This window comes from Eumetopias jubatus, unplaced genomic scaffold (assembly GCF_037043125.1).
Source record: "Eumetopias jubatus isolate StellerSeaLion01/CBP00866 unplaced genomic scaffold, mEumJub1_p1.0 scaffold_5, whole genome shotgun sequence".
Classification (NCBI taxonomy): domain Eukaryota; kingdom Metazoa; phylum Chordata; class Mammalia; order Carnivora; family Otariidae; genus Eumetopias; species Eumetopias jubatus.
In genome coordinates, this window is record NW_028274811.1 from 111627336 (window position 1) to 111769553 (window position 142218).

Below are 142218 nucleotides of genomic sequence, written 5' to 3' on the forward strand. Positions count from 1 at the left end.
GGGCTGCCCAGGCCCCGGAGGTCACCGCCCGAGGGGCTGGCCCGAGAGAGGAGATAACCGCGTCCGCTCAGCCGCTCTCGGCCCCGGACCTCCCCGGGCGGCTGCTGTTTACCTCGCTCCGTCCCACCCCCGCGGCCGCGGGCCCGCCCCGAGGGCGTAGCGCGATTGGGCAAGAGGCCTGTCAATCGCCGGGGACTTTCCCAGGGGTAGGGCGGCCCTGCCCCTGACACTTCCTCGTCCCCGGCGCGGTCCCCCGCCCCGTACCGGGAGCCCGCGGAGCGCTGGAGGGCCAGACCCTGGCCGCGGCCGATAACCCGTCCTTGGACCCGGGGCTGGACGCAGAGAGGGGGACGGTGTGCTCCAGGGCCCCTAACCTCAGGTAAGCCGGCCGGGCGGAGCGGGGCTGGGGCGGAAGGGAGTCCGCGACCCGGCCGTTCACAGCCTCGGCAGTGACCGGGCTGCGGAGGAAGGCGCTGGTCGGGCCCGGCCGGGTGGCCTGGGCTCCTCGGCTCCTGGGCCCCGGCGCGCGAGGTCCAGGCGGCGGGGGTCCGGCCGCGGCGACTCCCTGCCCCGCACTGAGGGCGGTGGGCGCGCCTGCGCACTGCGTGGGCGAGCGCGTCTGGGAACGGCGTGCAGGCAGTGTGCAGGGCGTGCGGACCAGCGGGGTGGGGGGAGTGGGGCGGCGCAGGTCTGGGTTAGTGTGCGAGACCAGCCTGGAAGCAGTGTGCGCGTGTAATGAAGAAGAAAATAATAATTTATTGGGTGCTTTCCAAGTGCTGATCTAAACCCTTTTCGTGCATTAGACTCTTGTAATTGTCACATCTTTCTTTAAAATGAATATTGTTGTTATCATCCCCATTTTACAGTTTAGGAAACCGAGGCACCTGGAGATTGGGGTCGCACAGCTAGGGAGTGGCAAAGTGAGGATTCGAAGCCTGGCATTTGGCTCCAGAGTTCCTGCTGTCCAGTTTCTTTTGAACATACTTGGCACACTGTTGGAGGCAACATTTGTGTGCATGTGCAGTGCAGGATATCTGTAGTGAGTTTCTGGGAGTGATTTTAGGTGTGGAGTTTTTAGGTATGGGTGAGTTTTCCACTGTAGAACATTTGTGTATGTTTGTGTGTGTGTGTGTGTGTGTGTGATGGTGCATATGGAGGTGATTACATTGTATGTTCATTAATTGTATGTATGGAGGTGGGCGTGAATTTTGTGGGACCGCGTGAGAGATTGTGTTTTGGTTGGGGGTGGTTTGTAGATGATGCAGAAGAATCAGCAACGTCCATCCCCACCTTCTTGCAGAATGACAGTACAGAGAAATCTGTGGATTCCTAATGCATCATTTTAATTGCGCAATATCATGAAAATAGAATTTAATCAGCACGTATTTTCCAAACAGCAGGGTATGGTAGAGGGGAATTCAGCATCGGATGAGAGGTCAGGAAACATGAATCTCAATTTTTTTTCTTTATTCCTGATCATAGATATTGCATTAGGAGGCGGAATATTTATTAGTACAAAGGCATAGGAATCTTGTGATGTTGTATTAATATCCTTACAGCAGACAGAACCGAGGTAGTGAAAAACCAAAAGCGGTAATGATGACAGCGTACATTTATGAACACTTACCTCTGCCAGGCACAGTGTTTTATATTCAGTATCTCATTTAATCTTTTCAACAACCCTGGGAGATAGTCACTAATAGTAGCCTCAATTTTCAAATGGGGAAATTGAGGCCCACAAAGGTTAAGACTTGGCCAAGACCAGTAAGCCTTGAATAGTATCACTCTGTTCATTTTCCACTGACCAAGCTTTCTGTCCTCTCTGTGTCCTGGGAAAATAGTGTAATAAGGAACTGGCCCTTCATGGAAGCACTTGATCATGGCCCCCTGGGGGCTGCAGTTGTGAGTGTCATATTCTACATACTTCTGTGATCCTGTTTTCCCCCACCAATGGGTGTCCTGGGGGTACAGTGAGGTTCTCATGCTGAGGGCTGGTACCCGCCCCTATGCCCACACCAGGTCTTTGGGGGCCCCAGGAAGCTGTGGGGTCTGACTCATACCCTTACCCCTAATGCTGCCTGTGAGTTCGGGCCCGGATGTCCTGGGGTGGGTCAGGCCGACCTGGTTTGAACACCTCACAATTGTAGGAGGTCGTCTGTCTGTCTGTCTCTCTGAGTACTCCTGGGTACGGAGTATTTATTTAGCCAGGACAGCCTGCTTTTTTTTTTTTCCCTCCAGTGTGCCAAGCTTGTTCGTGACTTGAGGGCTTTGTATGTGCTGTTCCTTCTGCCTGGAACGCCTTTCCCCATTTCTTTACATGGCTGGTTCTTATCTGTCAAGTCTCAGCGCAAATGTCACCTCCTTAGAGGGGCCTTCCCTGACCTTTCTATGCAAAGTGGCCCCTTTTTTCACTTTCTGTCATATTACTATTGTGTTTTTGTACGCTCATCATGCTCTGAAATAATCTTGTTTATTTGCCAATGAGAAAGCATATGTATGGAACTTAGTGTCTAGAATATAATAATGTTTAGAGTTTCCTTGTTTGTTGCCTTTCTCTTTTCCTGGAGCAGAAGGGGGAGAGCAGGAACATGTGCATCTGTGATCCCGGATCAGAGTGTCTGGGGGTAAGGCTCTGCTGGGTTTGTTCAGTGGATGAGTAGAATAGAAGAAACAAGAATAATGGTGCATTTCACAGATGAGGGAACTGAGGCCAGGAGATGGGAGGGCACTTATCCCAGAAAGGTAGTGGCAGCATCAGGATGAGAACCAGAACTTGCTCCCCAGGGGGATTTTTTTTCTTTCTTTCTTATAGTCAGCAAATTTTCCCCGACTGGCCTCGTGCCCAGTGCTTCTAGAGGAGCATGATGCTCAGGTGCATAAGGAACGAGCCTGGCCCTCCAGGAACTTGTAGTGGAATGGGGAGAAATGTGCTCTGAGTGTGGTCTGGAAGGCATTGAGTGCCAGCAGGTGCCCAGCATAAGTCTCACTGGAGTGCAGGGCAATTCGGGGGCACCAGGGGGCCAGGGGGCTTCTCGGGGAAGGTAGCTTCGAGGCCAGGCTCTAGTAAGATGATGAGTGCCGAGTGGGGCCTGAGTGCCTTCTGGAACGTAGTAGACTGGGTAGAGGGTTTGGGGTAAGGCGCTGTTGGGTTGGGGGAGCTGGCCAGCCAGACCAGGAAAAACCCTAAGGTCTTGACTACCGGGCAGAGAAGTTGTGGTTTCTCCCTGTGGCAGCATCGGGAAGTGATTAGAGTGGTTGGTTGGCAAACGTAAGCGTGCATGTGAAGCACCTGGGCGGCTTGTTAAACACATATCGGACCGTGTCCCCAGAGGGGCTGATCCAGAGGGCGGTGGCCGTGCTGCTGCGTGGCTGTGGTGCACTTTGGGAACCCCTGGTGGAGAGCATGTGCTTCGGAGTTTGGCACACCTGAGTGGGTGTGGCCCCTGATCCCTGGTCTGTAAGGTCCTCTCATGTCAGTGCTGTCTTCTCTGGTGCTGCGAATGAATGGGACAGCACAGGGCTGATCAGTGCTAGCTGCTGATCTTGTGAGTGAGGATAATCGTGAGCATGCTGATGGGATTTCAGTAGGAGATGGTGGGGATGGTCCGATTTTTCATGCTTTGGGATAACTCGCCTTTAACCCCTCTGCCACCTGTGGACCATGCTGTGTCCTCTCTGGATGGGTTGTCCTTTGCTCTGGGTCCGATGTCTTTCCACCTCTGTTTGGAAACGTGGACACTTATATGCAGGAGGGGCACAGAGGACATCTGGCCCCAATTCCCTCAACAGCATCCAGCCCCCCCGCAGGTGATCATCCAGCCTCGGATTGACCCCCACCCCCAGAATCAGGGAGTGCTGTACCTTATAGGCAGCGTCTTCCCATGTCATGGCTGGCTAGCTTTCGGTGAGCCCCTCTGGCTGCAGCTTCTTCCAGTCTCACCTCCCTTTTCCCTCCTTGCCCACCTGACCACTTGGAGGGAGGAAGGGCACGGTGCTGTGCGGCAGGAGAGTGCACGGCTGGCACCCGAAGGCCTAGGTTTGCCTCCCCTCTGTGTCACTGCCATCCTGTGCAGCCTCGGGCAGGTCTTCTTCCTTCACTGGCTTTGGTGTCCCAGCTGCAGCATGAAGAGATTGCACTGGCTGACGTCTTAGAATGTTCTCTTTCAGCTCTAAAAACTCTGTGGCCCAGTGACCGGGCTGCCCTCTCTCTGGCTCCATCCATTCCTGAGCTCTTCCCGCGGGGCCAGGCCTCTCTGGGCCCACCCTCTCTCCCCACTTCTCCTTGCTGCTGCACCCCTGCCGGCCCACAGTGCCTGCTCCTCTTTTCCCTGTCCCTGTTTGAAGGGAAGGTGTCCGGGGCCCTCTGGAGAGTTGCCAAAAGGGAGGCTCAGGGAAGCAGGGGGGTAGCTACTTTTGTTCTACGGAGCAGAGCTCCCCAACCTCCAGAAACAGACTTTGGCAGTCACCTCGGCCAGCCTGTTCATTGCAGGAAGTTTTTGATGTTTTTCCCCCCATGACTGGCCCAGCAGGACAGTCACTCTTCCAAAAGGAACAGATGACTGGCCTGAGGAGCAGCTAGCTGGCTCTTTGTCCCCAGGCAGGGCTGAGCTCTTCTCTCCCCAGGGACCTCACCCTGAAGCTGTTCCCTGTGCCCTTGAACACCTACGGGGTGGACAAACCGGGTGGCCCAGCAGATGTATGTGTGTGGGGGGAGGGTGGGGGCGTGGTGGGAGTTGTGTCACCAAGGAGTCATACTCAGAGCCCAGAGCTGGTATTTTTAGGGCGGGTGTGGGGGGTGTCCCATGAGTCAGGGGCCTTTGGTTTGGTCTCCACCCACACTGGAGAGTGCTCGCTCCACTTTCCACTGTCTGGCAGGCCATCGTCCTGGCCTTCTCGTGGCCAGCTTCATCAGTGCTCTGGGGAACCCTGGTGCCTCCACATCCCCACTTCTGCCCCTGCCAGTGCTCTCCCCTCCCCCGGCCCAACCCTGGGGAAGAACAGGAGCCGAAGGAGAGCAACACTAACTTTTGGAAAATACAAAAGAATCTTTCAGACATAGAGGGTAACATGCACACACCGGGCACCCACCCATCTGGCTTCAGAAATAACACATTTTTGTACACCCGAAATTTCTCCTTGATCATCCCCTTTCCCTCCCATCTGGAAGTAGCAAGTGTTCTGAATTTAAAGTTTATTCTCTTATATTTCTCTATAGTTTTATTATAAGTATAGGCCTCCTTACACAATATGTAGTACAGTTTTGTATGTTTAAGAACGCTGTTTAAGTGCCATCATACTGTCCGTATTCTGCAGCTTCCTTGTTTTGCATAATATTATATTTGTGAGATTCAGGATGTTCATATCTCTAGCTGTAGTTCATTCACTTTCACGGCTGCATCATATTCTCTGGTATGAACTTGCCCCAATGTATCTATTTGTTTTCGTCTTCGTCAGGGAGTTTCTAGCCTTTGCTGCTAGAACAAGATATCTTTGGCTTTTATCTGAGTGGTCTTACCCCGTCCAGCTGTCCCCTTGCTGGCCATTATGGCTTCTGTTGGGGTGGCGCTTCTAGGTCTATAGAGAGCTCTGTGGTTCCTAATTGGTCCTCCCAGCATTTCCATAGGGAGGAACAAGGGAAGTGAGGCCAGCTCAGGGTCACGTGGCAAGGAGCAGAGCCAGGATTTGAACCCAATGAGCCCTCCTTCCACCATATGTAGAGAAGGGGAATTCTGAAAAGTTGTCCTTTTCCCCCACAGAGGGGGGAGTTACAGGGTTGGAGAAACCCTTCATTGGGTAAACCACCTTTGGGCATACTGGGGACGGGGAGACAGAAGGACAGCCAAGTCCTTCATCCCTTTTGTCTAAGGGTGGACCTAGTGCCCTTTGTCCCCCCAGCTGATAGTCGAGGCCGTCCTTCTGGGCTAAATGAGGTCGCAGCTGCTGGGAGGAAAACCGGCTTCTAGGCGTGCACTTTGTGTACCTGTGGATCCCAGAAGCTGAGAGGAGGCATGCATGGGATAGAAGGAAGGTGGGCTGGGGTTGCCGGGGCTGTCTTCCCAGGGAGCTTTTGGCGACAGGGAGTACAGGGTGGGACCAGTGAGTGATGTGATGATCACGTGTGGGTTCTGCTTCGTCCCTTGGGAATTGTGTGGCCTTGCGCCAAGCCCTGCACCTGTCTGGGCTCAGCTTCCTCTCCAGCAAAGCAGGTGTACCTGGTGTGAGGGCCCACAGGCAGTGGGCGGGGAGCTTTGTACTTGTTCCCAGTTGAGGGTGGTTATCCAAAGTCTGCTGCTTCTCTTCCCGTCTTTGTCACCTCAAGGCCAGCCCTCGCCTTCCTGAAGCCAGATCCAGGTACCAGGTTGAAACTCTCCTCTGTAGTTGCCAACTCTCCACCCACTGACTTTTCTGACTAGAAAACTTGTTTCTAGACTTTTCCTCCTTATTGATGATCAAATCCCTCCAGCCTTGTGTGTCCATATGAGGCAGGGACATAATGAGCGCTCACCCCATCCCCGTGGCCCTCCAGCCTCATTTGGTGCCAGAACAAGGGGCCTTCCCTATTATTCTGACCTTGTCAAGACACTTACATTTTTAAAACCTAATTTAAGATATCCCTTTTTAAAAAAGCTACAAAATAACATTCTCATTGGAGGAAACCCCCCCCAAACTCAAGCAATAAAAAAGTTATAAAGTAAAAAGTGAACGCTGTCTTCTCTCCTTCTTCTCCCCTGCCCCTGTTCCCGCTACATTTTTAAATTAATTTCTTTCAACAGAACAGGACTAGATTTCCCTTGTAAAGAGTTTAAATTTTGTAGGTAAAATAAATGTTTCTTTTGTTTCCAGTCCTTATCCCAGGTCCTCCTCTAGAGCTATCTACCCCTAGCAGTCTGGTGTGTATCTTTCCAAACCTTTTTCTATATACATTTAAGATTTTATACACGTATATGTATATATACACATATATGCACATACATACATATAGACATGTATGTAGTTGTATGTTTAAAGAAAAAAGTATCCTGGGGTGTGTGGCTGTCTCAGTTGGAAGAGCATACAATTCTTGGTCTCCAGGTCATAAGTTGGAGCTCCACACTGGATGTAGAGATTACTAAAAAAATTAATAAACTTAAAAAAATAGTATTCTATTATACTTTGCTTTTTATTCTTTTTTTTTTTTAAAGATTTTATTTATTTATTTGACCGAGAGAGATATAGCAAGAGAGGGAACACAAGCAGGAGGAGTGGGAGAGGGAGAAGCAGGCTTCCCGCGGAGCAGGGAGCCCAATGTGGGGCTCGATCCCAGGACCCTGGGACCATGACCTGAGCCGAAGGCAGACGCTTAACGACTGAGCCACCCAGGCGCCCCAACTTTGCTTTTTATTCTTAATGATGCTTTATGGACATCTCCTTGCAAAGCAGTGTGCCCCGTTCTTTTTGATGGCTGCATAGTATTCCAGTGAGTGTCCGCGCCGTGGTTATTAAACCAGTGCCTCCCTGGTGACATGTAGGACATTTTTGCTGTTACAAAGCTGTGGCAATGCAGATCTTTGTTCAGCCCGTGTGGGCAGTGACGAAGAGATTTCTAGAATCTTAGGTAGAGGATTACTGATTCAGGCAGTATCCCCTGGCCCTGTAGATAACTAAAACCTCAAAGCATACCTTTCTGTAAGAGAACTTTGTTCTCAGCTAATCAGGTGTGCAGGCAGGTGTTGACATCATTGAGAAAGGACATTCTTTGCTGTGGGTGGCCCAGCTATAACAAAAACAAGTGTACACGAGGCTACATCAAAAGAAACATAATACCTAAAAAGGTGGAGGTGAAAGTTCCTCTCTTTGGTCAGGTAAACCACACCTGGAGTGTTGTGTCCAGTTTCAGGACCCACTACAGATAGGGTAGAGGTAGAGGGTTGAGCGGGGTGGATAGGGAGGGGTCTGCAAGCCAGTCCTTCAAGGAACAGCACAGGGAACAGGGTCTGATTAGCTTTAAGAGAATGCTGCAGGTGCCACGTGTCTTCAGGGCTGAACTGATTCCAGACTCCTGATTGCAGAACCCCAGAGGGCAGAGTGAGGGCTGGCGGAAGGAGAGCTGGGAGTCGTCTGACTACAGCCAGTGTTGGCTTCCCCGGGGAGGGCCCTTAGGGAGGAAGTTGGGTCACCAAAGATGGTCCCTTGGCTCCCCTGGGGACTGGATAAGCACAGGACTGCATTTCCCCTGAGCTTCCTTGCAGCCTGAGCTTCTAAGCCCCGGTGACTGCAGGTGATCAGGGGCAGACTGGGACCTGACTGGACACAAAATTAGAGATACGTAGAGGCAGGGGCTGCGAACTTGGGAGTCTGTTCCGGATAGCCAGGTGGCAGGACAGGTTTCCTCCCACTGAGCTTCAGCCTGTTGTCTCTCAGGCTGTGCAGGGAGCGGGGGGCGGGGGGGGGGGCGCAGCAGGGCTGGGGCCTTGCACTTTGAGCCCAAATTATTTGTTCTGCCGCTCACCAGCTGTGTGTTCTTAGGCAAGTGACTTCACCTCTCTGAGTCCGCTTCCTTATCTGAAAAATAGAGATACCACTGTCTAGCTGGGAGGAGGTTTCCTTGCTGGAAAACCGGAATAATTTTCCTCTCTATGCAGTGAGAAAAAAATGAGGTCAAGTGCCTCATGATGCAGCCCAGCGCTGGGCCTCTGGTGGCCCTTAACTGCTGGCCGCTCTCCCCGCGGAGCAGAGGCTCCTTGTGCTTCTTTCCCAGTGGTCCCAGCTGGCTCCTGGCTCTGGTCCACACCCTTGTCCCCAGGCTGTGGTATGGAGCCTGGGTGTTGGAGGTCGAGTGGAGGCAGTGGGCCTCCCTCGGAGGGTGAGTCAGTGCAGGGGAGGGAAGGAAGGAGGACACAGAGAAGATGCATGCTGTGCAGGAGGGACACAGTCCTCGAGCAGGGCTGGAGCCAGGGTGCATGCTAGGGAGCGGGGGGGGTGGAGCACCCAGCGAAGAGCTGCAGACATCATCTGTGGGTTTCTGACTGCCCTTGGGGGAGGTGAAGGCACCCCGATAGTACTTGTAGGAGGACTCTTGGTTCAGGGAAATCCGCTTGGGCGTTAGGAGGGATTGGAGCTGAGCAGAGCAGCCTTCTCAAGGTCAGAAGGTTATAGAAGGGGGTGATAATAAATTGCAGGTTCCAGAATGTCAGAACTAGAAGGGGCCTTAAAGGTTGTCTAGTCAGTCCCTTATGTTATTGCTAGTGTTGCAAATACAAACCCCTTCTTTAGGGAAACTGAGGCCCAGTGAGGGGCAGATGTTTACTCTGGTGGTCCTTGCCTAGATCCCACAGCTTCTGGGCCCAGTTCCTTGCATTACATGCTATACCTGCAGCCTCTTTATTACTGAATTGTTGTAAAGACTGAGTAAGCCCTGGGCTCGTGGCGAGGATGCCAAGGTGGGCTCTTTGATGGATGACCCTGGGTCCATAGTTCCCCTGATGGGGAAATGGGGCTGGGGGAGACCAGAGATCATCATGAAGTAAGAATATGGAGAGATTTTTGCTTTAGTTTGCAAGGTGCTTTCATGACTTCCTGTCATCCCTGGGAGGTATTGCAGGACATTCCCACCTACAGTTGAGGAAAAGGAGGCTCAGATGCTTCCCTGTCTTTCATGAGTGTGATTTCTCAGTCCATCGGCTTTTGGGAGCCGCATCTTCACTGGCTGTGGTTGGACCAGTGTCCCTGCTTAACGGCTTTTTGCAGTTACTAGAAATTAAGTGGGTGTCACAACCTAGCTTACTGAGCCGGCAGAGGAACCTAAAAACTCCATTAAAAGGGAGAGTAGATGGGAGTGGGGGACACGGCCCTAAATCAGTGGGGCAGAGTTATGGGGCTGCCCCAACCTTTTACTGAGAACCCATTGCGTGCTAGGCATTTAACTAGGTGCTATACACACATCATTATTACTTTGGAAATTTTATTATTATAAAATGAATGTGTTTCTTGTTGAGTAAATCAAGTAATCAGGAAGTACAAAGTAGAAAGTGAGAACTCCCTTCCCACCGTATACATATTGTTGCATTTAATTTCATTAATCTAGGTAGGTTCTCTCCTTACCCCCCCTTTTTTTAATATAAGATTATTTATCTGACAGAGAGAAAGACAGTGAGAGAGGGAACACAAGCAGGAGGAGTGGGAGAGGGAGAAGCAGACTCCCCACTGAGCAGGGAGCCCGATGTGGGGCTCAATCCCAGGACCCTGGGATCATGACCTGAGCCGAAGGCAGACGCTTAATGACTGAGCCCCCCAGGCGCCCTCCTTATCCCTGTTTTGCAGCAGACGCAGTGGAGGCTCAGAAAAGGCATGCAGCCTCCAGCGGTGGACAGGGGCAGACAGGGCTGGGATGAGGGAGGGGCAGACACCTGTGAGGCCCCCAGGAGCAGGGCTCCTGCCCCCCAGGACCCCTTTCAGTGTTGTGCTGCGTGCCTCACCTGCTTCACCCCACACCCCGCGTCATGTCGGGACCCTTTCCTCCGGACTCCATGGCTGTACCATCCTGAGTATGTCAGATCCCCTCTCTTTCCTTGCCTTGCTGCTCGCTCCCGAGGCTTGGGTCTCTGTGGATCCTTAGGCCAGCTTGACATCATCACCTGGTTTCTCTAGTCCAGGTTCCTCCCTTTGCACGTGAGGGAACTGACGTGCAGAGTGGACAGGCTTGCCCGTGGCCATGAAAGGCAGAGAGTAGATCTAGCACCTTCTGACTCTCTGTCCTAGAGACCGCTTCCCTTCAGCCCTCTGTTAGCCCCTCCCACTGGCATCCCGGGCAGCCCCTGCCTCTGCCTGGGAAGGTGGCCGTTGGTGACCTCCTGGGACCTCCTGGGACCTCCTGGCTCCGGTACCAGATATCTGCTTGGACTTTTCCCTCTGGGGCAGGGGGAACTTCATTTCCCCCCAGCGTGCAGCCAGTGCCTGACGGCCTTAGTTTGAGCTTATTAACATTCCCACGTGGGCCTCAGGTTCCTCATCTGTCAAACAGACACCAGCCTTGCCTTCTTCCCAAGACTGTTATGACAATCAGGTGGGAAAACAAAGCTTGGGAAAATACTAGGTATTTTGCAGATGTTACAGGCTATGCAAACTCATCTCCTCTGGAGGGCCTGGGAGCCCCCCTCCCGGCACCAGCATGTGGCTGATCACAAGACAGTCTGTGCTGGGCCAAAGCTCTTCAGTGCGGGATCTGAAACGGAGTGCGAGGGCAGTGGGCGGACCAGAGAGAGCGAGGACCTTCTAGTCCAGCTCCATCCTGACTTGTTGGGTGACCTTGGTCTTCATGTTCTGGGCCGACTCGTTGCCCTCACACCGTGAGGGAGAGTCAGGTGAGCTGATGCCCAGGATGCCTGGACACTGACCTCCGGTACTGCCCCGTGCAGGGGCTGGGGTCCGCACCTCCTCCCCCACCCCGCACACACACTGTGCCGTCTGTGACGAGCAGAGGCCAGCCGTCCGCCCAGGAGGCAGGAGAGCGACGCAGCCCCTCCCTCAGAGGGCCTCTGGATGCCTGCTAATGGTCATCCTGTTGCTCTTGGAGGTTCCCTTCCAGCTCTGTCATCCTGGGAATGATTCCCCTTTTCAGGAAACGTTCTAGAAACTACACTGACAGGAGGAGAGTGCCTGTCTGCCCGGAAGTCATCCTGGAACTGCCGCTGACCATCTGGGCATGAGGTCAGCAGGAGGTGGAAATTCCCCGTTCCTCTATTTGTGTTTCTTCCCTCCGGAAGCCCAGGCCCTTCCCCCGGGGTGGCTCCCCCTGAGCTCCAGAGAGGGTTTTCTCACATCGGGCTGCTTTGTGTGAGTTCTGTTGGCCTACTGGCTGCCATCCTGTTCCCGTGCCCTGCCCCCCAGCTCCGCCTGCAAGGCCTGAATCTGGGGGAGTGGCCCTGCTTGCTCCTTCCTTGGCTTCCCTGAGCCCCCTTCCATTTCAGCTCCCCAATGCTGAAGGAGAACCTGAGCATCACACAGTTTGGAGGACACAGAGATGGGGTTTCGATTCCTGTAGCCCACATCCTGCTCTGTCGCTTGGCCAAATGTCTGGGCATCTCTGAGGGAGCACGGTTGTGCTAGCCCTGGTTCCAGAAGTATATGGTTGTCCAGGGTACCACTGGTTGGTGGGTCACAGCCGGGCTCTCAGGATGCTTTCACATGGCCTTTTGTGACAGAGCCAGGTCACAGGCTCCTTTGGTCCTTCAGTCTCTCTGATTAGAGGCTTACTGAAGCTCTATTCTGGGCCACTTGGAACATACACTGGCGGACAAGGTGGACCCGGCCCTGCTCTTGGGGAGCTCCTGGTCTACTCGGCAAGCCAGATGTGGAGTGAAAACCATACCCACCTCATCACGTAATGTCAGCTGTGAGTTCTGTTCAGGGCGAGTGTAGAGAGGTGAGCAGGATCAGGACACGGGGGACCACTTATCACCGAAAGTGGCTACAAGCCTCTTCCAGCCCTCTGTCTCCCCGTTTGGGAACTCCGTTCGGTTCTCAGTCACGGCTCACCTTCCAAGCGCCAGACCTGTGCTGGTGACAGATGAGCAGAGCACGCTCCCCCCTCCAGGACCTTCTCCGTCAGATGCGCAGGTGCTTACACCAGTCACTTGCACTGCATCCTGGGCAGTAAGGGTTTTGCTGGAGAGGCACCTGAGGAGGAGTGGGGAGCACAGAGGAAGGACTCCCCGCCCCCCATGTCTACCAACATTCTGAGCACCTTGCTCTATGCCGGTCAATGTGCTAAGTGCCTTACCCCCACTGTCTCATACTTCAGTGAACACTTGGGTGCTTCACCTGCTCTGCTGTGTAACTTTGACCTTCTCAAGTTGAAAACAAGCCCCCCCTACACTAAGTGATGACTTTTGTGTTGGGCGTGTGGGCAGCTGTCCTTTGCTTCTGTGGGGCCCAGCCGGGCGTGGGTGCCTCTCGAAGTGTATATTCATCTTCTGCTTCTCAGTCTTTGGGGGAGGGGTCCCACTCATTAGAACTCTGTTTTTCTTTCTGGCCCACATCATTCCGTGCTAATATGGACCCTCGGGGCAAAATCCTTGTTACTTCTTGCGCAGCAAGTTAAGGGAAACAGCCCAGAGGGTACCTGATGGCTGGGCAGCTATTACCCCCCAGGCTGGAACTCGCTGGGGCCTGAGTCTTGTTGGGGATGTGGAGCCAGTGTAGCTGTGGGGGGGAGGGGGTGGTGGTGGTGGTTAATTTAACTCGCTTTCTGAGGCAGAACCGGATTTGCATCTTGACTCTCGAGTGCTGGCCACGTAATCCAGGCTGCATTACGTCACCTCACAGAGCCTCCCTCACACATTGAGGATAAGGCCTGTATCTTAGGGTTGTTAAATGGCTTAACAGAGATAATGCCCCTGAAACAGTGAGTGCGGCGCCTGGCAAGGGGGCCTGTCATGATTAGTCCCAGTTAATGAATGGGGCTGACATTATTAGTCCTTACTCTTTTCTTTCAGTGAGCCCTTCCTTTCACAAAGGAGCTCAGAGGGTCTTTGAGGATTCCTAACTGAAACAGTTTTTGCCCTGGGGGTGGTGACCTTGGGAGGGAGGTTTTGGGGCCCCAAGTCCTGAGGCCCCCAGTGGAGCCCTTTGGAGCTCTTTCCTCATTGGCCAGCTCTTTGCAGGGCTGGAAGCTGGATCAGTTTTTCAGCCTCGGGACCTTTGCACTTAACTCTTCTCTGCCTAGAATATTCTTCCTTCAGATGACTAGTTCCCTCAACCCCTCCTGGTCTTTGCTAAAATGCCCCCTTCTCTGCGAGGCCTTTCCTGACAGCTCCACTTAAAATTAAAGTTCCTGCGTCATACTTCCCTACGTAACTTTTATCCATAGATATTTTAATCATCCCTAATACTCTGTTTATCTTCCTCTCTAATCTGTCTGTCTTGGCCACTAGAACGTGAACTCCATGAGGGCTTTTTGTCTGTATTATTAGCTGATCATTTCCCAGCACCCGGACTGGTACCTAGTGCAGAGTAGATGCTCAATAAATAACTGCTGAATGAATGAATGGAAGAAGGACGTGTCTCTACTAAGTTACAGAACTGGGATTCTGAAATCACTTTGCACGGTGGTGTCAAATGAAAGAAAGCAGACGAAATCGAACGGATTGGTGCAAAACCCTGGCTGCATGAGTAGATAGTGGCTGGATGGAAAATTCATCTGTTCATTAGAACTGGAAGGGACAGACCGTACGCGAAACGGGACTGAAGGACGAGGGTGACAGTGTCAATTAGTATATTAAATATTAGTCAGGGTTTTTTCTTCTTCTTTCTTTTAGAGAAGAGAACATACCTATAAATGAAACTTGGGATTGGATTGACTTGCTTATCCCTTAGGGCCCAGGCGTGTTACTCTAAAGATCACTGATTCAGTGTAAGACTTTCATTTCCCCTCAGAGCGGGGAAGGGACTGCCCGTGATCCCGCAGTGAATTAATGGCGAGACCGTTGATTAATTCACTGTGTTCACTGGGCACTCACTTCCTAGCTTTACCGAGCTGGGCACTGAGGCTGCGGCGATGCAGGGTCCCTGTCCTTCTGGACCCCCACCGATAGGACGTGAACTCAGGTTGTTTGACTCCCAAGTCCGTTGCTCTTTCTTGCACCCCACTGGCACCTCAAGCAGGTTGCTGTTCCAGATGCACCAGCAGTGCAGTGAGGCTGCTGAAAGGAAATGCTGCCTCTCTGGGGTTGTCTCTTAATAGAGACACAGTGTCCAGCTCAAAGGAGGTGACCATGCCGCTCCGCCGTCCTGTGGCCAGACCAGCCTCAAGGGCTGTGCTCTCTCCTGGGTGATGGGGACCGCCTTCCGGGGGTACGGATGGACTAGGTTGCATCAATGGCCTGGCCAGCCCCCTCATCTACTGCTGTTGTCCTTACAGCCAGGTGGGCGCCACGGCAGGGGTTGAGCCACCCTCATGGAAGGGAGAGGACCATACCGGATCTACGACCCTGGGGGCAGCGTACCTCTGGGAGAGGCTTCTGCAGCTTTTGAGCGCCTAGTGGAGGAGAATTCCCGACTGAAGGAAAAAATGCAAGGGATAAAGATGTTAGGTAAAACAGAGCCTGCGCTCTCCCTGCAAGCCTCCTCCCTGCAGCCTGCCATGCTAGCTGGCATATGCCTCCACCCGAGTCATCCCTCTGCCCCTCCTGGCCCGGCGTTGGCTCCTGCCTCGCAGCTCTGTCTTTGTGCACTTCTGTAGCATGTTGGCAGCATCCCCAGCCCCGATTCTCAGCACCCGAGCACCAGGATGGCAGGACTCAGGATACCTGAGGGACCTAGAAGGAGGCGTGGGGTGGGGGAGGGAGGAGGGGCTGGAACGGCCATTTTGTGCATGTGGAAACAGAATGGTCTTGTCTTCTGGAAGCACCAGCAATGGGAGAGCTGGCCTGACAAAGGCAACAAGGGCACAGTCCCCAAGTGTTGGAGCAGGGAGCTGAGCTTGGCTTGAAGCAAAGCGGAGATAGGTCCCTTGGTTTCTCTTTTCCCGGCTTTTGCTCGAGCTGTCCCCATTGCCTGGAGCAGGTCCACTTACCTCCCCATGACTGAACCAACCCGGATGCCATCTCGTCCTCCGTGTGAAGGATTCACTGATACCCTGTCCAGAGGGGTCTCTTTGCTCTCCACACCCCTAAAACTCTTCCTTTGCTTTGCTGCTACCTTCTCTGGCCTTAGGCTTTGGGGGTGAGCATAGGTCCCTGATTTTCCAACTGCTTACTCCTTGCTTGGCAGATCTCTGCTTGGAATGGCAGATTAGGGAAGGAGGAATGGAGTTTCCCATTCTCCACTTGTAGAAGGAAAACAGGCCCAGAGGGGTGGTGGTATTGCCAAAAGTCTCCACCTCAGGCAGCCCCTGACTGGGGGGGGTGTAGGCTGTGGGTAGCCCCCAGGGGCCGTGATGGCTGGTCTTGGAGAGCCCCTGGCTTTCTGTAGAGTCCCTGGCCAGGTATGGCAGGAGCGGGGCAGGAGGACAGTGCCTGGAGGCCAGGAGTTTGTCCTCGGTTCCCCTCCACTCCGTTTTCCCTGATTGCAGGGCCCCTTCTTTCCCTGGCCCATCTCTGCTTGGGGGCTGGAATGATGTGTGTCGCACTCAGCCCACAGGGCAATGGTGGGGGCACAGCCAGGGCCCGCAGCATCAGGGAGCCACACAGGAGCAGGCTTAGGGGTGTGGGGCCGGGAGAACGGGTGCACTGAGCTGAGTAACTCCTTTGCTCCACGTCGTTTCCCCAGGGGAGCTTTTGGAAGAGTCCCAGATGGAGGCATCCAGATTGCGGCAGAAGGCAGAGGAGCTGGTCAAGGACAGCGAGCTGCTCCCGCCACCATCTCCCTCTTTGGCCTCCTTCGACCACCTGGCTGAGCTCATAGGTACGAGGGGGGCCCAGGTGGACCCCTGCCTTTCCCCAGACTCCTAACTCTCTAGACCCTGAACAGTGGTCTCCCTCCTCATTTGGAAACCCACATCTCCTCCATTGATCCTGAGGCCACAGAGCCTCCTCCTAGTCATGTTTTGTCTACAGCATCCCTCAGAAGGTCAGACGTGGAAGGGACCTCAGAATAATTCTGTCCAAAAATGGCTGGTGACTCAGCACTCCTGAGGCCGTGGCAGACATTAGTGATGGATCACAATCCCCTGCACCTAGGATGTGGCCTCAGGATCTGTAGCAGCATATTTATTCAGCAGATCTTTAATGAGCAGCTACTATGTGCCAGGCATAGAGTTCCAGGCAGCTGCTTTGGGTCACTCAGAGTTGGCGCATGGGTTGAAAGCTCTCTGGGCTGGCCCCCCTTTTTGCATTTTACCACAGGGGAAGCTGAGGCCCGTGGAAGAATCTGGATTTCCTCTTAGCCTGCTGCAGTGTATTTCGGGTGTAAGGTATACATACTACCTATTAAAGGAAAGCATTGACTATGAGGAAGGCTTGCAGTCCTGAGTGGGGTCACCGTGCATTCCTCAGTGTGTCTCCGAGTACAGGGCAAGGTCGGGGTCAAGGAAAGAAAAGATCCCCACACATGAGGCTCAGGTGCCTTCTGCTGCCGCCCTCCTCCAGTCTTTGCCCAGGCCGGTGTGGCGGCCTTCCACTGGCTGGTGGTTACATTTGCTGAATGGACAAGTGGAGGAAAGTGATGAGCCTAGAGTCCACTGTGCTGCAGTCAGTGCGTGCTTCCAACCTCCACTGGTCTGCTCAGTGGTGATTGCAGAGTCCCAGCTTGGCGCCGGGCCCACCCCCCCGAGGGAGAGCTGCAGCGCCCCTCCAGCGGCTCCAGGAGGTCAGAGGGAGGGCTGAGTCTGAGTCCTGGTTTTGCCGTGGCTGGCTGTGTGACTGTGGGCCGGTTGGTGACCTTTCCCTGCCTCCCATTTTCTTACTTGAAAATGGAGATACAGAGCTGACCCAGGAATTGGCTGAGATGATAAATATAAAAATACTTTGTTAATCGTAAAGTGTCCCCTTTGTCATCACCGAGGCAGGTCCAGGGTAGCAAGGAGCAGTGGCCACCTTGGGATTTTCCCAGCAACTCCAAAAAAGATGGTCTCTCTGCCCAGGCTCTGTCTCATCATTCCAGTCATTTTCCTAGGCTACCTGGCCCTGGTGGGACCACCTCCCATTTTCCAAGACTCATGTAGGGAACGCTGAGAACCCTTCTGGCCCAGGCTGTCCTCAAGGGCATGGTATGTGGGCTCTCCCCCCTTTTCCTGCCGCTTATCCATGTGTTCTCAATTTTCCAGGAAAGGATGCAGGTGGCCCAGCACCGCCTGCTGACCCTGCACACCCCAGCAACAAACCAGAGCCGGTCCAAAAACCTCCATCCAGCGTAAGTTACGTTTGGCGTCATGGCTAAAAGTTGCCTGGACCTCAAGGGCCCATTCGCAGATACGAGAACTTGGAGAGAGAGGGTTGAGGTCAAAAAACTTGTGTTTTGACTTGCTAGGTGATACTGGACAAGTTGATCTCTGTCTCCCTGGGGCCTCAGTTTCCCTGTTTTCAAATGAAGGTCATAGTTAACACTTACCAGGAAGACCCCGGGATGCACAAGGCATTCTTCCCATCTGCTGAGTTGCATAATGCCAAGCCTGTGTTGACCATGCACAGTGCTGGGAAAAAGGATAGATGTGACCTGGAACTCTCATTCTCCAAGGGGGCTCAGAAAGTGTCTTCTCCACATATGCCTTGAGAATTTCTTCTTGGTATCCTAGGACTGGAAGGGACCCTAGTGGCCATATTGTGTAGGGTCTTCATCCTACAGACGAGGTCCAGAGAGGGAAGAGCATTTTGTCGTGAGGTCGCACAGACCACTGGGAAGTGGAGGTGAAAGGAAGACTTTCTCGGGCAGGGCTGAGATCCAGAGCTGGGCTCTTGGCCGGGAGGCTCAGCCGAAGCTGAGTGCAGTGATCCTTCTATGCATCTGCCCATTCCTGGGACAAGGGAAGGCTGGGATAGTCCTTGGAGATCAGGTTTAATAGCAATCCCAGAGCCAGTTCCTGGTTGAGGGGAATCATTGGCCTATCCGCTGGTTGCACAACCAGTGCATTCCACTTGGTATGGCTGAGAGGTGTGAGTCGTCTGAAGCCCTTGAGCACCCTGCTTTTGGGTGAATCCTGAAGGTCTTTCCAAATTTGTTGGTGTACCCTTAGGACTCATTGCAGATCGGTCCACTCCTCTGGAATCTCTGGCACTGGGTTGGCAAGGCTGGCACGGGACTATCTTGTGGTGGCCATATTAACTGCTCTCAGTGTTGCCTGCTTTTGCATGAACTAATGACATGCCCTCGGTTTCCGCATCTGTCCGAAGGGGACATAACCCTCTGACCTCTCTGTAGGTTGCTTTGAGAAATAATGGAATTTGTGAAAACATTTAAAAAGTGCAAGGTCTTTAAAAGAGAATACAACTGTAAAGTGCTAGCGGTTCAAGGTCACTAGTCCAATATCCCTGTTCTACAGATGAGGAAACTGGCCGCGGAGGGGAAGGTGACCTCAGATCACACAGTGGGGTGCGGGAATCCTGCTCTGTGGTCTCACAGGAAGTGATATAGAATTGCCCCGTGAGCTCAGCCTCCACGTGGAGGGGCTGCCCGGATGAGTTGCTGCTCTGTCACGAGGCCCCAGATGAGGGGCGAGGTGTTTTCCTCTCAGGCAGTCCCTAACTCCCTTTCTGTACAGGGCACCTCCTCTGAATTTGAAGTGGTCCCCACTGAGGAGCAGACTTCTTCGCCAGCAAGCGGCGGCCAACCCAGAAACACCGTGGTGAGTAGATGGCGGGTCCCTGGCTCATCCCACGTCTCCTCTCTCTGTTTCAGTCACCTGGCCCTGGAGGAGAGGCACAGGATCCACTCGAATCCCTTGGGCACTCTGGAGTCACTTGGGGATACACAAGGGGCCGGGGCAGGGGGTGCTTCTCGCTCACATATGCAAATTCCTGGCCGGTGACTTCCCCTACTGGGGCCATACAGGCACCGGACTATTGAGAAAGCCTGGGCACATTGCCAGCTCTGCTGGTCTCGGCCTTGTGCTGGGCACCTCCACACACTATGACTCAGCTTTTGGGCTTGCCGCCTTCTAGCCTGGGTGGAGTAGAAAGGGCCAGAGAAGCCCAGAACAATTTAAGGCAGGTGATTTACCCTTTTGTGCAAGCTCTCTGTTCCTCCCAGGCCCCCCTTCAGGGCATTTATGCACACTCACACACTCTCTCTCTCTCTCACACACACACTCACACTCACACACTCACACACACTCCTTCAGCTCTGGAGGTGTCTATCCAGCATCCTCTTTCCATATCTTAACCTACTTGTTGCCTTTATTCCAACTGTGTCCCCCTCTGCTCTCTCTTAAAATGGCAGACTTAGTGGAGAACCATTGCAAAAGGTCTAGAACATCCTTTTTCTTTTTATAAAGATTTTTATTTATCTATTTGAGAGAGAGAGCATGGGGGCGGGGTCAGAGGATGAAGCAGACTCCCTGCTGAGCAGGGAGCCCGATGTGGGACTCGATCCCAGGACTCCAGGATCATGACCTGAGCCAAAGGCAGTCGCTCAACGAGCTGAGCCACCCAGGCGCCCCCTGGTCTAGAACATTCTTGAAAAGTCTTAAAGTACCATCCTCTCCTCCTTCTTCCTCCGTGTCTACTTTGAGATTTTTTGGTGGTGGTTATAAGGCAGTAAGTGGCCTGACTCTTCCCCGTGGTCTCTGTTTCCTCCTCCCACCAAGAACTGGGGGGCAGATGTTGCTCCTTAGTTCACTGGTGGCATGTTGTATCTGTTAGTTCCCCCTCCCCCCCAGTGCAAGGTCCCCATCAAGTGGTCATCCGGCTTACACTAGCGTGCCCTCAGTGACAAGCGGCTCCTCACCGTATCGGGTAGGTTCTCCTGCTCTATCCCTGAAGGTTCTGAGATGCTGGTTGAGGAGGAAAGACACCGCCCCCCTGCCCCTGCTCAGAGAGTATTTCACTCTATCACTTGGACCAGTAGTTAACCATTTTGTTAATAAGTTCCTTCTTAGCCCCACCATGTGCCTAGTCTGTGCCAAGCAAAGGCAAGACAGCCTCCTTGCCCCTTGGGAGCTTGCAGGCTGGTGGGAGAAATCGTAGGGATGAAGCAGTTCATGAGCCTTAAATAGAGCAGCATTCACCACCTCAGATCCTTTGTGGGAAGAGGCAGTGGGGGAATGAATGCCCACCTGAAGCAGCAGCTTTACCTCCTGTTAGGATAAGGTGCTAACAATACTACGGAGGCATTCACTGAACACCACGCTGTGGCCGTAGGGCATTTCCAGGCTGCAGAGTACAGAGACAAGGGAGCTCAGTGTGGCAGGGCACTGAACTGGATCAAGAGTCAGAAGCCTACATTCCAGTCCTGGCTCTGCCACTGAATCACTGGGCAACTTCGGGCAAGTTCCTTCTGCCCGTACTGTGGTTTCTCAGCCTGAGCCCTGAGGCTCTCCATGGCACTGACGTCTGTGACTTCCATAAATGTTTCGGGGAGGCTGCTAGAGTAGCTGAAACGTGGGCAGGGCTGGGAAGGATGGGCAGAGGGGACACTGCGGGAATGAAGACTGAGGCGGCACGGGACCTGGTGTGTAGAGACTCAGGCAGGGGAAGGTGGGGACTCATACCCGGCAGGGGAGCGGGGCTCCATGCGGTGAGCTGTAAGGTGCCAGTGAGGATCCTTGGGCATGGTGTTGGCATAACTAAGGCACCATTGTCTTTGGTAAGAATGTTCTAGACAGAGGAGAGGTGGCTAAAGAGAGAGAGGGAGAGAGAGGCCGATTGATTACTGAGATTGGACTCCCACAGTTTGCTTCATTTCATTTTTTTTTTTTAAAGATTTTATTTATTTATTTGACACACAGAGAGAGAGAACAAGTAGGCAGAGAGGCAGGCAGAGGGAGAGGGAGAAGCAGTCTCCCCGCTGAGCAGGGAGCCCGATGCGGGACTCGATCCCAGGACCCTGGGACCATGACCTGAGCCGAAGGCAGACGCTTAACCAGCTGAGCCCACCCAGGTGCCCCTGCTTCATTTCTTGTATACTCTACTAGATTGGGACTCTTTGAACCCTCTAAAGCAATGGTTCCTGACCCGTTTTGACTCTGGGGTTCTCCGATGAGTTGGTAAATGCTTGGACCGTTCCCCAGAAGACACACGTGTAGACATAAAAGTCAGACAGTTTTGGTCTCTGCATGGCTCCCTGCTCAAGGGTCCCTGAACCGAAGAAGCAGTGCTGTTTATAGAGTGACACCCCTCTCCTGGGCTTGCAGCTTTCACATGTCATTCACCCTCATAAGAACCCTATGAGGTAGAAGGGAAGGGAGGAGTGTGTGTACATTTAGTAGAGGAGGATTTAGAGGCCTGGTGGACGAGTGGTTTACCCACAGGCACTCGGTGAGGCCCAGAGTGTGGGAGGAAGGTGGCCCTGCTGCTGGTAAGCCAGCCTGTGGCCTGGGAGTCCCAGGTCCTGCCCCATGAGTCAGCCCTAGACAGGGAACCTGTGTAACTAGAGAATTTCCCTGGGCTGAGCGAAGCTCAGAGGGGAAACTGAGTCATGAGGCATGGGGAAGCCAAAGGAGAATGGCCAGTGATGAGTGGTCGGTGTGCCTTCCCTCCCGCCAGGCGTTGGGCCCCCTGCCCCACGAGGACAGCAACCTGATGCTGCATCTGCAGCGCCTGGAGACCACGCTGAGCGTGTGCGCCGAGGAGCCGGACCGCACCCAGCTCTTCACGCACCTGGGCCGTATGGCCCTCGAGTTCAACCGGCTGGCCTCCAAAGTGCACAAGAATGAGCAGCGCACCTCCATCCTGCAGGTGAGGCCGGCTGGGAGGGGGACCACGGACGGCAGGTGTGCCCCCCCCCACCTGCTCCCATTCTTCCTGGGAAGCCAGGGGTACCACTGGCACCTCTGAGGGTGACGTTGGGGGCTGACTCCAGGCTTACCTTTCAGGGTGGTGAGCAAGGTCAGGAAGGCGTGGGAAGGCACGAGGAAGAGGAAGGAAATTGGAAAATGTGGGTGGGCAATGCAAATTTCATGGCTGGGGATACCACCGGGGCGTGGATGCGGGCAGGTCGGCAGCAGTCCTACCTCTAGTAGGTGGAAGAGTTGGGATTCAGACCTCAGCCTGTCATGCTCTGGATCCCATGCTCGAAGCGTCATCCTCACCTGCCTCCCAACCCTCCCTGCACTGTGGGAGTGAAGTCAGATGCCTTCCTAGGCCAGGCCAGACCTTGGAATAGAATGGTCCTTGGTTCTAGTAGTGACTTTTGGGGGGTTTTTTTGCTGTATGACGGTAGACAGGTCACTTATCCTCTCTGTCCCGCACTGTCCCTTTCAGTAACATGGAGTTGGGAATGCCTACCTCCTGGGATTCCTGTATTAATGAAGCACCCAGGGCAGCCTCAAACACAGCAAGTGGTCACTGGTAGGGTTTCGTGGGGATCAGTCATCTGTACTGGGCAGGGGATCTTAGCCTCAAGGGCCTTGGGTAGGAAAGGATTCCCAGATAGCGATACTGAGGCTCTAAGAGGACCTGAGTGCCTGTCACCTTAGTGACAAGGCATAATTTGAAGTCTCCTTCCTCCCTCTGTGCCAGTCACTGTTCGGTCACGGATCTGTGGTCTCACTCATGTCAGCAGACATTCAAGATGGTCCAGTTGATGGGGGGCAGCGATGAGGGGGCTAGTCTGCTGTGTGTGACCTCGGGAAGGGCTGGGCTGACAAGAGCAAGCGGGGCGTCCAGGCTGGAGACAGGTGTGAGGAGAGAGGTGAGGGGCAGAGGACTCCAGGGAGAACGCAGGACTCCCATCCCACCTTGAGGGAAGGGTATGTTGAGGGGAGTGAGTGGAGGACACTGTGAGGGTCTGGGGGTTCCAGGCCGAGGGAGAAGTCTTTCTGCTATCACAGAGGCTTAGAGGTGTCCAAGGCGAGCTCTGGGGAAGTGAAGATGGTGCACTGCATGCAGTGAGATCACTTTGAGTGTCAACTTTTTGGCTTTGAAATGGCGATTGATACCAGGCCTCATAAAAGAGGGTCCTGCCAAACTCCAGTATCTTTTATATCTCCAGCTCCCGTGTGTGTTGCCTTCTTGGCTCTTACCATAGTTTGTTAATAATTTTATCTTCTTGGATCATTTATCTACTTTGTGCTTGATTTTTTTTCCCTTGCGCTCCCCGCTTAAATATAGGGCTCACAAGGCGGGGCACGTACCTTATTGGTCATATTCACCACTGTATCCCAGTGCCCAGCCTAGCAGGTGTTTCATGCACATTTTTGAGCGTGTGAGTGAGTGAATGATCAAAGGACCTCACAGGTAAGCTCTCTTGGCCCCTCTGGTGGAAGGTGATGACCTTGGTGACATCCTTCCTCCATCGGCTGTTGTGTTTCTGGGGCATTTGCCCAGAGCCTCGGAGGAAACAGCTCTCTGGACTGGCCGGTCGACAGCACACGGGTTCTCGTCCCGGCCTTCCCTTAGTGACTGGGAGCAGGACATTCTGTTCCCGCCCAGGGCCGTGGCATCCTGGCTATTTGTCTAGCCTCTGGGTGGAGGCACATTAATCTGGTTCCTCCTCATCTGTTCATTGATTTGTTTCTTGGTTCACTCAGCAAACACTGTCAAAGGCACGTATGGTGCAAGGTCTCTGCCAGACGCTGAAACCAGTCACGGGAGTGTTCGGTCCTCTCGGCCTCGGATCCCTCGTGTCCTGCCAGCCTGTTTCCAGGCTGTCTCCTCCACGCAGCCTTCCCGGGTCTCCCCTGTGTTAGCCAGGAAGGGCTGGGTTTTGCTGTGGAAACAGACAACTCTGAAATCTCCCTGGCTACCGTGCAGTATTCCCTCAGATTCCGTGTGGCTGGGGCTTGTTTCTGCTCCTCAGTTACTGAGCGGCGCAGGCTGACAGACAGCCTGGCATCTCATGCCCTTTGGCACGAGAGAGAGAGACCAGAGAATTGTGCCCGGGCCAGCCCAGAAGTGGACCCATGTCGCCGCTGCGCACTTTCATGGGCCAGGAGTAGTCAGCTGATGGCAGAGAGCCCAGGGCTTGGAACCGGAAGGGAGCCATGAAAGGCAGTGATTGCCACGGGCTACAGGCCTTCCTGCCCCTCTCTGCGCCTGCGGCACGGTGGGCAGGGGACGGGGGGGGGGGGCACCCCGGTTTCCATCTGCCACATGGAGTGCAATCCCAGTGGTGATTCTTAGCAGCTGTGCAACCTCATGCACGTCACATCACCTGCACTGGCTGCTTTTAAAACAGTGATGAGTTAAGTAGCTTTGGGGAAGCCGTGCAGCTCCCACGAGCAGCGAGCAGAAGAGCACCTGGCTGTGGACGTGACGTGTACTAGGTGCTCACTGAGTATTTGTCGGAAGAGGGAGTAACTTCGTACCGACACCTGCAGCACATTCCTAGTCGGCACCCCTGCCCTCCCTGGGCCTGGCCGTCCATCTTCCATGCCCCCCCCCATCGCCGTGCTCCCAGCAGGAGTCCTCAGATAGCATCAGGGGACCGGCAGGCCACAGGGCACTTGCATCCCGGGGGTCTTGTCTGTAAAGGAGGCGGAGGAGGAACGTTGTCCCCATGCGGAGAGGGGGGAATCTGTGTCTCCGATGTGAAGCAAGCCCAAGCTGCACCTGAGAACTTGCTGAGGTCTTGACCGAATGCCCTGTCTTTCCATCTGGCCACACCAGAAGCCTCTGACATTCTCCAGATTGACTAGCTCACAGGCCTCCTAGGACTCCGCTCCTCGCTTGTTGGTTACTTCACTGGACCCCTTGGTCATGTGGTCGGGCATTCCTTCAACAGAGTTGAGCCTTGGCTGCGCTAGGTCCTGAGCTGGGCTGGGGATCTGGCAGTGGACAGGAGAGCCGGGGAGGGGGTCCTGGGCCTCCGGGCACTCACAGACTGGTGGTTCTTCAGCTGTACTTGTCACAGGTCCTGAGCAGGGTGAGAACGGGGTCTGTGAGCAAGGATAATGGCAGTGACCTCACTCACCTGAGGTGTGGGAGTCGGGGAGGATTTCTCTACGAAGTGATGTTTAGGCTAAGACCTGAAGCAGGAGTAGAAGTCAGCTGGGGGAGGCTGGTGAGGAAGAGTGTTCTACACTGTGGGAACAGCAGTGGAGGAGGAGGAGGGATGGAGTCCTCTGCCTAGCAAGACCAGAAGGCCCTGTGGCTGATTCTTGGTCAGGTATCCTCACGGCTGGCTCCTGAGGGAGAGGATGCATAGAGGAGCCTGCATGGGCCTAGCACCTGGATTCCCAGCTGTCCTGAGAGGGCCTGGGTGAGGCCACGCGAAGGGGATAATGTGTTGGGACCTGGTGTGTCTATGGCCCCTCCCCTGTCCTCCATCCTCAGCCTGCATTTGGGATGCACCCCTTCCCTCACCTTGGCCCCTGTCTACCCCTCTGCCTTGCAGACCCTGTGTGAGCAGCTTCGGAAGGAGAATGAGGCCCTGAAGGCCAAGCTGGACAAGGGCCTGGAACAGCGGGATCAGGCTGCTGAGAGGCTGCGGTAAGTCCAGGCTCCTCAGGAGCAAGGCGTCAGACGGGCAGGAGGAGACGGGTAGTGCCTGGCACCGATTTCTGGGCTGAGGGTTGAGGGTTCTGAGGCTTTGGATGTCAGGTCTCTTGGTCCTTCTCCTTGGGCACCTTCTCTGGCCCTTTTAATACTGTTCTAGAGCGCCTTGAGAGCTTCAGAAGAAGGTCCGCATAAATTGTGCTCCTTCCTGGGGAACTTGGACCCTTAGCCTGGCAACAGCAGCCTGCCTGCTGTTGGGCAAGGGCTCAGCGCTTTGCTGCCCTCTGCTGGTCACCATCGTGTCCTGCCGTTTTCCTGCTGACCGGCAGGGGTCCCTCATTTGCCTCCTGGCTCTCGGATTTCATCGTGCCTCAGGATCACTGAGGGTCAGGGAAGGCGTTATACGTTCACACTCCCACCCCTCCCTCCTCTGCTGAGATCCTGATTCAGTGGATGAGGCAGGCCTAGGCATTTTCCCGAGGGCCTCTGATTCCAGTGTAGGTAGACCCAAGATCACACTTGAGAAACACTGCTCTTGACTGTCAGAGTTTGAAGGGCCCCTCGAGGTTAGGCAGGTCAGACCCTGCATTGTGCAGAGGGGAGACTGAGGCCCAGAGAGCGCAATGTGTAACTACTGATTCACTGCGCCATTTGGAGGCAGCATATATTTATTTACTTCGGCATGGCCTAACGGTTGGGGGTATTAGAGCCATAATGACTCCATCCATGGGTCTAAGACCGCAGGCTAGAGGAAGAACTCGTGACTAGAAGGCAAGAGTGCAAGTCCCTGCTGTGTGACCTTTGGAAAGCCACTTTACTTCTCTGTTTTTCTGTTATTACATGGAAACTTAGCTGGCAGATACAACGTAAATATTTTCCCTATTTCAGTCATACCTGAACCCACATCAACACTTTTTACTATGTCCTATGTCACCTACCTTATTGATTTAAGAATTTGCCTTGATTTGAATCATGTTTTTACGTAAAGTTATGATAAAGAAAACTTGCCCTGGAGTTAATGGAAAACAGCATTACCTGCAATGAATAGAAGACAACCCCACCAATAAATAAAATGAACATGGAGGGGTGTTACTAAGTTCTGGCCAAGTGCCGTGACCCACAGGAGGCTCTGAGCCTGAAGCCTGCCCTCTCCCTGTGAACAACACAGACCAGCACATCCTGGAAGAGAGCTCCAGACCTGTTAGCCTCAGCTAAGACTGTTCCCCTGCTCCACACAGGAAGTTTGAAGCTGATTGGAAAGGGTGTACCTTTCTCTCTGGAGCACGATCAGGGTTGTTTAATGCAGGTTTGGATGCATCCTGGAGATCTCATGTACGCAGACCTCACACAATTGGGAAACCCTGCTATTGATGACCAGAGACTTCTAGAGAAGCCCAGATTGCCAGCAAAGGGGCCTAGGGATGCCTTCTTTTGTTCTCCCCAAGGGCAGGTTTCAGGGTCCTGCTTCTTCTCCAGGATGCAGCTACACTTCAGATGAGTAGTAGGTCCGAGGACCCCAGCCTCCTTAACGCAGGGCCAGCAATGTGACCTCTCTGTTTGCCTCTGACCCAGGGAGGAAAACATGGAGCTCAAGAAGTTGTTGATGAGCTGTGGCAAAGAGGATGCCTGTGGGCAGCCAGGCTCACCAAAGATAGAAGGCGCAGGCAAGAAGGGAGTGGCCGGACAGCAGCAGGTACGTGGCCAGAAACTCCTTCCACGGCATCCTCGATCACCAGGGGCCAGGCCTCTGCTGCTGCCTCCCGTGGCAGTGAGCCCACCACCTCATGCTGCAGCCAGCATCCCTGTTAACAAGGTCCTCGTTAGATGGTGTCTCCTTAGCTTAGCCTGACAGCCCATGCCCCTGGAGCTTCTACTCCTCAGCCCTCATTCCGCATCCCATCCCCTGGCATACACACTTGGGCCACTGGCCATGACCATGGCTCCGTGGCCCCCACAGGCCTTCTCCTCTCCAGGCTGAGTAGCTCCAGTTCATTCGGCCACTGCTCATAGAAAGCGGTGTCGAGTCCTTCGCTCAGTCTGAGCACATTCCCTAAACGTGTTCCCGTTTGTGAAGATCTCTGTTGGGTGGGTCTCAAAAGTCAGTTTAACATCTCAGATATTCCTGGCAGAATTAGGGTGTTGGGTGGAGAAAGCCCCTCAGGGGACTCTGGTAAGCTCCTGGGATTGCCTCCTGGGGCCTCTGACCTGGAGAGAAGTGGGGGTTAGCTGACATTGCCATGGCCTGGCCCCTCTTCCCACAGCCGCTCCCAGCTGTGGCTCACATCCGGTTCCCACGCACGAGCTGGCTCTCCTCCCTTGCCCAGTCTGTGCCTTTCCCCTTCCTGCAGAGCTGAGTCCCAGCTTTTTCCTGACGCGTTTTCCCCTTTTAATGGCTGCACAGCAGGACTCAACATCTTTAACAAACCCCACACCTATGTAATAGCAGCAATTACCTTAATAACTTAATTCCTCGGTACTGTGTGGCAATGTGTAAGGTACCTGGGACTTGCAAATCTGTCATCCTATTTGGATCTCCGCTCTACACGTATGCTAAGCAGGGCCGGGACAATTACTCCATGACACAGCCGTGGCAGGAGGTGTGGAGAGGTCATGTGACTTCCTGTCCTCAAGATCCCTGCATCACCTGCCAGCAGGCGACCGACCAGCAGTGCGGCAGAGACCCATGCTGTTAAATGACTGTCTGCACTCCAGCCCGTGAAGCCCCTCCCTTCCTCCATTTACCGCTCAGGGCAGAGCCTGCCTTGGCCGTCCTCTTGTGGAAGTGCCTGGTGGAGCCCGCCGTCTCCCGTGGGTTCCCTGAGCCACCACGGGTGTGGGATTCAGTGGGCAGGCCTCTTCACTTTCCCAAGCGCTTTGGTGTCCACTCATGCCGCTCGACGCCCCGGAGGTCCAGCTCATCCTAGCACCCTGCCGGGGAGGAAGGGCCCGCGGGGAGGCATCCGTTTTGGGTGGTGGCGGAACTGGCCCCCTGGAGCCACATGTGGCTTGAATGCTGGCTCCACCTCTGGCCAGCACGGATGAGTTACGTAAACCAACTGTGTGGCTTCAGTTTCTTCTTCTGTAAAATGGAAGCCGTAACACTGGCCTCAAAGGATGGTGGGAGGGCTCAATGACATGATACCCGTGAAGTAGGTTTAGCGCTGGGCGCGTGGTAGCCCATGAACGTTAGCTGTTGCTTTTAATGGCCGCTTTGGTGCCAGCAGCCGGGTGGGCTGACTCCTTTCTTTGTGGAGGTTAAGGGTGTACCCCCCAGGAGCCCCCATCCCCTCTTCCTCCTTGCCCTGTAAGGAGGCAGTAGGCTTCTAGGGGGCAGGCCCGTCTCTTGCCTTCCGAAAAGGCGAGCGTCCCTGGAGGGCTCCCCCAGCCCGCTCCCCTTCCTCCCTGGTTCTGTGGTGTGCTGACGCACCTTAGCCTGCAGGGGGCACTGGAGCCTCACGAGTTCTGCCCTCAGGGCCTGCCCCAGCTTCTGCTCCCACCCCAGCCCTGGGGGAGTGCAGAGGGGGCAGGAAGGCAGGGGATAGAGGGAATGTGGGCAGTGACCCCAGGACAGATGCTGACAAGCCCACAGAATATCAGAGGTGGGGGCCTTTGGAGCCCATCTTGTCTGATCTCCTGGTACCAAGGCGCAGAAGGGATGTGGGTCTTGGGCTCATGGCGGCCTCGGAGTGTGAACCAGCACTCCACTGCTGGCCTCCTGAGCTTGTTCTGCCCTGTCACCTCAGCATTTCCTAGTCCAAAAAGATTTTTTTCTAAACTTTATTTTGAAATAACTTTAGATTTACAGAAGAGTTGCAAAAGTAGTCCAGAGAATTCCCATGCCCCCTCGACAAGTTACATAACTGCGGTTCAATGATCAAAACTAGAAAATAAACAATACTATTAACTAAACTATAGACTTTGTTCAGATTTCACCAGTTTCTCCCTCGCACCCTCCTCCTGCACTTTCTGGGTGGGCGCCGCCAGCCCAGGACCCCACGTTTCCTTAGCTTCCTCCAGTCTGTGACTGTCCCCCACCACGCCTTGTCTTTCACGAACTTGACACTTGGGAGTTCTACGGGCCCGTGATTTTGTAGCACGTCCCTCAACGTGGGCTTAACTGTGATTAGATGAAGGGTGTGCACTTGGAGGAGAACCCCGCAGGAGTGACGCTGTGCACTTCCCGGTGCGTCCCCCACAAGGGCACGTCAGACGTCAGTGTGTCTTATCACTGTCCGCCTGATTACGTGGCTGAGGGGGTGTGTGTCAGTTTCTCCATACGAAAGGGACAGTTCTCCCCTTGTAGTTAATAAATACTTATTTTTGAGGAGAAACTTTAGGTCTGCAAATACCCTGTTTCTCCTTATACTTCCCACTAATTTTAGTATCCATGGTGGCTCTCACCCGCAGAGATCATCATTACCGTCGTAGATTTTGAATTTCCCTCGCTCCTTCTATATACAGTAATTGGACTTCTTCTGTAGGGGAGAGTCATCCCTTCTCCCCCACTTACTTATTTTTTCAGCTATTCCTTTCCACCAGTTGTGGACCCAAGGATATTTATTTTATTCTTTGGGTTATAATCCAATACAACCATGATTTATATTTTTGTTCAAATTGTTCCAGCTTTGGCCATGGGAAGCTCTTTCAAGTTGTCTCCTGTACCCATGAGACATGGCTTTCTTCTTCTTCATATTATTATTGAGCACTTCCTTTTTTTTTTTAAATAAGATTGATTTATTTTAGAGAGGTGGGGGAGGGGCAGAGGGAAAGAATCTCAAGCAAGCTTCACCCCCAGCACAGAGCCCGACACGGGGCTCGATCTCACAACCCCGAGATTATGCCCTGAGCCGAAACCAAGAGTTGCGTGCCTAATCGACTGAGCCACCCAGGTGTCCAGGCACTTTCTTACTTTCTGGTACAAGATACTCCAAACTCTTGCTTATGTTTTCCCTGCCCCTGGAATCAACCACTTCTCTAAGGAACCCTATGTCTTTTTGTTGGAGAATAACATTTAGAAACCAAGATCTGGGCACTAGGTGTGCCCACTGCTACTGGAGTGTCACTGCGTTAGGCTCTCGCAAAGGACAGAGCTAGGAAACATACATACATATACTGATCACACATACACATCTTTATTGCATGTCTTTCTAAAAAGCTTTATAAGTAAACATTTTAGAAAATGTTAAAAAAAAATCTATAACTCTTGCCTTTTAGGTCAGAGGATTTTTGGTTGATGCTGGGTGGGGGACGGTGGCAGTACCTTAGAGATAAGAGTCTGAGCAGGGGAAGAAGAGGCCCTGGGAAGGGGAGCGAGCAGAGGGTAGGAGGGCAGGGGAGGAGGCATGATGATCTGGGTAGACTTTCCAAAGTAGGCTTAGTCACGGCTGGGGTGTGTAGTGGTGTCCTGGCTGGTGGGCAGATTAGAGAAGTGGGAGACCGAGGGCTGGGTCCCTGGATATAGGCCTTCGAGGAGCACCGAGTGGGCGACAGAACTGTTCTTTGAGGCTTTGCTGAGGGCCCTTCTCTGGTGCTCCCCAGGCTTGTGTGGCAGCAGGGAAGAGCCCAGAGGTAGGGGCCTTGGGTGCGGCTGAGAAGAAGGTGAAGATGCTGGAACAACAACGCACTGAGGTAGGTGGCTAGAGAGGGTGGTGGTGGTGGTGGTCAGGGAAGACTCTCCTTCCCTCCCGGGCCTGGCAAGACAAAGGCCCTCCTGGGCCCCCCCCCCCCCCCCCCCCCCCCCCCCCCCCGTCTCATCCCAGGTCACCATGGTGAGTTGCCATGGTGACCATGGAACCATTTGATGGTGGGAGAGACCTGCTGCCTTGTCCTGGGCTCTTGTTTCTTAATCAGTTCCCCTGCCTACAAGGGTCACTCAGAAGAGGTGGCGTTTGGGGCCTGGCCTAAAACTGTTGGCAGGGGGATAGTTTAGGAAGGCTCCCATGGTATAGCTTGGATGGTGGAAGGAGGCTGTGATGAGGTAGGCAGGTGGCAGCATCAGGGATGGGGAGCCTGGGGCTCCTCTGTCACCGAGCAGCTGGGTCAGGGCAGGGGGAGGACTGTCACAGAAGGAGAGGATCTGATGCCTTCTAGTAGCACTGCTTCTCACCAGCTGGAAGTCTCCAGAACTGAGGCCGTGCCCCTGTGCCTCCTCCATCTCCCATCCAGGGCCAGTATTTCCAGACTGGAGGTGGAAGCCCAATCCCGCCCTGTTGTCTTAGCCACTCCTCCCCTCACAGCTCAGCTTCTCCTCCGGATTCCTGGGCCGTGCTGCCCTCCCTGGGCCTCCAGCACATGTGCATGTCAGGCCTCCACCAGTCTTTTGCTTATGTGTGCATATCAGTTCTAGTTTTCTTTTTGTATTGCTGTAAGGTCTTTGTTCTGATGACAGAAGTAACATAATGCTCATTAGAAACATACTGAGAACCTCACCACCTAGAGATGCCCACAAGTTGGCAACAGTCCTAAGTTTTATTATGTACTTACTGATGTATAATCATTTTTTTTAAGATTTTATTTATTTATTTGACAGAGAGAGAGAGACAGCGAGAGAAGGAACACAAGCAGGGGGAGTGGGAGAGGGAGAAGCAGGCTTCCCGCTAAGGAGGGAGCCCGATGCGGGGCTCGATCCCAGGACCCTGGGATCATGACCTGAGCTGAAGGCAGACGCTGAGCGACTGAGCCACCCAGGCACCCTATAATCCTTTTTTTAAAATAAGCAGAAAAATTTATATCCTCGATACTGCATGATTGCAGATTACTGTTTTTCTTTTCTCCTCCAAAATTAGCTATATCTTTACGGGTAGTTATTTATGTATCAAGCATACACTGTATTTCTTCACTTCTGAGTACTCTTTATCATATGTTAACATGTCTGAAATGGGGATAGCTTTTCCCATTGTTTTATGTATTTAATGGTATGGGATTATTTTTCTTCCCTGAGGAAGTGCTGTGTCACGTATGGCAAATACTTTGGGTCATCTTAGAAATGCAGCAGTGTATTGGGGCCTGATTTTCTTAATAACTGCACAGCACCTCGTTTTCAGTTTGTAGTACAATTTTCTTAACCCACCTCCTACGTGTTGGTAGTCGTCTTGATTTTGCCGTCACACAGACGTTGCTGAGACAGCCAGCCTGGTACACGTGTACTTACACACAACTTGTGCAAGTGCTTCTTTAGGTTTCATTTTCGGAGACAAACGCCAAGTTAAGGAAAGTGAGAATGGGAAGCTTTCATACGCCATCCCAGGTTGCACGTGTGTTGTGTAATGTACACCAAAATTACTTGTCTTGCTTCCCTGGCGAGGATAAAATATAGTACTTGATGAAGCTTCCTCCTTGGGGATCACTGAGTCTTCAAGGAGGGAGCGTTTGAGGCAAAGCGTCCGTGGCCACCATTCCACACATGCCGCGCGTACCGTGGGCAGCTAGTCTGTGTGGACTTGTCCCTCTTTGTCCCTTAGCCGCTTATCTCCTGCTAACCCGTCTCTCCCCACAGCTGCTCGAAGTGAACAAGCAGTGGGACCAGCATTTCCGGTCTATGAAGCAACAGTACGAGCAGAAGGTAGTGTGGGGTGATGGGGACTCGAGGCTGAGCCCCAGGCTCCTGGCTGTGCTCTCGGGGCCTCCCCAGTCTCCGGCCTGTTGCTTCCTTCTCAGGAGCTTTGAACCTTGGAGGTTCACCCCTTCCCTCACGCACTCCCCCTCTCTGCCTTTGAACCCAGATCACTGAGCTTCGCCAGAAGCTGGCTGACCTACAGAAGCAGGTGACTGACCTGGAGGCTGAGCGGGAGCAGAAGCAGCGTGACTTTGACCGGAAGCTCCTCCTGGCCAAGTCCAAGATCGAAATGGAGGAGGCAAGTTGGCTGCTGGTCCCTGCTGGCTCCGCTTGGGAGGCCTGGGGGCTCCAGCTCTGGCTCAAGCACTAAGGGCTGTGTGGCCACAGGCGAAAGCACTTTCCTTCCCTGTACCTCAGTTTCCCATCTGAACACTGAGAGATTGGATCAGCTCTCGCTTTCCATATTTTCGTGTTTGCATGCAGAAGAGCTTTTTGTTCACCTAAAATGGTGCGGACCAGGGGACAGTACAGGGAAGCACAGAGTATAAAGGAGACACACGCAGGCTGCCCGGGTGCTTGATGGGAGTGGGCTGCTGCTGAATGTTTAGAGTAGTGATGGCTGTTTGGGGAGGGGGGGGGGGCTCAAATATTAGAGCTCCCTTTCTTCACTCGTCTAGCCACTGTTCAACAGAGCGTGCACTTGGCGCCGTGCTGGGCATAGAGACTCAGCGGGGAACAGATCAGCGGGTGGGGAAGAAACGGGAAACAAGTCACTGCAGAAACAAATATGAACAGGTGTGTTCAAGTATCACAGGAGAAGTTCCAGGGAGCAGGGGGAGGGCGTAAAGGGGAACCAGGTCAGTGTGAGGGGGGCCAGGAGCAGGTGTCCTGAAGAAATTGCATCTGATCCGTCAGTGTGTGACTGATAGCAGCCAAGGCCTCCAGGATCCTGGGCCAGCTTAATGAGGAAAGGCCATGGGGCCCCCAGACTTGGAAGATTGTATGTATGTCATAGTGTCTTCCCCTTCGTGGGAACTGGGCACAGGCTGCTTTGGCCTAGCTTAAAAATGGACATTTTCAACACGGATTGCATTTCAGAGTTCCCTCTGTCAGCATGTGACGCCCCGGGGCTTTATCCGAGGGGTCAGCTTGCCTCAGTGACCACCCCTTGCCTTGAACGTGTGTGTGTGTTAGGGAGGACCCTGCCTGTCTTTTCTCCGAGTGCAGTCACATCTACGACTGTCCACCGGACCCCTGGCTCTTTTGTCCCTTCCCCCAGCTTGCATCTGTGGGTGAGATAAGTCCCCGGGATGGGACAGTCCTCCCTGTTAGCTGGGGGGGAGGTGGCCCTGTGTTAAGGACACATGGTGATAGAGGCCATGCTAATCCTGGAGCCTCTCAAGTGGGAGTCCAGAACACCTCCCACAAGGTCTTCCCAAGGCTGCTCTCCCCGATCTCTGGCTGACCTCCCCTATTTGAAACACTTCCTTTGACTCGCAAGGGGAGAGGGAGCGCCAGAATTAGGAGACCTGGCTTATAGCCCCAGCTCACCGTGTGGCCTTAGGTAAGTCACGTCTCCTCTCTGGACATTCATCTGCCATCACATCAGGGATTAGGATTTGATGCTCTCTTAAGGGCCAGTCCAGCTGTGGCCCTCTGCAGTGAAGGATCCCTGGCTGTTCCATAGTGGGCGTGGGAGCGGGGCTTCCACCCGGAAGCCCTCCCTGGTTTCTTCTCAGCTGTGGCGCTCTTTCTTTTCACCTCGCGGTACCTTGTTCCTCTGCGGAGGAACGCTCTCTACCTTTTATGCTGCATTTATTTAAGTGTCTTCTCTCCTAGGCTTAGAGGCTGTAAGAGCTAAAAGGTCCTTTCAGTGTCCTCAGTGGTCGGTCACTTCTGTGCATCACAGAAGACCCCGTGCAAATCTCGTGGACACTGTGGCTCTTCCCCTTAGAAAATTGCACAGGCAAATTTTGCATCCCGTTTTGGGGCGCACAGACCTCCTGACGCCCATCCGTGACTCCTGTTAAGAGCCCCCAACCCATGGCAGATAGGGGAACATAGACCAGAGAGTACTGTGATGGTGGCCAAGGTCCCAGCTTGTTGGCAGAGTTGCTGGTATCAGAACCCAGAGTCTTTCACTGAACCGAGCTGCCTTTTCCTTGAGGACAGGACGGTGTGGGCATTGCGGCCCTGACGCCCTGCACGCTGTCTTCACGTGAGCACTGGGGCCTGCTGAGGGAGAGGCGGAGAGGAGGCACGGCTGATGCCCCCATCAGACGGTGCGGGCCTTTCAGGCCTCCCGGAGGGGCTCTCTGCTGACCGGTGCTGTGTCCCCTGCAGGCCGACAAGGAGCAGCTGACGGCAGAGGCCAAGGAGCTGCGCCAGAAGGTCAAGTACCTGCAGGACCAGCTGAGCCCGCTCACCCGGCAGCGGGATTACCAGGAAAAGGAGATCCAGAGGCTCAACAAGGTGCGCGCCTTGCAGCTCCTCCGACGGCCCGTTTGACGGTTTGCCCTCCCCCCCGCCCCCGGGGGTGGGCGGAGGGCCTCCTCTTCACCAGCCCGTGGGCCCCCAGCACCTGGCACAGTGCCTGGCACCAAACGCACGGTCAGGAAACACCTGCTGGAGGGAGTGGAGGAGCAGAGGCCCGAGGCTTCCTGCCCTTGAGAACCGGGACCCAGGGAGACGGGGCATCCGGGTGGAGGCTGGGTTTTAAAGCAGAGGCCCACTGCTCTGAGCCAGGGCCAGTGGGTGGGGGTGAGGCCGGCTCTGGGGGCTGGTTCTAATCCCAGCTTAGCCACTCCAGCCTCTCCAAGCCTCGGTTTTGCCATCTGAGCCCCTGGTTGGACACCTTCCGGCCCGGGGGTTAAAGGAGCGAGCTAACAAGAGGAAGCTTTGAAAGGAAACGTTCTCCGCAAGCCTGGAGGAGTTGTCTGTGGTTCATCTTTGCCTCCTTTCCTGTCTGTCTGCCTCCCCCGCCCCCTGGCCTTGCCCGCAGTAGGCTTCGGCATGAGTTTGGCATATTCACTGGGCCCCAGCCCTGCTAGGGGAACCCTTTCTGTTTGGTTTTGGGGTTTGATAAGCATTGATTTTGCTGAGTCTTGGGAACCTTGGGACCTGTTCTCAGAAAAAAGAATGACCTGTCCTGAGCTGGGGGACTTGGGGGGCCTAAATCCAGGCACGGGATTGCGCATGGTGCCAGATGCTAGAGGTCACTCAGGCTGGATCACTGCCCTCCGGGTTTCCCTGGCATTGCGGGGGACAGAGACACACGTGTGGGTGACTGCTTTGCTTGTGACCTCAGGCAAGTGTCTCTCGGTCCCTGGACCTCAGTCTTCTCATCTAAAAAATAGGCACATAAGCAGGAGGATAAAATAGAGCCATGACTTCCCCTTGCAGCGTCCAGGGCGTACTCTCGGCTCAGCAGTCTCCATGGGTTTCCGGGAGAGTCAAGGAGACTAAGTGGGGGCCCAAGTCCAAGCTGGGGGAGGTTTTCTTTATCCCCCACTGTCTAGGGAGGCACTGTGGGCACTGCTAATGCGTGGCAAGCAGAAGCCCCACTGCGCCAGGGGCTAAAGTCCAGGCGGCGATGAGCGTGGTGGGTCCTGAGCAGGGTTCCAGAGTTCTCAAATACCACGCTCACCGAGCTAAAGGGAAAACCGGTTAATAGAGACCTCTTAAGTTCTGAGCATGCTGCTTCCATAAAGGGAAGGATTTTGTGAGCACGGTAGAAGGGTGTTTTTCTTTTCTGTTTTCAAAATGTTGTTTGGTGATGTTTCAGCCCATTTTCGGGCTTAGGCAAAATATTAAATAAGTCAAAATTAAATTCCAGTGTAATCTAACTAGAGAAGAGCTGGGGACAGAAAAGTTGGCTTGGTAACCATGGGTTTGGAAAGCTCAAGAATCCGAGGGCAAGGCAGTGGTTGAGGACATGGAAGCTTCCCCGAAGGGCTTAATATTCTCTCTAGGTCTGGGTGCTAGGAATTGAGCTGCACCTGCTCAGGGAAGGGGAGATTCTCCCTTCTATGTGAGGACCCCCCCCCCCCAGTTAGCCTGCTTAGAAGCTGTGTGACTTTGGACACATCATGGTTTTCTGAACCTCAGTTTTCACGTCTGTCAAATGGGGGTGACGATCATAATCTTTCTTCATAGGACCATGGAGAGGATCCAATGAAATGATGTGTGTATAGTGTAAATAAGTACGGTAGCACTTATTAAGTAGTCCTGGTGGTGGCAGTTATTATTGTCACTCATGTCAGGAAGGGGGTCACTGAAGATGACCTTTCCGACGCGGCCGGACTTCCAGGATTTCTGCTAATGGGCCTGTCTCCCTTCTTCTCGATCCCAGGCCCTGGAGGAAGCACTGAGCATCCAGGCCTCCCCCTCCTCTCCACCAGCAGCATTTGGGGGCCCAGAAGGAGCTGGTGGCCTCCTAAGGAAACAGGAGCTGATCACGCAGAACGAATTGCTGAAACAGCAGGTGAGCCCGAGAGGTAGGAGGTCAGGTAGGTGCTGAGTGGGGAGCTGGAGCATTCCTGAGGACCCACGATGGGCTTGGCGTCATGTGGAAGCTCTAATTAGTAGTCCACATTCTGGCTGCTGGCCTGGACCCCTGTCTGGTTATAGGTTTATCCTTTCTAGCACTGGGTCCCTAACTAGGTCATTCCTCTGCCACCTTTTTGAGTTAACCATCTCTCTACCCCAGTTGTGCTATTATTTACCTAATATTTTAAAAATAAATTTTAGGGGCGCCTGGGTGGCTCAGTCGGTTGAGCATCTGCCTTTGGCTCAGGTCATGGTCCCGGGGTCCTGGGATCGAGCCCTGTGTCAGGTTCTTGCTCAGCGGAGAGCCTGCTTCTCCCTCTTCCTCTGCCATTGCCCCTGCTTGTGCTCTCTCTCTCTCTCTCTCTCTCTCTCTGTCAAATAAATAAAAATCTTTTTAAAAATAATAAAAAAATAAATTTTAAATAAGTTACTTTCTTTTTTTATTTGTTTTTTTATTATTATTATTTTTAATGACTATTTATTTATTTGACCGAGACACAGCGAGAGAGGGAACACAAGCAGGGGGAGTGGCAGAGGGAGAAGCAGGCTTCCCGCGGAGCAGGGAGCCCGATGCGGGGCTCGATCCCAGGACCCCGGGACCATGACCCGAGCCGAAGGCAGACGCTGAGCGACTGAGCCACCCAGGCGCCCCCTAAATAAGTTACTTTCAATAAATGTATTTAAAAAGGAGCTTTATATCACTACTATAAATGGAAAACACTGTTTATAATTTGCCACAAGTGGAAAGTAACTATAAGCAATAAATACAGCAAAAGAAAAACAGTATTATTAAACTCTCACTAGATACTATTGCCTGATGAAGACTCTGAACTTGAGTCCTCTTTGAGGGAAAGGGAAGGGAAATTAATAAGTACTGGAAAGATGTTAAAGACAGGAGAGCATAAATGGAGACTTTCTCCTTGAGGGGCACGGAAGGACTGAAAGGAAACTGGAAAGGCTAGGGCTCGCCCACGTGTTTCTATTTGATGTCATGCTTTGGAGCCTCGTAAACCATCTCTGACCCGGCCAGTGTCTCACTGGTCTGCAGCGGGATGTGAAAGTGCAGGCTCAGAGGCAGGGAGCCGCGAGGCACCCTCGAAGCCTTGGGAGAGTTCTGTAGGTCCTCTGGGAGCCAGGAGACAAGCTCCAGTCTTGCACCCACACTCTGGGCCTGTGGCCTCGCCTCTCGTGGGGGCGTTAGCAGAATGAAAGGATTGGACTGGTTGGGGGCTTGTGACCCCCTTTTTTTTTTAAGCCACAGATACCTTGTTTAAATAAAGGCCTATGTTGAAGCCCAGAATATAAAATAGAGGGACCCAGATCTATTCTGTTTGCAGGTGGGGGTGGGGAGCCAGAGGTACACCCGTTCCCCTCTTCACAATGTCTGTGAGGATGGGGTGAAACCAGCAGGAGGCCAGAGCGGTCTGAGCCCCTCCTCCCTCATCTTCCCCACCCCTCCCCTCCACTCTGTTCCCCTCCAGGTGAAGATCTTTGAGGAGGACTTCCAGAGGGAGCGCAGTGATCGAGAACGAATGAATGAGGAGAAGGAAGAGCTGAAGAAGCAGGTGGAGAAACTGCAGGCCCAAGTCACCCTGTCCAATGCCCAGGTGAGAGCAGCTGGGCCCAGGAAGGAGCAACCAGCCTGTCCTCACAGGGTAGGGGTGTGGATCGGAGGGTCCCTGGTGAGACTGGAAGTCAGGACACGCACTGGTTCTTCCAGCTCTGCTACCAGATTTCTGCGTACCTCCGCAAGTCCCTTCCCCTCTCTGACCTCTGACTCCCGCCCCCACAGTCAGAGGCCCCCACTCTCTCACTGAATGGAACTAAAGGGTGTTAATGGGGATGCACAGCAATAGGAGGCTCGTGTGAACCCTCCTGACCTGTGTTCAGACCACCCACGGTGAGCAGGCCTCACCTGCAGCCACCAGCCGGGGCTGTGCTCTGCCCCATGGGGGCCTTCCTTCCCCGGGCTGGGCCAGGCGGGCCGCCGAGAGTGCTGGCCCCGTGCATCAGTCCGTCAGCCCTTGGGGCTGCTTACGGCCTGGGTCCAGGCCTGGCCAGGAAGCACGTGTGCCAACAGTCTTCTCTCCCTCCCTCCTTCTCTCAGCTAAAAGCGTTCAAAGATGAGGAGAAGACAAAAGAAGCCCTCAAACAGCAGAAGAGGAAAGCAAAGGTGAGGAGGTTTGAGGGAGGAAGCAGCACTTACCTCATCTTCCCTTATTCAGGGAGCTACCGTCTGAGGGGAGGGGCAGTGTCTGCTCAGCTGTCCAGCTAATTCAGGAGGTAATGCAAGTCGAGCACTTCAAACAGTACTTGGTACAGAGTAGGTGCTCGGCACACATGAGCTGTCATCGGTGGATATTCTGTGCCCCTGTACCGGCCACCTGTGCCCATCGACCGGCCACCTGTGCCCCTGTACTGGCCACCTGTGCCCCTGTACCGGCCACCTGTGCCCATCGACCGGCCACCTGTGCCCCTGTACTGGCCACCTGTGCCCATGTACCGGCCACCTGTGCCCATCGACCAGCCACCTGTACCCATCTACCAGCCACCTGTGCCCCTGTACCGGCCACCTGTGTCCCAGTACCCAGCCACCTGTGCCCATCTGCCAGCCTTCAGAGAACTAAGATACCAAGTAGAGAAAGGGAGAGGAGACGGGTGTCACTGGGGATGGCCTGTCACAGGCTAGAGCCCAATGTCAACATTTCTTGCAGGCCTCGGCGGAGCGCTACCACCTGGAGCCCCACCCAGAGCATCTGTGCGGGGCCTACCCCTATGCCTACACGCCCATGCCAGCCATGGTACCACACCACGGCTTTGAGGACTGGTCCCAGATCCGCTACCCTCCGCCCCCCATGGCCATGGAGCACCCACCCCCACTCCCAAACTCACGCCTCTTCCATCTGGTGAGTCTGTGTCCCCCCTTCAGAACACACAGAGAGGCCAGCCCACGCATTTTGCAGAGGGCGAGGTCAAGTGAGGGGGTCTGAGACTGCATCCTTGGCTCTTGGCTGAACAGCACTGTGGTGTGCAGGCAGATACCCAGAGCCAGGCAGGACCGTCCAGCCCAAAGCTGCTCAGGGTCTCCAGTATAGGACAGAAAAGGCTCAGAGGGAGGGCAGGAAGGACGGCTCCCTCCAACCAGGCAGGCCACGGGGATCAGAGTTTGGGTTTGACTTTTTCTTAGAACTTGCACTTGTAACCAGGTACCAGGCCCTCACCATGCATTCCCCCCTTTGCTTTCCTTCTCTTTTCCCCTTTCCCAGTTTCCCTTGCATTCCTGTCCCCTCCCCTCCCTTCTTTCTTTCCTTTTATTTGCTTATCATTCTTTCTCCAAAGAGCTCCTGGCCCCTGTCCCGTCCGCTCCATCTGCTTTGGTATCCCTGCTCCCACCCGGACAGTGGCAGTGCCTCCTGCCTGGCCTCTCTTCCAGCTTCTTCTGCTCTGCCCGGTCCTTACACACATCCGCTTGGCAATCTACACTGGAGTGGAGTGCGGGGCTTAGGAGAAGGGCTCTGGGGTTATAGAGACCTAGAACCAAAGCTTGGCTACCTTCTTAGCTAGATGACCTTCAGCAAGTTTCTTAACCCCTCTGAGCCTCAGTGTCCTTACCTGTAAAATGGGGATGGCCCCCTGGGTTTTCCTCAGGACTCAGTCGTACTGGATTAGCACGTGTTCAGTGCTGTGCTGGCGTGGTGGCCGCTACTGTCACTTTTGAGTGTGGTTATTGACTACTAAGCACCACTTTCGTTGCAGCCAGAATACACCTGGCGGCCGCCCTGTGGAGGCATGCGCAATCAGAGCTCCCAAGTGATGGACTCGCCCACAGCCAGGCCTGTGGAACCAGGTGAGCGCGGTCTAGTCCTGCGTCTTGCATTCTCCTTGGGGAGATACTCTTACCTGCCAGGAACGCCCCAGTCTGGGGATGATGTCACCACCTTCTGCTCTTGGTGGAAGAGAGACCTCACGTTCCACAACAGTGTTGAGAGGATGGGGAGGTGACTGCGGAGGGAGGGGGTTGAAGTCATTCATTCATTTATCTGAGTGTGGTGTCCAAATGCCAGGTGCTCTGCTGGGTGCCAGGGAAGCCACGTGAGTACAAACAGATAATGGTTCCTGCCCTTGCGGAGCTTACTGCCTAGTGAGGGAGGAAGAAATGAATAAAATACACACACAAAGTCACACAGACGGGCCTTTGATTGCACTTAGGTGCCCTGAAGGAAGGAGAGCAGGTTTCTATGAGAGCAGTTAGCAGGGTGGCCTGACCTGGGCCCGGGGGCAGCGACGTTGGAGTCGGGACCCTCAGAGCGCATGGCATTAACCAGGCAAAGGGGGAACAATGGAGGATGTACTTGCAGAGAAATGACAAATACAAAGGCCCTGGTGGGAGGGAGGGGAGAAGGGAAGCCAACTGGAGGATGGAGAGAAGGCCAGAGAAGACTGGAGAAGCCGAGGACAAGGTGGGGAAGGAGAGCTGGGTGAGGCAAGGTCAGGAAGGTAGGTGGGTCCAGGCTGAACAGGAACCTGCAGATGATGGACAGCGGGGCTAGTCTTTATCCTAGCGATGATGTGCCCCCCTTGGACATGTTTAAAGCAGAGTGGCATAAGAGATCAGATCTGCACTTTGAAAAGCTCCATCCGGTCATGGTGCCGACCAGCAGCAGCTGAGGACCAGAGGTTGGTTCACAGGTCACAGGAGGACTCCAGGGCCCCAGTGACTGCCTTTGCTTTCCGTGGGGCTCTACGGGGCCGAAGGCACTCCCTTGCCTCCTGGCAGGGAGCAGGGGAGCCGAGTCCTTCTCAGCATAAACAGGTGTTTTCCATGGGTTATGGCTTTGCCGAGCCAGAGCCTGCTCTGCCGGGAGGGAGAGGGCCCCTCACAAAAGGTATGCAAGCAGGGGCTGCAGGATGACATGGAGGCACTGCGGTTGGGAGGAGGCATCAGGCTGGTCAGCTGTTTTCTCATGGTTCCTGGCAGAGCCCTAGAGGTTGTGTGGAGCCCCTGGGATGCTGCTGGGATGAGGGGCGAATGGGCAGGGCTGTCCCCACCCCGAGATCTGCTCCACCTCTGGGATCTGGAGCCAGACGGGCTAAGCTCAAACACTTCCTAAATCTGGAACTTTAGGCAAATTCTTAAAAATCTCTCTGTGCCCTTACTCCCTCCTCCATAAAGGGAAAATAATCTGCCTGCTTCAGAGGGCAGGGCAAGGATTGAATGACAGATGTACCTAAGGTCCTAGCCCAGGGCCTGGCGCTCAGCAGCACTCAGCTCTGTGATTTCCATTGTTACTTGCTGGTTTCCGTAGGCCTTTGAAACCTCCTGTACCCCATCATTTTTAAAATCTTCAACGTTTTTCTTTATTTAGAGTCTACGAAAAATGACCGTGAGGGGCCTCAGTGAGACCAGATTATGTCACTTGGCTCCACCTTCGTTTTACAGAGCCACCTGATCTCAGACTGCTGAAAAACTAGAGGCCATGTTCTCTGTGTGGCCAGAGCCTTGGCTGGATGGGAGGCTGATGGGCCACTGGCTTGTGCCCCAGCCCGAAGTAAACTGTTTCCAGACTGGAGAGGCTCCACCCGGAAGGCTTCCATTTGGCCTCTCCTTCGGGGTGACCAGGAGAAACTCACTACCTTGCAACCAGGTGGCGAGAGGCCTCATCCGACTTTGACCTGCCATGCTTTGTGGAATCACTGGGGAACCTCAGTCTCAAGAGAGGGGTGCAGTGGAGACCTCTTCCTTTTGAAACTTCCCTGGAAGTGGTTCCAGCCCCTCTGTGGAACATGTCCCATTCATGTGTGTAATTTTTGCTTCAAGCTCTGTAGTAGCTGGACCCGCCCCGTGCCCAAGCCTTCCCCTCTGAGGAGCTGCGGGAAGAGCGGGTTTGCTCCCAGAAGCAGGAGAGAATGACAGGCGTCCTGTTGCAGGGCCACTTTCACCCACGGCAGCCTTGCCAGCGCCATGGCAGCTTGGGATGAAGGCCCCGCCAGCCACATGTGCTGGGCGGCCCACCGTGAAGCTGGAGGCTTGGGGTGCCAGAGGCCCAGATCAGGGTGGCTGGCTGTCCCTGGGCAGCTGTTTGCACGAATCTTGGACATAAATCCAAGTTGAAGATCAGTGTTCTATGATTTGTGTTCTTTTATGCCCTGGCTAGCGTCCCCCTCCCCGTCAATGAGGGTGCTGCTTTCTGGGCCCGTTCCCCTAGTCCCCTGAGAGCATCACCAGGGCTCTTGGCAGATAGCCCCGGGGCTCTGCTCTGAGCCTCTCCGAAGGTGAGGCACCCAGGGGCAGTGGAAGGAGTCTGGGCTGAGAGTCAGGTGACCTGGGTTTAAATTCCAGTCCTGCCCCTCACAGGTCAGGGGGCAGTGGGCAAGGCCGGCCCTTTGGTGAGGCTGTTTCCTCACCTGTCACATGGACGACCTCGTCTCAGCCCCAGCTGCCTGGAGAATTGTGGGAGGGAGTGAGTGTGGATGGGAACTGGTTTTGTAAAGTCCAAATGCCAAGTTAGAGAAGCAGAGTGGGTCTAGGTAGAAACCAAACAGCAGGGGCCCGAAGCACTCCCTCCATCTCTTTCTTCTTCCCCCAACTCCCCGCCCACCCCCCCGCCCTGCCCCACCACCCAACCCAGCGAGGGTGGCCCCATGGAGGAAGCACCACAGTAGGCTCAGCTGTTGCAGAAAGGCCTTTACTGGGCAGACCGGGGGTGGGGGTTGGGGTCTAATGCCAGGGACCAGGGTGAGGGGAGAGGGCACATCCTCCAGAAAAGCAGGGGTGGCATCCCTGCCCAGGGGCCTCAGCCTGAATGCACTAAGGGCTGGCCCTTCAGACAGGCTCGGGGGAGGTCCGCCCATAAGGGCTTCGGGCCCCTCCTTCATGGAGATGCCATTCCTGACACGGGGAACGTGGCCCTTGCTCTCACATCTGCCTTGGCTGCTCTCAGGGAGCACTATGGGGTGGGGTAGGGGGCTTGGGAGGGCCCTTCAGGAAGGAGAGGGGCTACATGGTGGAGAGTAGGGAGACTGGGCAGTGTGGTAGACCCAGAAACTTCTGGGCCCTTCAGTGGTGATACTTGGAGGCAATGGGAGATGCTGGCCCCAAAGCTGAGGTCTAGGTCAGAACAGAACAGTTGGATCTAGAGCTGGTTTTACCGTGGGCTCAGCTGAAAGTGAATGGTTATGGGGGTCAGAATTGGAGAGAAAGGGGAGGTATTTTCTCGCACTCTGTAGCGCACAGCTGTGCGTACACATATGGTACGCATTCCCCGTTTTCACGCAGGTAGACACAGGTGGCTGTTCACTCATGCATACACGTGGTCACACACACCTGTAGGCATGTGTGCAGACACCCACGTGCATAGCGGTACAGACGCAATTGTACGCACATGCTCGTGTCAGGTTGGGGCCTTGGTGTAATAGCAAGGGGTCTATGGTGGGAGTGTGGTGTGGTTGGAGAAATGGATTCCTTCCCGAACGGAGTCCCTCCCCAGCCCCTGCACGGTGGACACGGGGTGGGGCAGGTCTGATTTACTTCCCCTGGACCGCCAGAGCCGCCTGCCGCCTCATGTAGGCCAGGATGTCCATCTTGACGGCGTTGACCGTGGTCCTGTGGTACCAGCGCATGATGGGTACACCATCTGGCCCCACCAGGAACTTCTCAAAGTTCCAGCGGATGTCATGGACCTTCATGGGCTCCCAGAAGAGGCGGTCAGGTGAGCCCAGGAGCTCTGAGGTGGGAGGGCAGGAGTTCTGCAGCGGGGATAAGAGCGTCAACCCTGCTTGGGGCCCTTCCCACCCTCCCTCTCCAGGCCTTCCGGGGTGGAGGTAGGAGAAGCCTGGCACTGAGCAAAGAGCACCAGTTTTTGAGTTGACAATGGAATCCCAGGACTGGCTTTGGCTCTAGCAGGTTGTCCCTTCTGGGGCCCTGCTTGGGCCTTATCTATAAAATGGGCTGTTGAGATCCTAGGGTCTGCCAAGCCTTATGGTTGGAATGATAGATGCCAAGAAATCCCCCCCAGGGGCCCAGAAGTGGGGGCGGGTGGCACGGGCCTTGTCTCCGCATGGGCTGGAGCCAGGAGTGACTGCAGCTCTGTCCAGAACCAGGGTCAGCCGGGCTGAGCGACTCCCACAGGGGTGGCTGTGCACTCACCTTCAGGAACGTGTAGAACTTCTGCTCTTTTTCCCCGTTCACATCGCCTTTCTCAAAGAGTTGGAAATTGGGGACGAAGCCCCCACCCGGTCGGACATACCTGCAAGGAATGTTCTTATGTGGGTCCCAAGGAGATGGGGCCTAGGGCTCAGAGATGACAAGAAGGGACTGAACGGGGAGGGGGCGTTGGGAATCTGGATTTTATTCCTCACCAGGCAGTGGGAGCTGATGAGTACTGAATGGGCATAGGCATGGTGTGGGTGTGCAAGCTTCTTTTTCTGGTTTGGTACCTTCTCAGTAACCCTGTCCCCTGCGTGCACTCTCCCCGCCCCACCCCCACCCCCGCCATCCCATCATGCGTGCACACACAGTCATCCCTGTGTCCGACCGCTCTTCCGTTCATGCCAGTGACCGGGGTTCCTGGAAGAGGAGTGTAGTTCTTGGTGGCTAAGTACCCATCACGAGTAGGGTCCAATGCAAGAGAGGCCTGGCACCTCGGCTGGGGCACAGGGGGGCTGTGCTTTCTCAGGGGAACTTTCTCAGGACACCAAGCAAGCAAGCACTCACTTGAGGCTGGGTAGGATTTCCGAGTTCTCTCCTGGCTCCTGTTTTCCGAATTGGTTGCAGGGGAAGCCCAGAATGACCAGGCCAAATGGTTCAAGCTCCTCCTGTAGTGCATTCAGTTCTGGGCCAGGGAGAGGGAGAGCAGAGATGAAGGTAGACTATCAAGGACCCCTGCCTCATCCGCACAACTCTACCTGCTCACCCACTGTGAGCTGAAATCACCGAGGCCTCACAGGGGAAGGGCCTTGCCCAAGATGGCCCAGGGAGTGTGACAAGGCTGGGATACAAGCCCCATTCTCCTGACCAGTCTGGTTGGGTTAGAGGTCTGGGGAGGAAAGAGCAGTGCCCTTTCTCAAATCCGTAGTCAGTCAGCTGCCTGCTGCCACTGGGCCAGTAGGCTGAGGGCTCCTTCAGGACTCTCAAGATTGAGTTTCTTAGAGCAAGAGCCATACATCCCTGGGCAGAAGGCAGAGGACTTCCTGGCAGTTTGGGAATCGAAGGGAGGCCCTGGCCCAGCTCCCCAGTTCCCTCAGTGCCAGCACCCAGCCCATCTCTTGCACAAACACGCTCTGCTCTATTCCAAGGGCTGGACAGAAGTATTCTAGACAAGAGTACCCAGTGCCCACTGGGCCATCCAGCCCACCATCATTCCACTTCCAGGAATTTGCCTGAAACTGCCGGGCAGACATTCGGGGTCAGGTTGCCCTTGCTTCCCCCCAACCCTGCTAGTGGACTGTGCTCGGCCCCACGACATTTTCCTGTGGGTGCGGTCAGATGCTTCTGGCCTGCCTGTTCCCCCTGGCTGTCTCCTTGCCCCGGCTCAGCAGAGGGGAGTGAGGATACCAGGATCACGAAACCTGGGTGAAAGACCTGGGATTGCCACTGACACACGTACTCGGGGCCTCGGTCTAACTGCCTGGTTTCCACATGGGGGCCAACAGAAGCACGAGGGCAGATGGGAAATTCTCAGCAGGATAAAGCTACCATCTCTTACTCCACTGGAAGACCATTCCAGGCACAGACCCAATCTCCTCCATCCCTCTGCTTTCAGGGCAGTTGGGGTGCCCAGGGATGAAGGGTCACTGGGAATCTTCTAGAACATAATCTGAAGGCAATCAGACCTCAGGCTTAAATAGTCATCTTCACGGAAATATGGAAGGCAATAGAATTGGGATTCAGGGCTTGGAATCTCATGATCACGGTCACCCCTTCCCACTTGCACCAAAAAAGCTCCTGTGATTAAAATGTGCCCAACTGGCAGAAAGAGCCCCACAGCAGGGGAGCAGGGCTGGGCTCTTACCAATGTACTGGCCTGTCAGGCCTCAGTAGCTGGCCACGTTGACAAAGAGGATGTATTTGCCAGCGTACTGCTTGAAGGGGATGTACTCCTGCCCGTTGATGGTGAGGGCTCCGTACTCATAGATGGTGCCGCTCACGTCAGCGTGGCAGTCCGTCTGGAACAGAGGAAGACCAGCACCAGGGAGCGGTGAGAGTCGGAAGGGAACCTGGGCATCTCCATTTTCAAGATCATGAAAGATACCAACAGGGAGAGTGACTTGCCCAAGACCACTCCGAGAACTGGAACTGGACCAGAACTGAGGTCTACTTCCTTGTGCAAGGGAGTGCTTACGAAAGCACTTAATCAGCTGATGAGTGTGTGGAACCCTGCCATACTGCTTATTGTGACCATTACTTCGCCTCCCGTGCTCACATGTAAACATTTTGCCAGGCCCGGACAGAGACCGTGCCGGAATAGGTGGTTGCCTTATGGGAGGCGCTGCTGGAGGCTCCTGGGGCGGCCGCTGCAACCAGCCAGGCAGGTGACGATGTGGGCCTGAACGACCGCATTGTGAAGGAGGAGCTGAACAGAAGGGAGGAAGGGGCCGTGTGGAGAGGGGTGATTCAGATCTGGAGGACTGGAAAGCTGAGGCTGTTGCTAAAATATAGGGAAGTAGGAGGAGCCAGGAAGGGGAGAGCCCTGCCAGAAGGATTTGGTGTGCTGGGAAGGAGAAAGCAACAGGGCCTCGCCCATGGGAGATGTTCTCTGTAAGTGTGCAGCTGGGATGACCGGTATGTCTTCCTCTGTGCCCGGCTGCTGCGCCCCAGTCAAATCCAGAACAAGTATCGGACAATGGACTCAGGTGGGAGAACTGGATTCCACATCCAGCTCTCCACTAACTCCCTGTGCGGTCCGGGGCTAGCCCTTTCTCTTCTCTGGGCCTCAGTTTCCTCTTTCTCCAAGATGAGAACCTTGAGCTGGATCAGCTATGCTCAACCGTGATGGCTTGCCAGCGTCACCAGCAGCGGGGAAGGAGGAATGGGACCACTGCCAACCAGCAGGGCATTGCGTCCCACTCCACTCTACACCCACCCCAGCTCTGGTACAGGCCATGAAAACCTGGGTCTACTCTTGAAAGGGTGTCTTGACAGCCATCACACAGTCAGCAGCAGCGCTGGTCATGATGGGAAAGGAAGATGATTGCCAGCATTGTATCAGGTCACCTCTGGCCGTGATGGAAGAGGAGAGAGGTGCCAAGACAATAAGCAAATGAAGTGCAAACTAGCATTATAGGTCAGGAGAGACAGAGACAGGTGGTGGGAGTTAGAGAAGCAAATCCACACCCTCTCCTCCCCATCAGTCCTGGAAGGCTTGCTGTTGAGGTGAGGTACCTGGGCCCGACTGAGTGAAGAGAGTCATCTGGCTGGCGGGGTGTGGCCCCAGGAGGGTGTAGAAAAGCCATCTCAGTCTGGGAAATGTCGTAGGCCTGCTGAGCCAGGCGAGGTAGGGCTCCCCCCAACAAGCCATTCCCAGAGAGCTGCAAGCTCTCTTCTTGGCTTCGGTGCCAACTCCCTGTTTTCCGTGAGACTGGCATTCCATGCCCTGTGACTTCTGGTGGGTGCTGGAGGCAGGTCCAAACCCTAATTCCTCTAGCCCCTGTGCCTCCCTGGCCCCAGCTGGGTCAGTTCCCCCACAGAATACAACGAGAGCCCAACAAACCCAGCCCTGTTGGCCGCAGAGGTCCAGCAGCCGGAAGGCAAGGCCTCCCGGCTCACCCCTCCACCCTGATCCAAAGACAAATTCTGGGAAATGAAGAGAACAAAAGCCAAGAGGTTGTCGAAATAACAGAAGCTTGTAAACAACAGGACGACCCACTTCTGGGCACAGCTTCGGGATGGGGGTGGGGCGAGGGGACTCTCCTCTCACTAGCCTTTTCAGTCTTTGCTGGCTCTGTGGCCCTGGCGAGTGAGTCACTTTTACTCTCTGAGCCTCAGTGGGCTGACGGGCGAGGATAATGCCACCTGCCTCCCCAAATGGCTGTAAGAATCTATGTGCAAATCAAAACGGTCTTGAAACCCTCTTGGAGAGAAATCCCCGCATCAGGAGATGGTGATTATTCTTCCTACAGCTAGAGGGAAAAGCCCTGAGGTTCCTCCGTTATTGTGAAGAAGCTTTGGTGGTCCCCAGCCAGTGTAGAGAAGATGATGCTACGAGGTGTCTCCAGGAGAAGGGATAAGGGCAGAGCCTCGAAGCTGTCTACCGGGGCCACTGAGGCCAGGGTTGTGGGTTCAGACGGAGGGGGGTCAGAGGGTGGCCCATGGTGGTGGAAGCCATGGCCTAGATCAGGACTGAGCCTTAGGTGAGCTGTGAGCTGTTCTTAGGTGAGCTGTGGGCCCCCTTCCCTCCTCTGGGGCCCATGAATGCCAGAGACCCCGCACCTTAGACAGGGAGGCCAGAAGAGGCGGCAGGGGGTGGGCAGTGCAGGTGCTCCAGTCCTGCCATGGCTGGGCAATATGGCAGAGTGCTGCTGGCTTGGGAGTTGGAGGGGGTCTCAGCCAGAACCCTGGCTGGCTTGGACTTCTGCTCTTGGACCTTTCTCCTCTCCCATCTACCACTGCCGTAAGTGTGGGGTGGTGAAAGGAGCCTGCGCCTGGCCAGAACTCTGACTCTGTGCGATGACTCCTTTCCCTTCTGTGGGGCTCTGGCTGCTCGCCTGTCAGATGGGCTCAGAGTCAGTGTTGTCTTAAGGGCTCTTCAGCTCTGTCAGCCTGCGGTTCCATGATTCTCTCTGCCTCGTTTAGTCACCTAGAAACCAGCGGTTACTAGGATCCCATGCACGTCAGCTGTTGTTACCCTCTCCAGCTTCTGCAGAGTCTTTCTGCACAGCAAGAACAGGGAGCCTGGGTAGCTTGAAGCTGGACTGCAGAGGGGACACAGCAAGGGAAGGAGGATTTTCTTCATTATCCGGCTCCTCCCTTTGAGCTGGGAGGAGGCAGACATCCTCCAAGACTGTCCCCTATTGCCCATCCCATTCTTCATGTGCCCCACCATCCTACCCTTGGCGCTGGGAGTCAGAGGTAAGGTAGGTGGTTGAGTCTTAGAATCCGGAGCTATGACATCTCGACTCTAAGGGCCTGAGAGCAGAGATGGACATGCCCAGACTGTCGTTAGTCAGCAAGTCCTAACCGGCTGCGTCTGATAGAATCATACCTCACCCTAAGACTTTTCTAGACCATACCCATCCTGTTCTCTTTGAATCCACCTATTCCTCCCCCAGAGTCCTGCAAAGAAACCACAGCTGTGATGAGTTATTCATGGGGTCCACATTCTTCCCTCCAGCCTTCTCGAGTCAGTGCCCAATCGTCTATGGCTTTCCCCAAACTGAGAGTCAAGGGCTGACTCCATGGTGCTGGCCTGCCTACCCCTACCTCTACCCCACATCACAGTCTTGAAACTCAGTCCCATCCCTAACCTGGAAAATGCCTTTTGAGCTGGGGATAATGAACGGGGCTGGATACAAAGGGGAAGGCGGGGGGCGAAATGCCTTCATAGCCATCCAGTTTCTAGGATTACTCCAAAGAGAAACAGACTGAATAGGATTTAGCTGAGGACAGGAGAGGATGGCGGGATAGAAACATGCAGAAGGAACCCTGTGTGTGGAATGGGCTAATTGAACAGTAGATAGAACCTTGGAAATAGAATTATGGACTGTTAAGATCTTAAAATAAAGACCTAGAAGATTTTAGAAAGACAGAAGCTCAAAGCTTGAGCTTACACAAGCATGTGGGGTATGTGTGTGTGTGTGTGTGTGTCTGTGTGTGTGTGTGTTGGGAGGGTGGAGACAAATCTTTCTCTTTGGGTCTATACCTAAGCCTGGCTTCTGCCTCCCACCCTGGGGGAGAAGAGCAGTCTGCTGGGCCCACTTTTACAGGTGCTATCCTAGGAGATAAGTATGCTGGGTCACCCCACTCTTGCCTTCAGCATCCCCACTCTAGCTAAGGGTCACACATGCTGCTGGGGATAGATGAAGGCTCAGCAAAATTCTGCCTTTCCTATTGAGCTGGCAGTCCCCAACTTTCTCCAACTACCAGGTTTGCTCAGGCTGCTGTGGGCAGTGGGTGGTGGGTAGTAAGGCTGCCGCAGACAGACCTTCACAGAGCACCGTGTGGATTTTGCAGCTTCTCGAGGCATTCACTCTGAAACCATCAGCTTCATCGTGCCCCTGCCCCACCCTCCCCACTCCACCCCGCCCCCCACAGATGGACAAACGGAGGCCAGAAAGGATTGAGGGTCTAGCCAGGGTCCTGGGGGTTGTGCACTGCCAATCCAGAGTGCTTCTTGTCACAGATCTCTGCCTCTTCTACCAACGCCCTGGAACCCAAGTGGGCATATCTACCTGCGTTAATTCCTGGGCTAGAAGAGCCCTTGTCGCAATTCTTCCAGTCGGGGACCACCCAGCTCCTTCCCTTTCTCCTTGCCTGTCAGTCTCCCCGGGGAACCTCCGCAGCCAACCCAGACGCCGAGTCTCTAGCCTTTTTCTGTTCCCCCGCCCCCTTCAGGCCCTCCTGGAGGGGAGTAGCAAGGGACAGTCTTGGCACGCACGTAGCAAGGCGACACTGAGGTAACCGTGCGGTAGACGGGGTCAACTCGGCGAGAGTGACCCTCCTCCCTATTCATTCTGCCCACCCAGGGCACCCAGATCTCCCACTGATGAAACTGCGAAGACACGGGCGCGCAGGGTGGGGGTCCCGGAGGCGGAGAGGGGAACCAGAGTTAAGGGTCAGCGCACCAGGTGTTGGTTCTGCTGGAGGGGAGTCCGGGAAGAAAGGTGTCTCGCCACCGACAGATGAACACCTACGGGCTCTATTCGTCCCGCCGGGCCCCCACCCCCGAGGCTCACTCACCTTCGACTTCTCCTGCCCCCGGCCCGGCGGGACGAAGCCAGCCAGGAGCAGGGAGAGAAGGCAGGACGCCCGCAACAGCCGGGCCATGGCGGGCAGAGGGCGCGTCTCGCCAGAGACGCGGTCTGATCCCGGGCCAGCGCCGTCTGAGGTGTCCGATGTTCTCAGCCACCTTTCAAGCCCTCAGCGATGACCAATCCGCGGCCGGGCCGGAGCCCCTGCAGCCAATCGCAGGGCGGCTGGCATTTCAGGGGCGGGCACAACTTACCCTCCTTCTCCTCCCTGGGCTCCGGGCGACAGTGACATAAGCAAGTCTGGGCAGAAATGGGAGCCGGTCCTTGTCAACCCATGAGGCTGCCCCCTCTTCTTTGGGCTCTAAAGTGCAAGAGGAGACAGGCACAATGTTCTCCAGCACAGCCAGGGGACAGGGCTTTAAAATATCACTGAAGAACTGATGGAAGGCTCAATCCTAGGAAATATTTCTTACTCCTAGGTTTGTAAAACACCCCGTGGTGCTCCCTCTTTCCTCCTTCCTCCATTCCAGTTGAAGGAATGTTGAGGGTTAAAAATGACAGCAAGATCTGAAGTGAGACTGCTAGGAACATTTGCTCCATGCAGGTTTAGCAAGAAGCAAAGAGTGGAGGCACCTGGGTGGCTCCGTCGTTGAGCATGGGACTCTTGTTTTGGGCTCAGGTGACGATCTACCGATCTACCGTAGTGGGAGGAAGCCCCACATCAGGCTCCGTGCTTGGGGAGGAGTATGCTTTGGATTCTCACTCTCTCTCCGTCTGCTGCTCCCCCTGTGTGCGAGCTCTCTCTAAAATAATTTTTTTTTTTTTTTAAAGCCGCGAAGAGTGGACGGCACAGATTTTGAATGCAGCCCCCTCCTGGAAAGAACACTGGGATACCTCAGCCGATTTGGGAGCAGAAAATACATTTGCTCGCTGTGTAGTCTTGAATATGTTGCTTTCCCCCTCTGGGCCTTGGTTTCCCCAACTGTGTAATGATGGGATTAGCTGATGACCTCCTGATGCCCTTCTGGTTCTGGCTAGATAACTTGCTTCTAAAAGAAGTGAGAGACAGAACAGAAGTTCCTTGAGAGTAGGGCCCATAATCACCACCTGGCCCAGGGCCTAGAACACAGGTGCTAAATATTTGTTGCATTAATCAACCAAAGAATTTGCATTAATCAACCACAGGTGCTAAATATTTGTTGCATTAATCAACCAAAGAATTCATTTCTCTGCTCGGAGATACCGTTGATGAGGTAGGCAGCTATAGGTCTAGGCTGTCTTGGTATGATCCTGTTCATAGATAGGGGAATGTGTTGGGATCAGTGCTTCCCAAATCTGCCTGACTACCAGAGTCACCTGGGAAGCTTCTAGTCAATTCTCAGACCCCACTCCAGAATCACTGTATTAGAATCTCTGGAGGAAGAGGCTGAGAATTTGCCTTCAGACATGTTCCAAAGGTGGTTCTGAGGCAGGCGATCCTGTCTTCTGGCAGAGAAGTGCCTTGAGATAGCATGCCTTTCCTCTGATTGGCGATATTGTCCCCATGGGAATTTGGAAGTTCTGTCTCAAGTCCCACATTCTCCACAAAGCCTTTCTTACTTTAAACCACAGCCTGTTGAAGGGAAGGGAACCTTGAAGTCCAGAAAGTCTTTGAGTTAAAGCACAGAAGCATTTGAACAGCAGCTGACAGAGCATGTGCTCAATAAATGTTATTCAACCGCCTTATTTCCCTGAGGCCTAGAGACGAAGAACAATCTGCCCAAGTTCCCACAGTAAATCGGTGGCAGAGCAGGGACCAGAATCAAGATCTCTAGACTCCAGGCTCAGGCAGTCTTCCCTTTGTTCTGTTGTCTTTTGAAGGTCGTATTTACCCAAAGATACAAATGTCTGTACACCTATCAGTTTGTCAGAAATCCATTGTTTATTATCCTCAGTAGGCATCTAGTGACCCTCCAGATATGTGCCTGGCACCATGTAAACACCATGAGAGATGTCAGAGAATTTTCCGGAAGTTGCAATCTCTGTCCTCAAGGTGTGTCCCACAGAGCCAGGAGTAGGAGGCCAGTGGGCACCTAGGGTCTTGCAAGTGCTCAACTGGCACCCGAGAGTGAGAGCCTCCTTCAATTTTGCACCCTAGGTGCCTGGCTTGCCTCATCCTAGTCCCAGTCCTGGTGTTCAGTTTCTTTGGGGGAAATAAGAGGGAGTCAGAAGCCTGAGGCTTATTGTGGGGCCACACACAAGTTACTTTCCTTCTCTGGGCCTCAACTGGTCCAACTGTTAATCAGGAGTCTTTGGCAGTCTCTTGGCGATGGTCTCTGCGGCTCTACAGTTCCAGAAGGGTCTAAGGAAAGCGTGTCTGCAAGAAACTCATGACCACTGGCTTCACGGACGGGGTGGGGGGACCATTGGGGGTCAGGGAAGCATGGCGGGGACTGCGGACCGCCTACACGCTACTTTCAAGAGGGCTGAGCCTTTGCACCAAGAACATGAAGACAAACATGGAAATAGTATGCCCCAGTCTTTTCACTGCCCACCTTTTGAGCTCAGTTAGTTGATTTGTTCCCAGAACCCTATGTTTTGAAAGATGTTATTCTCCACCAGGCTGTTTCCTCTTGGCCTCAGGTTGAAGTCCAAATTCCTTAGTGCTTTAGACAATGTCCTCAAAGTCCAGCCACACTCCTCTCATTGTCTCTAGCCCAGCTGTACCGGGCCTTTTTCTCGTTCTTCCAACATACCATTCTCTCTTACCTCCAGGTTTTGTCTCGGCTGTTCCCTCCGCCTGGAGCACTCCACATTCTCTCCCTAACTGGTTCACTTCCACCATGTTTCAGGTCTCCACTTCTGTTAAGGTCCCCTTGCTTCAGTATTGTTCCTAGAATATCTGATACTTTCTATATCAACCCTTTGTTGTCCTTTATCATCATTTCTTGTTTACTTTCTACACCAAATCACAAGGTCCACAAAGGCTTCATTCCCAAAACTTTGCACAGGGCTTAATACATAGTAGATGCTCAGTAAATATTAAATGTCAAAACACTATTTAGCATCTAGAATAAGCAGAGCTTCAGGTCAGCACGTGCTAACAATTTGAGCCCACAAAATTGGTCGGATTCTAGCAGCTAGGAAGATCTGAGACATGTGAGTGATGCGAAGTGAGCTTATCACAGGAGAGTAGATGATTTGCATTGGCTTTCAGGAAAGGAAGGGTAGAGACAGACGCTGCAGAGGAATCAGAAGCCAGTTATGCTTCCAGCCCGAGAATGTGCTCTACAGAGCCCCAGACAAGTGGGCACCCAGTGCCCTCTTCACCATTTTTTTTTGGAGACATACACAGGGAGCTTACTACTTACCCGTTTGGTGTGTAGGTAGGGACTACAGATGACTTAAAGAAGGTTTTTAAAAAAAGTGCTGATGCTCTGTGTCTTTGAGGAAGACAGAACATGAGTTAATAAACAAGAAGGGCTATAAAAAGCCAGAACAATGGAAGCCAGCCTTATCACTGCTGAGTAGGCACTGGACTTGACGATGGGGTCAGCCAGCCCAACTGATGGGTCAAGATGGGGGCAAGAGAGGGGAGGCCCAGCCCCCATCACCTCAGTGCCAATTTCAAACAGTAGCCCTGTTTTGCAATCAAGAAGAGATTGCAGAATCCAGGTATGGCCTGTTGCTGCTGGTTTTCTGACTAATTGGCTGACAAAATCTCAGAGTCAGCCAGGAGACAGGGAGTCCATCAAGAGGAGACGTAGCTAGAGCCTCGACTTTTGAAACCAGGGCCTTTCAAACTCGGGGCCTTAGTTTCCTCATCTATGGAATGAGGAGTTGGACGAGCTGATCTCAAGGGCAAAAGTGTTGGACAATAAGAGTAACAGCCAGCATTCACCCAACATCCTACATGCCCCAGGTATTGTTTTAGATTTATTAACTTTTTGAAAAATCCCTGCAACCTCATGAAGTAGCTAACATTATTATCCCCATTTTGTAGATAAAGAAACTGATACATAGAGAGGTTAAGTAATTTTGTTTAAGGCCATGCAGTTGGTAGATGGTAGAACCAGAATTCTGACCCAGATGTTCTGTCTCCAGAGCCCTTAGAGATTAATGGCCCCCCTTGCCATTAATCTCTAAGCCTGTGTTGTCCAACATGGCAGCTACGAGCCAGGTATGGCTAGTGAGCACTTGGAATGTGGCTAGTCCAAATTGAGATGTGCTACCAGTATAAAATACACACTGGTTTTTGAAGACTTAGTATGAAAAAAAGAATGTAAAATATCCCAATAAATGTTTATATCATTACATGTTGAAATGTTCATATTTTATATATTGGGTTAAAGAAAACATATTATTTTTTTAAAAAAGACTATTTACTTTAGAGCTAGAGAGAAAGAGAGAGAGGGAAAGAGAGAGAGAACCTGCAAGTGGTGGGAGGCGCAGAGGGAGAGGGACAAGCAGACTCCACGCTGAGCGCAGAGTCCAATGTGGGGATTGATCCACAACCCTGAGATCATGACCCAAGCCAAAATCAAGAGTCAGACGCTCAACCGAATGAGCCACCCAGGCACCCTGAAAAAAATATATATATTTTTAAAGATTTTATTTATTTGACAGAGAGAGTGAGAGAGAGAGAGAGCACAAGCAGGGGGAGCAGCAGGGGGAGAGGGAAACACAGGCTTCCCACTGAGCAAGGAGCCCAATGTGGGGCTCAATCCCAGGACCCTGGGATCATGACCTGAGCAGAAGGCAGACACTTAACTGACTGAGTCACCTAGGTACCCCCTGAAAATATATTCTTGAAATTAATTTCACTTGTTTCTTTTCACATTTTAAAATGTGACTGCTAGAAAACTTTAAATTACATAGGCAACTGATGTTATATTTCTATTGGACGGTCACAAGGACTTATAGATCTCAGCATTTAGTCATACTCATGCTATGAATTATTATAGAGAAAGCTCACAAAGCAAAATCAGCAAAGGGAAAAGGTGCATGGGACAAGGTCTGGAGGAAACCAGGAACAAGCTTCCAAGAATCCTCTCCCAGTTGAGTTACACAGGATGTGCCTAATTCCTCTAGCAACGAACTGTGACAACACATGTAAAATGTTAAATGCCAGGAAGGCTCATCAGAGACTCAGTGCCCAGGGCTTTTCCTAGGGGCTAGCCTTGTAGGCATCCGCTGTTTTGCATGTACCAAAGTTCCAGACTCCCAGAAGGAGAGCAGGTGTTCGGCATAAACCACATTGTTTGTATCAACAGTTTGGGCACAGTGACCCACACTTACCAATTCTGGGAATGGTAGAAATTCTCCTGAAACTGAAGTTCCCAAAGCCAACCAAGGGCCAACCATGCAAGCAGATCTTTCTAAGCATAGCAGTCCTGCTATGTTTACTCTTTTCTGCAGATCTCTCAATTAAACTTCACCAGGACCTGGCCTGGCAAATTTGACCAGGTTTGTTGAGTTTACCTGACATGAAGTGAATGACTCCTATTTGCTCCAAAGCCTGTTTAGTGGGAGACTTATAAAAAGGGGAAGAGCCCCTCTTAGAGACTATCTCATTCAAGCCTCTTATCTGAGAGTTTGAGTGATTTGTTTAAGGTCCCACAGCAAATACAAGCATCTATAAGGGTGACACCTAGGCTAAATGCAGTTGCAAGCTTTCGGCCAAAATGCCCCTTCCATTCTCTTGGATGCCCTTATATGTTGCTAGAACCCCAAATTCTTTTTCCCATTTCTTAGTAGTAGGGAGCCCTACCTATGTCTCTGCTGGCTTCACCCCACCCACCTCCATCCTTTCTATGTTATTGTTGGGCTGGGAGAAACTCTAGTGCTGGAAGAGCAGTAATAACCTTCAAAAATAATCACTTACCAGTGAACAACCCACATCCTACTTCCTGTGGGTTAACTAACAATGCACAAAACCAATGAGGACTGGAAGGAACTGGTAAACTCCAGAGCAGAACAACAAGATGGGGTAAGTAGCTTATCCCTGCCCCTTCCCCACTAGCTTCTCCCAACATGACCACAGCTAACAAATGGCCAGGTCAGGTCCATATCATTCCTACCCGTTCCCCAACTCAGAAGGTTCATGTCAAGGGGGCTTGTGAAGTCTACTTGAGAAGGTTTGGGAGTGACAGTCTGGAGTCCTGGTCCTTTCTCAGTATGTGCCATAGACTAGTCCCTTCTCTCTGATCTTTGCAGTTCCTCCAATTCAGAAATGAGGAAATTAGAACTCTGGGGTTTTGTCCATCCTGGTCAGTCTAAGAGGGTGCAGCTTCTCATGAACTGAACCCCGGGAGGAGTCCATGAGGACAAATGGGGTGGTGCCTAGGAGAATCTGGGTTGGGTTACAGGGCGAGGGGGGACTGTGGGTAAATCATATGGTCTCCTCCTTCGTGGCTCTTGTCACTCTCAAATGGCTAATTTGATTTGAAATGCTAGGACACGGGTAGTTCAGAGTCTGCATATTACCTAGCCCGTGCACATCCCCCGCAAGGTGAAGAGGTTGGGCAGAAGACTCTAGGGCCCTAACCTTATTCAGGCATACTCTAACACTACCGGCCTGGGTAACTTCAGCCTAAGCAGATTCACCCCTCTCGGGCACGACCCTCCCCTGGGAGGTGTTAAATGGGGTCAACGCCTTCTGCCCTGCTTGCTCAGTAAGCCTTTTAGAGGGCTCTGATAGAGTGTTGGAGCCGAAGGACACTAGAACATGAACTTCAACAAGAACTGAGGAGGTTTTTTTCCTTTCCAATTCATTCTTTCTCTCTAGAGCCATGCCTTGTCAGTGCCTTTTCCTCATATTACTGAGCTCTTAAAATTACTAAGCCAAGCACCAGGTGTCTATTAAGCACTTACCAGGAGCTATGCACTGTCCCAACTGCTGAGGATTCAGGGACTCAGAGTGAATAAGGAGTGATTCCTGCCCTCAAGAGGCTCACAGTTGGGAAGGGAGGTGACCATAAGCCGGCTGTGCAGGGTGATGGATACTCTTACAGGGGAAAGTAGCAATACAGAGTGAGAAACCGAACTCAGCTCGGTGGCTGCAGGGCTGACTTCCAGGGAGAAGTAACTAGTAATCTGGGAAGGAGTAGGAGGACTCCTTCATGGTGAGTGAGACACAGGAGAGAGTGTGGAGCCAGGAGCCGAAGGAACCACTGGCTCAAAGGCTGACTGGCCTCTTCCAGCTTTGATACTCTGTGTTCTTCATGGCTAAAGCAGAGAGCTCAAGGTGAAAAGTGAGGAGAGGTAAGACTGGAGAGGTAAACAAAGGCAGATGGAGATGGGCTTTGATGACCTTGGACTCTATCCTGAGGACAGCAGACAGAAGCAGCCTCCTTCCCCACATCACTTTGTTTTGTTACTCCTTTATTACTTTGCACAATTTTACATGATCTCATTCATTTATTTATCTACCTAAGTAAGGTCCATCCCATTCTCCAAACTCGAATGTAAACAACATGGGCGGGGACCAGGATTAAGGAGAAGGGATGCAGTGGAGGGGGAGAAGGGAAAGGCAAACATGTTTTAAATACCCCTTGTGTGTGCTAAACACAGTGCTAGGCACCTTCTCCAATATTCTTTGAGGAGAGCCCCGTTATTACCCGCATTTTACAAGGGAGGAAACTGAGACTCTGAGGGATGAATTACCTGCCCAAAGTTATTAAATGTGTCTAGTATGGAAATGGATCGTCTCTCCATTATGGAAGAAGGGTGACAGAAGGGGGTAAGAGGAGAGAAAGGGAAGAGGAGGAGAGCCATGGCAGGGAGAAAGAAGGGGGTAAGGTGTGGGGGCCCTGGCGCTCTGCCAGGCAAGGGCAATGGGCCCAGAGTTGTCCTTGCAACCCAGAAGGCTGACGGGGATGTTTATGAGAAATCTCAACATTCAGAAGGAGCATGACCTTCCAGCCTGCCTGTTCCTGCCTCGTGACTGCTCCTGGCTATAAACAGCCTGTTTATTAACCCCAGGAAACTGGCCCCTCTGCCACTTAGCTTTATCTCCTGGGATGGGCGGGCTTGGAGAGCAGGGGGTGCCTGGCCAAGAGTGTCCAGACTGGGAGGAGCGGCTGCTGGAAACTTAATGATCCTTAAAGAGCAGGGTCAAAAGAAGCCACAGAGAGCACATATTCTGTCTACATCCACCCCCTTGCAGAATTGTCCAAGGCTGCATGGTGGGTTAATGGGCCCGAAAAACCCTTGACCCAATGGCTGCCACTTCAAGGGAATTAAAGTTTGACTCATCTCATTATTTTTCCTAATGACCACCATCATTAGAGCACTAATGGTGAAATCAAATGAAATGGTGGTTATAAAGGCACTTGGCAAGCTGAAACCCCCTGAACACTTGAGAATTTGTTTCCAGTCCAGTCCCTCATGCCTCCCCAATTACCACTCCCCCTACTTAATCCCTTAGGACAAACTAACACAAGGAGACACACACACACACACACACACACTCACGCACCACACGCTTACCACCACACACCAGGTCTCAGCTGAAATGAGGGTTATTATTTTTTTAAGATTTTTACTTATTTTTGCGAGAGAGAGAGAGAGAGACAGAGAGAGAAAGAAAGAGAACGAGCGGGGGGGAGGGGCAGAGGGAGAAGCAGACTCCCTGCTGAGTAGGGAGCCCAATGTGGGGCTCAATCCCAGGACTCTGGGATCATGACCTGAGCCGAAGGCAGATGCTGAACCCAATGAGCCACCCAGGCATCCCAGAAATGAGGGTTATAATAGTACTCACCCACTAGGTTGTTGGAAGGATTAAATGAGATACATATATGAAGTTTAGCACCATGCATGGCACCTCCATGTGCTCAATCAGTGTTAGCTACATCCATGCCGGGTGTCCCTTGAGAAATTCCATTAAAAACCTCCCACGGCAAGTGACCTGGAATGGGAATATTTTTGAAGCGGGGACAAGAGACATGGCAGGTATTGACTAGGTTTTCATAGTCTGAAAGACTGGAATGAGAACACCAAGAACCCTGTGGAATTTCTGGGAAAGGAGGGTATGTCCAAACACAAGAACTGGATGAAATGTCTTAGGACATTTAGAACTTAGAACAGAAAAACACCATCTTGTTCCAAGGCAAGTGGTAGGACATGGTGACCTTTCAAGGACACAGGGCTTGGCTATAATTTAAAGCTGTTGAAAACTAGCTAAGCTCACAGGGCTCATCCTGCTGGTTGTGGCTGCAGAGCTGGTGAGTGCAGAGGATAACCCTCCCCCCACCCCCGCCCCCCTGCACGTCCAAAAACTTCTCACAGTGTTCCCATTAATATTGCTTACCTTGAGTCTTGGAGTATGTCCCTGTCTCTTCCATTCTCTCTTATTCCCATTGGACCTATAGATTGTTTTTAATAGTTTGAGAATTTTCATTCACATAATATATGATTACATTCCCCTTGTAAAATTAAAACTTGATAACTAAGGCTGAAATCCCATTCCACCCCTTCTGCTTTCCATTTTTGTCACAACTCTTCTCCTCTAGCATAGTTAGCAGTCTGTTTTTCCTTCCGGAATTTTCTCTGTGTACCCACACCCATCACTTAAAATACGTACGTGACAGCATTTTTTTGTTTGTTTGTTTGGCACTTTTCTCCTTTATTTTTTTCATGACACATTATTATTGTGCTACAATTTGCCTTCCTCGTCCACTGTGTGTTTTAGAAATCTGTCCATGTAAGCATTTTAAATCTACTGGATTATTAACCCCTACACAATGTCGACATTTTATGGTTTATTTGCTCACTCCCCCCCTCACGCATCCTTTTGCTGTGACAGCCAATGCTGCCTGAACATCCTTCACACATCTTGTCACAGGTGATTTTGTTTCTGTACGACAGAAATCTGGAATTAAATTAAATTAATAATAAAACAATAATTTAATTAAATTATTAAATTAATTAAATTATTATTAATTAATTTAAATTAAATTAAATAATTATTAACTAAATAATTAAAAAGTGGAATTACAGGTTATCAGGGTATGAACATTCCCTGCTGAATCTTAAGTATAAATTCTCCCTAGCCAGTTCCTGGGGCAATTTCTTGTGATTCCCAGGTACCATAACTAAAGCACCAGCTTCCTACTTCCAGCTCCTCAGTGAGCATCTCCACCCAGAGCTCCCTCAGGCCCCTCAATCTCACATAAGAAAAGTGACGTCATCTCCTTTTCCCTCCCCTCAGCCTCTCCTCTGGAATACACGTTCACATTCTCCGTTACCCAAACCTGGAACTTTAATCATAGCTTTCCCTTCTCTCTCCCCAACATCTGATGAGATGTCAAATCCTATGGATTTTCCCTACCTAGTCTTCTTGTCCCCTTATGCAATGCAATAACTTCATCTTAATAAAGCACAGGTCATGTCATTCTCTTTGGTTGGTTCCCCCCTGATTACAAAATCCAGTAGGATCTCCTTGGCTTGCTATTCCCAGACTTCTCCAATCTGGTTAAGTCTTCTTCTAGTTTTGATCTCTTCAGATTCCTCTTCTTTCACCCTCTAGGCACATTGATCACCTTGCATTTGCAAACTTACTGGTATTTCTTGACTCCAAGACTTTGTTTCCACGTTTCATCTCCTAAAAGTCTCTTTCTGAGCTCTGCCTGTTAAAGGTCTACCATCCCTATTAGGTCCTGTCAAACTGACTTGAAGGATGTAGATTCTAGCATTCTTCTACAAGTAGCCAGTTTCTTAACTCTCTGACCATTAATTTTCTCTCCTGTAAAAAGGATATAATACCTTCCAAGTCTATGGGGGAACTTTTTTCTTTTTTAAAAAAGATTTCTATTTATTTGAGAGAGACAGAGCACACAAAGCAGGGAGAGGGGCAGAAGGAGAGGGAGAAGCAGACTCTCCACTGAGCAGGGAGCACAACAACGTGGGGCTTGATCCCAGGATGCTGAGATCATGACTTGAGCTGAAGGTGACCTGAGACTGAGCCACCCAGGTGCCCCATATGGGGGAACTTCTAATAAATGCATATAAAGCACTTAGCACAGTGCCTCTTACAGAGTAAAAGCTAAATAAACCTTAGCTCTTAGAACTATCAAGTCTCTTTCATAAAGCCATTCCTACTCTCACTGCAAAGTGACTTTCCTGCCTTCCTGGGCTCTCTCTATTCTGGTGGGCATTTAGTCACTCAGTTATTTATGTATCAATCTGTCCTCACACCTGATAATGACCCCCTGAGGGGCAGGGATCCTCCCATTTATTTCTGCGTAGTGTGCCAGCCCAGTACCTAAAACTGAACTGAATGTGGGGAGAATGTTTTACTGCTGTCAACTTCGGAAGCGCAGGGAAATGAAGCAAGCAAGCTGAATGGAATCAGAAGACAGCTTTGAATCCCACCTCAGCACTCACTGGTTGGTGAGAATTACTCTCCTCACACCCGGTTTCCTTATGTAGAAAATGGGGAAAATATTAATATCCACCTCACAAGCTTGGGGTGAGCTTATATATGCCAAAGAACTTTCTAGTTGTTTTTTGCTTTTAGAGCTTAGCTTGTCTTCTCACAGTAGCCTGCTTCCCCCTTGTGGATAAAATTCAAACTGCATATTAAACTCATAATCTAGAAGCCAGAGGTTATCTCAGCATTGTTTAGATTACTGAAAAACTGAAAACAAACCAGGCCTCTAAATAGGTGTTTGGCTAAATATATTGTGGCACATCCACAAAGAGGAATATTATCAAGCCATTTTAATATAATGAAATAGATGTCGATGGTGTACTGCTAAGTAAAACTCTAGTTATAAACATATAAACTACGCCCTGTTTTTTGTAAATATCTATACACATATGAAAGGATAACCCATTAAATGTTAATAGTGTTTACACTAGGTGGTGGAATACAGCTGCTTTTCACTTTCTTTACAGTTGTATGTCCGATTTCTCACAATGAGCATGACCTATTGCTATTAGAAAAATATAGCTCCTTTGGGGCGCCTGGGTGGCTCAGTCAGTTAAGCATCTGCCTTCGGCTCAGGTCATGATCCCAGGGTCCTGGGATCGAGCCCCGCATCGGGCTCCCTACTCAGTGGGGAGACTGCTTCTCCCTCTCTTTCTGCCTGCCGCCATGCCTACCTGTGATAGCTCTCTGTCAAATAAATACATAAAATCTTAAAAAAAAAAAAAAAAGAAAAATATAGCTCCTTTAATCGTGGGGAACCTGTCAGTAAAACCAGATACCTATGAGTTACCTGTTGTGACAAGCCAAGCTGATTTGGGGAGTATTCTGAGTCATATTTTAAAAAAAGATTCCATGCTCCAGGACAATGCACACACACCATAAGCTGACGCTGAAGTCACCCCGGGACATGTGGGCCTCCGAGAGTGGCAGTGTCAACAGTCATTTATCTGCTCCTTGGGTCTGCTCCAGGAGCTCAGGGGATAGGAAGAATCTCCTGGGGCCGAGGGTAGGAAAAGTTCCTGGAGGAGGTGACTTAAATAAGTTTAATAGACGTTGGTTCAGTGTTTACTTGGCATTTCTTCAAAGACTCTGCACCCAAGGGCCACTTCACGGACATCCAGAGCACATGAAGACTCTACAGTTTAAGTGTTTTAATAAGCACGACTTAAAAAACAAAATTTAAATTATAAAAAAGTAACACTCTCATATCATCAGCAGGAAGGGTGATGATACTATTTTCAGTCTCTAACCAGGGCCTGTATATCTGGCTCTATGAGGGAAGGTCAGTTTTCTGCTTCCAGTTTTTTTTTTCTTTTTCTTTTTCTTTTTATCATATTAGAAAGTCTGAACTTAAAACTGTACATCAGAAGTCACTGCAGAAAACAGTATGGTGGTTCTTCAAAAAATTGAACATAGAATTACCATATGGCCAAATAGTTCCACTTCTAGGTACATACCTAAATAAACTGGAACCAGGCACCCCAAAACTTGTGCTCTTAATCACTGAGCTATACTACTTCCCCAGGTGTCCAGAGAGTTTTTAAAACTTAAATGACAAAAACTGTCCCCATTAGTACCAGAAGGCAAGTGAAAATCTAAATGACAGTCACATGCAGTGGCTCTGGGCAGAATAACCATTTACAGAGCCAAGAATACATGGGGCAAGCTTAAAAGGCTTGGCGCCTTTGGTGCAAACATCATGATGAATTTACAAGATTTCCATGGCTTGCAGATATTATCTTGAATCTTCAATGTTCTGGACAGAAGAAGGGCAGGAGGACACTGTGGCATAAACTCTGGAGTGTAGGTCAACTCTGCTGCTTACACAAGTCTGTGACTTAGAATTCTGAGATCACGGTCCCTGTTTCATGGAAATGAGGCTCTCCTTGTGCTCCTTCTCAAGTGTTCTGAAGAGGGCCAGGACTGCAATACCTCCTTGAGCATGGGGAATCGGTGAGCTTTCCTAGGGGATCCCCAAGCCACTTGAGCACTGGTGTGGAGGAGTTAGACGGCTGGACTAGGTCACTACAAAAACCTCTGCTTAGACCAGGCTATTGTGCAACGTTCTTCCTGAGCTGACAATCTCCACATGGGGGCGAAATCTGGGGGAAATTCCGTACTTGTTTGGTATCTTCTATCTGGGTTCAGAAGGTGGGTAAACACTGTGCAGAAAGTGCATGTGGGTTCCCTTCAGCTGCATGGCAGAGAGGCTCTTGGGGTAGATGACAAATGGACCACTGGGTCCTCAGAACACTTGTCCGAGGATACACTAAAAGTACCTGGTGAGTATCCTTCCAGGATGTTCCTCCCACATGCCTCTAAAGCCTGAATTTTGGAACCTGTTAGATGATAATCAAAATGGACACAACTTGAGATTTTCTTTCAGGGGTCAGTAAGACATCAAGCCCTATCACCGCCCACCTGCTCTCCTCCCATTACATTCTCACGTCGCTGGTCTGGTAACTCTCCTGTACTCCCTTCACTCTCAACAACAGGAGCCCAGTTCCTAGTGCTTTACTGATGGTGTCTTGTACTCACCTGGTGGGATGGGTGCTTCTCCTACTCTTCAATCTTGTCCCTCTTTTGAAATTCAGTCAAAAATCATAATAAAATAAATAAATAATAAAATCTGTTAAAAAAATAACTGGTACATCCATACAATGGAATATTATCCAGTGACAAAAAAGAAATGAGTTATCAAGCCACACAAAAACATGGTTGCATCTTAATTACATACTGCTAAGTGAAAGAAGCCAAATGAAAAAGGCTGTATACTGTATGATTCCATTGATAGGACTATGGGAAAGAAAACTATACAGACAGTAAAAATATCCGTGGCTTTCAGGAATGCAGAGAAGGGGAGGGGAGTTGAACAGGGGAAGCACAGGTGATTTTTAGGGTATGAAACTATTCTGTATGACACTATAATGAAGAATATACATGACACTGTGAAATTGTAAAAACCCATAGAACTTAGCACAAACCATGAACTTGAATGTAATCAATTAAAAACATAATCTGGGCAGTAGGAGGATTTCAGGATGGAGTTTAGGCTTTGACAAAAGAATCTAACTGTAGTACACATGTATGAAGTAACCTCACTGCAGGGGGTGAGGGGGAAAAGTACTGGCCTAAATTAACTTGGGAAATGAGTGGAAGAGTGACTAGAGGCAAATAAACACTGTACCCTAGTTGCTAATGTTGTTTTCCACAGAGGTAGAGGATAATAATCCTGAACCACTACACATGTATACTGGAATTGAACAATTAAATAAATGGGTGGCAGATGGGGGAGTCAGGTTTCTCATTGTTGGAGTGACAGGTTATCAACAAGCATGTGGGGAAGGTTAGGATGGTCTACATATTAGATTAGAGCTGGAGACTGTGAAATCATGTTTAGTGACTGTGGGTACAGATAGATACCTACAGAGATATTTATAGGTTTGTGGATATACAGGAGTTAATATAAACATATTTCTTTCCTCTCTCAGCTGACAGGGCCTAGAAGCTGTGACGCTCCAGTAGCAACAAGCATTCCCAATCCCAGATCTGGTTTCATTTTTATATATAACAGTTTGAGATATAATTCACATCCTTGGTGCAAACATCACCATAATCATTTTTAGAATATTTTCATCACCCCCCCAAAACTCTGTATCCATTATCAGTCACTCCCCATATCTCCCCAACCTTCCCATCTCTAGACCACCACTAATATACTTTGACCCCGAATCTTCCTAATCTAGATATCTAATATAAATGGAATATTGCAATGTGTGGTCCTTGTTTCACTTAGCATAGTGTTTTCAAGGTTCATCCTTGTATCATGTATTAGTAGTTTACCTCTTTTCATGGCCAAATAATATTCCATCATATGGATATGCCAGCTTTTCTTTATCATTCATCAGTTGGTGGACAGTTAGGATCTTTTCACTTTTTGGCTATTATGAATGATGCTGCTATGAACACTGGTGTACATGTTTTTGTGTGGGCATATGTTTCCATTTCTCTTGAGTAGATACCTACGAGTGCAATTCATCTTTTGAGGAACTGTCAGACTGTTTTCCAAAGCAGCTGCTTTTTTACAGTTCTATCAGCAAAGAAGTATATGAGGGTTCCAGTTTCTATACATCCTCTCCAACATTGGCTCTTGCCCATTTTTTCAACTATGGACACACTAGGGGGTGTGAGGTGGTATCTCATTGTGGCTTTGCTTTGTATTTTCCTGATGGCTAATGGTGTTCAGCATCTTTTCATGGGCTTATTGGTCATCTGTTTATCTTCTCTGGAAGAACATCTATTCAGATCCTGTACCTACTTTTTTTTTTTTTAAGAGAGAGAGCATATACGTGAGTTGTGTGTGGGGGGAAGCAGAGGGAGAGGAAGAGAGAGCATCTTAGGCAAGATCCATGCCCAGTGCCCAGCATGATGCAGGGCTCGATCTCATGACCCTGAGATCATGACCTGAGCCGAAATCAAGAGTCAGAAGCTTACCAACTGAGCCACCCGGGTGCCCCTCCTATATCTACTTTTAAGTTGGGTCATTTTTCTTTTCAATAGGAATTCTATATATTCTAGATCCAAGTCCTTTATCATCTATATAATTTTCCAAAATTTTGTCCCATATCTATTTGGTTTCTTGATAGTGTCCTCTGAAGCACAAAATTTTTAAATTTTGATAATATCCAATTCATCTTTTTTTTTTTTTACTTTGTTGCTTATCCTTTTGGTGTAATATTTAAGTATCTATTGTCCTATGCAAGGTTATGAAGATATGCCAGGTTAACTGTCAATAGACTGAAGATAAGAAGAACTTGATTTCAGAAGTAGCAGCATTCACATCTGTAAACAAAGTTTGTACCTTATATGTTAAAACCAAAGGCAGGTGAATGAAAGTCTTAATGAAGAAATTTCAAGGGAAAAGATAAAAGGAAGTAGCAGTCTTGATCTCCCCACCCCACCTCATGCACCTTCCATTCTCCACTTTCAACACCTTCAGACCCTGATCCAGTAAATGCTTCTGACTCTCCCGATCAAATCATCTTTCTTTTTCCCATAGCTTCTGGTACGTCAAGGTTTTGGGTTTATCTTATGCTTTCATCAGGCAACCAAGAAGATATTACTATTCTTGTCCCGTGTGTTCAGGTTCAAGAAAATAAGCCACTTGGCTAAAAACTTCTTCTAATCAGGTAAGTGATAATTTTTTGTTGTTGTTAAATTGTTAGATTATGTGAGCTCTCTAGTACCACCTGGATCCAAAATTCTGTGACTCTGTTTCCATGGTGCTATGGTTTTAAGATTCTAATCCATTGGTGGTTTAGTTGTCAAGGCAGTTACAGGCAGCCTCACCCTCTTCTCTGGTCTCCCGTGTCTGGGATTTCAGACATGGCTGGCTGGTATTCCCAAGCCAAGTGATATCTTCTTCAAGAAAGTAAACACAGCCCACCTGTGGGTCTATGTGACCTACCTTGTAAGGAGAAGACAGCCACAAAAACCATCCTTATGCTCAATAAGGCAGGCAAGTTCCAGTGAGGAGAGAGAACGTTGAAAAAGTACACTGGCTAAGTTTTTTTAGAAAGAGACATAGTCTCTTGGCCACTAGGCTCAGATGAGTTTGTGGAGAAAGATGCAAATACGGATGAAGTGGTCAATATGTCCTCTTACAAGGAACCCATCTTAGAATACAAGATGGTGACTCTTCTCAAGGGCCAATGCTGGATGATGGTATAACTCCCTGGAAGAGGAGAGGACGCAGCAGAATTCTGTCTTGCCGCCAACCAGGAAAGGAAAACCAGTCCCCTGGGAGAGAAAGAGATGGAGGTCTGGTCTTTCATCAGGGTTTCTTACCCTGGGAATTTTCTTACCAAGGGAATTTCCTGTTCTGTGAGGTGAACAGACGGTAAGACCCTCAGCTTCAAAAATGTTTCAAAATCACTGCAATCCCAGATGTACGGTACCTACCCTGCCCCATTTCCCCTGCACTCCTCCCAATTCTGCCAACTCTGTCTTTTCCCATCATGCCCTGTGTATGGGGAGGTGTCAGGATGCTTCCCAAGTAATTTCTATTAAAGAAAAAGGAAGGGGGCCAGAAACCTCTTATCCTGCCTTGTTGGTTATAAATTTCGTTCCACTTCACAGGGCTTTCTCAAGAACTTCTAGTGGATGATTCCATTTGTGGCGGATACCATTTGTGGATTCTCCAGCATGTCGACTGATAGTCAAGGTTATATACACTGTTGATTCTATTATTTTAAGTAGTTTCCCTTTTTTTTTTTAAAGACTTTTTTTTTTAAGATTTTATTTATTTATTTGAGAGAGAGAGAATGAGAGACAGCACAAGAGGGAAGAGGGTCAGAGGGAGAAGCAGACTCCCCGCTGAGCAGGGAGCCCGATATGGGACTCGATCCCGGGACTCCAGGATCATGACCTGAGCCGAAGGCAGTCGCTTAACCAACTGAGCCACCCAGGCGCCCAGTAGTTTCCCTTTTATTAACATATTACATTCTATGGAACTTTTGTTAGAATAAATGAACCAATGTTGATACATTATTAATTGAAGTCCATGCATTACTCAGATTTCTTTAGCTTTTATCAAATGTCCTTTTTCTGTTCCAGGACTCCCTCCAGGATACTACATTACACTTAGTCATCACGTCCCCTCAGGCTCCTCTTGCTGAGGCAATTTCTCTGACTTTCCTTGTTTTTAGAACCCTGACAGTTTAGAGAAGGACTGGTCAGGTACTTTGTGAAATGCCCCTCTATTGAGATTTTTCTGAGATTTTTCTCATGCTTAGATTGCAGTTGTGTGTTTTTAGGGAGGAAGATGACAGAGGCAGAGTACCGTTTCATCATATTACGGCAAGGGTACCTGGTATCAACCTGACTTAGCAGTGTTGATATCAACATCCATCGTCTGTCTGAGATAGTGTTTGTCATGTTTCTCCACTGTAAAGTTACTCTCTCCCCCTCTCTTTCTACACTATCCACTTTGGAGCTCACTATCACAGCACACACTTAAGAACAGAAAAGCTATGCTTGCTATATTTTTTTTAAAGATTTTATTTATTTATTTATTTGAGAGAGAGAGAGAGAGAGAGAGTGAGAAAAACAGCATGACAGGGGAGAGGGTCAGAGGGAGAAGCAGGCTCCCGCTGAGCCAGGAGCCTGATGCGGAACTCGATCCCAGGACTCCAGGATTATGACCTGAGCCAAAGGCAGTCACTTAACCAACTGAGCCACCCAGGCGTCCTATGCTCTCCATTTTGAGGGCAGAGTTTCTACTGATTTTTAAACTATTTGTTATTTCCTCAGTGGTTGTTCTAGGGCTTAGACAGTATCTCTTAATTTGTCATAATATCCTGCAGATTAATATTAGTTCCAAGATATATAGAACATTTGCCCCCCAACTTTATGCTATTGTTGTCATGTCATGTGTCATATAACACAATACAGTGTTATAATTGTTGCTTTACATAATTTTACATCTTTTGAAGAAACCAAGAGAAGAAAGGACACACACACTTACTTAATACTTCCTTACTTCCCCATAACTTTTCTTCTCCTCTCCTTTGTATTGTAATATTATATCTCTTTATGTTACAGACCCAGCAACTCAATTTTTGAAAGCAGATTTATGGAGATATAGTTTGTATATCGTACAATCCACCCATTCAAAGCACAGCATTCAAGGGTTTCACTGAAAGCACGGACACGGGTCACCATCCCCTGGGAAAGACATTCTATAGCCCTTAGCCATCCTCCCCCTCTAACCTCCCAGTGTCTGCCTTCCTTGCTAGTATTCACAGCAGTGGTTTGTCCTGTAACCTCAATTCTCTGCAAGATGCAAGAAGAGTTGTTGGTTTCCAGTTTGTTCAGATTGTTTTTCTTGTAAAAAACGGGATTGATAACTCCAAGACTCTTCCACGTCAGACAAGAAACCAGAAGTCTGCTCAGTTAGTCTTCATTCTTTTTTTCTTTCTGTTCTCAGAATGTATACTAACGATCTAGCTTCAAATTTACTAATTCTTCTGCCAACTTAAATCTACTGTTGAGCCCCTATAGTGACTCTTCATTTCAGGTACTGTTACCTTTCAATGCCAGAATTTCCACTTGGCTCTTTCAAATAATGTTTACCTACTGATACTCTCTCTATTTGATGAGTTACTGTTATAAACGTAATTTCCTTTAGCTTTTCGAAACTATAATAGCTTCTTTGGAGTCTTTGCCATACGAGTTCAAAGTTTGGGGCTCCTCAAAGTAGTTTCTATTGTCACTATTTTTCCTGTATTGAAGGAGATAGTACTCTGTTTCTCTGCATCTGGTAGTTTTTGAGATAATACAGTGTGGCAACTTTGGATTATGATACATCCCTCTCAGGGCTCATTGACGTTGCTCTGTTTTGTTAATTTTATTAGTTGGCTTCATGGCTTCCCTGGACTAATTTCCGTGGAGTCTATTTTCCCAAACAGTGTGTAGCCTCTGATGTCAGTGCTCAGTTTCCCCATGTGCTTCCTAGGAGTCACCCAGGCTCAAAAAAAAACGTAATGTTTAGCCAGTGATCAGTGAGAGGCTGTGCTTAGGCCCCTTGAGCTGGTAAGGCTTCCACTCCTTGTTCATGGATCTGTGTATGACTTGGGAATTCCTTCAAGCCTGCCCCATGTCTAACAGTGACTAGTGCCTTTCAAGTGCCTGCTCTGGTTGGTCCTTGATATGTGTGTGATACCTAGACATGTGCACAGCTTTCCAGATGGATTATTATAACTATGATCTTACAGGGCACTTTTTAGCTATTTCCCTGATTCTTTCTGTCAAACTTCTAGATGGCCTGCTGTTTCATTTGTTGTTGTTTTATAGAACTATTAAAATTATAATTGCTTACAACTAAGGTCTCTATATTCACCCATGCCTAAGTCATGCATTCCCCCCACTATGTAGCAAATAAAGGCAGCTCCTTCCATGGAGCTGTGGAGCTGCCAGGCCTCCCTTCCTCCTCTTCCTCTGGACAGGTGTCTCATTTACTGCATCGGAGCAATAGAGGAGGTGGAAGGGACAGCCTATTTTTCCTGGAGTGACACATCTATCCTACAAGTGGAGTTGAGAAAACTTCTTGGCTTCTCCTCTTGGCATAGAAACTCCACTCTACAAGTGGGATTTTGGAGGAGAAATGGGAGCCCACGGTCTTTTCGAGTCACTCCTTCCAGGATAGAACCTCTGCTCTGTAAGTGGGAGCTGGGAGAATGATAGCTTGCTGTCCTTTCATCCTGCCCCCTAGCATGAAACATCTGACCTACAAACTAGAGTATGGGGGGTGGGGTGGGATCAGGGCCCCAGGACTCTTGGCCTTCCTTGCCTTGGGTAGAGCCTCTGCTGTATAAAGCAGGAGCTAGGTTGGGCATGGAAGCCCCAGTCTTCTCAGCTGCAGCTGACTAAAATTGAGCTTCTGTAACATGCAGCCAGAGTGGCAGATGAGGCTCTCCTTTGAGGATGACAGGCTTGAATGAGATTTTAGCCCCTTAATAGGATCTCTTTTTTCTGTGTCCCTTTATTTCACTGCAAAGGTTTATCAGGTTGTTGATATTTAAAGTCTTTTAGGGGCGCCTGGTTGGCTTAGTCAGTTGAGCGTCCAACTGTTGATCTCGGCTCAGGTCTTGATTTTGGGGTTGTGAGCTCAAGCCTCATGTTGGGCTCCACGCTGCACATGGGGCCTATTTAAAGAAAATAAAGAAAATAAAGTCTTTTAAATCATTCTCTTGTTATTTGAAATCTAGAATAGTTGGTTTTTCTTTAACTCTGTAAGACTCCAAATGTCTGGACTCTATTTGCTTTCATTTTGGCTGGTCAATCATTAATTTTGCCCGAGTTTATCTCTTTCTTGTAATAGTTTGCCAAAGACAGCTAAGATCAATCAGCAAATATTGCCAATATTCTGTTTTCTAGTATCTTCTAGAGGTGTCAGCACAGTCGATTTATGTAGAGGAGACAATTTTACCATATGTTTTGCCAGTTTGTCACCATCTTTCCAGGCTCTGATATCGGTTTTCTCACTGCCCCAGTATTTGGTGAATGTTACCTCTTTTAGTTTTTGTTACATTAGCAGTACACTTCTAGGAGCAACCTCTAAACAAAGTAGCTTAATACAGAAACAATGCAGGGCAGTGATTGCAGCCCCATACCCTTGTGAGAATGAAACAGAATGATGCATGCAACCCCCACAGGCCAATCTCCCTACATCAAAGCGCTGATCACAGTGAACTGTTTCCTTAACTGTTTAATTACAATGGGAACTCCAATTATACCCTTGGAAAATACAAAAATAGCTAACATCTTATGAGCACCATACATATATTATATTGTATAATCCTTGCAATAGCCCAAGAAATCATGGCACGATTCTAATTCACAGAAAAGAATACGAGGCTCAAAGCAAATCCAGAATCTAGATCTAGCTGGCTCCAGAACAAGAGCTCTCACACCACCTCTTGTATGTTTCCTGTCTGTATTCCTAAATCTCTATTAAAACTCACTTCCAAAGAATGAAGTTCCATCTTGAATTAATAAATAAGGAACAAGTTGATTTCTAATGCTGTAGATAGTCATATGTAAATTTGCAGGATATCTCCACAAATTTTAATTTAAAAAAAAATGAAGGATTCTCTGGGGCGCCTGGGTGGCTCAGCTGGTTAAGCATCTGCCTTCAGCTCAGGTCATGATCTCAGGGTCCTGGGATTGAGCCCCACGTCGTGCTCCCTGCTCAGCGGGAAGCCTGCTTCTCCCTCTCCCTCTGCTGCTCCCCCTGTTGTGTGCTCTCTCTGTCAAATAAATAAAATCTTAAAAAAAAAAAAATGATCCTCTCTGAAAAAAGTCCCTACATTTCTGAATTGTAAAATCCTTATTTAAGTAGTTCTTACTATTCTATCACAAGGTGAATTAGGAAATGCCAAATAGACAGAAATGGTGCACAGTAAAATGAACCCCCAAACATATTGTTGGGTTATGGAGTACTTAAAATTTGTATCTTCAGCTTTATGAAGTAATCCAGTGAAAAAGAGTAGTGTATGTATTAGGGCTAGGGCTTAGGCTAGGGCTGCCATAACAAAATGTCATAAACTGGGGAGCTTAAGAAACAGAAATCTATTTTCTCACACTTCTGGAGGCTGGAAGTCCAAGATCAAGGTGCCAGCACAGTTGGTTTCCTCTGAGGCTACCCTCCTGCTGCCTCTTCACAGGGTCTTTCCTCTGTCACCTGCATCCCTAGTGTCCTAATCTCTTCTTATAAGGACACCAGTCAGATTGGAGTAGGGGCCAGCCTAATGGCCTCATTTTAACTTCATTGCGCTTTAGAGGCCCTATCTCCAAATACAGTCACACTCTTAGGTACTGGGCATTAGGGCTTTAATTAGGGAAGACAATAACAGTATGTAAGAAGAGGGTAATTTAGTCACCAAAAATAATTATTTAAATCATAGTGAATGTTGTAAGAAGCCATGGCTATTTTCTTTTGCTCATTCTCATATATCTATGTCGTATGTACGTATGAACAACAACACCTTTTCATATACTTTCATTGATCAAAATGAGAAGTCATATATACATGTGTGTGTATATATACACACACATAACCACACACATATGTACTAGCAAGGAACAGGAAAAAAAGTTAATTTTACACTTCAGAATCTTTTTAATTGAAGTACAGTTGACATATAATATTAGTTTTAAATTCTTCTCGAATGACATTTTCTGTTAAATAGAAGAAAAATAGTATTTTTCTATGTGGAAGATCTTGGTAGATGGCATTGTACATGTAATACTTATTTTATATTCATATTTATGTTAACTTCACATATACAATTCCAATATATGTTTTATGTTATGTGGCATATAACATATTATAATACAACTAGGAATATAATGCTTTCATACTGTGCAAATTGCCCACATATGCTTTTCTAATTTTGTTCTGACTAGTCCACTTACTAATATTCCAAAGGTCTTTGTAGGCCATAGTGAGCGTTCATCCTTCAACGGGGTGTACTTCCTGTAATATCTTTGAGAAATGTTTTGGCATCACATGTGGAATATGATTTCTACAGAAACATAGCTACATACTTTAAAAATATGTTGACTAGGCTTGCCTTCTTGATACATACTAAGATTTGATTTCTACTGAGGCTTTTATTTGTAGATATTCCCATATTAGTTTCTTTTAAGGAATTTTTTCTTGATGAGTCCTTTTATGTCGACAGAAGGCTGAGCTATGTCTGAAGGCTTTTCCACATTGATTGCATTTGTAGGGCTTTTCTCCTGTGTGAGTTCTGTGATGTATAATGAGGTCAGACTTCTCAGAAAAGGCTTTTTTACACTCATTACATTCATAAGGTTTCTCCCCAGTATGGATTTTCTGATGTCTCATAAGGCATGACACTTCACTGAAAGCTCTCTCACACCTGGTACACACATAAGGTTTCTCTCCTGTGTGTATTCTCTGATGTACAAAGAGGTGTGACTTCATGCTGAAGGCTCTCCCACATTCATCGCACCCATAGGGTTTCTCTCCAGTATGAGTTCTCTGATGAATGTTGAGGTGTGATTTTTGGAAAAAGGCTTTCCCACACTCACCACATTCATAGGGTTTCTCCCCAGTGTGGATTCTCTCATGTTCGATGAGGTGTGACTTATGGGCGAAAGCTTTTCTACATTCAGTACACTCATAAGGTTTCTCGTGAGTATGGATCCTCAGATGGATAACAAGATTGGATTTCTTGCTGAAGGCCTTTCCACACTCCATACACGCAAAGGGCTTTTCTCCTGTATGAGTTCTTTTATGTATAATGAGGTCTGACTTCTGGAAGAAGGCTTTCCCACATTCGCTACATTCATTCTTTCTTCTGTTACCACTAAATGAGCCTAAATAATTCAAACTCCTACCATAGGAGGCATATTTTTGGAGTCTTTGTTTGGAAGAAACAAAGTCTGTGCTCAGAGGAAATATATTACTAAGTGCATTACATTTGTTGCCCTTTTCCGCAGTCACAGTTTCCTGGTCAATGAATGCAACATGTTTCAAAAGTGTTTCTTGGTTCTCTTGGTGTCTTTCCAAGGGGTCATCAAGTTGCCAGACTTCTACAAGAAAGCATAATTAGCTCTATGTTTGTGAATATTTCTGCTAATGTATTATGGCTTATAACTTTTCACCCTATTGTGAGATTGAGTCTTTACTTTAAGGCCTAGTATCCCTAACGAACAGCAATACCAAGGCTAAATGGAATCTATACCCCTGAGCTTTGTAAGAAAACCACAACTTAAAAAAAAAAATCGTATTCGTAGAAACAGAAATAGAAAATATGACAAAGAACACAAATATATCTAGCTGTCTGCAAATAGGACTTTGCAAACTGGGAAGAAAAACAAAAATAATTGCAAGGTGCAATAAAAAGGAACAAAGGAGGACAGCTATTATGGGGTCAATAGGAAAAGCCCATCTAGAGAATTACAATGACTGGGTGAAATGGTGATCAGAGGAAATAAAGGAGAGATTGGATGAGGAACAGAGAGATCTGAGCTGGTGCCTCATTGACTCATTGTTGGATTGCTCTAGTTTAATCCTCACTTGTCTCTCTGCTTCCAATGTCTCTGAGCTCTTGTCTAGTCATCCATCAGCGTGAAATGGACTTGACAAAGCCATTGAGCCCACTTGCAAGCAGTAGCCAATGCTTCAAAAAGCCATAACAGTAATTTGTTCTTATATGGGTGTGAAGGCCCAGGAACCCATGTGTCCAGTAAGAGAAAAATAAGCCACAGGATAAGCCAAATACAAATGCCTCAGGGTTAGATTAACTATTGAATTCTCACTGCTGAGTGTGTCATCTTAGTCTATTAATAGTTCACAGATACTACATTAATCCTGACTTTTAAATACTCTCCCCCCTTTCTTCTCTACCTAGCACATATAGAAGAGGAATCACAGTTAAGAAAACAGGTACTAAGTCCAGATTACCAAGGTTTCAATCCTACCTCCATCACTAATTAGATATGTGGCAGAGGTCAAGTTCTTTGATCTCTTTGGGCCTCAACTTCCCTTTCTATAAAAAAAGGGATAATAATAGCACCTACCTGGTAGTGTTGTCATGAGAATTAAATGAGTCAATAGATATAAAGTACTCAGGATACTGCCTCACACATAATATGTTTTGTCAGTTAGATACCATTATTACACGTATTATTACTGACAACTATGTGCTTGCCACTTTTGCTTTACATTGTGTTTTCCAAATTTCTGGATTCTATTAATGTGGAGACGCTAAGCAGCAGATTTCTTACTCTGGACCTAAAATCCTAACTGTCTTCATTTTCATCTATTTTATAAACCTCTGACAGTACTTGACTACTGTTAAACTTATGCTATCTACATCCAGAGCAATAAAGTCATTCCCTGGCTCAGAATTCAATAATTCTCCTGAAGTTCCTAACCCAGTTCCTGACATATGAGCCATCAGTTTTTAAAGAAAGTGAGTAGATTTCTATTCTTTATCCAACACTGGCTCCCCAGAGGCCAGATTGGACACCTCTCCTAGGAAGATACACACATGGCCAAAACACACATGAAAATGTGCTCAACATCACTAGTCATTCAGTGCAAATCAAAACCATAAGATACCACTTCATACCCATTAGGACTGCTACTAGAAAAACAAAACAAAACAAAAAATAACAAGCGTCAGTGAGGATGTGGAAAACTGGAACTTTTGTGCACTGCTGGTGGGAATGTAAAATTGTATGGTAGCCGTGGGAAACATCACAGAAATTCCTTAAAAATGTAAACACAGAATTACCACATGGTCCAGCAAATTCACTTCTGGGTATATACCTAAAAGAACTGGAAGCAGGGGCTCAAATAGAAATTTGGACACCAACGTTCTTAGAAGCATTATTCACAGGAGCCCAAAGGTAGAAACAACTCAAATGTTCATTGCAAATAAATGGATAAACAAAATGTGGTATACACATACAACGGAGTATTCTTCAGCCCTAAAAATCAAATTCTATCACATGCCACAACATGGATGAACTTCGAAGATATACTAAGTAAAATAAATCAGACATAAAAGGACAAATACTGTTTGATTCCATTTGTATGAGGTATCCAGAAAGTAAGATTCTGAGCAAAGAAAGTAAAGTAGTGGTTAGCAGTAGGTAGCAGGGGAGGTAGGGCGGGGAGGTATAGTTTAACGGGTGCAGAGTCTTGGCTGGTGGTGATGAAGAGTTCTGGAGATGGATGGTGGTGATGGTGCACATCAACGTGAATGTACTTAATGCCGCTGAACCGTACACTTAAAAATAGTAAATTCTATGGTATGTATATTTTGCAAAAATTAAAAAAAGGCAAAAAAACTTCTCAAAGTCTTAAATGAAGTTGGTTAAGAATCACAGGCAGAATATACCTGGAAGGGAAAATGTCACTCTCTAATAGCCATGCAGAGAAGAGCATTAATGTGGGAAGGTGATATATGGAAATGGCATTCAGGTAAATAAGGAACTTATGTCAACCATCCCAGTTGTTTTCAAAGGGCCAAGGGCTTTAAGAAGAGAGTCCTGAAGAATATTTTTCAAAGATGCCAACCCTTACTGATCAACTGTGATCTTTTAAAAAATTTTCTTTTACATTCCAGTAAATATATAGTGTTACATTAGTTTCAGGTATACAATATAGTGATACAACAGTTCCATATATTACTCAGGGCTCATGACAAGAATACTCTTAATCCCCTTCACCTATTTCACCCATCCTCCCACTATCTCTCCTCTGGTAACCATCAGATCAACTGTGATCTTAATTTCATTCACTTCCATCCAGAGTCCTTTACCTAACCCACCTGCATAGTTCCAATTTGGGATTTCTCTCTCCACCATCCATGGTTCTTCACCTTGTTCCAACTTGTGGATCACAGATGGCTTTGTGGTTTGATATCCTGTTAATGGGAAATGATAGAGGATTTGGACCTAGCTACCTGGGCTTCAGGTCCTTTGAACTCTGAACTTCATCAGGGACTGCCTGATGAAGGTGCCCATTTGTACCTGAAAAAGAGAGGTCTTTAAACAAACTTGAAGCCATACCTCCCAAAGACTGTCAATCTTAGATCTACTAAGACCCAGAGCCATACTTGTAAAAGTACTTCAAAGGGCTGATTATTTGGAGCAACTGAGAAAGGTAAGGTAGTTAACTAAGCATATGCCAATCAACACTGGGAAATGGTCCTCACCCACTGAGATAAGGTTGATATAGTTCTCTAGCATCACATCCCTGTATAGATTCCTCTGGGGAAGGTCCAGATACTGCCACTCCTCCTGGGTGAAATCCACAGCCACGTCCTTGAATGATACTGGTCCCTGCAACAACACATTCCTATTCCAACTAAAGTCATCAGTACTGCACAAAATGGAAAAAAAAAAAAAGCATGGCAACTTGTTTAAAGCATGCTCATTATTTGACAATGCTTCCTAAAATTTGGCCCCATTTCATTTTGGGTGATAGTATACTAATTTGGTCTCATTCTGTTTCTCCTGCACTATGCTTTGATGCCCATTTGTCTAATCTTATGATCCATTTTGTGGGTAACACAAAAATCATATTTGAAACATTTTACACTGAATATTCATTATTCATTAGGCCATTCTTTCATTAAGTCATTAAGCAAACATTTACTTAACACCCCATACATGTCCAGAACTGATTGTCCTAGATGCAAAGGACCAAATATCAGAATCTGATCCAATTTGCCAAGGGACAGAAAAGATGCTCACTTGGTATCAAGTTATACAAAGAGAAGGCAGCACTGTTCAAAATGCTCTTGATAAGTTTTTTTTTTCAACAAAGTATTTTAATTGTCAATGTTTAAATTAACAATGTACTAGTTTTGCTATTTTTCATTTTCCTATACTTATATGACCAACAGTAAGAGGATTTAATGTTTTAACCAACATTTTTAAAGGTCACAGAACAACTATAACCAATATAAAAAAATCCTATTGATTATTAAGATTTCTTTGCATGATTTTAGCTCACACGGTCATTTTTACAGTCCTCCACTACTGTTCCTATTTAATGAATGGAACAAACTAACTCACCTGGGACTTGGTCATTTTCTGCAGCCTTTGGGTGAAGATAGAGATCTATGAAGACAGAGGTGGGGAAGAGATGGAGCCATGAGAGACCAGGTATGACTTGAAGATCCCAGAATCCCTGGTGTAACAAAGCCATACACAGCTGCCTCAACAGTTCAGTAGAGGAAACCACTCTGTTTGAGAATGTCTCCTGGGCCCTCCAGAACTCATTGTGAGAAAAACCACAGATTTGCACTAAGATTTAGCTGCAATACCATCTGTTGCAGCACTTTTTAACATACTGAAAAGTTGGAACAAATTAAGAAACTGGTAAAACAAACAGATATATACTCCAAAGATAAAGTAATTTACAGTCATCAAAAATGATGTTGCCAAATATTTATCAATATGTAATGGCAGTTGGTGCATATCCTTCTCTGACCATTTAGTCACACCTTCTGTGGATTCTAACCAGGGCTGTAGGAACAGAGGTTGGAGTCTGAAGGTAGAAGGTACCAGCAACAGGTTCTCAGTGGGACCCAGGAACTGCAGAAGAGACACCAACAGACCGTGGACATATAATGTCCACATGGTGAGATTTGTGCCACAGTCTTTCTGGCATCTTTCCTGGGGAGCTGAGCTGCAGATCCCTGTGTTTTAAGCTAAGGGGGAGCAGAGGTCAGTTAAATGCTATGTTTTAGGTTGGGAGACATATAAAGAGTAGGAGATTTGGAGGAAAATATTTGGGCTTGAATTTACCTCTGGCTGTTTGACTTTGGGCAAGTCAGTCAACCTCACCTCTCTAGCCTCAGTAAAATTAGAAATCATATCTTTGTTATATCAGTGATTAAGGTAAGAAGCATATTTTGATTAAGGTAACAAACATATTTTACAAAACAACCTAACGTTAATATGTTAATGTGTGTGTGTGTGTGTCCACGCTGGCTGTTCCCTCTACCCAGCACACGCTTCTATTTCTTTCTTTTTTTTTAAAGATTTATTTATTAGAGAGATAGACGGTGTGGGGGGGAAGGAAGGGGCAGAGGGAGATGAAGAGAATCTCAAGCAGACCCCCAGCTGAGCATGGAGCCAGACACAGGGCTCCATCTCATGACCCTGCGATCATGACCTGAGCAGAAACCAAGAGTCAGATGCTTAACCAGACTGAGTTACCCAGGCACCCCCACTCTTCTATTTCTTCAAGTTTTTACTCAAAAATCACCAAGGAGGCCTCCGCTGTCTACCTAAGTTAAATTTAATCCCCCCCCATTTCCCTTACCCTGATCTACTTTTTCTTTGTGTGTAAGTTCTAATGTATAATTTACTATCTAATATACTATGATTGTGCTTATTGTTAACTGTCTCTACTTACTAAAACTAAAATTTCATAAAGGCAGGGGGTTTGATTCAGTACTGTATATTCAGTACTGTATCCCCAGCACTAGAAACAGTGTCAGGTTCATGGATGCCCAATAAATAGTCATTTAAAAAAATACAGTCATCTGTAGTAAATTTCATAAAACAATCCTTATCACAAGGAAATACACATGTGCTATTTTACAGTATTTTATCTATTTTATTTAAGTGTCCGCTTACTGTAGAATTCCATTCATATGATGTTCTGCAAAGGCGAAACTAACCTATAGAGATAGAAATTGGAAACTGGTTGGTTCTTAAGCAGGTGGGGGTAGGAGTTGACTAAAAAGGAGCAGAACTTTCTGGGGGATTAAAATGTTTGATGGGGGTGGTATTTACACATGTGCATCAACAAATTTTACACTTTTGTTCTCTGTAAATTATATGCAAATCATTCTGTGTAAATTATATCCGACCTAAAAGTACTGGCAAATAAAAATACTAGTCTTGGCTCATTAAACAGATTTCACCACCCATACTTACTACTGGGTTGCAGCCGATGGTTTGGAAAGCTGACTTAGAGGGTTGCTGTAAGGGTTAAAGGTTAGATGCCTTTGGAAAAGCAGGCAGCACTCCACCTGGAACATTTCAGACCTTCAGTAAAGCTTGGTTCTCTTTCCACACCCCGGAGGGCGCTCCTCACCTTGGTGTCCACCACTTGGCGCGCACTGGCATGGCTGGATGCGCTCCAGGGACGACACCTGAAGCGCGACACCAGCAAGAACGCAGTCCCGGGACCCCGCCCACTCTGGGCTCACGGACCCAGGTTGAGGAGGGTCACTGTAGCTTTTGACATCTCGATCCTCGCCTACTCCAAAGTCCTGCTGAATCCTATTGTTCTTTCCCCACCTCCCCGAGCCCGCGCCCACTTCCTCGGCGCACCTCCAGCCCCGACGAAGACCAACCGGGTGCGGTGCTTAGCGCCTCCGGACTCACCCCCATCCCCCGGACACTGCAGTGAGGACAGGAAGGGCACACATGCGCGGAAGGGGGCGCCGCGCGCGCGCGCGCGGGGCTCGCAAGAGCCTGTTGCCTTCGACTGCAAAATACATCTCCCAGAATGCCTGCGCTGCGACTCTGCACATGCGCAGCGAGAGGCCGGGAGCGCGTAGGGCTTCCGGGCTCATTGCACCTGTTTCCAGCACTACGCCCCGCCCCCCCACCTCCCCCGGTCTCCAAGCCCCTACTCCAAAAAGACCCGCATAGAAGGTCTAACGCGCGCGCACAGAGCCTCGAGCCTAGCGACAGAGGCAAGACCTACAACGTTTCGAGAATTTTACCAGGCCTGAGCACGTTTCACTAAAGGTTTGAGGACTTAACTCTGGAATTTGAGTTTGAGCCCAAAGCCTTTCGGATTTTTGTGTTCAGCCTTTCTGCTTCTCTGAATGGACCTGTGAGTATAACGTTTTGAGCAAAGGGGAAATACGTCTCAGAGATTTCACTAGAATGCCTGTAAATCAAAACTAACAATGGCATATTTTCTAAGAACACACAAATTAATTTCGATTACACAAATATGAAGACCAATAGCTAACTCGTCTGAGTAATAGTAAAAAGAAAAACTTGGAAAAAAACCTAGGGACAGTTTTCCTCCACAGGGCAGTTCGATGTTATGAAGACACTGTTGCTCCAGACTGATCTAGTGCAACATTAATCAGTGTCCTGATAGGTGTCCATAGATATTTTTTTGAATGATCACCTTCCATGTTGTGCCAGTTTCCATATGGCTTAAAAGTTATAACAAAAAGAAATACCTATAAAGCATTTACTTGGAGTAAAGAATATGGCTGGCAAAATAGAGATTTTTGTCCTTGGTTACCGAAGGTAGCCTCTAGATTCTTGGAATTTCCCCAATAATATCCCTGGTGGGCCCTGATAATTCATCCTACCTAGATGATTCATGGTGGGTCCCTAGATAGTTGACACCAAGAAGATGACTCAGGGTAGGGGCTGGCCACTCCACAAAGACCATGTGACTAGAGAGTTGGGGTTTTGAATCACAAGATACATTTGTATACGTGCTGCCTAAGCGAGCACCCAAGATACATTTGGAGGACCTCTTGACCTCCAGGGAGTGAAGCAGGGTTGGAGATTGAGTTCAGCTTGAAGGCCCGTGATTCAGTCATTCGTTCCTAGATAATGAGACCTCAATAAAAACTCTGGACATTGAGCTCAAGTGAACTTTCCTGGTTAGCAATATTATATGTATTGTCATACATTGATGTGCTTGGAGGGTATGACATCCCGACTCAACACAGCGAGAACAACAGAAGTTTCACTTTTGTAACCCTTTCAGATCTTACACTATGAGTCTCTCCCTTTGGCTAGTTCTCATTCATATCCTAATGCTATAATAAATCTGTAATCATAAGTATAGTGCTTTCCTGAGTTCTGTGAGTCATTGAAGTGAATTATCAAAGTATCAGAGGGAGTACTGGAAACTCCTGGATTTTTAGCTCACTAGCCAGAGTAGCCCAGAGTGGGGCCTGAGAACTCCTGGGCTTCTGGCTGGGTGACCGAAGTGAGGGCAGTCTTATGAAGACCTGTGAAGTTTGGCCCAATTCCAGCTGGTTGGTGTCAGAAATCACTGAGACTATGTATTTTGCGTGATTCTAGGTGCTTTAAATATATTAACTGATTTAATACTTCCTAACAACTCTATGAAGCAGATTCTATTAACCTCATTTTAGGCATGAAGGAATTGAAATCTACAGATTAATCCATTTACTGGGGGACACACAGCTAGTTAGTGGGAGAGCAAGGCAGAATGGCTGTAGATCACGGGTTGTGAACTGCCACTCTCAGGCCACCTCGGGCAGCTGCCTGTTTTTGCACTCTGTGACCATAGGATGTTTTCTTACATTTGTAAATGACTGGAAAAAAATTAAAAGAATAGAGTTGTGTTTGGGTCTTAGTTTATAAAAAGCGACTGCATGATGACACAGAGAGGTCAGTGTCATTGAAAGAAAAGTTTAATATTACTCAAAGTTACCCTAGAAATGGGAGGCAGGGTCAAAGTTTCTGGGTCCCAATTCCACTGAGAGTGTTCCCCACTCCAGCAATAAGCAATTCTCTGACATCAGCCAGGTGTCCTACAGTTTAACTCAATTCTACCACATCTCCTGGGAGATAGCATCTGATCCCACAGATTAAGGGTTCACTCCTACAAGACTGACACCCCTCTCCACTTCAGACCCCTCGCCTAGCCGGAAGCCCAGGTTATTATATGCTTCTGACCCACCAGCTACAGAATGAAGGTTCCCCAGTTCCTTAAACTACAGATGCCAGTAACAAGTCTAGTTGTTACTTGTAGTTCTGACTGGCTATAAATCAGAGGTTCCCACCACCCTTTCCTTGGGTTCAATTAATTTGGTAGAACCACTCATAGAACTCAAGCATTTTACTTACTAGATTACTGATTTATTATAAAAATATATGACTCAGGAACAGCTAAATGGAAGACATATGGAGGGCAGGTATGGGGAAAAGGTGTGGAGCTTCCGTGCTCTCTGAACAAGTCACTCTGTCCACATCCCCACATGTTCACCAACCTGGAAGCTCTTCAAACCCTGTCCTTTGGTGTTTTATGGAAGCTTCATTACATAGGTATGATTGATTAAGTCACTGGCCATTGGTTATTGATTCAACTTCCAGCCCCTATCCCATCCCTAAAGATCAGGGGGTGGGACTGATAATTTCACCCCTGTATTCTTGGTTGGTTGCCCTGGCAACCAGCCACCATCTTTAGGTGCTTTCCACAAGTCACATCAGTAATGTAAACCCAGTTGTGGTGGAAAAGGGCTATTATGAATAATAAGACACCCATTTCACCTTTATGGCTCTAAAGCAATTTCAGAAACTGAGGGCAGGAGACCAATAGGACGACAAAAGATGCTCCTTATCACTCCAGAAATTCCAAGGCTTTTGGAAGCTGTGAGCCAGGAACCATTGACAATACCATATATATATGAGAAATATATTTTGGTCATCTGAGTGACCAAATATGTTTTTCTTATAGATTATAGTATCACACAGGGCCACAGAGAGAAGCACCAGTGTTAGGAGGCCTTTTATTTATTTATTTATTTATTTATTAAAGATATGAGTGCTTTCTTTCCTTTTTTTTAAAATTCTAGTATAGTTAATATACAGTGTTATATTAGTTTCAGGTGTACAATATGGTGATTCAACAATTCCATACATCACCTAGTGCTCATCACTACAAATGCACTACAGACCATAGCCTTTACTGGCATTTTCATGGGAAAGGATAGGCAGAACAGGGTAAACAGTTTAGGATTGGCTGGTTTGAATAATTCTGCTGGGCTTTGGGACATTGGGATTGTCCTTAATTTTCTATTACCTGGCCCTGGATTGATTTAGGGCAGGGGAATATTAGCTTGGTGTGTGACTATTAGATAAAGCAGGTGGTTAGGAGTATGGACTTGGGATTGGCTGGTTTACCTATGAGAGGAGTGCTGTCAGGCAAGTTATCACAATAGGAATTAACTAGTTCTGGGAGTTTCCCCAGTGAGCAAAGATCCCCCCACCCCAGGAGGTCAAAACATTGCAACAGAGAGAAAATTAAAAATGTGGTTAATATAAAATAGTATCTCAAGATACATGAACATTATGTGAAATTCTAATTTTAGTGTATATAAACCTTATATTATTGGAACACAGCAACATTTATTGTCTGTGGCTGCTTTTATTCTACGACAGTGGAGTTGACTTATGAGAGAAGGCATGTGACCTGCAAAACCTAAATTCTTTACTGTTTGGCCTTTTACTAAAAAAAATTTGTCAACCTCTGCTCTGTAGTAAATACCCTTAATCTGTATGAAATACTGCATAAAAATGAAAATGTAAAATTATAAACGTTTTAAAAATATAAGGCTATATGTACTGAATCTTTGGGTGGGGAGACTCTTTAACATGCTACTATTGTAAGGAAAATAGATTCAATTATGGAAAATATTAAAACTTTCTATGGTAAAAAACAATTATAAAGGTACTTCCACTTCTAGGCAGATGGAGTAGATACAGTTTTCCCTACTCCCTCTGCTAAGGAAGAGCTCAGAATTCTATACATCTAACATCATTGTTTTCTGGCTTTCATAGTTTCTATTGAAAAGTCAGTTAGAAATCTTAGTCTTTAAAGGGAATATGTCTGTTTTCCTCTGAATACTTTTAAGATTTTCAGCTTTTTTCTTTTTTTAATACTTTTTATAAAAGATTTTATTTATTTATTTGACAGAGAGAGACACAGCGAGAGAGGGAACACAAGCAGGGGGAGTGGGAGAGGGAGAAGCAGGCTTCCCACTGAGCAGGGAGCCCGATACAGGGCTCGATCCCAGGACCCTGGGATCATGACCTGAGCTGAAGGCAGACACTTAATGACTGAGCCACCCAGGTGCCCCTCAGCTTTTTTCTTTTTTAAAGAACATTTTTATTGATATATAATTCACCCATTTAAAGTGTATAATGTAGTGGCTCTTAGTATAGTCACTGATACGTGCAACCATTGCCACAATCAATTTTAGAACATTATTAGCACTTCGAAAAGAAACCCTGTGCCCTTTAGCTATTACTCCACTATTCACCATATCCTGTGCCCCAAGCAACCACTAGTCTACTTTCATTCTCTATAGATTTGCCTATTCTATTTATATTTTCATTTAAATGGAATCATATTACATGTACTCTTTTATGATTGGCTTCTTTCCCTTAATGTAATATATTCAAGGTTCACCCATGTGGCAGCATTTATCTGTGCTTCATTCTTTTTTATGGCTGAATAATATTCAATTGTATGTATGTACCATGCTTTCTTTATCCATTCACCATTTGATGGACATTTGGCTTCTTTGTACCTTTTTTTAAAAAGATTTACTTATTTATTTTAGAGAGAGAGAGTGCGAGGTCAGGGGGGCAGAGGGAGAGAGAAACTCCAGCAGACTCCATGCCCAGCACAGAGCCCAAGGCAGGGCTCTATCTCACGAATCTCAGATTACTACCTACGCTGAAACCAAGAGTTGGATGTTCAACCTGACTGCACCACCCAGGTGCCCGTTTGTGCCTTTTGACTTTTATGATTAATTATGTAAACAGTGTATACATTTTGGTGTGGATATACCACTTTCAGTTGTTTTGGTTAGATTCCTGGCAGTGGAATTACTGGGTCGAATAGTAATTCTATGTTTAACCATTTGAGAAACTGCCAAGTTTTTTCCGAAGTGGCTACACCATTTTACATCCCCACCAGCAGTGTATGAGGGTTCTGATTTTACCACATCATCACTAACATTTGTTATTGTCTGACTTTTTGATGCTAGCCATCCTAGTGGGTGTGAAGTGGTATCTCATTGTGGTTTTGATTTGCATTTCCCTGATGACTAATAATGTCAAGCATTTTTCATGTGTTTGTTGGCTATTTGCATAAAGTGTAAGGTAAGGGTCCGATTTCATTCTTTGTCATGTGCCTAGCAAATTTTCCAGGACCATTTGTTGAAAGAACAGTCCTTTCCTCATTGAATCATCTTGCCACCCCTGTCAAAAACCACTTGAATATAGGTGTATGGGTTTATTTCTGGACTCTCCATTCTATTCTCTTGATCTATATGTCTACCCATATTCTAGTACCACATTATTTTGACTACCATGATTTTGTAGTAATTTTTGAAATCAGGAAGTGTAAGCCCTCCAAACTTTGTTTTTTTTCAAGGTTGTTTTAGCTATTCTGGGTCTCTTGCAATTCCATATGCATTTAAGGATCATCTTTTCCATTTTTGCAAAAGAAGCCACTGAATTTTGATAGGAATTTCATTGAATCTGTAGATGTCTTTGGGGAATATTGCATCTTAAAAATATCAAGTTTCCCAATAAAAGATTGCATATTACCTTTCCTTTTGCTTAGGTCTTTAATTTTTTTTCAGCAATGTTTTTGTAGTTTTCAATGTAGAAGTGTTGTATTTGTTTGGTTTAATTTATTCCTTTGGAAACTATTATAAATAGAGTGGTTAACTTAATATCCTTTCTGAATTGTTCATTGATATTGTATAGAAATACCACTTACTTTTTATGCTGATCTTCTGTCCCGCAACTTTAATGAATTCCTTTATTAGCTTTAATAGTTTGTATGTGAGGCAGGAGGGGGATTTTTTTTTTAACACTAAGATTGTGTTACCTGTGAATGGATACAGTTTTACATCTCTCTTTCTAATTTGGATGCCCTTTATATCTTTTTTTTGGCTAATTTCTCTGGCTGGAATTTCAACACAATGTTGAATAAAGGGCTGAAAGAAAGCATCTTTGTTCTATGCTTATCTTAGGGGAAAAACTTTTAGTCTTTTACCACTGAATATAATATAATGTTACCTGTCAGTTATTCATAAGTGGACTTTATCATGTTTAGCAGGTTTCTTTCTGCTCCTAGTTTGTTGTGTTTTCATCATGAAAGGGTATTGGATTTTGTAAAATACTTTTTCTGCATTAATTGAGATGGCGAGATGATCGTGATTTCATCCCCCTTGATTCTTAATGTACGTTGATAGATTTTTTTAATGATGAGTGACCCTTATTTCTAGGATAAATCCCACTTTGGTTAAGGTATATAATCCTTTTAATATGCTGTATTTGGTTTGATAACATTTTGTTGAGGATTTTTCTCATATATATTCATAAGAGATACGGGTTTGTAGTTTTCTTGTGGTGTCTTTGTCTGGCTTTTGTATCACTTCACACCCACTAGGATGGATAGCATCAAAAAGTCAGATAATATTGGAAGGTTTGAAAATAATTTTCATTAATTCTTTAAGCGTTTTGTAGAATTTGCCAGTTAAGCCATCTGGTTCTGAGCTTTTCTTTGATGGGAGGTTTTTGCTTACTGATTCAGTCTATTCGTTATAAGTCTGTTATAGGACTGTTCTGTTTCTTTTTGAATCAGTTTCAGTAGTTTGTGTGCTTCTAGGAATTTATCCATTTTCTAGGTTATCTAATTTGTTGGTATATAATTGTTCATCGTATCCTTATAATCTTTTTCATCTGTAGTTCTGTATTAATGTCCCCACCATCATACAGTTAACTTTTGAGCAACATCGGGTTTAGGGGAAACTACCCACGCCCCATGCAGTTGGAAATCCATATATAACTTTTCACTCCTCCAATATGTAACTAATAGTCTACTGTTGACTAGAAGCCTTACCAATAACAGTTGATTAACACATGTTTTGTATGTTGCATGTGTTATATACTGTTCTTAAAGTAAGCTAGACAAAAGAAAGTGTTACTAAGAAAATCATTGTGAAAATACATTTACAGTAGTGTACTGTATTTGTTGAAAAAAATCTGCATATAAGTGGACCCATGCAGTTCAAACCCATGTTGTTCAAGGGTCAACTGTGTATGATTTTAGTAATTTGGGTCTTTGTTTCTTAGTCAGTCTAGTAAAAGGTGTGTGAATGTTGTTGATCTTTCAAAGAAACAACTTTTGGTTTTGTTGATGATTTCCATTGTTCTTCTTCTCTATTTTGTTTATTTCCACTCAAATCTTTATCATCTCCTTCCTTCTGCTAGCTCTGGGTTTAGTTTTCATGTCTTTTCTAGTTGCTTAAGGAGTAAAGTTAGGTAATTGCTTGCAATATTGCTTCTTTTTTTTAAAATGGAGGCATTTACAACTCTAAATTTCCATCCATACAGTGCCTTTGCTGTATCCCATAAGTTTTGGTATGGTGTGTTTATTTCATTTGTCTCCAAGTATTTTTAATTACCTTGTGATTTCTTCTTTTACCCATTGGTTAATAGTGTCCTGTTTAATTTCTACATATTTGTGGACTTTCCAGTTTTTCTTCTCATTAATTTCCAATTTCATTTCCTTGTGGTTGGAGAACATAGTTTATATGATGTCAGTTTTTTAAGATGTATTGGTACTTGTTTTGTAGCCTAGAATATGGTACATCCTGAAGAATGTTCCATGTGAACTTGAAAAAAATGAGTATTCTGCTGTTGCTGGGTGTAGTGTCCTATATGTCTGTTAGGTCTAGTGTAAGTGTTAATCGAGTTATTTCCTTAGATTTTATGTCTCTCTGTTCAGTCCATTATGTAAAGTATCTGTTGAAGTCTCCCACTATTACAGAACTGTGCATTTCTCCCTTAATAATGTCAATATTTGCCTCAGTATTTTTGGTCTTTGTTGTTTAGCACATAAACGTTTATAATTGTTAATCTTCTTGATGAATTGACCCTTTTATCAATATATAAAGACCTTTTTTACCTTGTAACAACTTCTGACCTTATGTCAGTTTTGTTTACAATAACATCATAAAGGTGAAGGTAAGGGGAGGGCAGAGTTGTAAAGGATCAGTGCTTTGTGTGCTGTTAAAACTAAGATGGTAATGATTCAAAGTAGTTTGTTGTACATTTAGAATGTTAATTGTAATTTCCATAGCAACCAATAAAAAAATAACTAAAACATATTCAAAGAAATAAGCAGGGAATCAAAATAGTACACAGTAAAAAAAAAATACAAAAGAAGGCAGTATTGAGGGAATTGAGGCACACAAAAAAAGACACATAGAAACAAATAGCAAAATGACAGAAGTTCTTAACAGTAGTCACTTTAAATGTAAATGGATTAAATTAATGGATGGGAAAAAAGAAAACATGCTCCAGCTATATGCTCTCTCCAATTATATGCTGTTTTAGCAAGTAAGATGTTTTCATTTTCTTTGATAAATTTATAGAGTGAATCGAACTGGCCTAGATTTACATTTGCAGTATCTGCTGAACATTTTTTATAGATGAGCAAAGTCTAGTTTACAATTGGACAAGATATCAACAATTTTATATTGTCTTTAGTTTCATGAAAATCTTTATAAAGATGAAGCCAGTTTGACCTCCATTTTTCAATCCAAGAGTGAAGAGCTAGGGAATTTTTTTTTTCTTGTCATGATTTGATGTATCATCTGACATAGTCTTGAAAGCAGGATTGGCTCTACACTGTCAGGGGCCAACACATCTGTTATCAAATTTCTCCTTTTGTTTGTCCACAGGACATTTTAGTTGCAACATTTGAGTTTGGAAATGTAACTTTATTCAGTTTTATATATCAGTGAATAGAAGTATACAATAATACATGTTTAGGTTCTCTAATATAATTGGGCAGTCACTATTTTCAACTCAGCATCTGTGTCTTTTGGGGAGACAAAAACCCGTTTATTTATTTAGAAGTACTTGCTTGTCATCCTAGATTTGTTTCAGTCTCCATATGTGCTTTCACATCCCCTTCACCACCATGCCCAAGCCTGAATTCTTTTGCATATTGTGCAATTTGCTGTTGTAGTTATTTATCTCCCTAATCCAGGTGTCGATGGGTCTTTATATCTGTCATTAAAATAAGAGGCTTTTTTGGTGATATATGGGTCATGCTGTCGTTGGTATTATAATTGTTTTTATTTTCATTTGTGAACTCTTAAAAAACATGGTCACAGTACTTACAATATTAAAGAATAAACTAGCGCTATGTCCGTACAAAGTACAACAGTTAATCCACAAAGCCAAAGACTGTAAATGCTTATGAGTGCGATGCATTTAAGTTACATACTTAAGACGCATCACTCCTGAGTGATGCAACGATGGATAGGTAATTCATTATTATAAACCTCAATCAGGGCGCCAACATCAGAAACGGGGGGGGGGGCAGCAATAGTGACTAGGAAAGGCACAAAATCTATGCCTTATCCACTTGAGGTTAAAAACGATGTTGCTCACCGCCTTACTTTTTGAGGTACCTTATAGGTTTCACACTTTCCCTCAACTTTTCCCACCCACCTCCTCAAACCCGGACCTTTGAAGTCCAGGCGAGGGATTTCCTGGGACATTCCAGACAGACTTGGACGGTCGGTCACCCTTCCTCCGTCTCTCTTTTCCACTCGTTTCAGTTTTCTCTTTCAGTCTCCCCCCTCCTTCATTCTTCCCTCGTCTCAGACCTCGTTCTGTCACTCTCAGTCCTCCTCTGTCTCCTCTTTCCCTTAGTCTCCGTTCTGTTTCTCAGATTCTCCATTATTTGTGCCTCAGTCTCCTCTTCCCTGTCTCAATTTTCCTTTTTTCATCAGTCGGTCCCTGCAACATATTACTGTAGTTGTAATTTCCCTTAGGCGATTCCTTCTCATTGTTTTTAGCATAATTAGCGGTTTATGACACCTCTCCGCCCCCCTTGAACTCGGCCATCACTTCTGCCCCTCTGTCCCACAGTGGAATCCTCCGGTGTAGGGTTGTACCATTACCAGCACTTTTAAGTGGAATCCCTTACAAAAGGATTGCACCATTCCAAAGTCCTTTTTCCCCAGTAAAGGACTGTACTACTGCAACTTCTTCCCCAATCCTCCTGCAAAAGCTCTCTGCAAAACTTCGCACCTCTCTGGTTTGTATAATCCTCCTTTCCTTCATCTTGCCTCTTCCCCTCGCTGCCGCTGTGGCACGGTCCAAACTCAGGTTAGGAATAAACCGAATTCCTCCCCGTGTACGGACCTGACCGGACTCTCAATATGGCGGCTCCTACAAAGAGACACAGTGCCTGGGAGCCGCCATCTTGCCTAGTGAACAAAGCCGCCGAGGGTGCAGAGTGGGCCGAACCGCTCTGTACGGCTCGGCGCATGCTCGGGAGCCCCGTGCTGTGCTCTCCCAGCCAGGAAGCGGGAGAGTTCTTCAATCCACGTTAATCTGTGACAGCTGTCTGGGGTTATGCTGGGACGGACGTTTCGGGACCTGATAATCGAGCTGGGGGTCAGAAGGGGAATTTATGGGTTCAGTCATGAGGAAGTCTGGCATTGATTTTGGGGCGGAGGTCAGTAATTGGAGGTCTGTGAAGACTGATGGGAAGTCTGTGGGATGAATGTTGGGTACGTACAGGGGTCAGTAATAGCGAGAGCTGTATGATCTGTGGGTCAGGGATGGCAGGTCTGTGTGCTGTTGGAGCATCCGTGTGGCCAGTGATTTATGGACCTGTATGGCCAGTCGTGTGATCGGGGTTCCGTGCAGGTGCTCTTTGGGATTTGGGATTTCTGCACCTGGTGATTCAGTGATTTGTAGGGGGTTTTAATGCAGCCAGGGACTGATAAAGGTCAGCTCTAGTTTAGTGGGAAAGGCCTCACTTTACAATTTCTGCAGGTCAGAGGCCGCCCCTAAGTTGAAACCCTTCCTCAGATGTTTTCTCAAACCTCCATCTCCCTCCATCACTCACGTCCTCACGGAAGAAAACATCCTTTGAACGTAAGACCAAACAAATCTGAAGGAATAACATTATTATTGTCAATTCTCTCCAGCCAAAGACCACCAGGAACACCCTGAGTTGAATAAGTTGGGTATATGGCTCTAGCATCTAGTTGGGAACATGCACACCAGGGGGAAAGTGGGGGCTTCTCGTAAGAGGGTGTTAGAACTTAGAGGATTTCTCCTTGTGTTAGGTGATTTTGAGGAGGGCCTAAGGGGGTGGACCTTGCTATGAATTGGATGTTGTGAGGAAGTGGGGTAATTCGTGATGGGGGATTTCAATAAATCTAGAGTGAGGAGACTATCCTGAAGCTAAAGCTGTAATAGGTAAGGAAGTCGCAGTCCCTCATGTTAACTCAGAGAGGGGGTGTTTTGTGGATTGGACAATGTTGATGTTTTGTCTGTGTCTCAGACATGATTTCAGAGAGGTCTTGTTTTTGTCTTATTCTGTCGTGGTCACAGAGTGGCCTTGTCTGATGTTGATGTTCTATGTAATTATGTTAAATAGGAGAATTTGAGTGCCAGGCCAGCTCTGAAATGTGAGGGTTGCTCTTCTTCTTTTTTTTTTTAAAGATTTCATTTATTTGACAGAGAGAGACACAGCGAGAGAGGGAACACAAGCAGGGTGAGTGGGAGAGGGAGAAGCAGGTTTCCTGAGGAGCAGGGAGCCCGATGCGAGGCTCGATCCCAAGACCCTGGGATCATGACCTGAGCCGAAGGCAGACGCCCAATGACTGAGCCACCCAGGCGCCCATTTTTCTTCTTATGTGAGGTGTGATTTCAGTCCCCCATCTTCCTGTTTACTGAAATTGTTCTACATTCTGCTCAGCAAACATTTATCAAACACCTGCTTTTTACTTATTTCAGAGCTCGGTGTCCAGAGAGGAGCATGACTCTTCGATTGTTTTCTTCCAGGTTATTTTGACAAAGCCTGGGATAACCCCATAGGAAACAGTCTACCTTTCATGGGAGTACTCACTTCTGTGAGTGAGTGCAGCCTTCTCTGTGTGACCCATCCTGGGACTGAGAAGAATTTACCAGGTATGTATCTTTACGTATTGTAGTATATTCCTGTTTATCAATGGTTCTAACGTGACACTCTATTTTGTTATATAGACAACTGCACTATTGAATATCAGCAATACAAACTTAAACAAAAAACATGTTAAAATTAACAAAATCAACAGTTTTAATCTATGAATATTGACTTGGCAAGAGAATTTGTTGAGTTAGGGGAGAATATAAAAGAGCTCTTAGGATTTTGCCGGCTGCTTATGTCTAGGGAATATGGGTGCATTCTCGATTTTCTACTTGGTCATTCCTATTCTTTTTGTCAGGGAACTGCTCCATCTGCAGTTAAACCTTACATATATATGTATACATAATTACTGTCTTAGGATAGAGTCTTACAGATAGAATTACAAATAGAATTGCTGGTTCAAAGGGGAACAATAAGGTGTTTGTATATCAACAGAAATATCTGCATTCATCCAATTAAAAATACACCTTGTACAAGTTCTAGGTGATCATATAGTCACAAGAGGACTTTTTTCACGTGGTGCTTACAGACCCTTCTATAAGGATCAAATGGCCTTCTACAGGGTGGCCTGTTTTCCTCTTGGTGGTTGTTTCTAGACTGGTAAATGGCTCCTGGAGATTTAGTCTGTCTTTCAGTCCTGATTCCTCAGACCTCTGCTCTTTTGGAAGAGAAGCAGAAAATGACCAAGTCTCACGTGAGTTGCTTGCTTATTTTGTACTTGGTTTCTATATAATCAAATGGAAAAGTGCAGAAAGCTAGAAATTAGAATTAGGGAAAATGTAGAGAGAACAAAGACTTGGAGACGAGTTGCTATGTAATATGTAGATTATGTGGTTTTATGCCACATAAAACAACTATTATAGTTCATACATATATATTTGTTATATGTAAATTTTATATAAATATAATGTACATTATACTTACATTATGTTTATTTTACATAAGTGTGTAAATTAAAGTACAAATTTGAAAAAAAAATAAAGTGCAAATTTGTTCTATCTTTTCTAGCAGCCACAGGGGAGCGGTAGAGGACATCATATACATGATTTGGCATTCTCCACAAATAGAAATCAACTGAATTTTCAATGAAAATATTTCTTGACATTAGGACAAAAAGAAATTCATTTTGGGGGATCTTCTATAGATGATGTCCTGACCTATACTTCTGCATAAATATTTCAGATTTTTTGTGGTTGTGTCTTTAAATATTTTTTTTAGAAGGCAGTTAGCATAATGTTAGAGCTGAACTCCATAAGCATTATTCTTCGGGGAACTAAGGTATAGTTTATCCAGAGATAAAACCTAGATAAGATGGAATGATGAGTATCTATTTGTCTCCAAAGTAATTATTTCTCTCAGATAGGCAGTTCTTTACTTAAAATTCGTGGCAAACACTTGGGAGCACAGGGGTCTCTCATTCTCCATAGCCTTTGCTATGGTCTCAGGGTTTGTGAGGCAACTCCCCAACAGAATGCCGGTTTTTGGTCCAGTTTTTTCAATTTATAATTCAGGCCAGGACTATTTTTTGTCCTGGCCTGAATTATCCTTACTTGGTAAAAACATTTTAAAAAACATAAAAAATAAAAATTATGAAGTGAAAGGGACCCGAACATTCCCTTTCTCCTGGGATAACCACTATTAATAATTTGTGATGCTTAGATTTTTCTCCATCTGGAAATTATTTGTTCTCTTGTTTTTAAAACATAAAGTCTCAACTTTATTATTTAACTAATTGACTATCCAGTTTTCCCAAAACCATTTGTTGAATAATTTATTTGAAATGCTGCCTTTAAAAGAATTGCCATTTGTGATTAAGTCTCTTTTGCTCTTCTGTTCTTTTGATGTGTTTGACTCTTTTTGCTAAAGACAGAATTTTACATCATTTTTCTGAATAGGCATGATGTAGAACTGGGCATATGGTTTGGCATGCTATGGTAAAAATAAGACTGATCACTTCAGATTGAACAGGAGCATGCTGTTATAGGGTCCATTGTCATTTGAGGATGTGGCTATAGCTTTCACCAAGGAGGAATGGCAGCAACTGGACCCTGCTCAGAGGACCCTGTACAGAGATGTGATGCTGGAGAACTTCAGCCACCTAGTCTCATTGGGTAAGGATGGCTTCCCCCCATATCACAACATCTTCCAATCCGGTGCCTCTCTCTTCTCCTTTGATCAAGTTGGGTGGGTTCCTGACATATGTAATGACTGACTTTGTGCTCTCTTTTTTCTCTCCAGCAGAAGGTCAGTGTTCTGCTAAGAGTAGGCTGGACAGCTTTACTGTGGGGCTCCTAAAATAGCACCCCCCCCTTTTTTTTTAAGTAGGGCTTGACTCACGACCCTGAGATCAAGAGCTGAGCTGAGATCAAGAGTCGGACACTTGACCGACTGAGCCACCCAGGTGCCTTTCTTTTTTCTTCAGTGTAGTCAACCCAATTCCTCTCTGATTTTTCTATAATAGGGCATCCAGTGTCCAAACCAGATATCATCTCCAAGTTGGAACAAGGAGAAGAACCATGGATCATAAAGAGAGACATATCAGATTGGATCTGTCCAGGTAAAAATCTGGCAGGTGGGAGCCAAGGGAAGTGAAATCTCAGTTTCTTTGTTTTTGTTTTTAATTGGCTGGTGGCTGAGATTTATGCTTCCACCCAGATTGGCAGCTCCTCTTCCTTCTTGCTCCTATTCCTTCTTGCTCCTGTGCTGAACATGTAAGTATTCAACAACTTGTTAATTAGGTAATAGTGAGCTGTGAAGAGAAGAAAAATTTCTTACTGATTCACTCATATCTTTGTAGACATGATTGACAATCATATCTTTTGTGCCTTTCTAGAAGAAATTCAAAGGCAATAGAAGTCAGATGCTTTTCAGAACCATAGGTTGTACATGGAAAGACAAGTCATCAAAGTTCATGGCTGTATAAAATTGCACGACCAATATAGTTAACGTTTTAGGAGTTCACTGAAAATTCTAGTCTAAAGAGACATGGCATAACTTAAGAAGGCATTTTTTCCAAGCAAGAACCAGACACTCTAAAGTATATTTGAAGTGTGGGTTAGGCAGGAGGAGGGTGAAGGCAAGCTCTAGCAATGGATGTGTACAGATTTTTGGAGTTAGGAATCATTATGGCTTTTCTGCAGAAATTTGCTAGGCTTGCCTTCACAAAATATTTTTATTGGGGAATAATGGGATATAAGCATGGATACACAGTGTGACTGTGGACAGTAAAGTGCATACTGTAGCTGTTCTCTGAAATTTCGTTATTATTGTATTTAAACAACTTCGAGATATAACTCACATGCCTTACAATTCACCCTTTCAAAGTTAACAATTCAGTGGTTTTTTAGTGTATTCACAGATATATATAATGATTCCCACAGTCAATTTTAAAACATTTTTATCACCTACGAAAGAAATCCTGTACCCTTTAGCACTCACACCCCTGTTCCCCATCTCCCAGCCCTAAGCAGCCACTAATCTGCTTTCACTCTCTATTGATTTGCCTACTCTTGATATTTTATTTAAATGAAATAATATAATGTGAGGTCTTTTGTGACTGGCTTCTTTCAGTTAGCACACTGTTTTTGAGGGTTATCCACCTTATAACATGTATCAGTACTTCGTTTCTTTTTTGGCTGAGTAATATTCCATTGTACTGATATACTACATTTGGTTATCCATTCATCAGTTAATGGATATTTGGCTTGTTTCCACCTTTTCACAACATGAATAATGCTACTATAAACATTCATGTACAAGTTTTTGTGTAGACATATGTTTTATTTTTTCTTTGGTGTGTACCTAGGAGTGGAATTGCTGGGTCATATAGGAACTTTGTGTTTAACTAAAATGGTCCCTAATGACTAATTATGTTGTGCATATTTTCATCTGCTTGTTGGCCATTATGTATCTTCTTCAGAAAATACTTTGTTGAGATCCTTTGTCTATTTTGAGTTATTTGTCTTTTTATTATTGAATTGTAAGAATTCTTTATAGAGATCAAATTCTTATACAGAACTTACATGGAACTTTTATGTAAAGTTCTTTGTATAGATAAAGTTTTTTATAAAGTTCTTTTGTTCACTGGTACTAATTTTATTATTAATTAGGACAGGCTAGATACACTATATTACAAATCAACCTCTAGATGCCAGTGCTTTAACACAACAAGGATTTGTCTTCTTTACATGTTGCATATCCAACACAGTTTAGCAGGGAGCATGCTCCACATGGTACCTCAGGAATCCAAATTGAGTGAAGTTAACACCATCTGCAGTCCAGCTTGTCACTGATACAGGGGAAGAGAAATCTGGAGGACTCACATGGCTCTTCTGTGCTTTACCTAGATTGCCAGTTTACTCCAAAAGGATATAACCCAGGAACATCCAGCTGGAGGGGGTACACAGGGCAGGGCATGGGGAAAGGGCGCAGAGCTTCACGCCCTCTGCAGGTGCACCACTCTCCCGGCACACCTCCATGTGTTCACCAACCTGGAAGCTCCTAGAGTTCTTGTTTGACATAGGTCTCGTAACCAGACATATGATTTGCAAATACTTCCATCCTGCGGGTTGTCTTTTCACTCTCTCGATAGTAACCTTTGAAGCACAAGATTTTGTAATTTTGATGAAGTCCAGTTTTTCTATTTTTCTTTTGTTACTTGTACTGTTGGTATCATATCCAAGAATCTATTGCCAAATCCAGGGTCATGAAGATTTACCCCAAGTTTTTTTTCTAAAAGTTTTGTACTGTTAATGCTCTTACATTTGGGTCTTTGATCCATTTTGAGTTAATTTTTGCACATGGTGTGAAGTTAAGGGTCCAACCTCATTCTTTTGCATGTGGCAGTCCATGTGTTCCAGCACTATTTATTTACTTATTTAATCATTTATTTATTTTTATTTTGATTATGACATGTATTTTTGTTTATTTTTATTTATTTTAATACCTATATAGTCAAATACAGTGTTGTATTAGTTTCAGGTGTAGAATATAGCGATTCATCAATTCCTTATATTACTCAGTGCTCATCAAGATAAGTGTACTCTTTTTTTTTTTTAAGATTTTATTTATTTATTTGAGAGAGACGGAGAGAGAGCACACGAGAGGGGGGAGGGTCAGAGGGAGAAGCAGACTCCCTGCTGAGCAGGGAGCCCGATGCGGGACTCGATCCTGGGACTCCAGGATCATGACCTGAGCCGAAGGCGGTCGCTTAACCAACTGAGCCACCCAGGCGCCCCTAAAGTGGATATCCTTGTCTTCTTCCTGACCTTAGGGGGAAAGCTCTCAGTTTTCCCCCATTGAGTATGATGTTAGCTGTGGGTTTTTCATGTATGGGCTTTATTATGTTGAGGTATGTTCCCTCTAAACCTAATTTGTTGAGGGTTGAGGGTTTTTATCATGAATATATGTTATACTTTGTCAAATGCTTTTTCTGCATCTATTGAAATAATCACTTGGCTTTATCCTTTTTCTTATTGATGGAACGTATCAGTTGATTTTTTTGCAAATATTGAACCACCCTTGCATGCTGGGAATGAATCCCGTTTGATCATGGTGAATGATGTTTCAATGTATTGTTGGATTCGGTTTGCTAATATTTTGTTGAGGATCTTCGCATCTGTGTTCATCAGTGATACTGGCCTTTGGTTCTCTTTTTTTGTGTGGTGTCTTTATCTGGTTTTAGAATCAGGGTAATGCTGGCCTTGTAGAATGAATTTGTACCACCACCATTTATTGAAGTGATTATTCTTTTCCCATCAAATGTTCTTGATGCCCTTGCCAAAAATCAGTTAGCCTTACATGAAAGGGTTTATTTCTGACTATATTATTCTGTCTGTATATCTGTCTCTATGCCAATCTCTGGACTATTGTTGCTCCTAGTAAGTTTTGAAATTGGGAGATGTCATTCTTCCAACATTGTTTTTCTTTTCCAAGATTGGAAACATTGGCTCTTCAGGAATGAATTTTGGAATTAGCATATCCATCGCTACAAATAAATATCCTTAGATTCTGACAGGGTTTTTTGAATTTGCAGATCAATTTAAGGAGTATTGTTGTCTTAACAATATTAAATCTTCCAATGAACATGTCATCTTTCCCTTTCATTTAGATTAATTTTTTTCGAAATAGTTTTCAGAGTGTAAGTTTTATAATTGTTAAATTTATTTCTTAGTATTTTATTCTATCTGATGCTATTGTATATGCAGTTGTTTCGTTAATTTCATTTTTGGATTGTCCACTGCAAGTGTATGGAAATATAACTGATTTTTGTATATTGGTCTGGTATTCTGCAGACTTACTAATAAACTCATTCGTTAGTTATAATCATTCTTCAGTTGATTTCTTAGGCTTTTCTGTATAAATGGTTTTGTCATCTATAAATTGAGAAATTCAATTGGATGCCTTTTTTTTCTTTTTCCTGCCTAAGTACCCTGGCTAGAACCTCTGGTACAATATTGAATAGAATGGTGAGTGGACATCCTTGTCTTATTCCTGATCTTATGGGGAAAAATCCAGTCTTTCAGTGTTAAGTATGCTAGCTGTAAGTTTTCATGCCCTTTGTCAGGTTGAGGAATTTCTTTTCTATTCCAATTCTATTGGTGTTTTTATCATGAAAATGTGCTGGAATTTGACAAATGCATTTTCTGCATTTACTGAGATGGTCTGTTTATATGCTATATTATAGAATTTCAATTAATTTGTTACTGGATAGTAAACCAACCTTACATTCCGGGACAAGTTCCACTTGGTGATGGTGTATAATTCTTTTTATATATTGCTGGATTTGGTTTGCTACTTGTATTGGGGGTCTGGAAGACCACCCTTAGATTTGATGATTTTCTAGAAGAGCTCACAAACTTAGAGAAGCTGTTATACTCATGGTTACGGTTTATTACAGTGATAAGAATTTACCAGTCTAGGTCTGAACTTCTGTGGGAAGATTTTTATTTATAAGTTTCTTTCCTTTTCTTTAAAAAAAGATTTTATTTACTTATTTGACAGAGAGAGACACAGTGAGAGAGGGAACACAAGCAGGGGGAGTGGGAAAGGAGAAGCAGGCTTCCTGCAGAGCGGGGATTCCGATGCGGGGCTCAGTCCCAGGACCCCGGGATCATGACCTGAGCCAAAGGCAGACGCTTAATGACTTGAGCCACCCAGGCTCCCCTATAAGTTTCTTTCCTTGATGTGAATCTATTCAAGTTATCTTTTGTCTTCAGTCAGTTCTGGTAATTGTGTCTTTAAAGGAATTTTTAAAATTTCATTCAAGTTGTCAAATTAATTGGTATAAAATGTTTCATGATAATCCTCTATTGTTCTTTTATGTCTTTAGGGTCTAGTCTAGAGGTGTCTGTCTTTTATGCTGATATTGCTACTTTATGCCAGCTCTCTTTTTTTCTCATTGTTAGCTAAAACATATTAATTTTATTAGTTTTTTTCAAATAATCAGTTGCTTATTTCATTGATTTTTCTCTGTTGTTTTTTCATTTTCTATTTCATTGACTTCCACTCTGATCTTTATTTTTCCCGTCTTCTGCTTATTTGGGATTTAATTTGTTCTTTTTCTAGCTTCTTAACGTGGAAGCTCAGATTATTAATTTGAGACCTGTTTTGTTTTCTAACATGAGCATTTACATACAGGTGATTCTCATCTTGTATGATAGTAGGGGACCATAAAAATTACCAAAGAAGTCAAAACTTTGCAAAGCAATCTTCATAATCAATGGGAAAAAATTACAGTTGTTTTGTGACCTTTAAGCTTTTTTGTGAAAACATTAAAAAACCATCTCACTGTTGGTTATAGCTGTATAGAGAAATGAAAATATAGCAAAATGAATATTTACTACCTTGCAAGTTAAAACATTGACAGCATTGAAGATGTGGGGTTTTATTTTCAACAGTCCTATATAGAGTAGTTTGAGCAGTGTCTACCTTCTTATCATTGTATAACTTACGATAGGAAGTGAGCCTGTTTTCTATGTCTTACCGAATTATGAAACCCTTTTCTAAGGTTGAATCAGCTACCAACATTTTACCCTTTGTGTTTTCAGTGTTGTGAAATATGTCCAAGATACTGTGAGGATTTTTCATCAGGGTCATTTTCTCTGTAATATTTTTATTCTTTTCATCATAACCCAAGAATTTATGTCAGTAAGTTTTGCCTTCACTAAGTTCTTCTGGCTATATACCTAAAGTCTCATGAATAGTGGCAATGCCAAAGCTATATTCGAGCTGCATCCAGTGTTGTTAGTGTTGTTTCTTTGCTGCATTTTCATCTTTGCAGGCCACTTCCCTCTTTCAGTTATCCATTTTTGTAAAATGCCATGTGGGTTTATCAATGGGAGACAAGGAGGAAACACACCTATACACTTTGCATTCTGTATATATATTCGTTAACAGATGTGCAGTTAAAAATCAATGACAGACTTTGAAATAAGTGAAATGATTGGGTACAGATCATGATGTGTATCTGTTATTTGCATAGTGATTTGTGGACTTTAAGTGCTAGCAGTGAAATTTGTACTTTATGCGATTAGTCACAAATTGTATACTGTGGTAATTAAAATGTTAACTGTGTTGCCAGACTGGTGTTATGTACTAAACTGTGCTGACTGAAATTCATGCATATCAAAATTACTCAAAATGAGGACTACCTATATATAATCTGTCCTATAAGTACTGCTTTAACTTTGTTTCAAATTTTGACATATTGTTTTCATTTTCATTCAAGTTATTTTCTATATTGGATTTTTTAACATACAGGTTGTTTACACATATGTTGTTTTCCAAATATTTGTGGGAATTTTTGAGATCTTTTTGTTATTTATTTCTAATTTCATTATGGTTGGAGAATATATTCTGTATAGTTTCTGTCCTCATAAAATTATTGCAGCTTGTTTTGAAACCCAACATGTAGTCTATTCTGAGGTTTGATTCACGTGTTCTTGAAATGTGTGTTCTGTTGTTTTGGGGTATCTATAGATGTTAGGTCAGGTTCATTGATACTGATTTTTTTTTTTTTTGTCTACTTGTTTTAGAAGTCTTTGTGAGAGGGATGTTGAAATTTCTGGACATAATTACTAATTTTTTCCTTTCATTTTTGTTAGTTTTGGTTTGTGTGTTGTGGGCATCTGTGGTTAGGCACAGATATATTTATAATTGTTATAACTTCTTGCAAATCTCCTCTCACAATTTTGAAATATACTTCTCTGTTTCTAATAATATTTATTATCTTGAAGTCTATATTATCTAATATTAATATAGCTACTTCACCTGTCTTGTGCTTACAGTTTGCATGATTTCTTTCCCACATCCTTTTATTTTCAGCATATTTGTCTTTGAATTTAAAGTGAATTTCTTATAGACAATGTATAGTTGATTCTTACTGTTTTATCTAGTCTGACAGTATCTGATTGGAGTATTATTCCATTCCCAGTTAAGGTAATTATTGATTTGTTTTGATTTCTTTTTGCCATTTTGCTATTTGTTTTCTATTTGCTTAATCTCTTTAGGTCCTTTTTCTTTTCCTGTCTTTTATGTTGAAAGAACTTTTTTAGCATGCCATCTTAATTTCCTTGTTGAATTTTTCTTCTTAGTTCTGTCTTTGTATGTGTGATATTGCTGTGGGGATTACAGTATGATATTTAGCTGGTTGTCAGTTTCTTCCTCTTTCAGTCTTGGCAGCTTATAGGTTTCCAGGAAGGCATCCATTTCATCCAGATTGCTCAGTTTATTGGCATATAGTTGTTGGTAATAATTTATAATAATTGATTCTATTTCCTTGGTGTTAGTCATGATCTCTCCCTTTTCATTCATAATTTTATTAATTTGGGTCCTTTCTCTTTTCTTTTGGATAAGTCTGGCCAGTGGTTTATCAATCTTATTAATTCTTTCAAAGAACCAACTTCTAGTTTCATTGATCTGATTTACTGTGTTTCTGGTTTCTAATTCATTGATCTCTGCTCTAATCTTAATTATTTCTCTTCTAATGCGTGGCTTAGGCATCATTTGTTGCTTTTTCTCTAGTTCTTTAAGGTGTAGAGTTAGTTGGTGAATTTGGGATTTTTCTATTTTTTTGAGTGAGGCTTGGATGGCTATGTATTTCCCCCTTAGGACCGCCTTTGCAGTATCCCATAGGTTTTGGACTGATGTGTTTTCGTTCTCATTGATTTCCATGAATTGTTTAAGTTCTTTTTTGATTTCCTGGTTGACCCAAACATTCTTGAGCAGAGTGGTCTTTAGCTTCCAAGTGTTTGAATGTCTGCCAAATGTTTTCTTATGATTGAGTTCCAGTTTTAAAGCATTGTGGTCTGAGAATATGCAGGAAATAATCTCAATCTTTTGGTATCGGTTGAGACCTGATTTGTGACCCAGTATCTGGTCTATTCTGGAGAAAGTTCCATGTGCACTCAAGAAGAATGAGTATTCAGTTGTTTTAGGGTGGAATGTTCTGCATATATCTATGAGGTCCATCTGGTCCAGTGTATCATTCAAAGCTCTTGTTTCCTTGTTGATTTTCTGCTTAGATGATCTGTCTATTCTGAGAGTGGAGTATTGAGGTCTTCTACAATTAACGTATTGTTATCAATATGACTCTTTATTTTCGTTAACAGTTGGCTTATGTAGATGGCTGCTCCCATGTTGGGGGCATAGATATTTACAATTGTTAGATCTTCTTGTTGGGTAGACCCTTTAAGAATGATATAGTGTCTTTCTGTGTCTCTAATTACAGACTTTAGTTTAAAATCTAATTTGTCTGATATAAGAATTGCTACCCCAGCTTTCTTTTGAGGTCCGCTGGCATAGAAGATGGATCTCCATCCCTTCACTTTCAGTCTGGATGTATCTTTGGGTTCAAAATGAGTCTCTTGTAGACAGCATATGGATGGGTCCTGTCTTTTTATTCAGTCTGCAACCCTGTGCCGTTTTATGGGAGCATTTAGGCCATTCACGTTGAGAGTGATTATTGAAAGATATGAATTAATTGTCATGTTGCCTGTGAAGACGTCGTTTTTATAGATTGTGTCTGTAAATTTCTGTTCTATATCACTCTTGGGGTCTTTCTTCTTTTATAGAACCCCCCTTAATATTTCTTGCAGGGCCGGCTTAGTGGTCACATATTCTTTCAGTTTCTGCTGGTCATGGAAGCTCTGCATCTCTCCATCCATTCTGACAGCCTTGCCAGATAAAGTATTCTTGGCTGCATGTTCTTCTCGTTTAGTACCCTGAATATGTCTTGCCAGGCCTTTCTGGCTTGCCAGGTCTCTGTGGATAGGTCTGACATTATTCTGATGTTTCTCCCTCTGTATGTAAGGAATCTCTTCCCCCTAACTGCCCTTAAGATGGTTTCTTTGGTTCTAAGATTTGCGAGTTTTACTATTACATGCCGGGGTGTTGGCCTGTTTTCCTTGATCTCAGGAGGGGGTCCTCTCTGCCTCTAGGACGTGAATGTTTGTTTCATTCCCCAGATTAGGGAAGTTCTCAGCTATGATTTGCTCAAATACATCCTCTAGTCCTCTCTCTCTCTCCACTCCCTCTGGGATTCCAATTATTCTGACATTGGAACGCTTCATGCATGGTGTCACTTATTTCTCTGATTCTATTTTCATGGATTCTGAGTTGTTTTTCCCTGGCCTCCTCTTTTCCCTTTTATCTATTAAATTGTCTTCCAGGTCTCTTATTCGTTCTTCTGCCTCACTTACCCTAGCTGTTAGATTATCTAGATTGGATTGGATCTCATTGGTAGCATTTTCAAGTTCTGCCAATTCAGCTTTCATTTCTGCCCTAGAGACTCTATGTTACCATTAATTGAATTCTCCATTCTAGCCATTGTCTTCACAATTGCTAGCCTGAATTCCATCTCCTGACATCTTGGTTATATCTGCATCCATTTGTAAATCTGTAGCATAAGTCATAATCTCTGAGCCTTTTCTATTTTGGGGGTTCCTCCTCCTAGTCATTCTGTTGAGGGGTGGTTGAGGGAATGTATAGAGTCCAAATTATTGACCAGAACCCAAGCAAGATGCACCTATTTTCTTGGGACTTTAAGGTTGCCGGGCTCTTGTTTTCCCAGCCTGTCTTCTGGGGGAGGGGCCTGCCACACTGTTATTCAGGCAACCCTGTTTGGGCAGAGTTGCCCTGCCCCCCTGTGGCCGGGGATGGGCTCAGTGGGAATCATTTTTAGGGGGCTTTTGTTCTTTGGTGACTTTCCCTGGCGGCTTTCCGCGTCTCTTCTGAGAGAGCAGAAGAGACTGTTTCCAACCCTCTGCCTCAGAGCAAAGAGACCGCATTCTGTTCTTCAGTGAGGTCTCCAGGCCACACTGTCTCCGTTTCTGTCTGTGCTGCTATAAACTGCAGCGTCATGGGTTGTGCATCCCTCCGCACAGCTCCCAGTCCTCACCTCCAGGTCGGGTTTGTCTCTGCCCTTTGTGCTTCTAAAACCGCGAGCTGCTCCCAGTTCGCACGTGCACAACCCCACCGCTCCAGGTTTCCGCCCCAGGGCTGCCCTAAAGTCCTTTCCCCGCTGCTACGGGTCTGCGAGTCTGTGCCCCATCCCCAGTGCGTGAGGCTGTCCTTCACCAGCGGTGTAGGATCCTCACAGCCAGGCTCCCTCCCGCTGCCATTTATCCTCCGATACCTGCCCGTGGAATCACGGTTCCCTGCTTCCTACCTCAAAACCAAACCGCCTGCGATATTCTGCTTGTAGAGATCCAGATCTTCTTACATCTCAGGCTGGTTTCGTGGGTGCTCAGAGTGGTCTGGTAGATATCCAGCTCAATTCCCGGGACCAGTTGAAATAGGGTCCCCTACTCCTCCGCCATCTTTTCTTCTTTATTTTTGCTTTAAAAAGCTTTTTGCAGAAAAGAAAAAGAGAAAAGGCAGACATATTTAAATTCCTTATATTTACCTACACACTAAAAAAATTGTTAGTGTCCTATGGATTTAAGGTATCATCTGGTACTATTTCGTCAGACAGAGATTTTTTTTGTATATTTTGTAAATCAGTTCTGCTAGCGAATATTTTTGTTTATCTGCAAATGCTTTTATTTTGCCATGTTTAAAGGAGTTTCACTGGATATAGAATTCTTGGTTGACAGGTTGCTTTCTTTTAGTATTTAGAATATGTTGTTCCAGTGTTTCCTGGCCTCAGAGTTTTTGAGTGTGTTGAAACTCAGCTGGAAGTACTATTCTTCTCCTATGCATGATGTGTCATTTTTTTTCTTAACTGCTTTCAAGTTTTTTCTCTCCATTTCTCAGCAGTTTGATTTTGATGTGGCTAGTTATCTAGGTATCCTGCCTGTATTTTATGGAGCTTCTTGGATATGTAAATTAACATTTCTCACCAAATTGGGTGATTTTAAAGACAATTTTTCTTTTCTTTTCTTTTCTTTTTTGCCTTTTTCTCTCCCCTCTTTCTACCACTCCAGTTACACATATACTGGATGGAATGCCTATTATTACACCACAGATCTCTGAAGTTTTATTTTTTTATAATCCTTTTTTCTTTTTGTTCTTTGGGTTAGTTAATTTTTAGTGATATCTTCAAATTTACTGATTCTGATCTTACTTTCTGCTTTCTCAAATCTAATAAGCCCATCTGGTGAAATTTTAATTTTAGCCTTAGACTTTCCATTTGGTTCTTTTATGTTTTAACTTACACAAAATTAATGTTCGGCATAGAGTAATTTAACTAGTACCATAATCATAATACAAAAAAGTTCTCATACTCAAAATTTCCTCTTTCTGTCTCCCTGTAGTCAAACTAGTTCCTTTATATACTTTTTTCTCCTTTAAAATTACATATTTGTGTACTCATTGCCTAGCAGTCTTTTCTTTTGAGTTAATATGTTTATAATAGCTTCTTTGGGAGCTTTGTTTACAAAATTCAGCATTTGTGCCCATGTAGAGTTACTTTCTATTAACTGATTTTATTCCTTAGTTTAGGTCACAGTTTTCTGTTTCTTTCTATGTCTAGTAATTTTTGGTTGAAAATTCTACATTGTAGATGATGTGTTGTAGTCTGGATTCTTCTGATCTTCCAAGCGTTTCTTTCTTGTCTTAGAGACATTTAACTTGCTTGAGCTTAAACTGTGACATCTGTCTCTGCCATAGAGTGTCATTGCTGATGTCTCTGGTTTTTGTTTGTTTGTTTAAGTCTGGCTCTCTAAGAGACTCCCCTTCACCTGGATAAAGTAGAGGTGAGCTAGTGATTTGGACAGAGATTGTATTAGACATCAGAAGCCAGTGTGACTTTTACTCTTTGCTGCCTGAGTTGTGTATGTGTCAGAATACTTTAAAAATATAGCTAATTTGCAAGACTCTCCAAACTTTCAATCACTGCTAGGCTCTCTAGGATATCTTTGCACAAATATTTTAGTGGTGAGTTGGGAGTATAGGGAGAGTTTATCATCTCGACTTTTCTTTGACTCTTTTACTTCCAAACTCCCATTAAGTTTCTAGCTGCTTTACTAACAGCATTAAGCTGTATCCTGTGGATTAGTGTTTTAATGCCCCATAACTAGGGGTGGGAGATGGGAAAACCTTAGGAAAGAATGCCACAAGCTCCCCATTCTTACCTAATGAAGTAGAAGTTTTGGGTGAGTAAGCACTTTGCAGTTTATTACCTCCCATTGGTAGTTTTTCAGTGCCCTAAATTAGTTTTTGCTTTTTAATCATTTTATTTTTGTACTTGTTTTTTGGGGAGGAGAATTCTTCAACTACTTCATGCCACCACTGTTGGAAGTAAAGTCCATCTTTAGTTACTTATGTGATAAATTTACATGTTTCAAATGGCCCTTTGCCCTCCCAGTTCTCTGTCTCCTGGACCATCATGTATCATCCATTTGTTTTTAACCTCTTTTGTCCTCTACTAAATCTTTTTATCTGTTTGATTTTTCTTTTATTTTTTTCAGAGAGGGAGACTAGACTTGAAAATCCTCAATTGGACATACTTGAAGGTGTTTCCTTCCCTAAGGAGATATTGGAAGGTGTAACAAGAGATCATTCATTGTACTCCATTTTTAAGGAATGGCAGGATGATGACCAGCTGGAGAGAGATCAGGAAAATGACGACAGACTTCTCAGGCAAGTCATGGCCATCAAAAACAAAACAGTTGTTGAAGAATCAGGCTATTCATATAAGGCATTAGGAAAAATGTTTCATGACTACACAGACCTAGATGCTTCAGGACAAGGACGGTATACATGTGACTCATTTGAAAAGAGCTTGGAACCTAATATAAACTTACTCAGTTGTAATAGGGGTTATGCAAGAAAAAACACTGGTGAGAATTTTAGATGTGGGAGTACATCTATTTCTTCCTATTCTAAGCATGAAAAAATTCATAATGGAGTGAAACACTGTGAAGATAGTCAGTGTGGAAAGATTATCAGCAATAAACAATCTCTTATTCAATATGTGAATGTTGAAAGTGGAGAGAAGACCTGTGTATGCATTGAATGTGGAAAATCTTTTCTAAAAAAGTCACAACTCATAATACATCAAAGAATTCATACTGGAGAGAAACCATATGATTGTGGTGCATGTGGGAAAGCCTTCAGTGAGAAGTCACATCTCATTGTACATCAGAGAACTCATACTGGGGAGAAACCTTATGAATGTGCTGAATGTGGAAAAGCCTTCTCTCAGAAATCATCCCTCATTATACATCAGAGAGTTCATTCTGGGGAAAAACCATATGAGTGCAGTGAATGTGGGAAAGCCTTCTCCCAGAAATCACCCCTCATTATACATCAGAGAATTCACACTGGAGAGAAACCTTATGAATGTAATCAGTGTGGGAAGGCCTTCTCCCAGAAGTCACAGCTGATAATACATCATAGAGCTCATACTGGAGAGAAGCCATATGAATGTACTGAATGTGGGAAAGCCTTCTGTGAGAAGTCCCACCTCATTATTCATAAAAGAATTCATACTGGGGAGAAACCGTACAAATGTGCTCAATGTGAGGAAGCCTTCAGCAGGAAGTCAGAACTCATTATACATCAGATAATTCATACTGGGGAGAAACCTTATGAATGTACTGAATGTGGAAAGACCTTCTCCCGGAAGTCACAGCTCATCATACATCAGAGAACGCATACTGGAGAGAAACCCTATAAATGCAGTGAATGCGGAAAAGCCTTCTGTCAGCAGTCACATCTCATTGGACATCAGAGAATTCACACAGGAGAAAAACCTTACGTATGCAGTGAATGTGGGAAAGCTTTCTCTCAGAAGTCCCACCTCCCAGGGCATCAGCGCATTCATACAGGAGAGAAACCTTACGTATGTGCTGAATGTGGAAAGGCCTTTTCCCAGAAGTCAGACCTTGTTGTACATCGGAGAATTCATACTGGGGAGAGACCCTATCGGTGTGCTGTATGTGGGAAAGCATTCATTCAAAAGTCACAACTCACTGTGCACCAGAGAATTCATGCAGTGGTAAAATCATAAGAATGGACTAAGCACAGAAGAGTCTTCAGTATCTGCTCAAGCCTTAATAAGTAACACAAAACCCATGAATTTCAATGAGTTTGGGGGCATCTTTACTGATAAAATTTTAGAAGTGAAATAAACTTCCTAATGTATGCAATTTTTTTATCAGAGATAATACATCTGTTATATAAATAATGGGCATTTTCGCTATGGCATGTAAAACTTTTGAGATTGTGAACTGAATGATTAATATACAAGTTACATACATAGTTTATTTTGAAGTTATGTATTTATGATTATGTTACATAATAAGAATTGGACATGTGAGAATATTGTTACTGTTAACTTAGCATAATTTATAGCTGTGCAGTAATTCCCCATAGAGGACATGAAGAAAGCTTGAGTCAAAAGATGCCATGACCTAGAAACTGTGCCTGGGGGAAGGATTTGTTTGTTACCCCTAAGGGTATCTGTAAAATTATTCTTGTAGATAGATGGAAAGATGGGTTGATAAGGTCCAATAAATCTGGTCTCTTTGTTTGTTTGTTTCATTTCAAGAATATAAGTTGATCTGTGTCAGTGGATGGACCCAGGATCTTGGAATTGACACTTCTTGCTATTTGCTTTTACTCCTCCCCTCTAGGAACTTGGTGTGATGAAAAGACGTAGATAGCCATGGGTTTTAATGCTTATTCCAGCACTCACCAATTTTGTAACTTCAGGGAAACCTTTTTTCATCCACAGTATCTGTTCCCTGATCTATATATAAAATTCTGGCAGAGACATGTTTTTAGCTCATATTTGTCCCCTTTATCTTCCCTTTCTGTTCTTTTGAAGGAGGTTGCTAATACCCAGGTGTACACCTTTAAACTTGATTTGCATTCCAGACACTGTGTTTCTGATTCTCCTGATTTCCTTTTCTGTCTTTTTTCCATTAACACTGCCCTTGTGTCTGGTGGCCTAACTCATACGTTATGGAGACCTCACTTTTTATTTTGCAAACACATGTATGTTATGGTGCTTGCACATAAAGACCCTGTATGATGCCATCACAGATCCTGTTTTACACTTTCCCAAAAGCACCAATTCTTTTCCTGAGAATTGAGTGGCCCTCAGAGAAAAATCCATAGGGAATGTGGAAGACATGCCTGGGATAGCCTACATGGGCAGGTATGAATCCTACCTGCTATCTCTAAAATGTTTCTGTATTCTTCGTTGTGGGCCCAACCCTTCTCCATAAGAATCTTTAGGAAAGCATCTTGATGGGGAGAAGTCATATGTAGCAGGGATGTAGTGACCTGTGTGGCTAAATATGGTTTCTGCCAGAAAGTTCCTACTTGATTCCTTCATATGTCTTTCTTAGCTGACTGTTTCTCTGTAGGGCACCACCAGTGTTTACTCTGAGAAGTAAGACTCTGTATGGGAACCTCTGCAGAGGACATAGCATACCTCATAAAGATATGCAAATGTGTGTGAGAAAATTCTTTGTGTCATTGTAAACAGTTATTTATACTGGATATAATTGGCCATTTGGACCTGGGAAATAAAACCTTCAGGTATGTACCATGGAGTGATCTGCTTTGAGAGGTCTTGATGGAAATTGGCCCTACCTGGCCCTTACTATGGAAGCATGGGAAAATCAGGGTCTCTCAGGAACATACAGAAATGTGAGAAGGAAATGATAATATAGTAACACTTACAGAAATTATGTAAGGAAAATAAGGACTCGAGTTCTTATCTTCTCATGGGCCTTCCATTTTGCCTTTTCACCTTCCAGGAAACCTCACTGATCTGATCATGACATAATATGTACTATATATTGCCATAAAATATAGCAAAATCTAATACTTATTGGTGTATAGAAAATTATTCCTCTAAAGTCTGGAAAAAAGAATGCCTATTTTCACCAGTTTTATTCAACATTGCATTGAAAGACCTAGTCAGGAAAATCAGGCAAGAAAAAATTGGTATAATTGATTAGAAAGTAATAAAACATTATTTGTTGATAAAATTATGTGCATAAGATGAAAATATATAGGTTAATTATTAGAAATAGGAAGTAACAATGTTTCTGTATATAAAGTTTTCAAAAATAAAGCTTATGCAATAGATATAAAATGAAAATTTAAGGATATCAGTTACAGTGGCATGAAAAATACATCATGTCTAGAAATGTGTATTTCCAGTACTATGTTGAATAGAAGTGGCAAGAATGGGCATCCTTGCATTGTTCCTGATATTAGAGGAAAAGCTTTCTTCACCACTGATTATGATGTTAGCTCTGAGCATGCCATATATTGCCTTCATTATGTGGAAGTACGTTCTTTCTGTGACTAATTTTTTGAGAATTTTTATCATGAAAGGATGTTGAATTTTTGACAATTTTTCTGCAAAGTGTTGAGATGATTTTTTTTTTATCCTTTATTCTGTTAATGTGGTGATTACCTCTATCAATTTGTATATGTTAAAACATGCTTGCATCCCAGGTATAAATCACATGATCATGGTGTATGACCCTTTAAACGTGCAGTTGAATTCTGTGTGCTTATATTTTGTTGAGAATTTGCATTTATATTCATCAGGAATGTTGGGCTTTTCTTGTAGTGCCCTTATCTGGCTTTGGTGTCAGAGTAATGCTGGCCTTGTAAAATGAGTTTGGGAGTGTTCCCTTCTTCAGTTTTTTTGAAGAGTTTAAGTAGGATTGTTGTTAATTCTTTAAATACTTGGTGGAATTCACCAGTGAAACTATTTGGTCCTGGGCTTTTCTTTTCTTTCTTTCTTTCTTTTTTTTTTAAGATTTTATTTATTTGACAGAGAGAGCACAAGCAGAGGGAGAGAGAGGGAGAAGCAGGCTCCCTGCTAAGCAAGGAGCCCGACGTGGGATTCGATCCCAGGACCCTGGGATCATGACCCGGGCCAAAGGCAGCTGCTTAACCGACTGAGCCACTCAGGCGTCCCATGGTCCTGGGCTTTTCTTTGTTAAGATGTTTTTGATTACTGATTCAGTCTCTTACTCATTATTGGTCTGTTAAGATTTTCTATGAATGGTTCAGTCTCATGTGTTGTATGTTTCTAGGAATTTACTTCTTGGTTATGCAGTTTGTTGACATAATTGTTCTAAGTGACATGATCTGTAGTATTTCTGTGTTATCAGTTATAATGTCTCCTTTCATTTCTAATTGTACTTGAGTCTTATCTCCTTTTTTCTTAGTGTGACTAATGGTGTGTTAATTTTGCTTTTCAAAAAACCAGCTTTTAGTTTCGTTGATCTTTTCTATTGTTTCTCTGGTCTCTATTTCATTTGTTTCTGCTCTGACTTCATTATTTCCTTCCTTCTGCTAATTTTTGGCTTAAATCTTTTCTTCCTTTTCTATGTCTTTGAGGTGTAAAGTTGATTGAGATCTTTGTTTCTTAATGTAGGTATTTATCACTGTAAACTGCCTGCTTAGAAATGCTTTTGCTACATCCAATAGGTTTTAGTAAATTGTGTTTCCATTTTCATTTGCTTCAAGATATTTGTAAAATATCTTGGTTCAGGTATGTGTTAAATTTCCACATATTTGTGAGTTTCCAGTCTTTTTTTATAAGTAGACTCATTAAGTTTCTATAATTTTTTTTAAGATTTTATTTATTTGTCAGAGAGAGAGTAAGTGAGCAAGAGCGCACAAGCACGGGGAGCAGCAGAGGTAGAAGCAGACTCCCCACTGAGCAGGGAGCCCAATGAGGAACTTGATCCCAGGACCCTGGGATCATGACCTGAACCAAAGGCAGACACTTAACCGACTGAACCATCCAGGTGTCCCTCTCTAAATGTTTTTCTAAATCAATTATTTGATCAGTATGTGCTTCTTTACAATTTATTTCTAAATAAAGAGAAAAGTCCTAATAGTTTATTTTTGTTTTTGTTTCCCTTGCCTCAGGAGACATATCTAGAAGGAAGTTGCTGTGGCTAATGTCAAAGAGGTTACCCTATGTTTTCCTCTAGGATTTTTATGGTTCAGGTCTCACATTTAGGTCTTCAATCCATTTTGAATTTATTTTTGTGTACGGCGTAAAAAAGTGGTCCAGTTTCACTCTTTTGCATGTTGCTGTCCAGTTTTCCCAACACCAGTTGTTGAAGAGACAATCTTTTTCCCATTGGATATTCTTTTCTGCTTTGTCAAAGATTAATTGACCATGCAGTAGTGGGTTCATTTCTGGGTTTTTTTATTCTGTTCTATTGATCTATGTGTCTATTTTTGTGCCAGTATCATACTGTGTTGATCACTACCACTTTGTAATACAATTTGAAGTTCAGAATTGTGATGCCTCCAGCTTTGCTTTTTCAAGGTTGCTTTGGCTATTTGGGGTATTTTTCAAGGTTGCTCTGGCTATTCAGGGTCTTCTGTGGTTCCATACAAAATAAAAAGCTTCTGCACAGTGAAGGAAACCATCAACAAATCTAAAAGGCAACCATCCTGGGAACTCAGGAGAAAGCCGCGGTCAAGGTGCGGGGGGGCTCCGTGTGAGAGAGTTTCATTTGCCAGTCTTGTGGTGCTAACCTGAGGAGCAGGCATCTGATTTGACACACCTCTGGAGCCTGCAGGGGTGCTGTCCTGGTGGAGACTGGCGTGACCCCAGTTGGCGCTCTTTCCCCTCTGCTGCTCCATTGCGCCAGCATTTCCGGGGTGGGGCTGTGAGTTTCCAGTTTTCTTTATTTTCTGGTTTCATACCATTGTGGTCAGAAAACATACTTGGTATGTTTATTCAGAGTCCCTTGAGATTACATATGAATTTTAGGATGGATTTTTCTTTTTTTTTTTTTAAAGATTTTATTTATTTATTTGACAGAGAGAGAGACAGCGAGAGCAGGAACACAAGCAGGGGGAGTGGGAGAGGGAGAAGCAGGCTTCCTGCAGAGCAAGGAGCCCGATGTGGGACTCGATCCCAGGACCCTGAGATCATGACCTGAGCCGAAGGCAGACGCTTAACGACTGAGCCACCCAGGCGCCCTAGGATGGATTTTTCTATTTCTGCACCAAAAAAAAAATGCCATTGGGTGGGATTTTGATAAAAATTTTGTTGTGTCTGTGGATCACATTGGGTGATATTTACATCTTAAATATATTAAGTTTTCCAATCTGTGAATATGCGGTTTCTTTCCATTTGTGTGTTTTGTTTCTTTCAGCTGTGTTTGTTATTTTCAGTGTACAAGTCTTGTCTTCTTTGTTAAGCTTATTCCTGTGTATTTTATTTTTTTTGATGCTGTTGTAATTGGACTTATTAATTTCATTATTTGATTCTTCCATGTTAGTGTATAGGAATGAAGCAGATTTTAGTCTGTTGATTTTATATCCTGCAGCCTTACTGAATTCATTTATCAGATCTTTTGTTTTGTGGAATCTTTAGAGTTTCTATATATAAGATGTCATCTGAGAACAGCTAATTTTTCTTTTCTGTTTTGGATGACTTTTGTGTTTTTTTCTTGCCCAATTTTTCTTTTCTGTTTTGGATGACTTCTGTGTCTTTTTCTTGCCTAATGGCTTTGCCTATGACTTTCAGTGCTATGTTGAATATAAGTGGCAAAAGCAGGCATCCTTGTCTTGTTTCTGATCTTAGAGATAAAGTTTCATTATTTTACCATTGAGTATGTTAACTGTGGGCTTTTTATATATGGCCCTTATTTTCTTTTGATTTGTACTTTTGGAATGTTTTATTTAATCATGAAAGTGTGTTGAATTTTGTCAAGTGCTTTTTCTGAACCAGTTGAGATGATCCTGTGGTTTTCATTCATTGTATTCATGTGCCATATTACATTGATCTTCAGATGTTGAACCATCCTTACATTCCAGGAGTAAATCCCACTTGTTCATGGTGTATAATCCTTTTAATGTATGTTGAATTCTGTTTGCTAGTATTTTATTGAAAATTTTTATATTCATACTCATCAGGAATATTGGTCAGTAGTTTTTCTCTCCGTGGTATCTTAGTCTGGCTCTGATAACAGAAAAATGCTCTGAGAATTAGTTTGGAAGTATACCTTCCTCTTCAGTTTTTTTAGAAGATTTTGAAGAAGAGGGTGTTTATTTTCCTTTAAATATTTGGTAGAATTCATTAGTGAAGCATCAGGTCCTGATTTTATTTGTTGGGAGTTATTTCATTTGTTTTAGTTTTATTTGTATGTGTCAAAATACATTTTATTTCCAAAATAGTTTTTGCAACTATTTTCATGCAAAAACTGGGTCTGCTCAGTACTATCAGTAGAATCAATATAGCATGGTAGCTGTTCAGTTTTAGGTATACAAAGAATACATAATCTAAATAGAAAATGCTGAAATCCTAGAAATGTGCATTTAATTATTCACCATCGGCATCCAAACTTCACAAATATAATCCTTAGCATGCCTCTTGTGCAGTCATTCAAATTATTCAATTATTTGTATATTTTACATCCACATAAGACCCGGAAATACTCTATATTCAGATGAACTATTTATACAGTTTAATAAAAAGCGAACTCCCCACAACTATCTTTTTACCCTCAAAAACCAAGACTCTGAGCTGGTTTAATAGAATACCATATGTCTTCTTAAAAACAACCGAGAAAGGAGGCGCTTAAACTACTGACTTATAACACTCCAGTTTCAAAATAATCTAAAATGGGCAATAGAACACAATGACCTGTTAAAGGGGCACACAGAAACAAACTCAGGCTTATATGGTCAATTAACCTTTGATAAAGGATCCAAGAATATACAGTGGGGAAAAGACAGTCTTCAATTAATGGTGTTGGGAAACCTGGGCCACAATATGCAGAAGAATGAAACAGGACCCCTCTCTTAAACTATACACAAAAATACACTCTAAGTGGGTTAAAGACTTAAATATGAGACCTTAAATCATAAAACTTCTCAAAGAAAACATAGGCAGTAGTCTCTTGGACATCAGCCTTAGCAACATTTTCCTAGATCTATCTCTTCAGGCAAAGGAAATAATAAAAATAAACTATTAGGACTACAGCAAAATAAAGCATTTGCACAGGAAAGGAAACCATCAGCAAATCAAAAAGGAAACACACTACATGGAAGAAGATACTTGCAAACAATTTATCTGATAAGGGGTTATTATTCAAAATATATAAAGAACTTCTACAACTTAACACCAAAAATAATAACAATAATATATGATTAAAATGGGCAGAAGACCTGAATAGACATTTTTCCAAATAAGACATCCAGATGGCCAACAGACACATGAAAAGATGTTCACCATCACTAATCATCAGGGAAATGCAAATCAAAACCACAATGAGAGATCACCTCACACCAGTCAGAATGGCTAGTGTTAAAAAGACAATAAATAAAAGATAAATTATGTGTTGATGAGGATGTGGAGAAAAGGGAACCCTCGTGCACTGTTGGTGGGAATGTAAATTGATAACAGTCACTGTGGAAAACAAATGATAGAGTGAATGAACAGTTTTCCTGACAATCTGTGTGGAATAATATTCCAAAATTTCATAGATTAGGAAGTTCATACAGTGTGGGTAAGCTGAGATTAAGAAAGACCAGAAGAGAAAGGTATTTTTGTTTTGGGAAGATAATCTAAATCTTATTTGCTATGGCAATTGGCGAGAGTAGTGGTAAATCTATATACTAGTAAGAAGAGTGTTCTCAAAAGCCTTGAGGTGAAAGTTGGAGAAGAACAGACTAAAGTGGAATGGATTAGGGGAAGAGGTGTTTATATTGTCATATTTAAGCATGGTGAAGTTTTTTTTTAAGGCAAATTTATTGAGATATAATAGACACAATAAACTGCACATATTGAAAGTATATAATCTGGTAACTTTTGGCTTATGTATATATCAGTGAAACTATCACCATACTCAAGACAAGGAACATGTCCATCCCTAAAAGCTGCTTCTTACCCCTTGGTAATTAGTCTTTCACCAGCTCTCCACCCTCTCTCCAGACAACCACTGATCTGCTTTCGGCCACTATATATATTCTTTTGCATGTCCTACAATTTGACATAAATGGAATAATAACATGTAGATTCTTGTTTTTACTAGTTTCTTTCAGCATACTGTTTTGAATTTAATCCAATTTGTTGTGTATCAAGAGCTCATTCATTTTTCTTGCTTATTAGTATTCGATTGTATGGATAGTTTATCCATTTGCCTATGATGGATATTTGAGTTACTTCCAGTTTTTGTTACAAATAAAGCTGCTATGAGTGTTCCTGTATAAATATGCACACATGTCTTGGATATTGTGTGTTGTATGCACGCATGCCTAATACTTATTCTCTTGGATAAATATTAGGAATGAAATGGCTGGATCATATATGTTTATGTTTAAAGGAAATTACCTATTTTCCAAAGTTATATGCTATTTTGCATTTCTACCAGCTCTGTGTAAAAGTTCATTTCTCTACATCTTTGCCAACATTTGGTAATACTAGTTTTTAAATTTTGGCCATTTTAGTAGGTGTGTAAGTGGTATCTCATTGTGGTATTAATTAGCTATTTCCCTGATGACTACTGATGTTCGGCATCTTTCTATGTTCTTTTTTGCCATTAGTATATCTTTAGTAAAGTGTCTGTTTAAATCTTTTGCTCAGTATTTAATGATTTGGTTGTTAGAACTCTATACATTCTAGCTACTGGTTATTTATCAGATATATGATGTGAAAATATTTTCCCCTGGTCTGTGGCTTGTCTTTCCATTCTCTTAATGGTGTCTTTTGAAGACCAGACTTTCAACTTATCATTTATTCTTTTGTGGTTCATGCTTTTATTGTCCTTACCTAAGAAATCTTTGACTAATCCTAAATCCCAAAGGTTTTCTCCTACATTTTCTTCTAGGAGTTTTATAATTTTAGATTTTATATTTAGGGTTATGGTCCATTTTGAGTTAATTTTTTTGCATATGGTATGAATAATGGAGTAAGGCTTCATTTTAAAATATAGATATCCAATTATTTGTTGAAAACACTATTTTTCCCCTCACTGAAATGCCTTTGTTGAAAATTTGTCATTATATCAGTTGGATCTATTTCGGATCCATTTTGTTGCATTTATCCATTTTTCTATCTTTACACCAGCACCACACTGTCTTGATTCTTGTGGCTGTGTGTATAATAAATCTTGAGTTCAGGTAGTATTAGACCTAAAACAGTTTTTTTTTTTTGCAAAGGTTTTTGGCTATTCTTAGATATGAATTTTAAGAATCATCTTGTAAATTTCCTCTCAAAAGCTTGCTGCAATTTAAATTGATTGCACTGAATCTATAAATCAATATGAGGTTTACAATAATGAGGTTTCTGACACATGAACAGGACGTAGTCTTCTTTCATTTCTATTTGCAATGTTTAGTAGTTTTCAATGTATAGATGTTTCACAATTTTTGTCAGACAAGCCTTTCACATTTAAAAGAAATTCTGTAGATGTTTTAAATTTTAGTCTGATAATTTGTTGATAGTATATGGAAATACAACTGCTTATTGATCTAGTATACTACAGCCTTTCTAAACTTACTGATTAGTTCTAATAGTAGCCGTTTTGTTATAGGTGGTGGTAGAATACATCAGATTTTCTATATAGAAGACCATGTACCTATAAATAAAGATTCTTTTATCTTTTCCTTTCCAAATTGGGCATCTTTTATTTCTTTTTGCTTTATTGCACTGATTAGAACTTCCAGTACAATGATGAACGGAAGTTGTGGGAATGATTCCTTCCACTTTATTCTTTATTGTTAAGATTGTTTTAGTATTCTATGGCCTGTTCTTCTCCATTCAAATTTTAGAATAACCTTGTCTAAGTTTATAAACAACAACAACTTGCTGTGATTTTAATAGAAATTACATTAAACCTATAGATCAGTTTGGAGGAGAAATAACCTCTTTACAGTTTATGAATCTTAAACTCAATGGATATGATATATTTCTCCATTTATTTTATTTCTTTCAACAACATTCTGTAATTTTCTTCCTAAAGATCCTTTAAGTGTAAGCGCAAGTATTTTGGTCCCTTTGTACCAATTGAAATATTATGTTTTTATTTCCATATGCTTATTGTTAGCCTATAGAAACGTGATTGATTTTTATTCACTGATGTTCTTGTATCCTGTGACTTTGCTGAACTCATTTTTAAAAAAGATTTTTATTTATTTATTTGAGACATAGAGATAGCACGAGCAGGAGTGGGGAGGGCAGACAGAGAGGGAGAAGCAGAATCCCCGCCGAGCAGGGAGCCTGATAAGGGGCTCTATCCCAGGACCTTGAGATCATGACCTGAGCTGAAGGCAGACACTTAACCGACTAAGCCACTCAGATGCCCCTGCTGAACTTACTTATTAAGTTTTAGGCTTAATTTTGGTAAATTCCGTTGGATTTTCTGTAAAGGACTGACATCATTCATGTCAGTTTTATTTCTTTCCTTTCTGATCTCTACAGTTCGAATTTTGATTTCTTGTGTTATTTTAATGGGTAGAATTTCCAATACTATGTTGAATTAGAATAGTGAGAGCAAATACTATTGCCTTGTTCCTGATCTAAGGAGGGAAATGTATAATCTTTCACCATTAAATATTATGTTTGCTATGGGTTTTTTCTTCTTTTTTGTATATGCTCTTTATCAAGTTGAAGAAATTCCCCTCTATTACTAGTTTGCTGTGTTTATCATGAATGATGTTGGATTTTTGTGAAACGATTTTCCTGTGTTGGTTGATATAATCACATGCTTTTTCTTTGTATATTGTTGATAGATGGGTTACGTCGATTGGTTAATTTCCAAATTTGAGCCAGCTTTGCATACCTGGAATACATTCCACTTTGTCATAGTGTATAATTCTTTTAATAGATTGTTGGATTTGGTTTGCTAATATTTTGTTAAGGATTTTTGTGTCTAAGTTCATGAGGCACACTGGTCTATAGTTTTCTCTCTTGGTATGGTTTTGGTAATAATTTCCTGATAAAATTATTTGGCATGTATTCCCTCCTCTTCTGTTTTCTGGAAGAGATTAATAAAATCGATGTTATTTCTTTAGATTTAGATGAATTCTCCAATGAAACTGTCTTTTCTTTTTGCAAGATCTTTAATTAAGAGTAGATTTTAATTTGGACTCTGTAAATTATCTATTTCATCTTGGTTGAGTTTTGGTGTTTGAGAAAATGGCCCATTTCATCTACCTTGTCAGATTTATGAGGCTAAAGTTGTTCATAATATTTTAGTATTATCCTTTTAATAACTACAAGATCTATAATAACTTGTTAACATCCAGGTCCACAAATTCCAATATCTTTTTCAAATCTGATCTCTTTTCTTTTTCTTTGATTTTTCTCCTTGTTATGAGTATCATTTTCCAGTTTCTATACATGTCCAATAATTATTTTTTTAAGGTTTTGTTTATTTGTCAGGGAGAGATACGGAGAGAGCACAAGCAGGGGGAGCAGCAGGCGGAGGGAAAAGCAGGCTCCCCACTGAGTAGGGATCCCCATGTGGGACTCAATCCCTGGGATCATGACCTGAGCTGAAGGAAGATTTTTAACCAGCTGAGCCACCCAGGCGTCCCTACATGTCTGATAATTATTGATTTGACGCAAGACATTGTGAATTTTACCTTGTTGGGTGCTACTTTTGTATTCCAATTTTTTGTAAACCTTTTCTCTTCAGTTCAGTTGTTACTTGGAAACAGTTTGAGCCTTCCAAGTCTGATTTGTTAGGTGGCACTAGAGCAAGATTTTAGTGTAGAGCTAACTACTTTCAGTATTGAGGCAGAACCTTTTGACTACTCTTCCCGATGCCCCATGAATAGCAGAGTTTCCCAGTCTGGCTGGTAGAAACAGGTATTGATCTTGGCTTTTTGTGAGATCCAGTTACTGTTTCCTCCTTCATTTCATGTGTTTATTTTCCCAAACTTTGGTAGCTTCCTTATATACAAACACTGACCAATATTCTGATGAATACTTGAAGTAGATCCTCTGCAAGACTCTGGAGTTCTCTTTTTGGTACAGCTTTCTCCTCTTTCGTCCTCTGCTCTGTGATTCTAGCTTCCTTGGTTCTTTCTCCTCACTCTGGGAGTCTGCTGGACTTTGTGCTCCCTTTCCCTGTGTTGTGTCCTGGAAATGTTCTCAAGGCAGCAAACTGAGCAATCAAAAGGAGTTACCTCATTTGTTTCCCATCTTTAAGGATCACTGTCCTTAAATGCCTGATGTCCAATGTCTTGAAAACCATTGTTTAATACATTTGTCTGGGTTTTCCATTGTTTCTGGTGAAAGTGTAATCCAATCCTTGTTATTTCACTTTGGCCAGAAGTAGAAATTTGGGATTGTTTTATAAAATTTAATTTTGTTTTATAATGTTATAAATATTTTGAGGTTCTAAAGTCCGATCAACAGAACATGTACATTCAAAGAAGATTATGTACTATCTCTGTCCCCTCTATTTTGTTTTCTTCTTCCCTGTGGTAGCAAGGGTCTACAGTGGGCAATGATTCCCACCTCCTGGTATTCATGGCCTTTGTAATACCCTCCATATGAGTAAGTAGCATTGAACCAATAGAGTATGGCAACACAGAGTGAGTGTTACTTCTGTGATTAGGTTGTAAAAGACTGTGACTTCCATCTTGCTTACAGATTCTTTCTCCTGCCTCATTAAATATATAAGTAACAAGTTAGAGAGTCTTGCATGGCAAGGTACTGTGGGTAGCTTCCATCCACCCACCAGCAAGGATGTGAATGCCCTTCATTTAACAATCCTTGAGACAGTGAATTCTGCCAACAATCATGTAATTGAGCTTGGAAGTGGATCTTTCCTCATTTGAACCTTCAGATGAGACCCCAGCCTAGGCCAATGCCTTGATTATAGATTTGTGGGAGACCCTGAAGCAGAGGACCCAGATAATTCATGTCCAGATTCTTGACACAAAGAGACAATAAATGCGTGTTGTTTTAAGTCACTTAGTTTTGGGATAGGTTGCTACATTTCAGTAGATAACAGCACTCTTCATAGGTAATATTTTGATGGTTTATTCTTCCATTATTTGCTTTTTATTTTTCAGTTATATATATATATATACACACGCGCACACACACATATATACACACATGCATACAGTTGATCTTCATTATTCACAGATTCCATATCTGCAGATTCACCTAATTGCTAAAATTGGCATACCCCCCGATCAGTGTGGTGCTTTTGCAGTCATAGCAGACATGCGCAGAACAGTGAAACACCTGAGTTGCCTCATGCACACATTTCCATGTGAGGTCGAACTGAGGGGATGTTCTTCCTCTTGTTACAGCTTTCAAGAGGATGGAGACAGCAGGGGCAGTGTAGTGTAAGAAACTCCAGCTCTGGGGCCACTCTAGAGTTTGAATCTAACTCTGATACCTGTCAGTGTAGTGACCTCAGGTAAGTCACTTAATGCTTCTGAACTTCATTTTCTCTTTTGTAAAATAAAGAAAGTAGAATCTACTAGGATAAGTTGGTTTTAAGTTATAAAGTTTGTACAAGTTGTAAAATTCACAAAGTTGTGATATAAGATTATAATCCCTGTAATATATATGTATTGTGTGTGTCTTATGTATCTGTATAAGTATATATATATATATATGTATGTATGTATATATATATATATTTTTTTTTTTTTTCCTTCTGGGAGCAATGTTTCAGCATTCACTAATTCTGTTTGCAGCAACCTTATATAGAACATAACTATAATGAATAATGGAAGTTGACTGTATATATATTCATTCATTTTCATATTTTATAAAACTAAGTAGTAATAAACCATCTTCATTTTTCCCCATAACATTATATCCTGAATCTCACTCCATATAGTTACAGAGATTTTTCTGTCTCTCTTACTGATGAACAGTACTGTTTTATGTGTATACCGTAATTTATACAACCAGACCTCTGTTAGTAGATGTTTGTCTTCTTTTTTTTTAAGATTTTATTTATTTATTTGACAGAGAGAGAAACACAGTGAAAGAAGGAACACAAGCAGGGGCAGTGGGAGAGGGAGAAAAGCAGGCTTCCTGCCGAGCAGGGAGCCCAGTGTGGGGCTCGATCCCAGGACCCTGGGAACATGACCTGAACTGAAGGCAGACGCTTAACGACTGAGCCACCCAGGCATCCAGATGTTTGTCTTTTTTTTTTTTAAGATTTTTTTATTCATTCGAGACACAGATACAGAGAGAGAGAGAGCATGAGCAGGGGGAGAGGCAGAGGGAGGGGGAGAAGCAGGCTCCCCGTGGAGCAGGGAGCCCAATGCGGGGCTTGATCCCAGGACCCTGGGATCATGACCTGAGCAGAAGGCGGATGCTTAACCATCTGAGCCACCCAGGCACCCAGATGTTTGTCTTTTGATATCAAAAAAATAATACTAAATTGTAATGAATAATCTTTCTTTTGACCATTTTTTTGGTCTTTTTTTTTTTTTGCCAATGCATCTTTGAAATATATTCTTGGAAGTGGAGTTTCTGAATCGAAGGGTAAAAGTTATGACAATAACTTTTGACCGTCCTCCCCTTAAGAGGTGGGGCTCAATTCCCACTTGATTGTCAGTGGGCAGGCCTTCCTGAATCATTTTTAGCAAACAAAAGACAGAAGAGGTAATGAGATATCACTTCTAATTTAGGTTATAAAAAAACTGTGGCTTCTATCTTGTGTGCCCTTGCACGTGCGCGCTCTCTCCTTTGACTCACTTGCGCTTGGTAGAAGCCAGTTATTACATTATGAGGCAGGCTTGAAGAGAGGGAAGACCACTACCATGTCAGGATAATCAAGTAGCCTGTAGAAAGGTCCACATAGTAAGGAATGGAGCTTGGAAAATGATATTCTGAGATGTATCATCAGCCATTTATTTGATTGAATCTGAAAGCATATCCTTCTCCATTTGAGTCTTGAAATAACTGCAGCCCTGACCAACAGCTTGACTGCAAATCCATGAGACTAAATCTGAACCATCCAGCTAAGCCATTCCCAGATTGACTCACAGAAATATTTGACAATAAACATTTGTAGTTTCAAACTGCTGTTTCAGGTAATTGATTACACAGCAACAGATAACTAATGCATGCATTTTTGCTAGCTATTGCTAAACTACCTATACAGGGGCTGAATCATTTTTCTGTCCTACCAATAATACATGAGAATTCCTGATTCCCATGGCCTTATCAATACCATATATTTCCAAAATTAGAATACTTTTTTAAAACAAGGAAATAAATGAGACATAGTACCTTACTGCAGCTTTAATTTGTATTTATTTCATTATGAAGGAAGTCTCCTTCAGTTTCTTGCTTAATGAGATACGTTAGGGACAGCTTCTCATCACTCTTTGGATCAAGAGCTGCAGTTTTTACAATTCCTACAAGGCTCTCCATGGTTTTGGCCCCTTCCCATATCTACAACTTCCACTGGCATCATTCCTTGAGGATTCTGAATTAATCATCTCTGTACCCTTTGTGCCAAACACAGTGGCTACACCGTCTTAAGCCTGAAGCATGCAATAAATATTGATGTAACTGTAGGAGTTTAAATTGAAGGGAATGAGCACAACTGCCCACTTCTTACCCTCTTCTTTGTCTTGACCAAAAGTTAGGCCTCTCTCCTCCCTCAGGCACGTAAGCTTTGGCTCCTCCCCAAGTTTAAACAGAGACTAAAGCAAGATGTATATGCAGAACATCCTTCCTTAAAAGCTTTTTCTCAGAATGTGAGGACCCCAGAAACATTTTAAAGTGCCCTGTTTTTGCCACATGCACACTCCTACCTCTTCAAAGTTCCCGCTAACCCATCTTAATCCTATGTTAAAAAAAACAAAAACAAAAAACGGGGGGGGGGGAAGCTGGAGTGGGGGGCGGGGTCAGTTTGATTTTGAAACGCTTGCAGATTTCTGAGATTAAAGTGTTCTCCCATCTTTCATCTTTTTTAAAGATTTTATTTATTTATTTGAGAGAGAGAGCGCACAGAGGGAAAGAGGGAGAGGCAGACTCCCCACTCAGCTGGGAGCCCCATGCAGGACCCTGGGATCATGACCCGAGCCCAAGGCAGACGCTTAACCAACTGAGCCACCCAAATGCCCCTGCAATCATCTTTCTGAATAAAATCCCTCCCTAAGTCCAGATTTGTTCTTACTTGACATGAGAAATATAAGTGCTCAATGTAAAATTGCTGCTGATTTAATTACATAAGCCAAAAATAATGTCTCCTTTGAAAACCATGATTCAAAATCGGATCTATTTAAGCACATGAAACATGTTAACACACATATAACACACACACGTACTCATTTATATTTTATAAATATATAAAAGCCTGGCGTATGACCTAATGGTTATGGTAAGTGGTTTGTAGGTTTTTTCACGTGATATTTTCCTGAAATCTAACCTCCTCGCTGGCTTCCTCTCCATTTTTTTCTTGTTTTTCAGTCTCCCCTTTCTCTGTCTCAATCTCCCTCTCTCTCTGAGTCTCCCGCGTTGTGTCCTTTAGCGTCCCACTTCTGTCCCTCTGCGCCCCGTTTTCTGCCCTTCAGGCTCCCACCGCTGCCTACACAGGCCTCTCCTTTGCCCCGTTATCGCAGCCCCTACTTTCTTCGGCTTCTCAACGTCATCGCTCTGGGCCTCAGTCTCCTCCCCGTCTCTGTTTTCCTTTCTTCTTCAGTCCGCCCCTGCAACTCCCTCCTACATTAGTAATTTCCTCTAGAGAATTCCTTATACTCGCTTTTAGTTTAAAGTTCATTTCTGCTGCGTATCCCTTTCCTCCACCCACCACCACCTTGGTCCCTCTTTCTCACAGTGGCATCTCCGCGGAGGGGACTGTACCATTTCAAGTTTCACCCCTCTCAGCAAGTAGAATCTCCCGGTGTAGGGCTGTACCATTTACAAACATGTTTAAGTAGTGTCGTCAATGAGAGTATTTTAACATTCCAAATTCCTCCTCTTTCACCAAATGCAATATTTTAATAGAGGTCGTATCACTCAAACTTCTTCCCCAATCCTCCTGTAAAAGCTCTCTGCAAAACCTCGTGCCTCACTGGTAAAGTCCTCCTTTCTGTCATCTTGCCCCCTCCCCTCGCTGCCGCTGTGGTACAGTCCAAACTCAGGAATAAACTGAATTCCTCGGCGTGTACGGACCTGACTGGACTCTCAATATGGCGGCTCCCACTACGAGATACAGCGCCTGGGAGCCGCCATCTTGCCTCCTGAACAAAGCCGCCGAGGGTGCAGACTGGGCCAAACCGCCCAGTACGGAACAGCGCAGGCTCAGGAGCCCCGCGCTGTACTCTCCCAGACAGGAAGCGGGAGAGTTCGCCAGTATGGCTGTGACAGCCGTCCCGGCTAAAGCGGTGATGGGCGTTTCAGGACCTGATAAGAGAGCCGCAAGTCGGAAGGCGGCTATGTGCGGTGAGTCCGTTAGATTGGTAACAGGAGGGAAGGGGTCTTTGAGGGTCAGTGATTGGAGGTTTATGACGTCAGGGGTGGGGAGGTTTGTGGGATTAGTGTTGGGTTTATTAGGGAGACAGGGTTGGAGTAAGGTATGAGATTAGTAATTGGGGAATAATGTGTCAGTGATGGGGTTGCCTGTGGGATCAGAAATGGCGTGTAGGGGGACTGACTGGGGTCAGTGATTTAGGGGACCCTGGAGAATCAGTGGTTGGGGAGGGGGCTTGGACTAAATGACCGGGACATCCGTGTCGTGGTCAGTGATATGATCGTCATGGGGGAGTTCTGTGAGTGTGTCATTGCTAGGCCCGAGGATTCAGAAATTTGGAGGGAGCAATAATGGGATCAGGTAGTCATGATGATCAGCCCCAATTTACTGGGAAAGACTTTTACATACATTTAAAATTTCCACAGGTTTTAGGCAACCCTTGAGTTCTTAAAGTTTAGACCCCCTTCTCAGTTCACCATTGCACCCTGAGCCTGGTGCTTCCCCACCCGCCACGATCCTTTTAAAACAAGACCGAACAAATAAAAAAGGATGGATTATATCCAAAAGTGTGACTTTAGGCCTTTTTCTAAGCTTATTGAAATCATTTTATATTTTATTCAAGAAACACTTACTGAGCACCTGCCAGGTACCCAGACATGAGCATCACTATTTTGGTTGTTTCCTTCCAGATCAGTTTTGACAACGCCTGGAATACTCCATATAAAACAGTCTCCCTGTCATGGGAGCATTCAGTTCCTCTGAACCAGTTGTCTTGTCTGCATGACTCCTCCTGGGACTGAAAAAAATTGACCAGGTATATACCTTCCTGCACTGTAGTATATTGTCTTGTATGAGTGGTTCCAACTATCACCATTTTTATACGCAGATGACTGCACTGTTGAAAATCTGCAATTATAGTTTAAACAGAAAACATCTTTTTTTTAATTAAAGATTTTTATTTATTTGTCAGAGAGAGAGAGCACAAGTAGGGGGAGCAGCAGAGGGAGAGGGAGAAGCAGGCTCCTCACTGAGCAAGGAGCCCGATGTGGGACTTGATCCCAGGACCCTGGGATCATGACTTGAGCCGAAGGCAGACGCTTAACAACTGAGCCACCCTCAGTTGTTTTCTGTTTAGGTGTCCCTAAACAGAAAACATCTTTTTTTTTTTTTTAAAGATTTTATTTATTCATTCATGAGAGACAGAGGGATAGAGAGAGAGAGAAGCAGAGGGAGAAGCAGGCTCCCAAGGAGCAGGGAGCCCGATGCGGGACTCGATCCCAGGACCCTGGGATCATGACCTGAGCCGAAGGCAGACGCTTAACCATCTGAGCCACCCAGGCGCCCTAAACAGAAAACATATTAAAATTAACATTTTGGTCCATGAATATTGTTTGGCAGGAGAATTTACTGAGTTGACGGAAAATATAAAAGATCTCTTGGGAGATTATTAGAATTCAGCTACTGATTCTTTCTGGGGAATAAGGGAATACATTTCTCAGTTTTCCGTTTGATCATGGCCATTCTTAGTGCTAGGGTAGTCCATCTGCAGTTAATCTTTATATAAATCTAGGGGCGCCTGGGTGGCTCAGTTGTTAAGCGTCTGCCTTCAGCTCAGGTCATGATTCCAGGTCCTGGGATCGAGCCCCGCATCGGGCTCCCTGCTCGGCGGCAAGCCTGCTTCTGAACCCTCTCCTACTCCCACTACTTGTATTCCCTCTCTCACTGTGTCTCTCTCTGTCAAATAAATAAATAAAAATCTTTAAAAAAATCTTTATATAAATCTATTCATGTTTTTTGCTTTATAAAAATATTCTACAAATAGAATTATTGGTTCTTAGGGGAACAATAAGCTCTTAGTCAATATGAAACATATCTATACAATTAAATCACCTTGACCAAGGTTCTGTATCATCATAGTGTAGTCACAAGAGGACTTCCTTCACCTAGTGCTTCCTGACCCTTCTGCAAGGACCAAACAGCCTTATCCCTGGTTGTCCCATCATCCACCTGACTTCTAGTGGTGAATGTTTCTGGATTGGTGAATGTGGAAGCTGCAGACTGGGTCTGGTCTGTGAAAATGTCCTTCTGATCACTAGTTTTGCTCTTTCAGGCATCTGCCCTGTTGGAAGACAGCAGAAAATGATGAAGTCCCAGGTGAGTTGCTTTTACTTTTAATTTTTAAAGTTTCCTCTTTCATTTTCTGTCCAGTCAAATGGGGAAGTACAGATAGCTAAAATTTGGAGTAGGGAAAAGGTAACCAAAATAAAGATCAAGACCTAGAAAGAGTTCTAGGTAACATGTGGATAACCTGACCTGAAAACATTTTTAAAAATGGATGTATCAATTTTTCTGATCTTCTTGCAGACATCATCAATTACACAGTCCTCTAAAGAGAAAACAGATACATGTCTCATGGAAAGAAATTATTTCTTGCCATGTAAGACTAAAACAGATTTCCATTCTGGATCTTTCTCTAGGTGGTGGAGTATACAGTGTTCTCACCAACACTCCTGTGGTAAATGCAACAGTAGATTTCTTATAGCTGTATCATAAAATGATCTCTTTTAGAGGGAAGGTATCGTAATGTCATAGCTAAACGCCTTGAACCTTATTCTTCAGAGCTGGGCACATCAAACTCCCGCCTGTAGGCCAAATCCAGTTGTCTGTTTTTATGAACAGTTTTATTGGTAGCACAGCTAAACCGTTTATTCATGTATTGTTGTCTACAGCTGTTTTCCTGCCACAGTGGCAGCGTTGGGTAAGTCACCAGAGACCATATGGCCTGCAGTGCTGAAAATACAAACTTTACGGGAAAAGTTTGTTAGATTTCTGGTTTAGAGGACCTAATTGATTACAGAGGCTTTCTATTGTCCAGTTTTATCTACTGATAAAATCTAGATAACACAGGATAGGTACATTTTGAATGGTCTTCCAAAATCTATTTTCTTCCCAAAGGGCAGTTCTTAAATTGTAATTATCTGGCAAAGCTTTGTAGAGCACAGGCCCCTGATGTTCCATACCCTTCGTTTGATTTCAGATTGTGTAGGATCACTGTCCAACTCAAGGCCAGTTCCTTCTCTGCGCTTCCATTTTTAACAGTCTACATTACTTTTTCTCCCTGCCAACATTAGCTATATACACGGTATATAAGTTTTGAACTATATAAACGATAAAAATTTAAAAACTGAGACTCATTTTAACTTAAACTCTCTTCCTCCTGAGATTATCAGTGTTCACCATTTGTTTGTAATCTTCCAAGCCTTTTCAATATGAGTATAACCGATTAAGTGTGTACCTGTGAAAGTACAAATGTATAAGAGTGTCTCTTTATTGTGTTTTTCTTTTGGAAAAATAATGTTAGAGTAAACATTCTGTGCTGCAACTTGTTTTTTAATTTTACTGTCCCATGTAAAGATTTTTGACTATTTTCCTGTGCCAGTACCTAGATTTCTTTATTATCTTAGCAGATGCATAATATTTCTTTGCAAACTGGTTGACCTGGGACTGTTTTCTTATCTTTATAATGAAGCTTAGAATCCTCATAGGGTTGTTATGAGAGTTAAGCGAATAAAAACCATGCCTGGCACTGTATCTGGGGATGGTTTGTTCTGTATTAAGTGTTAGTTGTTGTTATTGTTAGTAGTATTATTATGTCATCATCACTATTATTGTCAAATCTAGAAATCTCATGTATATTTTACAGTAGACTTAACAAGTGAGTTCTATTGCGAAAAGATGGGGTTGTTTTCTTTTGGATGTCAGTAGCTTTGGAGTTGTGCTGTCCAGCACGGAGCCACCAGCCACATGTGGTTACTAAACATTTGAAATTGGCTAGTCTGAATTGAGATGTGCCATAAGTGTAGAATACATACTGAGTTTAGAAGATATAGTTCCAAAAAGCTCACTAATAATTTTTAAAGATTGGTTACACTTTGAAATGATATTTTGGATGTATTGGGATTATTATATATATATATAATATTTGAAAATTAGTTTTTGATTATGGCTACTAGAAAGTTTAAAATTACCTATCTGGTTAGTCTTATATTTCTGTTGAGCAGCTTTAGAGAAGGAGAATGGATTTTTTATTAGCTTAATAAATCCAACTACCAGAGCTAATTAACTGATTATATGCCTCTTCCTGTAAGAAGAGGGATTTGTATTTTTTCCATAGTGTCCAGAAGTGAAGTCATGTTTGCACACGTCTATTCTCACTTTCTCTTTCTAACACCTGCTCTCCATCTCTTCCATTCTCCCAGTCACCCAAGCCACAAAAAAGTGTTTGTAGATGATAAAAGTACGATTTCCTACTGATTATGTACTGTATTTTTCTCACAATTAACAAAATCTATACATACTTAGTATGTTGAAGCATTTGAGTATATATATTTTTGAGATTTTATTTATTTGAGAGAGTATGCACAAGTGTGTGAGGGGGAGCAGAGGGAGAGGGAGCAGGAGAAGCAGACTCCCTGCTGAGCAGGGAGTCCCCATGCAGGGCTTCGTCCCAGGACCCTGAGATCAGGACCTGAGCCAAAGGCAGACACTTAACCGACTGAGCCACCCAGGCACCCCGAAGTATTTGAGTATAATTAATAAAGCAAAATCCAAATGTTAGAATTACATCTATTAATATTCCTGTCAGAATGGATTTTCTCTACATTCCACATTTATTTTTTTTCTCATGTCACTGTTATTCAGATCAAAAGAATATAACTGCTTAATGCACAAAACTATTTTTAACTAAATGTGAACTTGATTTTATTCTCTATAATCATCATTCATTCCTTTTTAGCAAACATTTGTTGAGTACCTAATGTGTGTCATATGCACTGGCTGGCTGTGGAGTATCTCAAGATTTAGGTTTTTTTTTTTTCTGGGAGGAATGCAGAGAAAAATTAGGTAAACAGATATGGAAACCAGCACTGACAAATAAAAGCTCTATAAGAGACATGGGAGCAAAGAACTGTTAAAGCAGAGATGGGGAGCAACTTAGAAAGCAACTTAGAAAGAACCAGCTTTCTAAGGAAGTAGGAAATAGGCTCAAAGGATTATTAAATCATGAGGGAAGTAGGATAAAGATGGGAAACATTTGCAAAAGTAGAAAGAGCAGAGTGGTTTTAGGAAGGCTGAGAATTTGAAGAAAACTAAAATATAGGTTGTTTCACGGGAAGTTTGACTAAGGGTGTTATTAAAACAATAAGATGCAAAAGATCTTGTTTACAATATCAAGGAGACAGTGTGGAGTGCAGTGATCAAGAACTCAAGCTATCGATTCAGAATACGTGCTTTTAAATCTGCTAGTTAATCATATATTCAGTGTATAACCTCTGGCAAGTAGTTACTTAACCACTGTAATCCTCAGTTTTCTCATATGTAAAATGAGGAAATTAATAAGGCTGTTTAAGGGACAAACTAAATGCCTGGCAGCTTGATGGTGTGAATGTGGATGAGAGGCATCTTAAGATTGAGATCACTTAGATGAGACTGATTGTATATGCAATTTACAAAATGTATATTGGGGTCCACCCTAATGACCTCATAGAATTACCTCTGCAATGACCCAATGTTTCCAAATACAGTCACATTCTGAGAAATTGGTGATTAGTACTTTAACATATGCATTTTGAAAGGGACACAGCTCTACCTTGAACGTATGGATTCGACATTATTCTTTTCCTGTTGGCTAACCAGTTGTTTCAATATTATTCTTTGAGTAATCGGTCTTCTTCTCGGTTATTTGAATGCTGCCCTTATCATTTATTAAATTACCATTTGCATCAAGTAGGCCTTTTGATTTACCTCTTCTATTTTCCTGATCTGTGTCTGGCACTTCTTGTAAAGACAGGATTTTGTATTGTTTCTGCCAAATACCATGATATGATATAAAAGTAGGTGTAGTACAATTTTGTATATTGCAATAGAAATGATGAGAATGATCACTTCAGGTTGAACAGGAATATACTGTTACAGGGCTTAGTATCATTCAAGGATGTGGCTGTGCATTTTACCCAAGAGGAGTGGCAGCAACTGGACCCTGCTCAGAGGACCCTGTACAGGGATGTGATGCTGGAGAACTTCAGCCACCTGGTCTCAATGGGTAAGGATGGCTTCCCTGCATAACTCAGACTTGTCCATCCAAGTTCCTTTCCTTATCAGGTGCCATGGTTGGTAGTTCCTGACATATAATGACTTTTATGATCTTCAGACCTTCCCAAATGGAGGTCATTGTTTTTGCTGAGGGCCACCTGGATTGCTTCATTGTAGCCCTCCTGAAACTACACCTTCACTTTTTCCTTCAGTGCAATCAATCCCAATTCCTCTGTGATTTCCATTTAATAGGATATCCAGTTTCCAAACCAGATGTCATCTCTAAGTTGGAACAAGGAGAAGATCCATGGATCATAAAGAGAGACATACCAAATTGGATCTTTCCAAATGAAAATCAGGACGATGGGAGACAAGGGAAGTAAAATATCAGTTTGTTTTGTTTTCTTAATTGATTGATGCCTGAGGTTTATGTTCTATCCTTATTGAAATCTCTTATTCTTTGTCCCTGTGCTGAGAATTTAGTAGGCATTCAACAAATAATTAAATAGTTGTAAACTTTTAGAAGGGGGAGCTATTTCTTACTGATCTTCTTTCTCTCTTCATATATGTATATTTTTAACACCTTTTATGAGAGGCAATAGAAAGGCAAATTCCTCCCAAGAACATAGGTTGTACTTCAGATGGTAAGACCTCCAGGTACATGGCTCTACACAATTATATGTCAAATATAGTTACTGTCTTAAAAGTTCAGAGAAAATGAGAGTCTAAAGATACAACAATTCGAAAGGCATTTTTCAGAACATGCAGCTGTAGCTGCTTTGAAAGATATATAAAGTGTTGATGATGCTGAAGGAGGAGGGTGAAGGCAGACTGGTGGGGAGAGAGTATATGAACAAAACCTTGAAGTTAGAGAATTAAGGCTTTTCTGGGAGAACTTTGCTAGTTTTACTTGGTACATATAGGAGGTATTAATGACAAGTAGTGGAATATAAGCTTGGGTTTTAAGTGTGAATCTGATACTGAATCCATAGCAGGATCTTGGATTTTTCTGTTGTTTGTGTTAGTTTTTAATTAGGAAAGTAGAATGAGGAGAGTTAAAGTATTTTGAGTACAGAGGGACCTTGTTTCTGTGGATAGTGGTGGCAGGATAATAGTAGTTAAGTATATTTATAGCAAATGGTTTATAAGATAAATGAATTCAAAAGGTGAAAAAGGTTTCCATTCAGAAAGCAGGGAAAATGGAAAGATTCTAGGAGAATAATCCAAGATTCAGAGTGATAATAACACAGATACTTTTCTGTCTCCATCCGTTCTAATTTTTTCCATGAATTTTTCTCTTTAACATCCTTTTCCATCCATTCATCTGATCATATTTTTGCTGTACTGTCCTACGAGATGGCTTGTCCCCATCCCTGTGTTCTGAGTTCATCAACTACATTGATTAATCATTTGTTCTGTTCTTCTGCATTCTGTTAATTGTTCTTTACAGTTGTTTTATTTATATTTCTTTCTTTTAGACAGGAAAAGTAACCTTGACAACCCCAAAGCATGTATTTTGGGGTCTGTTTCCTTCCGTAATAATATCCTGAAAGGAGTCACAAAGGATGGTTCATTGTACTCCATCTTAAAAGTCTGTCAAGATGGTGGCCAGCTGCAGAGATGTCATGAAAACCAAGACAAGCTTTTCAGGCAAGTAACAGTCATTAACAACAAAACAGTGACTGTGGAGTCAGGACATAAATATAATGCGTTGGGAAAAATATTTCGCGATTGCATAGAGCCAGATACTTTAAGACAAAGATCCCATAACTATGATGTATTTAAAAAGAACTTGAAATATCATATTGACCTACGTAGTTGTAATAAGAGCAATTCAAGAAAAAACCCTGATGAGAGTTTTGGATGTGGAAAATCATCTAGCCATGGTGCATCTGATTCTAATCTTGAGAAAATTCACAATGGAGTAATGCCCTGTAATAATAATCAGTGTGGAAACATTTTTAGTAGTAAACAATCCCTTATTCAATATCAGAATGTTGAAACTAAGGAGAAAACCTGTGTATGTATTACATGTGGAAAAGCCTTTGCTAAGAAGTCACAGCTCATTGTACATCAACGAATTCATACTGGAAAGAAACCATATGATTGTGGTGCATGTGGGAAAGCCTTCAGTGAGAAGTTTCATCTCATTGTACATCAGAGAACTCATACTGGGGAGAAACCTTATGAATGTGCTGAATGTGGAAAAGCCTTCTCTCAAAAATCTTCCCTCATTATACATCAGAGAGTTCACACTGGGGAAAAACCGTATGAGTGCAGTGAATGTGGGAAAGCCTTTTCCCAGAAATCACCCCTCATTATACATCAGAGAATTCACACTGGAGAGAAACCTTATGAATGTAGAGAATGTGGGAAGGCCTTCTCCCAGAAGTCACAGCTGATAATACATCATAGAGCTCATACTGGAGAGAAGCCATATGAATGTACTGAATGTGGAAAAGCCTTCTGTGAGAAGTCCCATCTCATTATACATAAAAGAATTCACACTGGGGAGAAACCGTACAAATGTGCTCAGTGTGAGGAAGCCTTCAGCAGGAAGACAGAACTCATTACACATCAGTTAATTCATACTGGGGAGAAACCTTATGAATGTACTGAATGTGGAAAGACCTTCTCCCGGAAGTCACAGCTCATCATACATCAGAGAACGCATACTGGAGAGAAACCCTATAAATGCAGTGAATGCGGAAAAGCCTTCTGTCAGAAATCACATCTCATTGGACATCAGAGAATTCACACAGGAGAAAAACCTTACGTATGCAGTGAATGTGGGAAAGCCTTCTCTCAGAAGTCCCACCTCCCAGGGCATCAGCGCATTCATACAGGAGAGAAACCTTACGTATGTGCTGAATGTGGAAAGGCCTTTTCCCAGAAGTCAGACCTTGTTTTACATCAGAGAATTCATACTGGGGAGAGACCCTATCGGTGTGCTGTATGTGGGAAAGCATTCATTCAAAAGTCACAACTCACTGTACACCAGAGAATTCATAACAGTGGTAAAATCATAATGAACTGAACACAGAAAAGCCTTCTCAGTATTAGCTCAAGCCTTAATAAATATAGGAACCTGACTGATTTGATATTTATGGGACATCTTTATAGATAAAATTGTAGAAGAGAATTCATGTCTGTAGTGTGGTGATACCTAGCTCAGCAAAGATGATGGAAAATAATCATAAATGAAGAACATTTTCAACATGGTGTATAAAACGTTTAAAGTTATGGTCAGTAGAACAAATTATGTATATAGAATATTGTCACGTTACATATTCTTTATTATACTACATTAACAATAACCAGACATTGTGAAATTGCTAATATTAGCTTGGCATAATTTTGGCCATACAGTAATTCCCAATAAAGGACATAAGGAAAGCTTGAGTAAAAAGAAAAAGAAAGAAAATCAACTCCTAGAAACTACATTATTAGGAGGGGCTTGGCATGACCCCTAAAGATACATGTAAAATTCTTGCACAAAGATAGGTGGATCAGATTCAATACAGGTGATGTTTATGCATTTTCCCATCTCAAGCATATAAGTTGACCTGTCTCTCTGGAAGGATCCTGGACCTTGAAATCAGTGCGCCTTGACCTGATCTCCCATTTATTCTTCCTCACTGAGAGTTTGGTATTGTGGAAATGCTTTGGTACTGAGCCAGATGGTCTTGTGTTTTAATCCTGGCTTAGCTACTCACAGATTGTGTGACTTCAAGCAAGCCTGCTTCACCCATCTGAATATTTTCTGTTATCATTGAAAAAATGTAGAGCACATTTTCAGTTAATATTAGTTCTTTTTATCTTTCTCTTTATCCTCCTGCAACGGGATGCTAAGACTAATGTGTAAAAACTACATCTAAACTTGCTTTGCATTCCAGACACTCTGCTCTTGATATCCCATTCCCATGACTGTTCATTTTACTGTCTTTGACCCTGGTAGCCTTGATTCTTGGTATGTTAAAGTGACATTTTATTGTGCTTTTATTATTTTTTACATACATTTATATAAACTGGTGATTACACATAAAGATCCTGTCTAATGTCTCTCCAGTTCTTTTCTGACTCCTGCCCTCCCCACAACTGTTTTCCCTGGGAACAAAGGACACTTGCAGAGCAAAACTCTTGGGATGAGAAAGTATGCCTGCCACAGATTTGAGAATTTGATATCTCTAAAATATCTCTTGCTCTCTTTCCTGTTGTTCTGCCTATTCCTCCATGAGCACCCTTATTTGTGGTGCCTGCAGAAGGGCAATACTTGGCAAGAATGAGGGTGTCTGTATACTTATGTTCACATAGTTCTTCATATAGTTCCTGCTTGATTCCTTCACGTTTCCTGCCCACCTGATCCTCTTCCTGAAGGGCTGAACTGTCTCTTAAGAAAAAATGGGGACCCTCTGGGTAAGAACCTCTGCAGGGGAGAGGACATGCCTAACGGGGATGTGAGACATTCCTAGTTTGTGTGGATAAATTCTTGACTTCATTATGAACAGTGAGCTGAGAACACTCACATCAGATATAAATTGACCATTCAGACCCAGGAAAGAAGGCCTAGGAGTACAGATTTTGGGTTTAGCTACTCTGACATTTTCTCATGGAAGATGTCTCAACTGATCCTTATGAGGCATGAGAAGGACCAAAAAATAAAATAATTTTGTGAACACACAGAAATTTAGTGAAGAGCGAGTTCTATATAGTGACAGCTATGGGACTAATGTAGATATAACAAAGATTCATAATTCCTACTTTACAGGCCTCCCATTTGGTTTCCCACTGTCACAAACCTCCAGCCAACCTTGTTGATCTGATGATGGACTTCTATAAGTATCCCAATTTAGACTTAGCACCTACTAATTTAATACTTCACCACTTCTTTTTTGAGCATTTTATTAGAGGAGCTAATCAGTGCAATGCAGCAAGAATAGGAAAATAGGCATAAGGATTAGAAAGGAAAAAGTAATATAGACATTGTAGATTATGCAATTATGTATAAGAAAAGCAAAGATATACTGATTAAATATTAGAAATAAAGGAGTTTAGTTGCTTTATACAGTTTCAGTATTGAAAAATAAACTAATTCTACATATGAGCAACAGAGTGAAATTTTTTTTTTAAGATTTTATTTATTTATTTGACAGAGAACGACACAGTGAGAGAGGGAACACAAGCAGGGGCCAGTGGGAGAGAAAGAAGCAGGCTTCCTGTGGAGTAGGGAGCCTGATGCAGGGCTCAATCCCAGGACCCTGGAATCATGACCCGAGCCAAAGGCAGATGCTTAACGACTGAGCCACCCAGGTGCCCCACAGCAGAGTGAAAATGTAAAGATACCATTTACATTAGCATCAAAAATAAGGACCACCTGAAATAAATCTAATCATATAGTGTAGGACCACTATATAGAAAATTATAAAACATTACTGAATAAATTAAACAAGGCTTAAATAAATTGAGGGATTTATCAAGTTTTTTGGCTGAAAGACTCAATATTAAAGATGCCTATTTTCCCCCAAAGTGATTTATATATTGGGGAGATGAGGAAAGAAATTCAAATGCAAAGGAATAAGCCCATTCATAAATACAGAGTTAGCTTATTTTATTGAGCAACAACGAAATACCATAAAGCATGCAGGTAACAAGCAACTGGCTACAAATTTCTGTGAGGATTTTTAGCTCTATTATGGAATTAAAGCAACGGTTTTATGAATCATCCTACTGTTAGTAAATGGCATATACTCCATTTTTATCGGTAGTTAACTGAGCTTGCTCTGATGTCCTGTTATGCTTAATTCTGTATCAGGTTTATTCTGATAGTCTATTCTTCATAATTTTAACAGTACCTCTTCCTATGGTTGCCCATAGCACTGGATGTAGCACATATGATTATTCATGTCCTTTGGCATCCCTCAATAAAGATCAATTTCCCACAATATTCAATGCATTTCATATGAAAACCCCAGTAAGCTTTTTTTTTTTTGGAAATTTTACAATTTAATTATAAAATCACATATGGA

The 142218-nt window shown here is 45.1% G+C and overlaps 5 protein-coding genes and 1 long non-coding RNA gene across 16 annotated transcripts; 4 read left to right on the forward strand and 2 right to left on the reverse strand.

Annotated features, from left to right (window-relative positions):
* The first annotated feature begins 215 nt into the window (after positions 1 to 215).
* TNIP1 (TNFAIP3 interacting protein 1) lies at positions 216 to 44224 on the forward strand. 8 transcript variants are annotated; one of them, XM_028106645.2, is made up of 18 exons: positions 216 to 379; positions 14897 to 15068; positions 16246 to 16380; positions 17741 to 17826; positions 19172 to 19255; positions 22113 to 22304; positions 25903 to 25997; positions 27576 to 27696; positions 31542 to 31631; positions 33499 to 33564; positions 33725 to 33856; positions 35902 to 36030; positions 37910 to 38041; positions 39588 to 39713; positions 40214 to 40279; positions 40821 to 41012; positions 41863 to 41953; positions 43473 to 44224. In XM_028106645.2, exons 2-18 carry the CDS (start codon positions 14933 to 14935, stop codon positions 43505 to 43507), a joined length of 1908 nt encoding a protein of 635 aa, XP_027962446.1. In that variant the 5' UTR covers positions 216 to 379; positions 14897 to 14932; the 3' UTR covers positions 43508 to 44224. The 8 variants fall into 8 exon arrangements, with proteins under 8 accessions (XP_027962446.1, XP_027962447.1, XP_027962450.1 ...); XM_028106646.2 differs by having other exon boundaries at positions 43547 to 44224; XM_028106649.2 differs by having other exon boundaries at positions 41867 to 41953; positions 43547 to 44224.
* Positions 44225 to 44776: 552 nt separating this feature from the next.
* Positions 44777 to 53152, reverse strand: GPX3 (glutathione peroxidase 3). The gene is made up of 5 exons (XM_028106634.2): positions 53000 to 53152; positions 48117 to 48270; positions 46820 to 46937; positions 46253 to 46352; positions 44777 to 45852 (listed from the first exon to the last, which is right to left on the reverse strand). Exons 1-5 carry the CDS (start codon positions 53084 to 53086, stop codon positions 45631 to 45633), a joined length of 681 nt encoding a protein of 226 aa, XP_027962435.1. The 5' UTR covers positions 53087 to 53152; the 3' UTR covers positions 44777 to 45630.
* Positions 53153 to 58872: 5720 nt separating this feature from the next.
* LOC114211948 (uncharacterized) lies at positions 58873 to 83257 on the forward strand. The gene is made up of 3 exons (XR_003609865.2): positions 58873 to 58978; positions 69480 to 70643; positions 81569 to 83257. It is a non-coding gene; the product is annotated as an uncharacterized LOC114211948 (long non-coding RNA).
* On the reverse strand, positions 76201 to 83859 carry LOC114211947 (uncharacterized). 3 transcript variants are annotated; one of them, XM_028106669.2, is made up of 5 exons: positions 83580 to 83859; positions 81545 to 81589; positions 80680 to 80806; positions 80293 to 80388; positions 76201 to 77539 (listed from the first exon to the last, which is right to left on the reverse strand). In XM_028106669.2, the coding sequence occupies exons 2-5, from the start codon at positions 81557 to 81559 to the stop codon at positions 76626 to 76628; spliced, it is 1152 nt and encodes a 383-aa protein (XP_027962470.1). In that variant the 5' UTR covers positions 81560 to 81589; positions 83580 to 83859; the 3' UTR covers positions 76201 to 76625. The 3 variants fall into 3 exon arrangements, with proteins under 3 accessions (XP_027962470.1, XP_027962467.1, XP_027962468.1); XM_028106666.2 differs by having other exon boundaries at positions 76201 to 77542; XM_028106667.2 differs by lacking the exon at positions 83580 to 83859 and adding an exon at positions 83420 to 83566 and having other exon boundaries at positions 76201 to 77542.
* Positions 83860 to 94606: 10747 nt separating this feature from the next.
* On the forward strand, positions 94607 to 114240 carry LOC148164399 (uncharacterized). 2 transcript variants are annotated; one of them, XM_028106538.2, is made up of 6 exons: positions 94607 to 95975; positions 96119 to 96244; positions 96805 to 96936; positions 98258 to 98353; positions 98704 to 98799; positions 111152 to 114240. In XM_028106538.2, exons 2-6 carry the CDS (start codon positions 96169 to 96171, stop codon positions 112693 to 112695), a joined length of 1944 nt encoding a protein of 647 aa, XP_027962339.1. In that variant the 5' UTR covers positions 94607 to 95975; positions 96119 to 96168; the 3' UTR covers positions 112696 to 114240. The 2 variants fall into 2 exon arrangements, with proteins under 2 accessions (XP_027962339.1, XP_027962340.1); XM_028106539.2 differs by having other exon boundaries at positions 94607 to 94778; positions 96839 to 96936; positions 98227 to 98353.
* Positions 114241 to 129921: 15681 nt separating this feature from the next.
* LOC114211862 (uncharacterized) lies at positions 129922 to 141228 on the forward strand. Its single transcript, XM_088023493.1, is given in 7 exon segments — positions 129922 to 130074; positions 130792 to 130916; positions 132213 to 132256; positions 136076 to 136202; positions 136445 to 136571; positions 137675 to 139209; positions 139212 to 141228. Coding segments are annotated over 5 exon segments (1848 nt in total). The 5' UTR covers positions 129922 to 130074; positions 130792 to 130916; positions 132213 to 132241; the 3' UTR covers positions 139256 to 141228.
* The last annotated feature ends 990 nt before the right edge of the window (positions 141229 to 142218 follow it).

Bases quoted from the DNA above. Each gene is read 5' to 3' on its own strand.
- LOC148164399 (XM_028106538.2), top strand. From the start codon at position 96,169: ATGGGAGTACTCACTTCTGTGAGTGAGTGCAGCCTTCTCTGTGTGACC. The intron at 96,937-98,257 runs GTGAGTTGCTTG...ATGTGGCTATAG, and splicing joins AGAAAATGACCAAGTCTCAC to CTTTCACCAAGGAGGAATGG. The intron at 98,800-111,151 runs GTAAAAATCTGG...TATTTTTTTCAG, and splicing joins ATCAGATTGGATCTGTCCAG to AGAGGGAGACTAGACTTGAA.
- TNIP1 (XM_028106645.2), top strand. From the start codon at position 14,933: ATGGAAGGGAGAGGACCATACCGGATCTACGACCCTGGGGGCAGCGTA. The intron at 17,827-19,171 runs GTAAGTTACGTT...CTTTCTGTACAG, and splicing joins TCCAAAAACCTCCATCCAGC to GGCACCTCCTCTGAATTTGA. The intron at 41,954-43,472 runs GTGAGCGCGGTC...TTCTTTATTTAG, and splicing joins AGCCAGGCCTGTGGAACCAG to AGTCTACGAAAAATGACCGT.
- LOC114211947 (XM_028106666.2), bottom strand. The intron at 80,389-80,679 runs GTGAGGACCATT...TCCCATTAACAG, and splicing joins TATCAACCTTATCTCAGTGG to GATATCAAACCACAAAGCCA. The intron at 77,543-80,292 runs GTGGGTTAGGTA...GCTTTCTTGTAG, and splicing joins CCCAAATTGGAACTATGCAG to AAGTCTGGCAACTTGATGAC.